Source organism: Arvicanthis niloticus, chromosome 11 (assembly GCF_011762505.2).
Source record: "Arvicanthis niloticus isolate mArvNil1 chromosome 11, mArvNil1.pat.X, whole genome shotgun sequence".
Lineage (NCBI taxonomy): Eukaryota > Metazoa > Chordata > Mammalia > Rodentia > Muridae > Arvicanthis > Arvicanthis niloticus.
In genome coordinates, this window is record NC_047668.1 from 23,601,389 (window position 1) to 23,745,567 (window position 144,179).

Sequence of the window (144,179 nt, forward strand, 5' to 3'; positions counted from 1 at the left end):
GGTCGGACTTCTTCTTAAAACAACAACAACAAGGAAGAGAACCCACCTGAGGGTGGGGAAGACCCAGAGCACCACATTCCATAGAACAGACCAACCCTTGTTACTTACAGACAAGGGAGGTTGTTGTTATCTCATTCTCCAAAGACCAATCAGTTTAAAAGTAACACTGTTCCACCAATCATATTGTGCCTACTCACTATTTTCCCTTTAAGCTGTATAAAAACTGCCCTTAACCTCAACTCAGGGTTCTTCTTGCCTACATGCGAGAGAACCCCAGTCCACCTGATTATTATTATTATTATTATTATTATTTATTAAACCTCATGTTATTGCAGCGAATCCCATCCATGTGAGTTTCTGGGGGAGCGTGTCCCCTGGTTTTGGATTTTAGAGTCCAACAGTTCACGCTCCTGCTTTATAAAACTGTAGACTGTCTTCTCACAGGTCTTATTTATTTATTTATTTATTTTTATATGTTGTTTACATTTCAGATGCCATCCCCTTTCCCCCTTTCCCCTTTTTCTCTCCCTAGAAAACCCCTATCCCATGCCCCCTTTTCCTTTTTGCTTTTATACATTTTTTTAAAATGTTAATCAAAGGCTTTATAAGTTTGGTAATGCTCAATCAAAAGTGTAACCCAATACCCAACCTAGATATATAAACTATCTTTGACTGGTGGAGACACATGAACATCTGCCTCCATGCCCCCCCCCTTTTTCTCTCTCTCATCACCTAGCTTCACCGTTCCTGTTAAAATAAAACTTTTCTCTCAAAATGCAATTAGAGCATAATTATTTCTAATTGTACCAATGAGGTACAAGATAGTCCTAATACCCAGTCCATTATTTTGTTGACTAACCAGAACCTCTGTCATCTCTCCTAACTAAAACACTTAGTTCTGAACCTGGCTTTTTTCTTGGCTTTAGAATGAATGTCAGCTGAAAACCATCCACTCAGATCTTTTCTCTCAAAGTAAATATCCAGGATTGGCTATGAGACTATAGGTCTTCAACCCCGTCAGAAATCCAGAATGACTGAGTTAACTGAAATTATGGGAAGCACTAAGCATAGCTTCTAAAACTTAGCCAATTTATAGAAACCTCTGAACACCTGGAAAGCCCCTATACTACCAAACGTTGGAGCATCCAATCTTCAGCCTTCTGGCCCAGAATCATCTGACAGACCTTAGTGATACAGAATTATTAAGGGCTGATTACTCTGTCTAGGCAGATATAATCAGTCGACTATTCTGCAAGCGTGTCCTTTTCTGGACAGTAATTTGTCTGTAGATGGAAAGAGGCAATTCTTGCCTAGTGGCTGTCACTGCACAACTCCAAGGATGCTCAATTTCTTCTTAGAATCCACGACAGGAAGCTGTCAGGAGCAGACAAAATGAACATTAATATAGAAATATTTGTAACGTCAATTCTATGGACTTCTGATGTTTTGAAAGCCAACTATCCATGTAAGGTAACCTAGACTTTGTCTGTTAACTCCTCTCAGCTATTTCTAAATAAAGTATGGAAAACACCCTAACAATAAACTCAAAGCCCTGAATTTGCTATAGGCCCTTAACTCATAGGCTAACCATCCCAAATCAGTTAAAAAAGTTCAAGAAGGACTGGGTCTAAGCCTTGTATTCCTAAATGTGTTATACAGGCACAATGCCCATGAGAGTATCAATATTCATCTCACTTTTATATCAATAAGAAGCTCATACCAATGAAAACCTTAAATTTGAAATCAAAGTAAATTTTGTAGCATTTAAGAAATTATAACTTCATCTTAATATTAATTATACAGATTTCTACCAATAGGTTATGACTGTGCAATAAGTCCTAGCTAATCCTCCCTGTTCCAAGAAAACCACTACTTTTCCCTAGAAAGACAGACCAATATTAACCACCTTAGTCCCCAAGCTCAGGGAATAGGGGTGCTGACTCTTCTTTAACTTCTTCAAGCTGATTATGGGCGTTGAGATATTAGTAGAGGGGTGGGGGGAAGAGTAAATTGATAAGCCTCTGACGCTGCTTCTCACAGGTCTTAATTCCACCCTCCCATCCTAGCTCCATACAACCCTTTCCATTTCAATTTTTTTTCCTAGTTTTGCCTCTTCATGTAGGACCATAAAAGGCAGCCTGATTTTTGTTTGAGAACAGGCTAGAAGCTGCCACAGAAGACAGGTGATCCTGAGGGGCCCCAGGTGGGACACAGATGACCCTAAGGGACAGCAAGCATTTCGCCACACTCCCAGGCTCCAGGTTCTGACACTAGGCTGCAACCCTCCATTGATTTGTGTCCTTTAGTCAAGTAGAGAAACACCCTTACTAGCTTCTCCAAGGGTAGAAGGCTTGACTACAGGCCACAGAACCTCAATAGAGATCTCCATATTAATGAGATATCTAAAGGCCAGAGGGGTGTAGCCAATTAAACATTCCTTCCCAGACCTTCCTCCTTGCAAAAGGTATTTAACCTCAAGCCTGCCCTGAGGAAACTGGGGTGTAGTTTTCATCTACTTTCCACCATGACAACAAACATCTTAAGACCATGGAGTGTTTTTCTTCTTTGGGATCTGCTGTGGGGAACAGTAGAGCAGATCTTTTTCTACAGAGCAGCTGTCTCATCTCCTGCAGAATACTTCTCTGCGTTCCCAGCCAAGGAAGCCAAGCAAGAGTCTCATCCCTGTGGGACCTATTTGGAGTTTCTTTCCCCCTCTCCCCTTTGGCTGAGGGCCAATCTAGTCCTTATGCCCCCACTTTGTTCTTGGACTTTCTGTGCCCCCCACCCCAGCATTACCTGGGGGCCCAAGAGCCTGAGAATCAGACAAGCAATCTCCTCCCCCAACCCCAGTAGGGTCCTGTGACTTCACATAGCCTGACACCTGCCTGGTGCCTGCATGAGAGCACATTCAACTTTCTGTGCCTCTGCCTCTTCAAGCAGTGGCCCTAGCCTCTTGTGGGGGTGGACATGGGACCTACACATCAACCCAACAATTCAACCCAACATCTTAATACCAATGTTAACACCTTTGTGATACCAATTTTACTTAACCACCTTCTGCTTTTCTTATAAAATAATTTTTTATTATGAAATATATCCTAGTTACACAATAAATTTGGATTATGCAGAAACCAGGTGTTGTGGCTTTCACCTGTTATCCCAGAAGTCTGAACACTGAGGCAGAAAGTCACAGTGGTGGCCAGGTCCTATTCAGCCACCACAGAGTGAACTCAAGGGGAATCTACAAAGTCGTTATTTCAAATGCAAACAAAAAGAAACAAAATTATGCAGGCATTTTCCACGTGAACCCTGCAGTGTGTATGTAAGGTCTACCTTAGTACTTATGAGCTAAACTTTTGCTAATTAGGTTTTGCTGATGCTACAGGTCAACCCAAGGCCATGTGCATGCCAGGCAAGTACTGTGTCTCCAGCCGTTCATGATTTCTGTCTAAAAGTGGAGTTTGGTTTTGAAGTTGCACTTAAGTATTTCAGTGTAAGCTATCCAGATCCAGAGTGGATCCTAAATCCAATGTCAGGCATCAAGTGGCACAAAGATAGGGTGACAAAATGCAACCCAAGGGCAGTTAGCTGCAAACCCAAACTAAGAAAGATGGCTACAAGCCAACAGAAGCTAGAGTAGGTCAGGCTTCAGGTCTGTCTTGCAGACCTGTGAGAGGACAGGAAAACAGACTCCCAAAGGCAGTAGACCTCTTCCCACTGGGACTGTTGCAATTTCTCTAGTGTTTGCAGCATGTGTCACTCAGCAGATGCATCAAAATTGAGAAACCAATGGACTGCACTGCTCTTAGCAAATTTTAGCCTTTTGAAAATCTCTAGCTTTTATAGCAATGTCCATTTTATGACCAAGGATCTGCTGTAGGATAATGTGTCACATTTAGTTAGATTGCTTTAGTTTTCTCTGAAATCTGACAGCTTCTCGATCTTTGCTTTCTTATGGGTTTGCTAGTTTTGAGGGTTCCTGGCTGGTTGTTCTGTAGAAGTCAGTTCAGGTTTGTTTGATATTGCTCCTATAATGGAGAACATCAGGGAGGGACACACTTCTAGCTAGTCAATTTATATAGGAGATCAGCATGGCTCTACCAAAGAAATGAAGATTGCTCAAACAATAGCTTCCTCTGATAAAAATGCCTTCTTCCTCCTTTTCAGCACTCCTGTTTGGAAGCTTCACTCAGACAGAGGATCACTTGTGTATGTGTCTTATGATATCTCTGTAAGGAAGGTTTATTGCTTTCCCCACTTATTTGCTTAATCAATCATTTATCTATCTCAATGTAGATTAGTGTCCTATGAATTTATAACATTTTCTGTTGCATTTTTTCATTTCAAACCAAATCCATTCCTCTTGTTCTGCTTTTTTTTCCCTTAACACCAAACTTCCCTAAACCCACAACCCAAGTCTCTTCCTCCCTATCTTTTTTCCATCTTTCATTTGTTGAATACTAATAGAGAATCAAACGGTCTCTTTGAAAGAGATGGTAATTTATGACAGACATTTTAATATCTCCAGAGAACACAGCCTAGCATTCCACCATGTGCTTATTAGATGTGCCAGGTCTAACAACATAGAGGCCCTTTGGGAATGCCCAGAAGGGGACACTGCTTGTTTTCTACACAGTCACTCTTTTCTCTAACAGTCCACGACTGATTGTGATGTGCTAATTTCTTTCTTCTGTGCAATGTCTAGGGAAGATTACATTATTTTTCTGTTTTCATCTTCTACCAATGATTCTGAATCCACCCACCTCCATGTATGCATGTGTGGGTGGGTCTCTCTCTCTCTCTCTCTCTCTCTCTCTCTCTGTGTGTGTGTGTGTGTGTGTGTGTGTGTGCGCGCGCGCGTGCGCACATGTGTGTAGATGCTTGGCTAGACATGGAGTTTATACTACTGCTGCTGCTCCTGGGAATAGTCCAGAGATGCTTCAAATGCTGTCCAGGTTATACAGTTTTCCTCCAAACACTGATGTTATTAATTAATGACACAGCATCATTTATTGTAACTCCTTCTGCTAAGTCCAGTCAGGTAGAGCCTGGAGAATCTTTAGGAGAGCCTACAGATACCAAATAGCTTGCTGTTATTTTCTCTCAGCATCTCTGTTTTGTTATTTAGTAGCATCTAGAATTAGCATTGCACAATAGAATTCTACCCCCATCTTATTTACGTGTTTGCAGTATCTCTCCTCTTTAGTTGAAGACACAAACATGCAAAACCCTGCAAAAAGTCTTGATCTATTTTGCCATGGTTGAGCACTGTTGTGTGTCATGATGCTGAACCACATGCCAGAGAGACAGCTTTAATTAGTTTGTTGGACGTTTCTTGTTTTTGAATATGGATGAGTTCTTCATTATTTCTCTTTCTTCATGACCACAAAAATATATAAACATAGGTACCTTTCACACCATGAAGGCATCGCTTGTCTATGGAAGCATAGAGACTTCCCATACCAGATGCCTTTTAGGTTGTATTTTTATTACCTAAATATATTGATTCTTTCTAGAGGCTGAGATGTGAGTAAATTGGAGTTGTGTTTTGTTTTTGTGTTTATGACAAACCATGCAGCTACCGGTTCTCAATGCACATTCACTTAAAGAATAAAGGCGTTCAAATTTGCATATATCTTATTTTCTTCTTACCAGCTCAATGTTAGTTCTAGTGTGGAAATTCCTGACTCATATAAAATAACCATCTAGGTGATTCTAGTTTCAAGTGATCTCCATTGTTAACCCACAAGAAAATGAAGGTATGAGGTATAGAGAAGATAAAGACCTTTGAGTTTCAGAGGCCTACTTGGCAGCCATTTATTGAGACATTTGTAGTAACAAATGGCACAGTTTAGTTGTGACAGCCATGTACCCAAGGAAAGGCATGGCATACACACTTCTGAGCCGACTCTTTCTCCTGCTCTCCTGCTCTTTCCTTGATGTGCCATGTGCTTCAAATCTGTTCCCTCTTCCTGGCCAGAAGTTACCTAGTCCAAACCACCCCTTCACATCTCAGCTCTTGCAAACATTCTTCCTATTTTCTTTTTCTTCCTTTCTTCCTCACCACACTCAGCTGTTGTGATGCTGTGGTCAACTGCACAGGATCTACAAACATGTAGGAAACAAGACTCCAGGCAAATATGAGAGATTATTTAGCCTCTGTTCATGCCTGTAGGGGATTATTTTAGACTTGCCCGTTGTGGGTGGCAACCTTTCAGGTATAAATTCTGGACTGTATAAAAGAAAAATTAGGCTGAGTGAATACTCTCTGCTTCCTGACAGCAGATACAATGTAATCAGCCAGCTTCCTGCTTCTGACTTGCCCACCATTATGAACAATACCCTAGGACCCTGAGCCAAAATAAACCATTCCTTATGTTGCTTCAATCAGGGTATTTTATCACAGCAAGTAGAAAAGAAACTGACACACCACTGGAATTTCTGTGCTGCACTGTTGGAAAATTTGGCAAGTGTATATATCTTAGGGTACCAGCTAGCAATCTTCTGTAAACCTTCAGTTGATTCTATTTCAGAGGATTACTGTTTCTATTTTGAGACAATTAAATCGAGATTCACAGAGTTCATGCTTTCTCCTGAAAAAGAGAAAGTTTCTACTGATTCCTCATAAGAGATTTGAATATGGAATCCTGTTTCTCCCCCATCTTTGTGTGTGTGTGTGTGTGTGTGTGTGTGTGTGTGTGTGTCTTTAAATCGGAGGACAACCTTGGGTATTGTTGTCCTTTAGGTCCTTGCCCCCCTTACTCTTGGAGAAGGAATCTGTTATTGGTATGGAACTCATCACGTAAACTGTGCTGATCATTTAGTGAGTTGCAAGGAACGTCTTATCTTCATCCTAGGATGACAGGAATGTATGACCATGCAATTATGTTCTTAATGTGGGTTAAGCTTTATATGCCTACAAGGCAAAAGATTTACCAACTGAACTGTCTATGCAAGTTCACTTTCTAATTTTGACTTATGTATTAATATATAAAATTGAATGTATTAATGGGATAATACATGAAATTTGATGTACTACATTGTTTTGTATTCTAATGGATTTAAACATTACCATGTCACCCAACTTTTACCATTTTTTTATTATACAACACTCAGGCTTTCTTCTGGCTTTCAGAGATGGAAAGGTTATTTTTATTGTTACAGTCATGATGCAGGAGCACATGAAAACTTTTTGCTTCCATGTATCTGACATGGTAGCCATTAACCATCATTTCTTAATGCCTTCTTTATATAACATTCTCTGGCTCCTCACAATTATTATTCTTCTGTCAGCTACTATGACTTCAGCTTTTACAAATAAAGCCTATGGGTGAGATCATTCTGTACTTGGATATTTTTCGTATCAATTTTATTCTGGTCTTCAGTTCCATCTGTGTTGTCACAAATGGCCATACTTGGTTATTTGTGGCTGTATTTTATTGCACTCTATACATGTACCATAGTTTCCCTGTCATTCTTTTATGCATCTGTACCCTTTCTTCTTTGAACTAAGTTGACAGATACTTGGGTTTTTTTGGATCCTGGTTTCACAGAAAATCCAATTTGCTTTTCCATGCAGACAAAACATACCTTCATGATATCATTTGGGCTTTGAGAAAGTTATATCTCCAATTACATGAGACCATCTGAGACTCCTATAGTGGTAACTAAAATTATATCAGGAGATCTCAGTTATCAGAGCCGGTGCTTTGTCAGCTGCAAGTTACTTCTGGTTTTCTGTCTGCATAAGAGATGATAGTGCTAAAAAATTATTTGGGTCAGATGTCGCCTTTACAAGCTGTGACACTGAGACTATGAATATTCATAAGATATTCTTGTTGCAGAAGAGGAAACATAAGATACCTTGTCATATTTTTTATTGCATTTGAAACAGAAGAAAGTAAATTATAAAATAAAAATGTTCTTTTTAAACAGAATTTTAAACAGAAGTGTCTCTACATTTATATATATTTTTGTTAAGATCATTTTAAAAATTTCAATATAAGCTGGCTCTGGGAGGGAATATATACATATATTCATCTATGTATATATACATATATGTATATATATGATACACACACATATATAAATATATATATACATACATATGTGTATGTATATATATAAATTTGCACCTCCTGGTCACCAGTAAACTTAGAAATTTTATATAGAGAGTCAAAACATGCCAATTCTACCTTCTGTAATTCAGTGTAGTTTACAATACAGACAGGCAGGCTTCATCTCTTAGAACAACGGATAGGATAAAATCCAGGGTCCTAAGCCACATGGTAAAAAGATGAATGACGGAAAGATGTTTGATTCCTAAGCAGCTTAACTAACCTATGGCATTTTCCGTCTGCTCTTTCTAACAGCCTAGCCAAATCAATACTACAGCTGGTAGAAAATCTTGGGGTTTGAGTTTCATATGTTTTCTAGCCTTATGGTCTCCGTGGCTTGGCATAACCTAGGTAATTTGGAAGTGATCCTACCTGAGTTTTACTCTGTTTTCTTCTCTCATTTGCTAATTTTAAGGAGGGACTTTAAAGCAGGGAGAGAGAGAGAGAGAGAGAGAGAGAGAGAGAGAGAGAGAGAGAGAGAGAGAGAGAATATGCTGGGCTTCTGAGCCAAACTCTGTCCTGATGCCTCTCCTGCTCTCCTGTGCCTACCCCTGTGGCAGGCATCCTTTCCCAGCAGCCAAGACAGCCATGTTTTCCCCTCACAGCTCATGTTCTTTTCAGTCTGACTGGAAAACGAAGCCTGGTCGTTTGTTCTGTAAAACACAATTTGGAGTTGACACACATGTCATGTTAAAATCTTATCAGCTTTTAAAAATGTCATTTCTGGTGAAATGCCACAGGAACCAATGTCCCAACGTATCATTTAAAAATGCTGCTACACTCATGGATTCCACAAAAGAAGCCCAAAGAGCATTTTAAACATATGAAGTTTTAATATTATCACTTAAACTGTTATTTATTAATTGTGTGTGTTTATTTATTAATTAGTTGTGTGCATGAGGGGTCTCTTTCTCTGTCTTTACCATACTGACTTCAATATTCCCAAATGCCATCAATTAAACAACAGCAAATAAAACAAAATAAACTAAGTAAATGCTGCCCACAAGGTGATATAGCTTAGTGGAAAGCCCTATCAGTCCTAGATTCAAATTTATCTGGGATTATTACTATATGGATCTTTTTCTTTTATCTAATGTTTGTGACTTGGAGTCCTTATGCAAAGAGTGAAGATATTGATATGCCCTAACAGGGCTGCTGTGAGACTAATGATATGTGCCTGACACAAATTGAGACTTATTGAATGGATGCAATTGTTAAAATTATTTTATATATTTTTTTTGAGAGTTAAGACAAAAAATGTTCAAGGGGCCAGTAAAATGGCTCAGCAGGTAAACATGCCTGACACCAATGCTGGCAACGTTGAGTTCAATTCGTGGGACTCAGAGGGTAGAAAGAGAGAACTTATTCCCAAAAGTTGGGAATAAGTTCTGACCTCTACCTTTGCAATGTGGTGTGTATAAGTTTATGTATTCATTTGCATTCACATGTACACATACAAAATAAATAACAAAAATGTATTAAAATTTAAAAATATTTATTGTTATTATCATGTGTGTATACACAATACATGTGTGTGAACATACCTGCCATGGTGCGTGTATGGAGATCAGAGAATAATTTTTTTGAATGAGTTTTCTCTTTCTCCTTTCATGTGGGCTTCAGGGAGTGAACTCAGGTTGCCAGGTTTGCTTGACAAACATCTTCTTCATGTAAGGCATCTCAAGAGCCCTTGCAGATTTAATTATGATTGAATATTAAATTATTGATAATTCAATTAATTTAGTTCATTGTATAGAACAGTGAGTTGTAGCACCTTTATATATTTTTCCTTATTATATGTGTATGTGTGTATGTGGGTGTTTAAGTGCATGTGTGTGTGTGTGTGTGTGTGTGTGTGTGTGTGTGTGTGTGCATGCATTTGTGTGGGTGTGAATGACTGTGGAAGCTGGAGGAAAGCATTAGACTCTCTGGAGATGGGCTTATAGGTTGCTGTGAGTCACCTGACATGGGTGCTAGGAACTGATCGTGGCTCCCTTGGAAGAGCAGCAAGTTTCTGGACTACTTAGCCACCTATCCTGCCCAGGTAGAATGTCTTGAAAAGATAGATGGTTCAGTGGGCATGAATAGACATGGTGATTGTTCGGCATTGGTGTGCTCTGGAGGCATATGCTCCCGCAGATTGATAGCACTAACTCACAACTTGGGCTCTCTACACTATATAGAGTTTGGGATTTTTATAGGAAAGGTACCATTTGACCTTAGTAAGTACAATTGAAGTGACACATGTCACTAATCATTTGTTCTCATAAGGAACTGAAAGAACAACTGCAGACTTTTATTTGAGAAGAGTAAAAGTAGGTAATGTATTTAACAACAAATCCAGCAATCTCCCTTACACATTTGTTGACTTAGTTTCTCAGCAAATCCACAATAACTTAATTTCTGTCCATCATCTTCTGTCTTTACAATCCGACCTTAGACTTCTCAGGGCGGTTCTGTAGGTCCAGTCATTTGGATATCATTGTAGATTCAAAGGTTAAACATTTTAGAAAAAGTTAAGTAAGTGATCTCACTTACTTTGTGTCACTACTTTGTGTGGGCTAATGCTTTTAGGTAGTGTCTCTCCTTCTCTTTTTTGTCTCTAACATATATTTCTTTCCAACTTTATTACCATCAGCATAGGCCAATAACACCTTATCTGATTCCTGCAGTTGCTCCTAATGTCACGTTATATATGTTATACCTCTCCTGTGCATTCTCTGCACAGAAGCCAGTGTGATCGTCAAAAGATCAACCAGATTCTGCTATTCATCTGCTCTAAGCCTTCCAATGGTTTTCTGTTTAACTAGAGTGATTAACTAGAGTGTGGCAAAGTATTATGATAAAAACATCTCTTACATGCAAAGAGGATGAGACTTTTGCTGGAACTCACAATCAGAGTTAATACACCTTAAAGTCACTTAAGACTTAAGACTGCTACCATATTGTTTGTTTAACCTAACTTTAAGAGAACAATGTAACAACCAATCTTACTTGCTTTGGAATTTTCATATAGTCAACTTTTACAACCTAAGCTAATGCATAGCTGTAATCTTAAGTTATGTACTCTTTCATGCCCTTGACCCAGGAAATGCGTGTGTATCATTTGCTGAAAGCAGCAAATGTATTGGTCAAAAGAAATATTATAAAATGAATATCCACCATAATTGTGGACTACATTTATGGATAGTGTTGAGCACAACATTTGTTTATTGGTTCAAAACCAATGATGTTTGTAATATTGTTTGTTGTCTGGTCATTTGGGGTCAGTTGGAGTCAGCGACTTAATCCATTTTTTTTTTTAGCTTTTTTTTAATTCAATATTTTATTTATTTACATTTCAGGTGCCATCCCTCTTCCCCATACCCCAATTAATCCCCTATCCCATCCCTCCTCCTCATTTTCTTGCCTTTATACTGTTTAAATTACACGCAAGTATTAAGGTCAGTTCTAGGTTGAGAAACTAGCAATACAATAGATGCAAATAGCCATTTTAAAACTCTTAAAGAGTAAAGTATACTTCATTCCTTCTTCATGCGATGGCTTCTGTGCAGTTCAATAAAGATGGAACAAAGCCCTTTGTGAGGAGACACACAGACAGACAGAGACAGGGATAAATTCACAAGACAGCTTTCAGGCAGGCACAGATTCAGACTCCTAAGACAGACAGAGGACATTCAGAAGGCACAAGGAGCCTGTAGCAGAGAACTCAATTATGGACTCACTGTTCCAAAGAAAAGTCCTTTTTTCTTTTCTTAAAGAGAAAATGCATTATTGGTGACTTGGAGTTAATCCTGTATGTGTTTAATCTACACACTAGGAGCACATACGACTGCTCACCATGCCTGCCATCTCCTGGCTCCTTTCTGATGCTCATACACAGGATGGGTTGCTTCAATCTAGCCACTCATCTCCTTTATGTTAGTATTGTCCCAGTCAAAGTGTCTGTGTAGTTGCCATTTGTCTCACTTAGCTGTCTGTGGGAATCATGCCATCAGCTCTCTAGAAAAGTAAAAATATAGTATTCCTTACATATCCTAGTCTCATGCCTGCTTCTTATTGTGACTTAGGTCCTCCAAATTAAGGTGTTAAAAATTAGTGGTCAGAGTGTCAGCACACTAAGATGAGCCTTTCAGGTGTGGTTAAGTCATTAGAGTGAAGCCTTCAGGAAGAGGATTGGGGTTCTTGTTATATGATTTGAAATAATAAGTAATTTTTTTTTGTTCTTGTGCCATAAGAGGACACAGTTGAAGAAGTGTCATTTTCAAAGCAGAGATAGACATCACCAGTGATTTGGTCACGGATGTTAGCATCCTCTGTTACATTACCCAGTCCTGGGTATTTCATTATAATTGTTCTCCACAGAATAAGAATAGAATTCTTTGAGTGTCATGTCGACAGATACATCAATGGCACCTCACAAGAAAACAATTAATTAATTAGTTTTAGTTAAGCGAATGCCACTGATGCTAGCCCTTTATTATGTAACAGCAAAAACATATTTTTGTGTAAAAGGCACTGGGCAAGCTCATGACAAACAGTAAACAGTTGCTAATATTTTCATATTGAAAGTGGAAATTAATCAGTTTTCTAAAGCATTCTCATGTTTTGGTTTTCTAAAAGTCATGAGTGATCTTACGTATCATGGTCATACATTTTGATTTCTAGACAATCTGTAAAAACTAATTTTTTAAAGCCAAAACTACTGGTTACTAAAATCAGAACATTAAGCATAATAATAAGATCATGATCATTTTAAGAATAAAATGATTCCCACTCTTAGGGATCATGATATTAAAAGTTGAGCCCCAGATGTCTTTGAGTGTATACTCCTGGTAACTTTAAAGAGAGTAGTCCCAGGAACTCACTTTAATATTGTCTTTGTCTTTTTATGTGGCCATAAAAAATAGCTTAGACTTGGTAATGTATGCATGATGAAAATTCACCACTCCCAATTCTGGACACTGGGAAGTCCAAGATCAAGTTATCGGCATGTTTCCTGTCAAGTCACAACTTTGTTTCTCATAGAGGGATTTTTCTTATTGTGCCCTCATAAGCGAAAAAGGGAGCCACCTTATAGGTTGATAATCCCATTCATGACTGTCACACTTCATGAATTAGCTAATCTCCAGTGGCCTCATTTCTTAATTAATGTCACACTAGGTATAAGTTTTCTGCATATTTACATTTTGAAAGACATTCTTATGTAACTGTAAGAGTTATGCACTTATCTGGGTGCATAGGAGACTTACCAGGTATGATATGATTCTATCAATAGGAAATATATCTCAGTAAGTCTTGAGACAATAGAACATTGTGTGATTTGCGTTCTTCTAAGATATTAATGTGGATTATGAAGTAGTGATGTGTTATATATATATATTACATGTAAAAATAAATGAATGTATCTTTTGATTTAGTCAGTGTGTTGGCAAGTAGGAATCATCTGTGAGCCTGCTAGGTTCTCCAGAAGAGAGAGCCTTAAGCCTTAAACTAAGTGGAATGTGACATTTCTCAGAAGCATCTTAGATTATTACCTTAGCCGCATAGTTAGTTAGTTTTACTGGCAGCATTGTAGATGAGAACTTTGTTTCAAAGAGGGAAAAGCTCATGATGTTTTATAGGGTTAAAAGCAAAACAATTCTGTACCTAGACATTTTCGAACCAGTCCTGAATTTAGGATAATGTTTGTGGGACTAGGTGATGTGCACAGACATGTCTGTTAGTTGTTGAACACTTCAGCTGCTGAATTTTATCCAAAGTCAAGTCAAAGCAGTGTGCATTCTGGGAGGGACGCCAGAAACAAATTGTAGTAATTCAGCCTTGTTGTTATAAAGGCATGAATCAAAAGCTCTGTGTCTTGCTGAGACAGCAATCGTCTTAACCTTGTTATACTCCCGAGATGGTAATATGAGGTCTTATCAATGTGGCTGATATGGCTCTCAAAGGAAAGCTGAGGGTCAAAAATGGTTGGCATTCATCACAAAGAATATTGCTTTGTGGGATGTCCAGGCATAGAATTGTGAACTCCTATTAAATTCCCAGTGAAGCAAAACATATGGCCCACTGCTTTTCAGATAAAGATAGGTGAAGGTGCTAAAAGTGAAATAAACTGGCCAAATAAACTAGAAATTGGCTCTCTTCATTTTCTGCTATGAACATCTGTGTTTACCATTACCAGTTAGGCATCTTCTGATTAAGTGAAGATAGTTCTATGCCCTGAAGATTAAAAACCTTTAGAGTGGCTGAATTTGAAGAGGTGGAATTTCTTGAAAGACGTTTTGCTTTAAAATAGATTCTAAGCTCCATTTATCTGAAAAAGCAAATCACAACAGACTCTAAGAATTAATAGCATTTAAATTAGTGTAAGAACAAAACTGCAGTGATCTGTTTTTTTCTGTGTTGTACTCGAGCGAGCTAGAAGCCTTGCAACTTCCTTGGAAAGATGTCAAGTCAAGATTGATACCAGAAGACAGAGCTTTCTGTTGGGATGATCATTAGCATTCAGTTCCAAACCCATGCCCTCCAGGAAGAAGGTGATATGCAGAGTGTTCATAAGCCCAGTCTTTGAAGCGACAAAGAGCTGGGCATGAATCATGGCTTTGTCATTCCAAAGCTGGGAGACCTTGAGGAAGTTACTTAACCTATTTGTACCTGGGTTTTTATTATCTACAGGACGCAGGTGATACCTATACTTGCCTCAAAAGATTTTTGTAGGGATAAAATGAGATAGCTTTCATAAAAACATTGTGCTTGGTATCTGGCATATCTAAATTTTAGAAATTGGAATTTTGAAGTCTCTTCAAATTGAGTCCCTTTTTACCTAGTTTCTGAGCAGTGGGGGAATTAGAGAAAGCAAGGACAGAGGGAAAATACCACCTTATTACTTACAGAGGCATTTAAAAATGGATTGGCCTGCTAAGTGGATCCCCAGATTGGGTAGACTCACCTTTTTGTGGCAGCACTGCCTAAGGTCTCACATAGAAAAAATTCTACAAGAACCTGGGATTCAAGAAACATGGCAGAACTGAGCAGAGTGTGAATGCACACACACACACACACACACACACACACACACACACCCCTCACTCCTTAACATAAGTATATGAGTGAATCAGCGGTCACAAGAGACAGGAAAGTGTTATAAATTACATTATGGGAAGAAAGGTTGAGAGGACATGCTCATCAAGAACGTCTCATTTTATTACACTTTATTCTATTACTTGAGATTACCTTCTACCTTTACTTTTTAAATTGCACTGCTTCTGTGTTCATATCCAGGTATCACTATGACAAATGACTGAAAAAAATCATACAACTGGAGATCAGAAATACTAAATTAGTTTTAGTGGGTAAAGGTCATGATATTGGCCAGGCTGGCCCCCTTCAGACACCTTTGATGAGAGAGAGAATCCTCTCTTCACTTTGCTCAGCTTCAAGAGAGCACCTTCTTGGGCTCTTCTCCCACCATTCCAGGAACCACCTGCTCAGACTCTTCCCCCATCCTTCCAGCATCTTACTCTTCACATCTCTTGCCTGTGACCGACCTTCTTGCTTCTTTCTTACAATGACTGCCGTAATTATACTAGCCTGAATAAATGCAGAACAATCCTCCATTTTAAGATTTCAAATTAATCACACCTGCAAAATCCCTTTTACCTGGTAAGATAATAGACATAGGCTGCAAGCATTAGAACCTGGCTGTATTGGGGCCATTAATCAGATCCCCACAGTGACATTTTGATTGCTCAACTCTCTCTACCTTGCAGTTGTTTTTCATGTCCTGTGTATGGCATTCTTTTTAATATGTCCTGAATCTAGGTGTAAATTCCTCTAGGATAGATGTCAAGTCTTTCATGTTTTCATATTTTTCCTACTTCGTTATCTCACTTTTGAGAAGCAAAACAACTTTTCATAACATTCAGCAAAATGTACTGATTTAAAGCTATTTAAATTGGAAGTCTTTGAACGGGTTGTGGCTCCAGATTGGCTGGGCTCCAGGACAACAATATCTTAGCTCTGAATTTGATTCTATAAACAGTGACTATGAACAAAATAATTAAAATGTACTTAAAGAGATGCATCAGAATCTTACATCTTGGGATCTTACTATTGGAGAAGAGACTGTTTGGGACAATGAACTAAATACCATGTATGGGAAAACTATGGGGTTATTCAATCTTACTTATTTTTTAAGAGCAAAGAAATAGAAATATTGTGATACTTAAGAAAGGATGTGAAAATTTACATTGCACAATATAACCGCTCTCCCCATTTATACTTTGAAGGAAGCAGGGTCATGGCACAGTGAGGTTTAATCCTGATTTGGCTGCATTGGTTGTTAATACATGTACTGTGATTTGAAGTGAACACAGAAAAGATAAGTTTGGCTTCCAGACACAGGTACATTTCATATGCATGATTGTTCTTCACTTATGAATTAAATTAGAAAATTATGGAAACCAGTATGTAATTTTAGTTATTAAATTTATGCTGATATGTATCTAAATGAACCATAGAATTAGCTTTTAAGCAGACAGATTTATTCTCTACCCATCATTCTAAAGTGTGGTGATGTTATGAAGATACTCGCATGTAATGCCTTGTTACATTAAGATAAAAGGATTGCTTTTGTCCTTAGCCCTTGTCTTAGTTAGGGTTTTACTGCTGTGAACCTACACAAAGCAGCTCTTAGAAGAACAGCATCTAACTGGGGATGGCTTACAGGTTCAGAGCTTCAGTTCATTATCATCAAGGTGGGGACACGGCAGCATCTAGGCAGGCATGGTGCAGGAGGAGCTGAGAGTTCTACATCTTCATCTGAAGGCTGCTAGCAGAATACTGACTTGCAGGCAACTAAGATGAGTGTCTTAAAGTCCATTCCCACAGCGATACACCTATTTCAACAAGGCCACAACTCCAAATAGTGCCAGTCATTGGGCCAGGCAGATTAAAACCATGACAGCCTTGAATATTTGAACTTGACCTGGGCCATTTTGATGTCTTCCTTTCCTCCCTTTAATTTTATTGTCTAGAAAACAGATTGTAAATTTTATGACAAAAGAGAGAACCCTAGAAGCCATCGTATCAATTTGGATGTTTAGAACTAACAACAGCAACCTAGAAATGCACACATATTAAGAGTGTTCTTAAAAATTCAGATCTTGTGATTCTGAAGAGACTTCTCCTCAGTTAGGTGTGATAATTGAGGAGTCCGTTAATAACAAGAGACATAGCTGAGAAATGAAGCCAAAGAGGATGAAAAGATTCTGGAAACAGCGTGATTTAAAGGAACCATGTTTTTGTTTTTTTTTTTTTTTAAATTTTAATTTTATTTTTATTTTTTGAGACAGGGTTTCCTTGTATAGCCCTGGCTGTCCTGGAACTCACTCTGTAGACTAGGCTGGCCTCAAACTCAGAAATCTGCCTGCCTCTGTCTCCCAAGTGCTGGGATTAAAGGCGTGCGCCACCACTGCCAGGCATGGAACCATGGTTTTCATTTAGTCATCTCCTTTCTGTATGTTTTCAGCTATTGCAGAAAGGAAAATAAAGGTGAACATGCCCCGGAGATGAAAACAAGCCTAAGTCAAGGACTAGCTTCACCAGAGTGGTGGCAGCGGAGTGCCCAAGAACCGAGGACAAAAGAAGCCAAGAAAGGATCTAGAGGAAGAGGCGGGAAGCACTCTGGAGCAAGTTGGGGGAAGAGATGTCATGTAGGGTTAGTGGGGTCCGTTTTTTGCTCTGCCACAGGGCTCTGCTACTTGGGGAGGCAGAGCCTCAGGAGTTTTGACTGCACTTACCCCATGCTGTTGTCCATGCTGTCCCTGGGCTGGTGTCTGGCTATGGGGAAGACGAGGGACACTGCTTTGGGAGTGGGGAGCACTGTCTGAGGCTGGAGATAGCTAGAGCTGGCTCAGAAGTCCCTGGGCCTGCAAAGAGGCTGGGGGCCAACTGGTTCTCAGGCTCTAGGGCATCCAGCTGCCTTTGGGAGCCATGGAAGAGCTGAGAGAGAAGTGGGGGCCCATGGGCTGGTACAAGGGGACAAAGAGGGGAATTCTGGCTGGTTCTGTAGAGAATGAGTCCTTGGCTTGTTGGCAGCGGGTTTGGCGTGGTAGTGGCTGGGAGCACAGAGAGGCCTTCTACAGAAGATTAGATGGCGGCTCTTTATTGTCATGGCAGAAAGTGGATGAGTAAAACCATACCCCCCTTTTTAGGGCCGGCCTGAAGTTGAATACCTTTTGCAGGGAAGAGTGTCTGGGAAGGAGAGTTTGTTGGCTAAGTTCTCCAGTCCTTTAGTTACCTCATTAAAATAGTCTTGAGGCTACTGACCACAGGTCATGTCCTTACCTGTGGAGGGGCTTGGGGCGTTGCCCTTACATGATTGATGGCCACAAATCTATGGAGGGCTGTGGGGAGCTGTAGCTCCAATAGGAGCCTGGTGCCCAGTAGCAGAGTGAAAACACCTTCCTTCCCTCCAGGGTCACTGGAGTTTCTAGCCTTTGCTCAACCAGGAACCAGGCTGCCTTTCATAGTCCTACACTAGCACTGCAGTATTATTAACCAGAAAAGAGGTATAGGAAATTAAAAACACTAAGGAGGACAGGAAAGGACATGTCATGCTCACAATATTCCCAAATGAACTATGTGTGAAGGTAATGACGATCCAGGCAAGGAAATTAACAAAAGAGCACACAATTCCTAAATACACACAATAGGAACTCATCTGTGGATAAATTACAAAATATAACGCAAAACTTAGATAAATAAAATACAGGGAAATTAAAATTGTTATTGCTTGTATTTATGTACAGAGAGCAAGATATATAGGAGGATTAAGAAATACATTATCTCTTGAGTTGAAAATACAAATTACTCTATAACCAAGGAAACTTTATAAAAGTATATCATGCAATTAATCACAAAGTAAATCTTGATTTTAAAAAATACCTTTTAAAAGGTTTAGTTTTAATTAAGTGTGTGTGTGTGTTTGTGTGTGTGTGTGTGTGTGTGTGTGTGTGTGTGTGCCGTAGCCCATGTGAGGAGAACATAGGACAGGTTGAGGAAGCCAGTTCTTTCCTTCTACCATTTGGGCCACTCAGGTCATCAGGCTTGGCAGCAGGTGCCTTTACCCCCTCCCGCTGCGGCCTGAGCCATTTGAGGACCTGACAAGATTTAAAAAGTTAAAAACTTTAATGCTATTGCTTTTGATTGTATTAAAACAAAATTAGATGAGTAAATGGTGATCTTCCCATCTTCTAGAAGTAACATTTTAGAAATTAAGAATGTAACCACACAATTAACCTATGTGTCAACACCGAGGCAGAACCCAAAATAACAAGCTATCAAGAAAACCATAGAAGGAATGACTATCAGAGCATGAAGTAGTGAAAACTCAAAGAGAGCATTTATAACCTTCAATTCCTTTGATGAGTAAAGGTATGAAAGAAATTGAGCAAATTCAAGACCTCAAAGACAATTAATTCCTTTTCAAAATAAACAGTTCTAGTTCTTTGTGCAATTATTTATTATTTTTATTGAAAATAGAATTTTTTCATATAATATATTCTGATTATTGTTCCCCTACTACCAGCTTCTCCCAGATCTCCCCTACTTTTTCATTCATCCAAATCCATATCTTTAATTTGCTATCTCTCATTAGAAAAAAAGTCATCTAAACACAAAAAGAAAAAAATATAAGAAGATAAAGCAAAACAAAGTTAAATAGGATGAAACAAATAAATGAAGACAAAGAAAAATTTACAAAAAACACACATAGAAAAGCTTCTAGAGTAAGAAGAGGGGGAAGGAGGGAGGGAAGAAGAGAGAGAGAGAGAGAGAAAGAGAGAGAGAGAGAAAGAGAGTTGCCTAAAGCATTATAAGACAAAACTCTCCAAAACTGCCACTGGTTTTGTTTTGTGTTAGCCGTTTACTTCTATACCCAGTAAAACTTTAGAGAAAAATAATTTTTCTCTGATTGGTTATAATTGGAGATAGCTTCCGTGTTAGGTATGGGGTATGGGGTATGTGTTGTACACGTCTAGTCTCAGTGCTAGGACCCCATCAGGCCCAGACTTTTGCAGGCCCTGCTCATGCTACTCCTGTCTCTGTGACTTCATATGTACCCCTTTCATGCTGTGTTGAGAAGGCTTTGTTTCCTTGCTGTTTTCTATTCCTTCTATCTCTTAGAGTCTTTCTGCCTCACCTTCTACAGGGTTCTCCGTGCTGTGAAGGGAGAGAACTGATGGAGGCATCCCATCACTTTCTATACATTGTCCAAGTGTGGGTTTCTGTATTTATTCCTATCTACTGAGTAAGTGCACAAGAAAGCTTCTTTAATGATAGCTGAGTAAGATACTGATCTACGAGTATAGGAGAATGTCATTGAAAATCATTTTGATGCTAGATTCCTTTAACCAAACAATAGTATTTGGTTTCCTTTGAGTCTCTGGTCTCAGGCTTTCTGGTCTCAGGTCCTTAGCCACTTAAGCAATGGTAGGAACAGGTTTAATCTAATAGAGTAGTCCTTAAATCTAATATAAATTTAATTGGTTATACCCACAGCTTTTTTTTTTTTTTTTTTTTTTTTTTTTTTTTTTTTTTTTTTTTTTTTTTTTGCCACTACTGTACCAATATATCATGTAGACAGGTCACTATTGTAGATGGAAGAGTTTGTAGCTGAGTTGGTGTTTCCCTTTCTTTTTTGGTAGCCAGCAGAATACCATGCACACAGGGCTAAAGCTCTAGGTCGGCATCAGCTCAGCGTCTCCATGTCCGGTGAGTTGTGCAGGTGTTGCCTTCAGCAATAGGGCCTCACAGATAGTTTTTGAAGAGCAATCAAGAGTCCGTTTTTTTTTTTTTTTTTAATTTTCATTTGGTCAAAAATTTGAATTAGATATGTCATATTTCTAGAACTTTCTAGTAAGCTTTATTTGGTGATGAGAGATGTCCAGTAGTAGCACCATCTTTCCTGCTATTTGGAAACTGTATTGAGAGATGCTCTTTGTATGTATATATTTAAAGAAGATTCTACTCTAGTTTTTCATGCACCTCATTAATTGGTCCCTAGTTTTAGCTGTACCCCCTGTATTCTCACTCATTCCCCTTCTCTCCCCTTTCCAATTTGATCCTCCTGTCCAGGCTTCCCATCTATCCATCTAATAGAACACAATCCAGATAACCACAGAGGTTAGAGTAAGGGACCTGGGTGCTAAAACTTTCTAAGAAATTGGGGAATGAGAATAAAGCAATTAGATACAGGCAAGTAAGAAAAGTGGCCAACTACATGCCTTGCAGAAGGCATTGTCAACACTCTAGCATTACTGGTAGGACTTTAAAATGGTGCAGTTGTCAGAAGGAGTTTGGTGACTTCTCAAAAACATCAAAGAGAATTGTAATATGATCCAGTAATTCTGTTTAGCTATGCATCCACAGTAACAAAAGTAGGGGCTCAAACAAATACTTATACACTCACATTCACAGAGCCATTGTTAAATTAGCCAAATAAAGACAACTCAGATGTTTATCAGCCCATGAGTAGGTAAAACAAATGTGGTATGTACATACAATGACATACTATTCAGCTTAAAATGAAATAGAATTTTGACATATTCTGTAAGTCTGTAAAATATTGTTAAGTGAAATAAGCCATATATGGATAGGAAAGTATACTATCACTAATATAATGTATTTATAAGTTGCTGGATGAAGTCCCTTTGATGGTGGTTAATATGGCATATTTTTAAGCCTCTAACAAATGAGGCTGTTAGAAGGAACATTTTGAGTTTAGAAAATAAATTATTGAAATGCAAAATGTTGTGCATTCCCAAACCAAACAAAATGTGAAGCTCAGCAGTGTTCAGTTTAGAAACTCAGCAGGGTAAAGAAACACATTATTTCTTCCATACTCCAGGAAGTAAAGAAAAGCCACAAGAAAGAAGAGGAAGTAAATAATAAAAATGTTAATCAGCCAACATTAATTTTATTAGCCAAATTCAGAGATAGAAGGTAGAATAAAAATTGCCAGAAGCTGGAAGAAGTGAAGAATGGGATATGGTTGTTTTGTATGAGAAATGTCACCCAAAGTCTTGGGTATTTGAATACTAGGTTCAGAATTAGTGATATTGTTTGTGAGAGGTCTAGGTGGTATGACCTTGTAGAAGGAAGTTTGGAGGTGGACTTCAAGAATGAAAACCCCTCCACTGTGACTTCCAGTTCATTCTATTTGATTGATGTTTATGGGAACGAATGTGAGATGTGTTTCTTTTTCTACCACCATGCTTTTGGCTTGCTGCCATGTTTCCCCATCATCATGCTTCATCCATCTGGAACAGTAAACCAAACACACTATTTTATTGTTACCTTGGTCATGGTATTTTATTACAGCAACTGAGAAGTCACTAATACAGAAGTACATACTGTTTAATGGCTACTGAATTTCTCTTAAAGATAATGGAAGATTCCTGCACATGTTTAGAGCTGACATTTGCTCAACATCCAAAATCAAGTTGTGAAGGTGGCAAGTTTTATGATATGCATATTTTATGACAATGAAAAGGCATCATGACCACATATTTTCATGAGCTTTAGTTAATAAAATAGGGATATTTCTTTTGTTATTTATTTAGTTTTATAATGGCAAGTATTTAAGCTTCCTAAGTTCATTTTTGAGGCCATATTGTAACAATGCAATAATTCATTGAGAAGTTTCAAAACTGAAAACTAAAGACGAATTTTACATGTGAATGTGGATATGTTACTAACAATGAATTTCTAATTGTATCTGGGACTATATCTAAAATTTTTTAAAACTTCCATGAAATCAACGATCGAAGAGATTAAATCATGTTTTCATTGATAAATATGACTACATATTTTGAAATCCTAACACTTGTCACAGAATGGAACAAATAAATGAATTTTATAGATGAATAGAAGACCTGAAGTTTAGAATGAGAATGAAGGAAATCCATTGAAACACCAATGCTGACAGACAATTGTTCTGATTGCTGTATGTTAGACCCACTCTTGAGCTCATGAGCACAACACTTAATATCTATGTCACACTCAATATCTATGTCAGCACAGAAATTTTACACTACTGCTTGGAGGACAACATTAATTTTTTAAATAAATATTTGTTTTATTTAATTTTTTGATTTATTTTATGAACATGAAAGTTTTTTTCTTGTCTATGCACTATGTACATGCCTGGTGCCCAAGAAACTATCATATTCCCTGGAACTGGAGTCATGGATCGTTATGAGACGACACGTGGGCACTGAGAATTGAACTCAGGTCTTCTGCAAGAACAGCTTTGGGGTCATCTCTCAGCTCCAATTTATTTTATTTGTAATTATGTGTATTTGTCTCTGTTAGCACATGTGTGGGTGTAGGTCTGTGCGCCTGAGTGCAGATGTCTTCAGAGGCCAGAAGAGGCATCAGATAACCTAAAGTTGTAGTTACAGGTAGTTGCAAGCTGCCACATTGCTGCTTGTAACCCGACTCAGGTCCTTAGAAGAGAAGTATGAAGTCTTAACCACTGCTCCTGCTTTTCTTGGAGCACAACTAGATTGTCACAGGTGTAGGCTAATCTACTTTCTGTATTTATCAGAAGAGTTTTACACTTATTCATTGGCTAAAAAATCTAAGGGCAAATCATATGTACACACCCGATTCTGAATTTACTCTTGGAAGATTTGAAATAATTTTAAGTTCTTTATGACAGCTGGTTAGGTGATGTCATTTTAATATAATCCTGGCATATTTACATAGCTGCATACGCCATTTTGCAGATTAGTGAACCTTTCTTTTGTATTTAGTATTTTGACTCCTCTGGAAAGAATATTGCATACCCTTTGGTCTCTTGCAGAAGATCCTAAAACCTCACTTGAAAAATGCATCCCTATTGAACTATTAATCACAATATGACTGTGTTAAGCTGCAAAATTCCTTCTCATTTTTGAGTACTGAGTCTATAAAAACGGCTTCTTTAAAAGGTATAATATTCTTAGGGTCAGAAAAAGTGTGCACAGTCTGTTTGCTGTAAGGAAAAGGACCAAACCATCAGAAGGATTCTAAAGATCTATCAGATTTCTAGTAAATTTGCAAAGGATTTTGTATTTGAAGGTCTTTCCATAATTTTGTCTTTATCTTTGAGTATTGCATTAGACCTACAGTACCTCAATGTAACACTGTGTCTAGCTTTCCAGTCTTCATGGACGGGTTCCCACTCACTGTTGTGCTTGGATGTGTTTTGCATATATATCTTCACACACACAGATATCTACATACAGAAGTATAGAACAAGAATTTGGTATTTTATTTGTTTGCTTGGTGGATCATCAATGGTCGCAGAAATGCCATACAATCTCACATTTCTCTCTTCTCATCGGCTGTGCTGGCACTTCACTTTTTAAAGCATTCACTTTGAATGGTTAAATTCTTCAGTGAAACTTTGGAGTCAGTCTATTCTTAGGCCTTTATGATGGAACATGAGAGAAAAGAGGACTAACCTTCTCTGAAAATTAGAACATTTTTTCCCAAGAGAGATGGGCCCTCCTAAGGAAATTTTCTGCCACCCTCTGTGTAGGTAATGCATTTTCTTCATCATATTACATATTTATTATAAGTGTAAAAGCAGGTCTTCGAGAAAAGCTGGGTTCAGTAATATGTCACATTGGAATAATCAGCATGAATTCACATCCTTAAAAGATTATCTTCTAGCTATGCCATTATTATAAATGTCCTACCAGCAGGGGCACTACTCTAATTTATTAGCAACACATTCGTGCACCCCTAGCGCACAAATTTTGATCCCTAATTGGTAGTTGTCTTTAGGTTTCAAACAGACAAAATGGGATGAATTGAAAGCAAGTTGTCATTGACCAGAAATTAAGGCTACTTCTTGAAACATTGGGGGTATAACTTTAATGGCAAATAATAACAACAGTAATAATACTAATAATTGGAGCAAGGTGTGAAAAGTCTTGAGTTCACAATAGCCGTCAAAACAAAAAAAAAAAAAATGAACAAAATGTACTGGTAATAGGACAAAGATTAGGTCTAATGCAATCATCCACACTCATTTATACAGGTAGGAGAACACTGAAATATAATATTTTATTCTTTTTATTTGACATATGTTTAGTACATATACATGGTTATATTTTTGTAAAGAAGCTGATATATGTAGATGAACCGAGACATACAGGATTTCTGCACCATGATGTAAACCTTTTTCTTTCAGAAAAACAAAAACAAAACCGAAAATACCAGCCCCCCCCCCAAAAAAAAAAACCCCACAAAAGAAACAAAAAAAAAATCCAACCAACAAACAAACAAACAAACAAACAAAAAACAGGATAGAAAGAATGCATTAAGTGTTACAGGAGCCAGACAATTAATGGTCATGTATATTGATCATAGCCCATCATAGTTGATTACAGTAATGCAAACAGCTGTACACAGGGACAATTATAAAATAAATTGTTCCCAATTTACAAATGGACCAAATACGCCACAGAGAAGTAAACACAAAGATCCAATCCTTCATCCCCTAGGAGATGAAACACCCACTCGTGATGAACATCTTTTGAATTTTGTACTAATTTGTGTTTAACATAAAAGGGTTATGTTACTATTTAGGTCAAGGTATCATATTTCAAGGTCATGGCATTCCTGTGGATCTAAGAATCCAGAAAGGTAAGTCTTAAAGTGTAAACTCTATTTAAATGGCAATGATGTATAGGGGTTATAATAACAAGAAACCCTGTTATAAAAATATAAGTGCTATTATAGAAACTAAAAGTTGATTCACATTGGACCCCACTATCAGATTTCACTCTCTAAATGTAAATGAAGCAGCTAGTCACTTAGATTTTGGGCTTTTTTTTTTTTTTTACAGTTAGCATACAAAATGAGTTTCATTATGCATTTTCATACAGCTGTATAATTATTTATTGTTCTTATTCAGCTGCCTCTCTCATTCACGACCCTCTCCCACATCCTCTCTTACTATTTGGTGATCTCCTTCCTTCTCTCACAGAGTCTCCCTTGCTTTCATGTCACATGTACTTCATTTCTTTTTCTTCCATTGTCCCCATTGCATTTTTCATGATCTATAGGCATGTGAATCCCTGTATGTGAATGCACACACACACACACACACACACACACACACACACACACACACAATGAGGATTTAAGTTTATAATCTGCATCTGAGAGAATATATGTGATATTTATGTTTAGCTTAGTTATATTGACATAATTATTTCCAATTGCATCCATTTTTTTTCCTGAAAATGTCATAATTTTTATTTTTCTTTTATCTGAATAAAATACCATTGTACATGTATATTACATTTTAAAGTTCATTCTGCTATCTGGTATTTTGAGATGACATTTTGGTTTTCAGATCTGGAAAAAGTATTTTTAAAAATTTGTAGTAAGGTTATAAACATTGGTTCTGGCAAAGTTTCATGCCGTTTTAGAAAAATGTCAGAACACTTCAAACCCAAAGATATAAAAATAAAAAAATGTTAATAATATGAGAGAAATATCACATTAATTATTATTTTTGATAGCTTGCACGTGGGCGGGCATGTGTCCTGTTGGGCAGAGTTGTAGTTCCCGTGTGTCTGCCACCCCAGTTGGCTAGAACTGCGGCTCAAGAAGGCAGAAGCGTGGAAATTTGACTGAGTTCCCTCCACGCAGCTGGGCTGGCCTGGGCTGGCCTGGGCTGGCCTGGGCTGGCCTGGGCTGGCCTGGGCTGGCCTGGGCTGGCCTGGGCTGGCCTGGGCTGGCCTGGGCTGGCCTGGGCTGAGAAGCTGCTCAGGGGTCTACTGAGGCTTGGAAAAATCTCAGTCTGAAGTTCCACGGTGGCAGGACTCCTGAATGGACCCAGAGGCCATTGGTTTACGTTCTTGGGATCCCAGATGCTGCTGGGGGCCACGGAAGAACAGAGACTCGAGAGGAACAAAGGAACAAGGGAAGAGAAGAAAGCCCCACAGAAAGGAAGGACACTCTTGGTTACTGCACTCACTTGGCTTGTAGGCTGCTCTGGCAGCTTGCTTGAATCGGTAGCCTCTATGGCTGGAACATAGAGAAGCCCTCCATGGGAGATTAGGCAGCAGCCTCCTCCATGGTTCTCCAAGGCAGGTCCCAAAGACACGAGGAAGTCAATGGTTTAAAAGGTTTATTGTCATGGCAGATGGTGAATAAATCTGGTTGTACCCCCCCATTTGTGGGCCTGACTTAAATAGGGAGGGAAGAGGGTATGGGAAGGAATACTTAATTGGCTATGCTCTCCTTCAGGTATCTCATTAATATGGAAATCTCTTGAGGCTGAGGCCTGTAGTCACACCCTCTACCTGTGGAGGAGCTGGTAGGGGCATTGCCCTATGTGACTGAAAGGCACAAATCAATGGAAGTCAGAAGCCTGGAGTCTGGGAGTGTGGTGAGATATATGCTATCCCTTAACAGGCATGGACATCTATTGGGTCTCTGACTGTCTCTAGCCAGTGCTCTACCAAAAACTAAGCCATACTTTCACGGTCTCACAAGTACTTTCAATTTACCTCATTTCATTGATGTGACCAACATTTCGGGACACTTTTCTGACCACTTTGTAGTTAAGATTTAGGAAGAAAGGCATGGAAGTTTAACTGAGCAATCCAATCATTAGCTGGCATCATGTACTCTTGGACCCCAAGGAAATTTGAAATTGAGTACTCTTATAAGGGTCCTTTAGAAGTTGTTTATTCTCCCAGTTATGAGTTCTTCTGCACTACTGACTATATATCTATTTTGAATATCTTCTGTCCCAGATCATTGATACTTATTGATATTATTAAATTTCTTTTATTTGGTCAACAACTGTTACTGTTATTCTTGGCTGGGACTTAATGTAGTTACACACTACATCTCCTGAATATGTTCTCAATTCTGAGATATGGATAGTACTTGTATATTGTTTGTTCCAAGTATGGATTTCTAAGATAACACCAGTGTCAGGCCATGGAAGGGTGTCCTGGTTCTTGGGTTGTGAGTTCGGCCCATGCCCCTAGAACCTAGGCTCCTGTCACGAGGTCTAATCTCCATTCCACCCTCACACATGTGGAGGGCTTGTGGAAAGGGTCTTAGAGAGATTTACATACTAATAAGGTACCTGAAGGCCAGAGGGTGGAGCTGATAAAACATTCCTCCCCATCCCCTCCCCCCTCTTCCCCTCCCTATTTAACTCAAGTCCACCCTGGTTTTTGTGGGGTGTGTATCCAGATCCATCCACCACCTGCCATGTCAATAAACCGGTTTTGGAAACCCAAGGACTTCCTAGTGTGTTGGGCCTACGACTTGAGGAACCTTGAGGAACCGTGGAGAGGCCTTTAGTTAATGAGCAGCCGGGCCCAACTTCCAGCTGGAGGAACCCAGATCGTTCCCAGCCGACTACCCACAGCATGGCAGGAGGAACCCTGGTTCCCCAGTCATATTTTTTCCTACACACCAGTTTTTGGCTCCAATATCAAGACAGTCAGCTACCCATTTCAGTCTGTCAATTTCTTATGTGTCAACCTGTTGTAGAAAATATTTATCTTGGAGGAAGCAGGTCTCCCAGAAACTCTAACCCGAGCAGTATCTTAAGTAAGGAGACAGCAATACTAGCCCCAAATAGGGAGTAACTGGGACCCACTGGGACCCAGGAAGTCACTCCTGGTGCAGAGCACTGGTTCATTCCTGTCTACACCTGAGCACTGAGCAGATCTTGGGCCCCAGCTCTAACCCCAGTAGTAACACCCACCCCACACAGTTCTGATACAACCAAGATAACAGGAAAGTCAGGCTCCAGTCAGAGACAGGGCAGGTAGCACTAAGGAGATCCAGATGACAAAAGGCAATCACAAGAACACAAGCATCAGCAATTACAAGAGAATTACAAGAGAACACAACCAAACAGATGAAGAAATTGAACAAAGAAGACCTATCTGCTCCTGACAGCTTCCTGTCTTGAATTTTAAGAAGAAATTGAGCATATTTGGAGTTATTCCAATTGTGGTGAGACAGCCACTAGGCAAGAATTGCCTCTTTCCATCTACAGACAAATTACTGTCCAGAAAAGGACACACTTGCGGAATAGTCAATTGATTATATCTGCCAAGACAGAGTAATCAGCCCTTAATAATTCTGTATCACTAGGTCTGTCAAGATGATCCTGGGCCAGAAGGCTGAAGATTGGATGTTCCAACATTTTGTAGTATAGGGACTGTCTAGGTGTTCAGCAGTCTCTATAAATTGGCTAAGTTTTAGAAGCTATGTTTTGCGCTTCCCATAATTTCAGTTAACTCAGTCATTATGGATTTCTGATGGGGTTGAAGACTTATAGTCTCATAGGCAATCCTGGCTATTTACTTTGAGAGAAAAGATTTGAGAGGATGGTTTTCAGTTGACATTCATTCTAAAGCCAAGAGAAAAGCCAGGTTCAGAACTAAGTGTTTTAGTTAGGAGAGATGACAGAGGTTCTGGTTAGTCAACAAAATGATGGACTGTGTATTAGGATTATCTTTTACCTTATTGACATAAATTGGTATAGTTATGCTCTAACTGTATTATGAGAGAAAAGTTTTATTTTAACAGGAAGGGTGCTATGTAGGAGGAGCTAAGGTGGGAGGAGTACAGAGAGGAAGAGGAGGAGTAAGGAGAGGAGGAGGTGAAGGAGAGGAGGAGCTAGGTGACGAGACAGAGGGGGGTAGGAAACATGGAGGTGGATGTTTGTATGTCTCCGCCAGTCAAAGAGAGTTGATATATCTAGGTTGGGTGTTGGGTTATACCAAACTTATAAAGCCTTTGATTAACATTTAAAAAATTGCATAAAAGGAAAAAAAAAAGAAAATATTTATCTCAATTATGGGCTTCCACTCCACCTTTGATTGTTCAGTTCCAAGGTAAAAGATACATGTGTCCTTTAATTTATAATAAACTTTTATCAGCACTAGAGCTGGGCAGATATCTATCCTCTCTGATATTATGTTTATTTTCCTGACAATAGCCCCATTGTATGGTTTTCCATGTTTTTTTCTGGGATGCTCTTAACTCCAATTATCCAGCCCTCATGGCTATTATTTTAAGCTTTTTAACCAATGGTGTGTCTTCTCCTCTCTCCAAATTTTCTCTTTCTTTTGTGGTTCTCCAGGATCAAGTCCGGGAATTCCAAACCCCTTCTATGTCTCTTCTTCCCAGCTATTTGCTTTGGCATCTTTATTTAACCAATAGTTTAAAATTAAACAGCAAGGTCACATTGTATGTACAGATTCTCTTATTCCAGGAAGAAAGTAGGCCTTGGGGGGCAATATTTATCATTACAATACATATCAAAAAATTAACCCTCAATATCAACCGCTGTTACTAGACTTGTGGTAGGGAGAAAGGTACTCATGCTTTATTTGATATACCCCTGCCCAAAGAGATCTTTCTTTTCAAATTTTCTTAAAATTTAATTCTTAGTCCATTTAACACTATGACTAAATTAGTTATTAAAAGACCAATAACCAATTATTAGAAACAACTTTTCAAGTTATGATGAGAACTATAGTAAAGATTTCAGTGCCTGGCAGCCTCAGGTAAGAAATGGATAGAATAGGTTTTTGTATGAAAGGAATACATTCCAAAACCCCCAATGAGTATTTGTAATTTTCTGTTTTTGTTGTATTAAAATTTATAGGTAAATGTCAATATGACAAAGATTTATAATCACTTAAGAGATAAGTGTCTGTACATACCTTTGAGGAAATGTCATGCGAGGATTTATTGAAGTGATAGACTTTAGTCTGAATGTAGCAGCACTATTTTAAGGCCTTGGACTAAATAAAAAGGAGAAAGCAAATGAAGTTCTGGCCTGATAATTTGAATGAGATGTTCCCTGTAGTCTCGGACATTTCAATATGTGGTTCCCTAATTGATGGGTCTATTTGGGAACTTTAGGAGGTATGACCTTTAGAGATAGTATGTCACTGCAGAATGGCTCTGGGAGTTTACAGGCGTGCCATCTCTAGTTTGCTTTCTTGTTTTTGTGATTACAATTCTGAAGGAAACCCTTTGCTTCCTGCTCCTACTCTCATGTCTTTACTCTGTCATCATGATCTCTATCTATGCTTCTGGACCTGTAAGCACAAATAAAATTTTTCTATAACTTTCTTGGTCATGATATTTTATTATAGTAATAGGAAAATAACTGAAACAACTAGTATTCTAGTATTTGTGGCTCCAGACTGCATATGTTATGCAATGTTACAGGCTGCCTCAAACTTCTACCAGAAAGTCTCCTCCTCATGGTGGACATTACCCTAAAATTTAACCAAAGTAAACACCTTTGTTATAGATAGAGTCTACTCATCCAAGCATATTGTGATTGATAATCCCACTCAGTTTAGGGTAAAGATAACTTTGTGCTGGTAGCCATGACAACTAACTGAGCAGAACAGTGCAGAGGTAGCTGCATCTGTTGTAATGATATCACCTATTACATAAACAATCCCTAGTAGAAGAAAGGAAATGGAAGGATCACAGTACCAATACTAGATATTCTGTCTATTACTTTCTTCTGTCCACATCTGGTGACACGTGATCTTCAGAAACACTAGTGTATAGAGGAAGTGGAGATTAACCTAAGGAGGGATTCTGTGATGATATAGTTGTTTTTTGAGTTCCTCATGTTTTTATAATTAACATCTCAGCTATGTTCTATAAGTAAACCTAATAAGCACAATGGTTCAGCAAGTTGGACTTCGATGGTCTAATATTTTAGTTTCTTGTTGGTGCTGTCTGAGGTAAATAGACTCCTGACTATGGACCATGTCTTCTAAGGGAAAATAAACAAAACTTTCTTTTGTGTTTTTGTCATGAATTTAACAACAACAACAACAACAACAGCAATAACAACTACCTAGTACACTATGCTTTTTCTTATACATACATATCTATAATAAGGCTTAATTTATAAATCAGATAGATCACCTATTAATTACATTAAATAATAAACATACCAGTTGCATCATAATGAGTAGAAATAAAACCTACTAAGGAAAAACTTCTAGTCAAGAGGATAGACTCTGGCATAGGAGGAGACCTAACATTCTAGTTGGTCCAGGTCAGTCACGGGGCCAAGAGACCAACCCTAGGAAGGTGGGCTTGTCTACTTTCTTTCCCCAAATTTCCACCCTATGAGACCCCAAGTATCACATGACGTTTAACTGTGTCTGCCTCCATTTCTGAAGACTGATTGAAAAACATACAACTTTTCCTTTTTCTTAGCTTTTTCTTTTTGGTAATTTTTCTAATATTTTAGGCTTTGATATACTCTGTTAAAGTTTTATTTCCTGCCATGTGACTGCCCTAAACACCAGCATTAATGGCGTGGCTATCCTTTCTTCTCTCCTTCTTCTCCCGTTCCATGAAGCAGCTGAGATTTACAGCTTGCCTGTCCTGTGGCTTTTGTTTTAATCTTTAATAGCATTGCCTTTTGGCTTCCATTTGATATTATTTGAATATTTTTTTATTAATGAGATGAAGAACTTCAAGACAGTACCCCAATTTACCCTGTCTCAGTAAAAAAAAAAAAAAAAAAAAAAAAAAAAAAAAAAAAAAAAAAAAAAAAAAATTCAAGAGCTGTGTACTTTTTGAATTTTCCATTTTAGATGTACTGCCTAGTTGATCATGAGTTACTCAAGCCTCAGAACGTGAATTCGGAGAAGGGAGGACCATGATGAAATGCCTGAATGAGACCTCTTCTTAATCGTCCATTAGGGTGGTCTTTTAAGTTATCACTGCTGAGTTATCAAGTCAGAAATATTTAAGAGCTTTTTATTGGTGGGAGGAACCATAGGCTTTGGTTGTTAATTAACAACACAGAAGTACTCTTGTCTTCTTACATCTATAATGGAAATCTCTGCTTGAAACCATAGCACCTGAATTATTAGAAAAGGGTCCCTGAGGTATCACATAGTGTTCTTTCATTTTCAATGTGTTCAAACACACCAAATGGACTGTTTGCCTTGAAATGACTTTAATTTTGTGTTTAATAACCCTTTACTTTGGAGTCATCCTTTTCTAGTAATTTAATTGTGCATGAGTATTTTTAGGGTCAAACTCAAATAAAATTCAGTAGGCCTGTGATGGATGGTATTATGTGTCAACATCTTTAATAAAGGCTAAAAGTTGGTATAAAGTGACACTTTTGGACATACAATTTTTCTTTCATGCCAAAACCATGGCACTTACAAAATGAAAAGTTATGGCCATACCCTCATCCTAGCTCCAGGAGATTGAATCAGAATGTGCTCCAGTATAACGCCATCCAGATTGTGGATGCCCATTAAAAGTATTCCTTTCTTTTTTGAGTGTTAGATTCATAAAGCAGAACTCAACCCCCAAGATTCTAATTGCTAAAGTATTCCTTCTTAGAACACTGCCTTACATTATTTTTTCCTGGGCAGTTATATTAACTTTTGAAAGGTATTTATCTTCTTTTCTGACGTTGCTCTCATATTTCATTCCTATTTTTTATCTTGGTTGATATTACATTTTTGCAGATGGAAATATTCATAAAGCCAGTGCTGATGTACACAGAAGATGTAACATCTTGAGAGACAAGGACTCTGGATTTATTACCCATGTTCCTGCTTGCCTTCAGTGTGATGTGGGATTGATCATATGTGAGCCCTACACATTTTTTTTTTCCTGCTGAAATCAATGCTTTGATTTATTTCTCATTTTCTTGACAATATATCACAGACAGTGGCAGCAAATCTTCAGGTCTAGGATAGAAAACCAAATCTGCTTGAGAGTCAGAGTCACTTAGGAGAATCTGGAAAGTCAAATACAAATATTTATGTCATTAAGTGATTCATTTAAAGATGGATGCTTCACTTATTTTCTTGTTATGGATTCCATTCTAGCCTATTACTTTGCTTCCTATACATGAGGAGAGTGGTTCTCTTTCTTCAGACTTTACTGTTCTGTTTATTCACACTTAAAGCCTCTGTTTGATTTTAGTCATTTTCTCAATGGAACAAGGAGAGTCATGTTTCACAGAACTGCAGGAGTGTACCGTGGAGAGGCCATACCATGTAACAAAGATGATCATGATTGCCAATCAGACACCTGATCCCCATTGTGTTTGTCTCCTCCACCCTTTGGGAGTTACACCTAACAGATGGTGGGTGTCACTAAGCAGGAAGCTCCTTGGCCCATAACCTCAAGCTACAATTTTTTCTTTGCGTCTTCTTTCAAAGATCCAGTTTCTATGGCTCTGGAGCTTTAAGTACTTCACATAGTCTCATTTCCTGGTTCCTGAAGCCCTGGGGAATCCAGAAAGCTCCAGTTTCTAATAGCTTACATGGTCCTTCTTCACTCCCCTCCTCATTGCTTTTGTACTCTTTTGCACTTCACAGTCAGTTCCTAGGTGGTTTAATTCTTGCCTAAAGCTTCATTTTTTAGAAGATACAGACTAAGATGATGGTCATTACTAGAGTTTGAATCATTATTTCATTCACCTTACAGTGTTTTTTGAATTTAGAGCCCATATATTAAGAAAAATAAAACTTTTGAATATCTCTGAATTGAAAAAAATAAAAATAAGAACAACCAAAGACTTAGGACTAAATTTAATGTATGTGTGATATATGCTAAATGTGCAGTTAGGTTTTATATAATATTTAAATTTAACATGTGTATATTGTACAGATGTAATATACATATTTTTCTAATCATGTGATGAGACTATTGAAATACACAAATTCCTGACTGTTGGTAGCAAGAATGAGAGACTAGTAGTGAGGAGACCAGGCTCTTCATTTCTGTGTCAAGGGTTCATTTCCAACTGTGAATTGATTTTATCCAATGATGTGTTGCTATTTTCTCAAATTGTAGGACCACAGCAATGATGACAGAGCTCTGCTTTCTTCTGCTGATTGAAGCTTCACATGTTGCTTCTTCTTTGTACTAGAAATAGGGTGATTGAAAATGCAACAATTTACTGAACAATTTTCTTCTCAAATACAACTTTATATTCTTTCTGACTTAGATCTGGAATTAAATTACAAATTATCTTGGGCTAGCACAATCTCTTCTTGATACTATCAATTTCTGTAAGTGACCTAACATCTTTATAACTATTAGGCAAATCACTTGAAGTCACAAATGGACCTCTAACTTCCAACCAACCAAAAGTTTAAGTATGCCATCAGAAAGAATCTGAGGTCTACAGTAAAGATTTTTTTTTCTATAGACAGCTTCTTTGTAGGCTGTCTACCTGGAATTTCTCTGAGCGTACTTAAAATTTATTTTGGCTTATGGCTTTCTTTGACCTGTTACTATAAAAATTTTATGAAATTGTTGCCACATTGAACATGGAATCTTGGATAACTTGAGCTCATGTTCCTAGCCTATGACTACTTATATTTGACTCCAGAATAAAATATTTCTTAAACTCTCTTTGAGGCAAGAGTTGTAGTTTTGTGTAATAACAAAATTGCCCAGTGGCTTTCACCTGACCAACTTTTATTTTAGTAAGTGGGGAGTAGAAATGAATTGATCTTTCACCTCAGAGAAGGTAATTTCTAGACATAAAATCACTGTCTTGAAGTGAAAGAGTAACTGCGCTGAAGTTTCTACATTGAAGCTGACAACAGGCTATGAACAGCCTGTGAGATCATACTTCTGAACTTTGTTATTTTTACTTCTCTTTAACTCTTAGAAATGTGATCTTAAATGAATTTTGTCTTCACTCCCACTAAAAATCAATGAAGATGTGCATTGCCCAGTCTAATGGTTCAGCTTGAGTGCTCTGTTGTGTAATAATTCCAGTAATAGTGTTCTGAGAGAAAACAGTGAGTTAGAGTGCTTTTCCATTTCATCTTGAGATTGGAACAAACTGACAGGAAGGTAGTAATAGAATTCAACAGCAGGATTGCATTGGTCCAACTTTTATGCTTTGCTAACAAGAGTCAGGCCCAGTATGGTCCCATGTGCACTGATGCACATGCACACACATACACACACACACACACACACACACACACACACACACACACACACACACACTATTCTCATGCATGTAGTTGTTCATAGATCTTATAGTAGAAAGATCTTATCGTATATGTAGAAAAGATGTTATAGGTAAAGTAGAAAGATGTTATAGATCTAATGGTAGAAAACTGAGTTGGAAGTTCTAAATTAATTGGCTCCCCAGGCTGTTCCTTTGTCTGTTTTTGGAGTGTTGGTGGCTATGTTCCTATTTATTTTCCAAAACTTGAAAACTCAGGTTAGTTTATGGAAAATGTTGTTTAGTTAAACCTTGTTATGTTAACTAAACATATAGATATTTTAAGAAATAAGTGCATTTTGTTTCCCACAGAAAGATAATTCAGTTCTTCAGGACAGAAATATGTGCTGTAATCTAATTTTTGCTATATCTAAAATGGCTGTGAATCTCATAGGAAATTTAACATTTAAATACACATTTCAAATAATTGGAACACATGGAATAGTAAATGAAATTGCTAAATATTTTAAATGTATGCATTGTCTATTTCAGAAAATAAATCTCAGGTCAAAATGAATTTGGAGTAGGAATTGTTCTAAAATTAGGAAGCCTGCTGTGATATGAGGGTAATATGTTTTAATAAAGCTCAAAGGATGTTGTGAGCATGCAGTAGCCCAGAAAGTGTGTCAGAGAGTGAGAAACGCCCTTCATTACTCCTTACCACTAGAGACAAGTTTAAAGAGAAATTTATCCTTTGGAAAATGAGGTGACTGTCTAAAACTACCCAATAAAAAAGTAAAATAAAGAAATCTTTTGCTCTGTGTTTCCCTTTCAGGGCAGAACAGCATGGATATTTTTAGGTAATGGGCTTAGAAGTCTAAGGTACTGGCTACTATAACTTCATTCAATCTCTCTGTTGTCTTTCTCTGGTAACCACTTAGGAAAATAGTTGTTCAAGTTATCTTGAAACCCACCACGTTCCATATGATCAAGAGGAAAAAGAGCATCAACCATATTTTGAGACATGCACACATATCTTATGAGTTACTTAGGGGTACTTATGAGTTACTATCTAAAATGCAGGTTGATAACTTAACAACTGATATTAAGGTAAAGTAAAGCCAGAAATGGCAAATAGATCATCTGTTTGTTATTAATAATAATCTCCCGATTTTTACAATGTAAGACTGGCTAACTCAGAGATGTTCTTTAAAGGCTTAAGTACAACAGGCTACCGTAGGGGTGTGTGCACTTATTAATTGCTTACAATTACTAAAATTATCATTGAATTGAATAAATGAATGTCCTAATTAAAGCTCCTCCACATTTAGCATCATTTTTATCAGTTAAACGGGACTTTCCAAAAATGCTTTATAAATCAATTTGATTCAAAATGATCAAGGAACGTTAATCGTTTTGGTTTGCTACTGATGTCTCTGAACTTAAATAATGAATGAAGTTGATAACATATTTGAAAAGGGGCTTTGATGTTCAATATCTATTTGTCAAATCTTTCCTTTTTATTTACATTCTGGTAGTAGATTCCCTTTTCACTCATTTTTGTACCGTCAGCTGATTAAATAGTGAAAATACTGAGCGTTATCAGTATGGTTTCACTGGAATTCTTGTTCTGATGTGGTTGGTGCCTACGTGAGTTCCCTCGTTGTATCTTCTACCTGTGAGTTTGTGTGCATAAGCTTCTGTACCTATCACAGAATTCAGGGGCATAGTATCCAAAATTTTCCATGGTGCTTGCCTTTGAAATATTTAAGTCTCTGAAAAGTAGATATTTTGTTGTTTACATTTTCAGTTTTTTTCCTTGTAAGACACCATAAATTTGGTAACAGTGAGCTGATAAGCATTTAAAATGAGTACAGCTATATAAATTGTCAGCTATGAGGACACATATTATGTGAACTTCATATATGAATATTTGTAAGCGTATTGGTAAATTTAGTGTCTAAAATTGTATAGTACAAGAATATAAAGTTAAATCAGTGAAAATTAATAAAGGGTCTTGGGAAGATCTGATGTATTTAATAACTTGACAAAACTCATGTTTTCAATTACTTGAAAAAAAAGAATATGCAGTAATTGTATTCTAGCAGTTGATTAATAAACCCATTGGGCAAAGATGGAGATATATCTTTTCCTTATGTTCTATGCCAAAAATGAGTGCTTAAATGTAAGAACAAAAGAAATTGAAAAAATCTAGTTTTATATATTTTATAAAGTCATTCTTGAGAAGAGCTTCACATTCAAGAAAGACATTATGAAGATAGTGGCTAGAGTTTAGAGTAAAAAGAAACCTTACAAAACATTGTGAAATTAAAATTATAAAAATGAGCAGAAAATTTAATAAAGTAGATGAAAAGGGAAGGTTGTTTATGAATTGATGAGTAATTCTTAATAATTCTTAAAAATAAACATTGTATTGGAAAAGGGTCAAATATTTAAAGAAGTTTCTATAAATAATAACTAACTAAATAAACAAATAAATAAAATGCTCAAAGACCAACGACCTTAGGTGAATGAGCCCAACTTTATTGCTGGCCAAAAAAAAAAAAAAAAGAAAAAAAAAGAAAATTAAAATAATAAGTACCATTTTCCCCACCAGATTTATATCTTAAATATATATGTTCATGGTTTTAATTTTCCTGGTGGGCAATTTGCTCTGACATTAAAACAAAGATTCATTTTAATGAATATAGATCTCTCTTGTGTATAGCTTGCATATCTAGTGTTAAATTTTTAAAGTTTTTTCTAGATTGTGATAAGCAAATACATTCATACAGAGATTAAATATTATGTTTTTAAAAAAGAGAGCTAGAGAGAGAGCTAGAGAGAGAGAGTTAGCTTGCATACATACATACTCATACACATGTTACAGTGTACGTCAAGGTCGGCGAATGAGACTCTGGAGTTGATTTTCTCTTTCTACCTTTACATGGGTTCTGCTGCTGGAGTCCAGATCAAAAGGCTTTTCCAGGAAGCACTTTTTACCCACTGAGACATTTCACTGGCACCCAAACATTCTTGATTAAAATCTTGAGAGTGCTTCAGGGACTAATTTCCTGATGTTAAGATGCTCATGCAGTCATGAAAACAGGTCTAAAACGACCTGGGAAGATCAAATGAAAGTGTCTTACTAAACTCTTTACACTTGTTTCATTTGTTCAAACTAGATTGAAGTGTGATGATTTTTTTGTTGTTGTTATTTTGCTTGTTTGCAGCGATTACTCTTTCTGATACATTCTAGATTACTCATCTCCATCTTGCTTCTAGCAAAAATGTCCTTGTGATTTAATGTCCAGTTCCTGGATCTGCTTGTCTAAGGTACATGTTCTCCACCAATGTGGAACTGACTGGCCATTTTTCTGATCTGTTTTTATTTACATGTGAGTCTCTTTATAGAGCACTGGCAGTATCAAATTCACCCTACCAACCAGGATAGTACCTGCCAGATGGCAAATGAATATTGGCTGAATGAGTCAATAAAATAAAAATATGTCAGCCTTACATTTAGGCATTTTGAAATTCATAGGAGGATCACTAGAATATAAGAAATGATGAGAAGCCAGCTTGCAAGTTGTTAGTATTTTCTTTTGGTACTTTCGGAAACATTATAGATCAGTTATATATGCAAAAGCATGAATAAGTAATTAAATAAATACACAAATAAATTTAATGTTCCCAAAGAAGAAGCCCATAGAGAAATCCCACAGACATATATGCTGCCGTTGATCATTGCTAAAGCAATGACAGAAAATATACATTAACCAGAGGAGCACGTCAAGAGGTGAAAGATGCAGAGAGCAGAACGGAAAGATAAACGGTAGCTGTGAATACACATTTTAGTTAGGCATAGACTGATGGCTACTTGGACGGAGTGTTTGAAAACTTGTCCGATAGTCTAAAGCAAAGACCCAGTGCCATGAAAGCTCATGGTTCAATAAGGCTCACCTTAAAGAAGGTTAGTCTAAAGGGTAAAAGAGTAAGAAAACAAAAAAATACTACCACTCCAACATTCACTCACACCTGGTAGCCTAACAGGCCATGTACACATTACTGCGTTAAACTAAGCACCAGAGACCAGTCCTGTTGATCAGAGAAAAAAAAAACGTGGCTTTCTCTTCTTACCCTTACTACAGTTTGTTGCACACTTTAGTATGCTTTGTTTGCACTGCCTCTGAATACTCTTTGGTATTGTTAGTTTCTATATTATTTGGATTCCTCTTAAGTCTTTTTTCCCCCCGCTTATTCTACTTCATTGATGTCTAATATTTCTGCTGGTTAATCTCCTACCATGCTCCTTGTGGCTCCTTTATGACTCTTTCTAAAATTGCCTTGTGATCAGCTCCCTTCCATTGTGCCTAGTATGGGTCTAAAGAATGGTCGACTGCTCTTTATTCTTCTACTGATGCATTGGACTTCCATAGCTTGAGAATTGAGAGAATCTAACAATTCTGAAAACCCTTCATCTATTTTTTTTTCTTTATTGGCCTTGTCTAGTCTGTTATGCTTGTCTGAAATGTCACGCTGGTTTAGTGTCAGGCACTTTTCACAGTCTTCTATCATTTCCATATTGTTTTCTTCTATTTTCTATTTTGTCTCTTTGGAATGGGCTTTCTATATTAGTCAGGATCTAGTCCAGATAATAATGCACAACAGATGATTCAATTGATAGACTTGGTAGCAAATGCATTAGAAAGGCAAGAGGGACAATGGGGCAAATACCAGGCACACTGGGAAGCTGGATGCTGTTACTTGTAGCTACAAATATTTAAGAAAATATGTTTTCATTCTGACCAGCTCAGGTTCGTGGTGGTTTGGATGAGAAATGTCCCCCACAGCCTCTGGGATTTGAACACTTGGTCCCCAGTTGGTGGTGCTGTTTAGGGAGTTTAACAGCCTATCACCTTGCTAGAGAATGTGTGTTACCAGGGAGGCTTTTAGAACTTAAACCTGCTCTTCTTCCATTTGCGTTATCTGCTTTGTGTTTGCACTTGAAGATATCAGCATTCAGCTTCCTGTGTCTGACAACATGCTGTCATGCTCACTACTTGGTGCTGTGATCCCACCATAATGGACTCTTGTTCCCCCGGGACCCTAAGCCCAAATAAACTAGTCCCGCTATAACTTGCTTGTAGTCATATTGTTTTATCTCGGAAACAGAAAAGTAACTAGTAGATCTAAAGCTGAAATTATTCTTTAAAGTTCACTTAACCACAAAGTTTATTTCTTATTCTCTTTTATTTAACATATGTTATATAAATCCATCAGTTACAGCTGGACTCTTAAATAACACATAAATCTCTCCCTTGCTTAGTGGCTTTGAGCAACTCAATGATTTTTTTTTTTTTTGTCTGTTATCTTTAGATGTGATAGTAGTTGAGTGACCACAGTGTTTACATATGGATTGGTTCTTGATTTTGCTTTTCTTTTTACTTGTGTGCATGTGCTGCTGGGGTGTGGATACATATGTGTGCACATGTATGTGAAGACTACAGGTTGAGGTCAAGGTTAGTGCCTTTCCTCAGCAACTTGCTACCTTTTTATTTCTTTCTTGTGAGACAGGCCCTCTCACTGAATTTACAGCTTAAAGATGGTTAGAGTACCTGGCCCATGAGCTCTGGGATCTGTCTGTCTCTATTTCCTTAGTTTTGGGGTTATAGCCATGCACTGCTATGTCTGGCTTGTTTTGCATGGGTGCTGGGGATTTGGATTCAGCTACTTGCGTTTGCACATCAGACACTTATCTGTATCAGACTGAACTGCCTTCCCAGCACCAAAGCCTCAGACTTCTAATCTCCTTGTAGCAGAAAGACTCCAGGCTTTTTGTCATGGTAGCAATAAAGCACAAGAGAACCAGTTTGGCTCTGCAAGAACCAGTAAGGCATTAACCTACAAGACATTTTCTAACCTATCATTGGTCATACTAAACCATTCAACTAAGTCTGATGGTTGTAATTATTTGAAGAGTAATTCAAATGACTGAGGCTGACTGAGTTCATTTAAGATATTTATTGGACTGTTGACCATGGCTAATTACAGTTTTGCCGTTTTTTTTCTTATAGTGTGTCTTGTACAGCTGCCAATAAAAGCAAAATACACAGAATTTACTAGAATCCCTCAGGAACTTAACTTTAAAGACCCTGATTTTGTTTAACATTGGTTTCTGTGCCAGATAAGTGACATATTGAGAATATTTTTAAAAAGATATTCAATCAGGTATTCTGTATATTTTCATTAGAAATCTAGTTGAGTCTATGAAGTATCACCTTCTAAATGATGAAGAAGTCAAGCTCCCTTGTTAGAGAGCTGAGTGCTCATTTCATTTACGTATCATTTAAATACCTAGATACATTTCATTTACGTAAATGATGGCACATTGCTACAGTAAGAAGTAGTCAGCTTGTGTTTAGTTTGCAGATAGGTAAATCTTACAGAACAGTGTGTGGTCTTATAAGCTCTCTATTAGTTACCATTGACATTACTCTGAAAGGTTACATGACTGAAGCAACTTAAAGGAGGATATGTTTTCTTCATAGTTTAGAGAGATTACAGTCTTTCATTACGGAGAAGGCATGGTGGAGTGACTCCACAAATTCCAATCTGTCATAGTGCAGAAGGCAGGGGAAGATGTCACAGAAGTGTCATAGTGGGAAAAACATAGCAGGTGGCATTAACAGAAGTAAGGAGCATATTAAAGAGGTGAGGCAGATAGTTTCCTGGAGGTGTGATAATGGGGACAGCATGGCAGATGGTTCCATGGGGATGAATTTTTACATTTTTTTTTCAAGCAACAGAAGCAACAGTAGCAGCAGCAGCAACAGCAGCAGCAGCCATGAACAGATTAAACTAGGTCATCACTTCTGGAGAACTACCTCACCTGAGAGGTTCCAGGGGTCTTCTAAAACAGCACCAGTAGCTGGGGAAACAAGTGTTCAGACATGAGTCTGTAGGAGATACTCAGCATTCAAACCATGATAAGCATCAATATTATTCTATGGTCATCATTATCATTTTTATTAAAGCTGTGAACAGAGAAAGTTTCGAGAGAACTCTTACTATTAAACTAGCAATGGGGACATCCAACAGAAAATTTTTATCAAATCTTCTGTCTTAACATGTCTTTTAATAGGACTCATGTCTTCTGGGATCCTGTCTCCCCAGACAGACTCACTGTAGCAGCCTTCCCAGATTTTACTGCTAACACCAGCTGCAAGAAATATTTGCTGGGGAAAAGGGGGAAAAGCACTCTTTCTGGTCTCTGTGTATCAGTTTCTTGAGTAAAAAGTTAATTGTTGTTTCTTGGGTCCCTTTGAGTGCCCAGTGACAGGGACCTAGTGACCTTGTCTCCTACAGAAATGGACCTCTTTGAAAGAGCAGCCCAGGAGCAGCACTGCCACCTGTATTCCACTTTTGGACCAAGGTGGGGTGCACTTTGATCCAGCTCTCTGCCTTTCTTAGCTTTCTAAAATTTATAATAAATGAGCAGTTCCAGTCACGGGTTACTTGTTTCGAAAGCAGAAAATGAGGAAAATGAATATTTAATGCACTGAAGCACTTTAGAGTTTAATGTTCATCTCCAGTTGCTTAAGCAGAGCCTGACACTCAACTTTATTATAGTCCTAGAATCACTGGGAACACGTTCTTGAGTCAGTCCCCTAGCTTTTACAAGTGGCCATTATTAGATATAACTGTAGAAAATGCATTGGAATATTTGCTGCTGACATATATTTATCACTAATGTTGAAGACTGTGGTACTGGTAAGTGATAAATTAAGTGATTAGCTGGGTAAAGTCTTTGGTTCAACCCCGAGTCTCATCTCCACCAAAATGAGAAAACCTTGAGAGTGTGTTTTTACATCACATAGTATTCTCAATATAAAACTATATGAATGTACTCTGTAGAAGGGAGTCAAAAGAGGTCCTCCAAGAACTGTTTTCTCTTTTCCTTTCTATTAACAACTTCAGAACTAAACACAACATAGGGGCCAATTACACCATTAGTGATGACTCTTCTGGGTTCCATGTTTGTATTATTGCTTTTCTGTCCTGACGTTTACATGTGTTGTAACTTACCTGGTTTTCAAACCAGCTTGTGTTCTCGTCATCTTGTTGTTGTTGTTGTTGTTGTTGTTGTTGTTGTTGTTGTTGTTGTTGTTCTTCTTCTTCTTCTTCTTCTTCTTCTTCTTCTTCTTCTTCTTCTTCTTCTTCTTCTTCTTCTTCTTGTTCTTCTTGTTCTTCTTCTTGTTCTTCTTCTTGTTCTTGTTCTTCTTGTTCTTGTTCTTCTTGTTCTTGTTCTTCTTGTTCTTGTTCTTCTTGTTCTTGTTCTTCTTCTTCTTGTTCTTCTTCTTGTTCTTCTTCTTCCTCCTCCTCCTCCTCTCCCTCCTCTTCCTCCTCCTCCTCCTCCTCCTCTTCCTCTTCCTCTTCTTCCTCTTCCTCCTCTTTTTCTTTATCTTCTTCCTCTTCCTTCTCCTCTTCTTCCTCTTCTTTTAAGTTACAGAAAAAAAGGATTTTGAGTGGTCTTAGGCCATTTTTAAAATTTTTCATATTTATATTAATAACTCACTAAATTATATTACATATTTGTTATCAATCACCATTTAATAATTATACTCATGCCAGGTTTTAGGGTGTTCTTTATAAACTTGAAAAATCTGTCAGAAGACTGGTCATACAAAACCTTAAGCATAACAATACTAGAAATTAAACAGCCACAAATACTCATAAAAGTAAAAACTATATATCATGAAATTAAACCAGCAAAGAAAATTTATTCAAGGCTACTGGGTTTTGTTCAAGGGCATTGTAAAATTCAGTTTAACTGAAAGGGATAGAAGGTTTTAGGAATATAAATAAGGATGTGGTAAGAATGGACACCAGTGACTATGCTTAGCAACTGTGTTTACTTAGAAGCAAAAACATCTTCATGGCAGTAGGTAGGCACCTATTCTTCTAAATAAACTAAAGGATGATATTTTTGCTGATGACTTCTTTTTCTTTCTTTTTTTAAAATGAATAATTTTATTGGTTTACATTTCAAATGTTATTATCCTTTTTCTTAGTCTCCCTTTCACAAGCCTCCCCCCCAACTCCCCTTCCCTCTGCCTCTAAGAGAGTGCTCCCCTACACACCCACCCATTCAGTCTCACCCCTCTAGCACCCCAGTTCTCTGTGGCATCAAGCCTCCACAGGATCAAGTGCCTACCCTCCCACTGATGCCAGATGAGGCAGTTCTCTGCTGTACATGTAGTGGGAGTCTTGGACCAGCCCATATATACTCTGGTTGGTAGTTTAATTCCTGGGAGCTCTAGGGGTCCAGTTAATTGATACTGTTGTTTTTCCTATGGGGTTGCAATCCCCTTCAGCTCCTTCAACCCTTCCCTTAATTCTTCCATTGGGGTCCCCAGGCTCAGTCCCATGGTTGACTGGGAGTGCCTGCATTTATCTTAGTCAGGTGCTGGCAGAGCCTCTCAGAGAACAGACATACTAGGCTCTTGTCTGAAAGCATATCTTGGCATCACCAATAGTGCTGGGGTCTGGTGTCCAAGGGTGAAATGGATCACATGGTAGGGTGGTGTCTGGATGGCCTTTTTGTCAGTCGTTGCTCCATTTTTGTCTCTGCATTTCTGTAAGAGAGGGACAATTCTGGGTTAAAAATTTTTAGATGAGTGGGTGGCCCCATCCCTCCACTGGGGGCCATGCCTGTCTACTGGAGGTGGTTTCTTCAGGTTTTATCTCCCTGCTGTTGGGTATTTTGGCTAATGTCCCCATTGGGTCCTTGAAGCATCTCACATCTGGTCTGAGACTTTCTAGTGGATCCCCAGTTCCCTACTACCCCCAGCCCCACTGCTACGTTCGATCTCTGGACCTCTGGACTTCTCTCCTGTTTCTTCTCATACCTGGTGCTGCTCCCCTTGTTTTCTCCCCCTCCAATCTCCCACACAGGTCCCTCCCTCCCTCCATCTGCCTCCCAAAGGAATAGTTTCCAGGCTACTCAGAAAGATGTTACTGGATTTTATTTTATTTTATTTTTTGAGACAGCATCTATGTAGATGCATATTCTGTAGTCCAAGACAGTTCAGAACGTCTGATGCTCCTGTCTTGGTCTCCCAAATTTTGAGATTACAGATTATATATATACCAGCATGCCCAGCCATTAATACTTGAAATAGCTTTTTAAAATTAAATTTTAAAGGGTCATGGAAACAATTGAATTTTCTAAAGTAAACACACACACACACACACACACACACACACACACACACACAAATGAGAGCCTAGGCACCTAGAATTTGGGATAAGCCTGTCTACAGAATAATCAAGCTGAAAAAAAAAATCATCTAATGCCTCCTGCCCACACTCAATTCCAATGGATAAAAGCTAGGAAAAATCAAGAGAATTCTATGTTTTTCCTCTCTTCAACAAAAGCAAAAGGTTCCACTGAGAGTCAAACTCTTTCTAGTTGGGGACACTTGCTTTTATCACATTTCAGGATCATTCAACATTGGCACCAGAATGAAATATATTTACATGAATTTTGTAAAGATTTAGGTATATTATGATGGGAAGAAGAAGTGCAGTAAATCTACTTAAGAAAAAAAGTCAATGTTTTACAATTCAACATGACTCTCTCCTTGTACATAGCAAACTGTCAAAAATAAATTTCCCACTCAAATTGAGAGGAAATGAAAGGAAGCTGGCAAAAGGCAGCAGCAGCAGGAGGAGGAGGAGGAGGGGAGAGGCTGATTTATATTTTGCTGAACAGAAACTTCAGGAGGCCACACAGGCTGGCCATGACTTCACAGATTTTGTGTGGATTTTACCTTGTAGGGTAGCTGGAGTGAAAACCTCCAGGCTTCAGAAATCTGAACCACACAAACCTCAATGTATGCCTTCACCAAACTACACAAACCTCAATGTATGCCTTCACCATTTGGTGACATTTCTCTAAGTAGAAATGACTGCTAAAGTTGTTTAAACAAAATTACAGATGTGAATACTTTGAAAGGAGAAAAAAAGTACCAAGATTCATTGATGTTAAATTTTCCTATTACAGAAATTGTAGAATCCAAGACCATAACTGCTTCAGGGAAAACAGCAAAAACAACAAAAATATTTGCATGTAATAAAGCTTTTTAGAGGGACTGTTACTGTTTAATACAGAGGTGTGCAGATTGAGTTAACATGTGGGGTGGGTAGAAGACAGTTTCCTCTTAAATAGATGGTTCCACCTAGTGAAACCAGATTTTGAATCTATTATTATTGTTGTTGTTATTATTATTAATTTCTTCAGACATCCCTAAGAAATATTAAATACCACAAAATGGAAAGACTATAAACTACAGATGGCAATATTAAGCTCATTAACTATGTGCAAATATCTGATTTTATATGACATATGCTTTTATATAAAATTGGATACTTGGACATAGTTAAGGAGAAGCCCATTTCATTGGCTTGGGATTTGAACAGATAACTCTTAAAAGATGTAAATATCACCATGATATATTTCTAAAAATTGTTCATCATCTTAGTTAGGGAAATTCAAATCAAAACAACTTTCAGGTTTCATCTTACCTTATCCAATAGGAATAGTGAAGATCAACCAAACAACCAATAACAAAAGACAAAGAGAAAACCCTCAGTATCTGTAGACAAGATTGTAAACTCTTGCAGCCATTCTGTCAATCACTGTAGAGAACCCCCCAAAAGCTAAAATTCACTCTACCACTTAACCCAGCTATAGCATAGTTTGGCATATGCCCAAAGGACTTGACATCCTACTCAACAAATACTTTCTCAGCCATGTTCACTGTTGTTATGTTGGAAAAAAACTAGGAAATGGAAGCAACCTAACTGTCCTTCAACTCATAAATGGGTAACTAAAATGTGGTACATGTGCACCATAGAATAGCTGTAAATAAAATGAAATCAGAAACTTTTAGGTAAATGGGTTATAAACATTATGTTGAATGAAGTAACCCAGAACCAGAAAGACAAACATAACTTATTATATCTCATTGGAGGCTCCTAACTCCAAGTTTTAACATGTGAACATATATACATATATATAGATATTGGAGTAACTGTAGAAACCAGAAAAAGTAAAATGGGATTACTATCAGGGTAGAGGCTAGGGAAGCAATATAGAGAGTACAGATGGTTGGATAGCAAAAATGAGAAAAATGGAATTGAGGATTCTTAAGGAGGCAAGGTAAATATAGAAGATGTGTGGGAAGAGAGTAAAATAATAGTAAGAATGTCTGAAAAGGTCATAAGGAGTCAAATTATTATCTATCTTCTTAAAGTTATATATCATACTGTCTGTGAACATATATACATATCTAATTTAAAGAAATTTCCCCATATAGTCTGAAATACTCTCTACAAAAGCCACACACTAACTAGTGAAAACCCTAATAACAGACATGAGAAGTCCTCTTTTGCATTTTGGTCGAGTTTTTCCAAAAGTCTACTAAAACATACATTATTGCTCTTGCCTCCCAGATGTAGAAAGTAAATCTTTACTGTTGAGAATACCATGTACTTTAGAACCAGGATCCAGAAGATTGAAAATGGTTCTTATTAGAAAGCATTCTCCATAAGGATTAGTTTTCATGGCACCAGAAGGCAGCATTTAAACTTACAAGGAAGGGTAGCAAACAATAATTCTACCTAGCAATGATGCCTATGCACCACATCCATGACCAGCATTGCACAATAGTCCTGAGGGTGAAATAGTGGCATGCATACCTTATGCCTTGGTGATAACCAACAGCCCCCTAATTGGACTTATGGTTTGCTCAAAAAGAGGAAAATGATGCCTCGTACCAGAAACCTAGCCAACTAACTGCTGCTAGAGAAGTTGTGGATCTTGGAGGAGAATTTATAACTGCCACTTTACTAAACCAGGATAACCCCTAACTATACTCTAAATATTTATTCTTATGCCCACAGATTGGTGTAGTTCTTATGTCTCATTTAGGAAACTCCTTTTGGCAACAGACAGAGACCATTGCAAAAAACCCACAACAGACCAAAATGCAAAGAACAATAGATTGTGTGCCAAGTCCCTAACACCTACAATACAACCCCTGCATGTAAGACTTAGGGATAATTGTGAAAGAGTGGTCATAAAATGTTTACGAGCCAGAGGATCAAGAAGATTGCTATGATACAAATATAATTCTAGAAATGTCAGAGAAGCTCTACCCATGAGTCTCATGAACATGACTACCTAAATAGATTCGAATAACGAAGACAACAACAGACATGCTAAAATGGATGTAGGATGGCTCAGGAACCCTCAATCCTCGACAAAGGACTACAGGTGACAAAGGAATGATGAGAGTTCGAGATATTACATTCCCCATGAAGTGCACCCCAGTCAGTCATCCAGTGCCAAAGGATCAGCCTTGATACATAATACAGGCAACATTATTCAAATGAACAGGTATATACACGTATGTGTGTGCATGTGTATATGTGTGTGTATTCACACATCAAATATAAATAGATATATATTTTAAATATCTAAAACATTTCAGAAGTCATTAATTTGAGAGAGAGGGCAAGTAGGGGAGTTACTGGGAGGAGTTAGAGGAAGAAAAGGAAGGAAGGAAATTATTTAATTATAATGTCAAAAATTATATAAGAAAGCCTGTTTTTAGGTTATCACTGTGGTTTGAAAAGAAAAAAATTTCTCTGTTCATTAAGTCATAAATGAAGGACTAGGATGAGTTTGTTTTCTAAGATCTATTCAACATTGATTCTAATACTATATTACTCTAATGTTTCTATAGTCTTGTTGTTTTCCTGATATTTTTAATGTTCATTTTAGATAGTTAATATGTTTAATTCACAGTACTTCCCTTTCCAAATAGAGTATTTGTCTCAGGCTTGCTGAGCAATTTCTTCTTATCTAGTGTTTAGGGTTCTTCTCAAAGTATCCTCAGATTGTTAAACTTCATAATTCAATACAGACCCATCCTTGTATGACAACTGTAGACAATACTGCAGCCAAAGGCCTTGACCAGAATGTCTGTGTCTCTCCCCAACCATTATCATTTGTTGGCTTTCTGTAAGTCAATATCAAAGCCTGCTGAGGTGTCTTTGTGGTTTGTACAAACATTTTACACTCACCCATCCTATGATTTAGTTCTCTAACAATAAATTCTGCAATGACCTTTTAAATTGTAGATCAGTGATAGCTATATGAGAATGTCAACATTCTATTGAAAAATAACCTAATGTGTAGGAATAGAATCTATAAACTTTATAAGCATAAGTAAAAGGCTAAAAATAAGTTGGTAAAGGCCTTTTGCTTCTCTATGTTTTTTTATGCCATTCATCTGCAATAAAACCTACAAAGGGAAGCAAGGGCTTTGTCTGTGAGTGTATCATCAACTCCTCACCTTGAGGAGCTTAGAACCACCTAAAAGGTTTTTATTCCTGTTGTTGTTTTTGGCTGATGGTTGAGTTCAAGAGAGCTGAAATAGTCATGTGATGTTGCATATTAACATAGGTACTGTTTCTTTCTTTGAAATAAGGAAGGGAATGTGAAGTCCTGATTAAAAGATGAAGATGCTGAGATTTATAATATATAGTTTCAAAGCTATGTTTCTCCTGGTTTTTCAGGGAATTTGAGAAGGCAATTAATGGTCTGTGTAAATGATCTACCTTGCTATAATGAAAGAGCAGAGAAAGTCTCTGATACAAGTACACACTTGAATCACATGGCCTATGTTGAAGGAGGCCTCATGGCAACCCCTGTCCTTGTCTGGTAGTTTTAAATTGCCTACAGTAAGACTTGTAGGGAAAAGCATTTGATGAGGCAGTGTGAAGTCCTGAAATGAGGGACTATTAGGCCAAAGAGAAATAAAAAAAATTAAGCAGGGCTCCCCTAAAGCTCTAAAACTTGGTCTCAACTTTTCTCCCTGAAAGTGTGTGGATTTGGCCCACTGAAGCTGAAATCCAACTGACTGCAGGGCAGAGCTTAGCAATGGTGCTATAAAACACCACAGGGCTGTGAAGCAGCTCCTGAGTTAATAGAGGACAGACACAGTGAAGCCAAGAACGAGAGACATCTGAGAAGATTGCATTCCCATTCCAAGCACAAAGCACAGCAGGTAAGGAAAGACTCACACAACACTGCTGTCAGTCACTTGCACCTCTCTTTCCATCAATAACTACATGTTTTTAAAGCATTGTTTATGTACCCACAGCATAAATGATATGACTTCTTAATAAGATTGTCGTGTGGTTGGAAAGGGAGGATTATATTAAATAATTTCATTGAGAATGATCAAATCCTAGGGATAAAGTATGAGATTATAATATAAAGATCCTGAGAAAGAAGTATTAGGATGTGTGTTTTATAAAAGTAAGTACGAGTCATTGAAGAATTTACAACAGTGCTTAGGAACTCTTGACATATGTATATATACACACATTTTTGTTCATGATTTCCTAGGGGAAAAAGACTGACAATTATGTTTCTCTTCTTTATTTATTGAATAATGAAAATTATATTACCTACTGTATACAACATGTTTTTAAATATGCATAGATGTGGCATAAGTAAATCCAGATAATTTGCATAAGCTTCAACTCAGAGACTTGTTGTGTTCCTCATGGTTAGAACACTTTAAAATCTGTCTGCATTTTTCGAGAATACAATGCATTGTTATTAACTTTCGGTACCAAACTGCATATTAGTGCTGGAGAATTCAATTCTTCCTATATATTTCTATTGAAATATCTTAAAGTGGTTTATATAATAAAATTAAGAATCAATGACTATTCTAAAGTCATCATTTTTTATGAAAAAATTTTAAAGAAATCATTGTGTAGAAAATTATATCAAATTGTTGAATAAAGAAGCATAGTTTCCCATTTTACTCCAAGCATTACCACGTGCTTCAGAAACTATCTATATAGGTATAGCTTAAACTGTAGAGTGCAATATATGTGTTCCCTTGGTACTAGTTTATCCTGTTTCTACATGTGCTTCTTTTATTTCAATTAATGGCTTCTTTTTTTTTTTTAATTTTAAAATTTCCTTTTCCTTTTTTCTTCTTTTTTATTGTATATTTTATTTATTTACATTTCAGATGTCATCCCCTTTCCCCATTTCCCCTCCCCACCAGAAACTCTCTATCCCATGTCCCATCTCCTTTTTGCTTTTATACCATTTTACTTACATGCAAGTATTAAGGTCAGTTCTAGGTTGAGGAACTATCAATATAATAGATGCAAATAGTCAAAGAACAAGCATGTCAATAAACAAAGTCCTATGATCACTCCCATGATCACTATTTCTAAGGGCTTATCAGGATGACCAAAATATCTGAGCCTACTTCCCTCTCCTAGCCCAAAGTCATTTTTATGTCTAAAGCTTACTTCTTTGTTCTAGCCTAGGATTTAGATTCCTGCCTGAAATTTTTTGTTCTATTCTAAGATCTAGATTCCTGGTTGAAATTACTTCTTAGTGGCTTCTTATATAAAGTAATTCATACTTGTTTAAATTTGAATAGCAGGTTAATGGGTTTATTTAAAAAAGCAATTGCATGCCTTGGTTTGACATATCTTATGCCTAAATTCTTTATGAAGATAGGTTGTCTCTTTCCCCACCATTAGGCTTCTGGTCATGTTGCTTGTCCCTGAATAGGAGACAGAGAAAGTTCATTTGTAGTGAATAATTGTGGGGCAGTGGGCTGTGAGAAGCAGCTGGGTACTTGGTCGAGCATGAGCTTCCGAACCCTGGAACCTTACTGGACGGCAGGAGTTCAGCTCTGCTCTCAGGCCTTGGTTCTTTTCATTTAGCTTCAGCCCTCCAACAACCCCTCCCACAGAGAGGTTTATGACCATCAGTCATGAGAAACAGTCCCTCAGGATCTCCCATATGCATATGAGGTATCTCCAAGCTCTCATAGTAAGCCAATAGGCATTATCTACTGCCAGACCCTAACCCACCCTGAAACTATATATAAAGGCTCTATTTAGGGGAAGTAAAGTGCTCAAGAATCATCCTGGTGTCTGAGAGTTTCTGTCACAAGAGCTGTAATGTAGAGTAAAAAATTATAAAGGCCATTTTAACTGAAAATAAGATTTCAGGCCTTCACATTCCAGGTGAAGGACACTTGCTGGATTACATTCCTCAAGCCTCTCCCACGGGAGAGGCCCAAGGCAGGAAGACACAGATAAAAGATGCTGCCACCTAGGTGGGGCTATAGCCGGAAGATAATCTGAAATAGTTGGTAAATGGCAGGATAGGACACAATAGCATGGTAAAAACCACATTTTTGAGAAGAATGAGTGTGCAGAGTGATTTTCACATGACTCTAGATCATTTGGGCTAGATTCTCTGAAATGTTCCACTGTTCTTGGTTACCCCTCCTTTGGTCTTCCCAGTGCTCTGTTCAAAATTTGTAAAACAACCATTCATGTGTAAGCACACGAAAATACCTTCCTTCTTCCACCCCATGCTATAAAAGACCCTTTAACCCACCACTGGGGCCAAAACCTTGCTCTTGGAGTTAAAGAGCTTGTAGTTTTGACCGCCGGCTATTTTCCCTAATAAAGCCTCTGCTGATTGCATCCAGGTATGGTTTCTTGTGATCTTTGGGTGGTCGTGATTTCCGGAGACTTGAGGAAGGTTCTCCCGAGTATGGGGGTCTTCATTAACACTTGGGGAGAGATCTGCTTTCCCGGAACCCACCTGGGACACCAAGCTGCCTCCTTGCCAGGTAGCCAGCTGGCTTCTTATCAGACCAGCCCGGGCCTGGATCAGCTCTGCGCCAGAGAGAGAGATGCAGCACCTGGGAGAGACCAATCAGTGACAGTGGCAGCGGCAGCAGTGGGGGCAGGAATCTCCCCTTCTGCTTGCACTCTGTGTCCTTTGGCCCGGACTTCCCTCATCAGGCCAGGCCAGAGACCTACAGACAGTGGTGACACAGTCCAGAGGCAGCACGGAGACAGTAGAGAACCCTCCCTGCTCTCACCCTGTCCCCAGCTGGGAGATCGTCCTGGGACACCCTCCAGAACAAGGAACCAACAAATAATGGTAACCATTAAGTAGAAATCAACCTTCCTATTGAAGTGAAATCAAAAGTATCTTGAAAAGGGAAATTAATTATCTTCGATAACTCATGGTATATATGAATGGACACTCGAAAACTGTCTTGCACGCACGCACACACACACACACACACACACACACACACAATTGTGGTTGTAATTGTAAAGGTTTTAGAAAGCTTTGTTCCTTCTTCTGTGTCTTTTACTATAATGGTAAAAATTTTAAGCTAATGCCCAAGTTATAAACTTCTCAAAATATTTCCTGAGGGGAAATTGTGACAATGAGAAAATTTAAGCTGTGCTTTGATATAATTGGTTTTACTTTAACTACGGAAGGTTTAACTAGCCCTGAGTGTCAGAAGAAAACATTTTCCTAAGAAGAGCAGTGATTAAAAGTCAACTAGAGATTGCCTGAAAACATGGGACAAAGCCTGCCAACACTTAGAATGGAAATGTGTGAGCTTTATAAAATTAACTTTGTACCTTGTCATAGCTATGCTTTTATTTGACAGATTTCAAGTTACAGACCTGTAGGTCATCTTGGACACATTACTTGCAAACTTTATTTTTGTGGTGTTTTAGCCTACCTTGTGTATACAATAGCTAGACCAAAGGAACTCCAGATTCCAAAACAGTGCAATCTGATTCTGAGAGAAAATCTAATTGCTTTGCAAAGGCTTTTTTCAGCTAACACCTGTGTGGCCACTCTAAAGAAAACTGGACACAAGATACAGAGGTGAGCTTGCTTTGGCATAGATGAATCAATAAACATGCCCAACTAAATCTGCAGAGTGTGAAAGCCCTGGGGAATGTACATGCTGCCTGTGTAATAGGGAGACAAAGATAACAAACTTGAGTACAAAAGCAATGCAATTTTTAAATTATATTGATCTCAGTAGTTTTACAAATGGAAAGGAATTAAACAATAGTTATATGTATATTAAATCACTTATATATCAATGCATTCTGTTTCAAACAGCAATAAATGAGAAATAGGTCTACAAATTTAATCCAGAGTATAGGTGTACCTTTTCTGCTAACCATTTTACATTATAAATAGCTGAAAACATCTATGTTATTTAGTTCAGTGAAAAAATTCAATTACGTCTCTCTTTGAAAACTCACTGAGTTACACAAGATCACACAAATTAATAGATGGTCTTAGATAACTTGCATGATTTTATATCTTCTATGACTAGTAAGAACCATTTAGTTGTCAGTACAGTGGCTGGGGATGCTGAGGGTTCCTCCAGGGGGAAGTTAGGCACAGCTGCTGTGGTCCACAGTTCCTCACTGCAAGTCCCCAATGATTTGAGAAAGTCCATGGGTTTTTACAGGCTTTAATGTCATGGCAGATGGTGGATAGATCTGGATGCACCCCCGCCCACCACCTGCTCCTGAAACCCAGGGCAGACCTGAGTTAAATAGGGAGGGAGAGAAGAGGGAGAGGCTGGGGAAGAATGCTTAATTGGCTCCACCCTGTGGCCCTCAGGCATCTCATTAGTATGTAAATCTCTTTGGGGCCTGAGGCCTGTTCCTCAAGTCTGATGGTCACAGACCTCTCTGTGGGAGGGGCTGTGGGGGGCTGAAGCTAAATGAAAAGAACCAGGGCCTGGGAGCAGAGCTGAACTCCTGCCTTCCAATAATGGTCTGGGGTTCCAGACTTATGCAAGCACCCAGCTGCTTCTCATAGAGGTCTATGAAAATTAACTCCCACTGATAGAAAATGTAGGGGTTTGAGTCACTAATATTTAATGCAGAACAACAGATTAATAACAAATTAAGTCTTGGAGGAAGTCAAATGAATGTAGTAGTAACCCAGAGGTAGTAACAGTGATAATGGGTGAAATTCCATGCACATATTTTTTGTCTACATAGTAGTAGCCTGTGATGCTTTGATATATGCTGTACCATGCTGGATGCCTAAAACCATAGGTTGTAATAAACCCTGTGTACAGAACGGTGAAATTGCAACAGGTGAACCAACTGCTAAGTAATTGAATGGATGAACAGCACACTCTTCATGGATAAGACATGGAAGATGATTGCATCACATTATTCAGAACAGTGTAAAATTTCAAACTCATCAATTATTTCTGGGGTTTTCCATTTAATATTTTTGAAACATATTTTTCTACAGACAAATGAATCCATAGAAAATAAAATCAAGAATAAAAGAGGACAACCAAATAAATTGCATTTTTTTTTTAAAAAATTGGATAATAGGATAAAAATTGTCTTATGTTGGATCAGGAAGATGTATTGTTATTTTCAAAAGTGATTTGGCAGAAACACATTGGACTGTGGAGATGAGGATATAGGGGAGTGGAAACTTTTTCACTTCCTGTGAGTGGTTCATTTTGAGCTTTGCTTCACATAATGAGAGTCACCATTTGAATACAAAACATTACCTTTTCTTCCTACCCTTGAATTTCATGTATTGTTAAGTTTGGTCTCTAGTTAGTGATATTTCTTTGGAATATTTTGGAAATGTTAGGTGATGCCTAGCTGGAGAAAGTAGTGAACTGGTGTGTTGTGTTATCTCTCTGTGTGTGTCTCTTTGTATGTCTCTCTGTCTCTGTCTGCCTCTGTCTGTCTGTCTCTCTCTGTCTCTGTCTCTCCTCTCCCCTTCTGTCTTCCCTCCCTCTCTCTCCCCCTCCCTCCGTTCTTCCCTTTCTCACCTGTCCACTATAAACTAGGTAGGCCCCTCCATCACAACTTCCAACACCGTCATGTTCTGCCTTCTCATGGGCCCATAAATCAAAAAACCAATGAGCATGGTCTGATAGTCTGAAATCTCTGAAACCCTGAACTAAATCAATCTTTCTTGTTGTAAATTGACTTTCTCAGGTATCTGATCACAGTGGTGAATAGCTGAGTCATATTGATAAATAGCATTACTCTGGGGTGGGAAAGTCATATCCTCGATTTATTCAATCTAGATATCTTAAAGTATTTTTTAAATATGTGTATTTCCACAGAGGAATAAATGTCTGTTTATGAATAATGCTTGAGCCCATGTGGAACTATCTGTGGGAGATGTTATGGAAAGTGAGTTGAGAAAACCATGGGGAACAAGCCAGCAGCACTCTTCCATAGCCTCTGCATCAGATCCTGCCTCCAAGTCCTTCCCTGATTTTCCTGGATGACAGAATAAAAGCTATAAAATGAAATAAACTCTTTTTTTTTTCCTCCACGTTGCTTTTGGTTATGGTGTTTTCTCACAGCAATAGACATCGTAGCTAAGAAAATTATTAATAAGTTTCCATATAGAACATACACAGAGTGCCACTTCACAGACTGTCATAGGAAAAGGCTCAGTGGCTTGCCCTTTATCTCCCTGTGTTGCTTTCACTGACTGAAATAACCTGCTTTTCCCTAAGGGGGTTTTATGGCTTGTTAGTTTAACTAGTTTTTATATTTTCCATAATCCACTAGAAAATCCCTCTTTCTAATTTGACCACAGCAAAACTTCTAGACAGTGGTTTTCAACCTTCCTAGAGCTGGATCTCTTAATATGGTTCCTCATGTAGTGATGACTCTCAACCATACAATTATTGTTGCTACGGTTATGAATTCTAATGTAAGTACTTTTGAAGATAGAATGTTGCCGAGTGGGTCATAACTCACAGCTCTAGAATGATATGTTATTGTGAATATATAGTTAGGATAGGGGACAATGGCCATATCTAAAACACTAACAATATATCTATTTAGTTTCACAAAATTTGCTTTCCCTGTGTTACCATTTTAACTTCTTATACATAAAAGAGATGGCTAAATTCTAAGTTGATGAGCAGATGGTCTCTTAAAGTCGATACTCTAAACAGGCCATCTTTCTGCCTGTTGCGACTAGGATAGATGCTCTCCTTCTTGACTAGCAATGAGCTTCTCATTTCAAAATCTTTTCTTTCTTCTCACTGAAAACAGTTGGAGTTTTTTTTTTTTTTTTTTTTTTTTTTTTTTTCCAGGTTTGGAGACACACACAAAATCTCACATAGCCACAGAAAGACAGATTCACACACACATACACATACAGATACACACATACACACACACATGTGGAGGGAGGGAGAGAGAGAGAGAAAGAGAGAGAGAGAGAGAGAGAGAGAGAGAGAGAGAGAGAGAGACAGAGAGAGAGAGAGAGAGAGAGAGAGACAGAGAGAGACAGAGAGAGAGAGAGAGAGAGCGCTCCTCTTATGAATCTTGAGAACTGCATGGATTAAATGTATTAGTGATTAGGTCTGAGTTACCAATAATACATTTATGTGATATTAAGGGAAGAAATAAATGCCCTTCCCCTTATAACAAAGAGCATACCCACATTTGAATTCTCTACTTCATGTTCCTGTGTCACTCTGCTATGTCTGTCTGTTGCATGAGTCTGAGCCTGTGCATGTCTAAAGGCTCTGTCCTGTACTTGTGTCTGTCGGTGTGTCTCTGAGTATCTGCCTGTTGGGTGACTGTGTATGACTCTGTGTCTGTCCTTTACAAAGGGCTTTGCTGTACCTTCTTTCAACAGCACAGAAGGCATCATGTGGGGGAAAGAATGAGATACTTTATTGAAATCTTAAACAGAATTTTAGAAGGGATTAAGTCACTGACTCCAACTGACCCCAACTGATGCAAATAACAAACAGTATTTGAGACATCATTATTTATCAAGCAATATCCATAAGTTGTGTTCAATATTTACGGTGGATATTTATTTTATATGATTGTTTTCAACATCTATTTTTGCTGCTTTCAGCAAATGGTTATTAGAACACCCTAAGTCAGGGGCATGGGGAAGTACATACATTAAGATTACAGCTATGCATTAGCTTAGGTTGTAAAGCTGATTATATGGGAAATCCAAGGTAATAAAGGTTAGCTGTTACATTGTTCTCTTAAAAGCAGGTTAAACAAATAGGCTGAGTACACAGAAGGATAGCAATCTTAATTCTTAAGTGAATTCAAAGTATATTATTAACTCTAGCTGTGGAGTCCAGCAAATGTTCCAGTCTCAGAGTGTAACAGGCATTACCACAGAGAGTCACTTCACAACTAATAAGAAATAAAATATTCTACTTCACATGACCCCCAATTTAAACTTGTTTCAGTTTGGTTTTTGCAGACATTTTCAGATTAAATATCTGTCATACACAACCAGGTTTTAATTGGAGTGTGGGAAAATAGTAGCCTGATTTAAAAGTTTTTAAGCCCAAAATTGAAGGAAAAAAATCATTTAAAGCACATTGCTTAACAAATAACATATAATTAAGCTTTACAGCTACAAGGCAGATGACTTTTTCCAATCTAGTATAAATAAGTCATTCAAAATATTCTTGTCTATTAAACTTACTTCCATATGTTATAAAAATGTGATGTCAGAAATGTGTGAGTTGGAAATGGTATTTTATGTGTGACAACATCTGTCAATATATAAAATATACATGTATCAATTTGTTTTTTATCAAAATTTTTATTAAAATTTTTTCTGCACTGAACTACTAATATCAAAGTGTATTTTATATGAGTAATGAATCAAAATATAAGTATCTTTATAATACTAAGTGAAGCTATAAAAATTTAGCCTCAAGTTCACTTCAAAAATAAATGGTAGGCCAGGGTTGGTGGCTTCTGTCTGCCATCCAAGCACTTAGGAGGCAGAGGAAGAATCACTTTAAGTCATGGCTAGCCTGGTCTACTTAGTAATTTAGACCAACCAGGACTGAATAGTAAATCATCATATCTTAAAAAAAAATAAGTAAAAAAAAAAACCTATACTATGGACTAATTCGAAAATAAATGTGTGATACCTTATCTTTCCATTACAACAATCAGAGGATATCATCTAGGAAAAGACAAACCGCATTAACTTTTACGGGAAGTGAATGACACCATTTTTCAGCAATGACATCTAACCCGATATTCGTAATTACACCACTTAGTGAGTTGCCTGGCAGATCAGGAGTCTGTCTAATTTGCTACATAGACCAAAAACCAGACATTGCTAACCACATAGACAGCCCAGAAACATCTGCAACATGGCTTCAACTGTGTGTTTTGCTTTTAAATAAAGATAGTCCTTTGTAGCAAAGACACATAGCTACTCATTTACCCAGCAATGTGATGCCTGTCTCTGATTCAACCAAGCCCTGGGTTTTATTTTCAATATATATATATATATATATATATATATATATATATATTTCTGCTATTATAATTATGTTTTGGAATATTGCAGGTTTGAAATGCTATAAATCAAGAGCAGCTAATTCATAACTGTCAGTAGAATCCCTTGCAAATATTTTTAATAACTTTGAAAACTCACAGGAAGTGTCTGATTATATGCACAGTTCTTTTTGATGCCTCTTCAAATATTATTGAAACTCAATAAAAATGACAAGAAGATCCAGGCAGAACTGCGATTCATTTGAAAGTATAAAGAACATTGTGCTGTGAGTTATTCATGTGGTGATGTGGAAAAAAGTCTCCTGTGATGACACATGGCTCATAGGCCCTTCCCTCCCTTAGCAAATGGAGCAGAAACCAGGGAAGCCCCCAGTGACAGAGATGGAAATAATTGTCAGGTGCCTGGGACAAAATAGCAACTGAAGCAAATGCCACTGTGGAGAACAGAGGAGAGCTGCCAGCCTAGGCCACTTGGCTGCAAGAACCAGTAAGATGGACTGAATTTAAACAAAAGCCTGTGCTCAATCCTGCATATTCAAATACATGAAGACAAATGGATGGCTGATGGTGTTGTATTCACTCATGTGGGTAAGAATGGAGAAGTACAACAGGACAGAGAAAATCTTTTTAGCAGGATCCTGTGTAATGAAGTTAATCATTAGCTGATAGGAAGTTTTGGTGACTGTAGCTCAGTCTTTAGGGAGGAGGGGGACTGATGAGTGACAGTGAAGAAAGGGAGCCGATCAAGGCCAAAGTGTCTTTCCCAGGGAACTTTTAATTAAGCTGAGGAGAAAACTCTAATGTCATAAATCAAAGAACTAAACACACACACACACACACACACACACACACACACACACACATAAACACACACATCTCAATACACCAATTGAAGAAGAAAGAGTGTGGGCTTGAATCCTGAAGAGTGTATCTACAAGATGGAGTTTGCAGGCAGCTCAGACAGGACTAGATATTTACCCATAGGCAGGTTAGGCATCTGAAGAGTGGCTTCCTCTGTATAATCTTCGGGGGAGTTTTCCTTGAGGAGTGCAGAGTGCTTGATATGGAGCAAAAAGAAAACAAACATTGCTAAGGAGAGGCTCTCCTTATGTTTTTGAAAAATCTCTGCAGCTTTTTTGGAAGAATGTCAAATGTTTACATTGTGTATGTGGTTGAGAACACTTAGGACCTATTCTCCATGCAAATTATATACAACAAAGCATTAACTATGTTCACCGGAATCACAGAAGATATGCAGAATTATTCATTTTAAAGCAAGCTTGTACCATGTAGCAATGTTTGTCCATATCCATATTTCTTCTATACTGGTTCCTGGTAGCCACTATTCTACTCAGTGCTTCTATTGACTTGCTTCCTTTGACTTGAAAAACAAAACAGAAACAAACAAACAAAACCCCAACTATGTAATTCAGATCAAAATATATTTGTCTTTCTGTATCTGGTTTTATTAGTTAGTATAATGTCCTCTAGTTTTATCTGTTGTCATCAGTGGCAAAAAGTTATGCCTTAAGGCTAAATAACACACACACACACACACACACACACACACACACACACACACTTTTCCTTGTCCACTCATACACTGGTGAACAAGTAAATTGTTTTGATATCTTGGCTGCAGTAAATAAGCCTGTGGACATGAGAATGCAAATGTCTCTGTGAGGTGCTAATTTTCGTCCTGATATAAAAGCAGAACTAGGGTTTGTGGATCATTAGGCAGTCTATAAATGTCTAATATTACTTATACTTGATGAAATTGATAAGGAATTCTAAAAAAATGAGTAGGTAAAGAAAATTTAGTAGTGTACACACACAATGGAAATATTATTCAGCATTAAAAAAGAAAATTTTGCATTTTTTGCCATGAAGGATGCCAAAGGTAGAAACTTCTGGCTATGAGAGGATTATGTTTTGGTGACCCAGAGTGCAGTGTAATGTTTGTCGCTAATAATGCATGGCACATTGGGAACTTCTGAAGTAGTCTTTACTATATGTACTTCTTATTCACAAGCACTCTACAGTTTTAAGTAAACTCATAGGCGTGTCATCACAGACGTCTCACACATTTACATTAAGGAAGTTATATCTCAGGGTGGCCAAGGAGTATGCCTACCAATAAACAGGTACAGATGTCAAATCTGAATTCCACCCAGGTCTGCCGGCCTACACACTTGCACCTCTAAATATACTCCTCAGGATCTGAACAAATGTTTTCTGCTTCAATTCATGTTTTTAAATTTAATGTGTGAGTGAGAAAAAAAAAAAGTTCCCTGAACTATTATGTGAGGGTGTTCTTCACAGTATAATTAAAAGCTCTTTGGGAAAGAGACCCTGCCTTGTTTGTATGAAGCAGAATTTTGTTGCTATGCTATAAAGTCTTCCTAGATAATTGTTGCTTAAGCAAAAAAAAAAAAAAAAAAAAAACTTTTCTATTTGTTAATTTTTTCCTAAGTATTAGTCAAAGTGGAATTTTATAGTCTAAGTTATTTAAGAAATACCTTTTTTTTTTTTTTGTCCTATGCATTTTGGAGCAAGTAGAAGAAAGTCTGACCATCCAGCTGACTGTTCCTTTATGTCTTTCATGTTGTCATTGGGCTTAGAAGGTATGTCATGTCTGTGAGAAACATTCCCTATATTCATTACAAAATAAGAGTCTGAGGTGTCTGTTACCCACTATCTGTATGTCATTACATAAAATTAAATCCTCACAAGAAAATAGAATCCACTTTGCTTCATTGGGAAACAACCTATTTAGAATTTGTGAAGTGCACTATATATAAATAACTCGGAGAAGCTAATCACAAAGGACTTTTCAAATACTTAAGAAAATTACCCTTTTCCAATATGACTCCAGTGATTCCATATCTGTGCTGAAATGTGGTTAGGGATGTAACATTCCCCTGACTGGCGTCAAAGTCAAAGTTCCATTTTGCAAGGGATATAAATCTCTGAATTTGAAATAGCTTTTGAAAATGTTTGGAGCTTTAATTTCATACTTGCCTAATTTTAATGTGGGTCAAGGAAATGGAATAGGAAATGCAAATGAGAGTCGGAATAATGGAACAGTAACTACAGAAGAGCACAAAAGTAACATTAATGAAGTGCTTTGCACCTATACATGTAGACAAGAAATACACGTTTGCAAGTAGACCTGCATTACTTTGCAGTTAGGCGATAGGTTGTTAACTAACCTCACCACTCTTATTTATTGTTGATTCAGCTTATTTTCCACGCAATGGTTTCATTTTCTCTATTAGAATTAGCTTCTTTAGCTCCCCAATATCCGGTTTATTTTTTAGCGTTCCTAGACGTTTGCCTCCCAAGAACTGCTTGCAAGGCTTTTGCATGCATTTGTCCCTCATCTCTTTCTCGTCTTTAAATTACAGTCTCCTTCTTCTAACTCATCCAAGTCTCCCAAAGACATTGAAGCTAATTTATAGTGATACTTTCACTGCGCCTGATTATTAAGTAGTGATAGATAACGGCGGGCGATGAGTGTTCTCTACAACGGAGTGAGGCCATTGCAGTCACAACCCCCGTATTTGCTGTTGATCCTCAGTTTAATAACGCTGATTGACTTATAAAAAGTGCTTGGTAAGAAAAGTGATTTCCAGGTAAATTAATGGCTCAATTATCTCACTGTGATTTGCTTACACAAATCTTCTCATGGATTTCAAGGTGATCCCGCTTTTCAGTAACAGATGGTTGATCAGAAATTACATATGCTCATGTCTACAAGATGGTCCCAACAACCTTTAGGACTCAGTTGCTCTCGGCTTGTGATACATTAGGATAACAACAAGTATGCAGTTCTATAAAGAGGAAATGCAGGAAATGGTGTTTGTTGATTCCATAACAATGGGTCTCTGTCCCCTCCTTGAGTTGAGGTGTTACTGCTCACTGGTCTTCTCCACAGTGGAACTGTAGGAAGAGCTTCATTTCTGCTTCATAGGCACTATGGCTGCTTAGTAAGATTAACTCTGGTGAAGGGCCTACCACATGTGCCTGTGACAACAAAAAAGGTTGCCTTGGCAATTCTTCCTCTCAAAGCCCTTCACTAATACTTATTTAAGACAATGGTTTGGAAGTATTTACAAAACCAGTTACAGAAGAGCTATAAGTGCAGCTGGTGTCTTAAGTCTGTAATCATATCTATATGGGTGGCTGAGGCAGGAGGATAATAGATCAAGATGGACTTAGGCTACTGTAAAGTGTATTCAAGGCCACTTGGGTAACCTAGGGAGCCCCTGTAAGGAGAAGCTTAGCAGTACAACTCAGTGATATAGATGGGGACCCGGAGTAGATGAGGCACTAGGCTCAAACTTCAGGACTAGAAAAACAAACCCTAAAAATAGAAAATCAAGAATTAATCATTAAAAAAAAAAAAAAAAAAAAAAAAAAACAAAAAAAAAACCAGCAAAAGAGGAACAGTGCTTATGACTCTAATCACGATGACTACACTGGCTGTGTGCATACCAGGCTCCTGACAATGGAGACTAAATGTAGCAGAGAGGTATTTTAAAATCTAACTTGGTGCCCAAAGCAACTGCACATTTGTCAGTATGCAGTCTTAAAGTCTATACCTCACTAGAGTGAATTTTTCCATAAAGTCAATCAATTAAGGTGACAGGTTCTTCTGGGTTGGGCTAAGATCCTTAAACTATTGTTCATCCTCAAAGTTCCTCAAAGTTCCTAGGTACTAACATTGAAGTAGCCAAACCAGGCCCAAACTTCTCTATTTTGGGAGAAAATTCCTTCCTTCAAAGTAGTTGGTGTTCTAGGCAAACGCCTCCTGTCTACTAATTTCTGAGATAACGTCTGTTATAGGCAATCGTCTTCTGGTTCCTTTTAGACAGACACAGAAGCATTCTGTGTTGTGGCTTTTTGTCATTGTGACACCTCTGTGGTTTCCTCATTCTCCCCTCTCCCTCCTGAGTCACTGACTACTTCCAGGCAATCTTGGTGCTTGATATTTTATGAAGAATTTTCTTTGTGAAACATTTGCTGGTAAGATAGAGAAACTATGTAGAACCTTCATTTGTTGACGCATGTAACTGTCCAATTTGTAATTTTCCCTAATATAAAATATTCATCATTTCTCCTTTAGACAAAACTAGTAACTCAAATTATCTGAAAAGATTAGTTAAAAAAATAAGAGGAATGTGCTGAGTTTGGTTGACACTTTATGGAAGAAAAGATAAAATTTTCCTAGTAATATGGTGCTTGAAGATTAATTTCAAAGTAGTTTACTTTGCTTCATAGGTTGAGAAATAGTTATGATATAATGTAACAGTGGTATTTATTCACAGTTTTCTTCTTACTTCCTGCTCTCCTTGACAGAGATACATACACATCCCCAAACAATCATTAATTTCTATCAGTCTAAATGCTAACTTATTTTTGTGGCTTATAAGATTGGTTCATGCTTATAAAAGAGCAAAACTGACTAGTGTTAGAAATTATGTGTGACACATATGACAGCTTTGGGCAAGTCACTAATTTCCTCACCTAGAATTGAAAATGTGAGTGTTGTCCTGTGTGAGATGACTGATCGTGCTCTTCCTAGCATGGTATAACATTCATGACTAGTTCTGAACGATTCAGCTTTTGTGTTGATGCAGATTTCAGTGTTTCCAAATGGCACTACTTGGGCAGAAAGAAGGCATACCTTCCCTTGATGAATTGAAAAGTAGATGGATTTGCCTTGAAGCTAAGAAACAAGTTCATAAGAGCCTGAGGGTTTTCCTTAATTTGTAACTTCCTTTTAGTATGTCCTAAAAGCCTTGCCAAAGTCCAAGCTCTGTAAAAGTCACTAGTACCACTTGGAGGGTGTTAAAAAAGCACCTTTTTCCCCCTAGCATCATTCTTTTATCCTGTGGTCCAGGCCTCCTGCGATGCTCTGAGTTCTAAGTTGATTCCACCAGCTATCTCATATCAGATGTTATCATAGTTTAACCAGCAGTCTCAAGAGCCAACATACTCAGACCTCTATGAAGTATTTTGGGGAAATGACACAAGAGACACAGTTTCTGATACTAAGGGACTTGCAGTGTTGTGGAAATGATTTACAAGATCACTGTTAAAAACATCTAACAAGCCCTGAGAAAGATAAATGCAGGGTTTTTAGCAGAGGAACGTGGTGACTAGTATAGATTCAATAAAGGACAATGTCGGGTAAGGGAGTAGATGGCATTGGAAATGAATCTCAATATTTAAGTATATTTCACAGAGAATGGAATGTGGCCACACTGGAAAGGAGTATTTCTAAAGATATAGAGATGAGACAGTTTAGGCCATTGGGAAATCCATAGATAGGCAAATACACAAAAGGAAGGAAGGGTGGAGCTAGGTGATGAGAGAGAGAGAAGGGGGGGGCATGGAGGCAGATGTTCACGTGTCTCCACCAATCAAAGATAGTTTATATATCTAGGTTGGGTCTTGGGTTACACTTCTGATTGAGCATTACCAAACTTATAAAGCCTTTGATTAACATTTAAAAAATGTATAAAAGCAAAAAAGAAAAGGGGGCATGGGATAGGGGTTTTCTAGGGAGGGGAAATGGGGAAATGGGATGGCATCTGAAATGTAAATAAAATATTTTTAAAAAAAGAATTTATCATTTATAAAATGACAAAAAAAAAGAATTAAAGGTGGCCAGAGATGATATCATAGAAGGAGAGGAACAAGATGGGCATGGGTTTTGTAGCCATTTCAGTGGGTTCAGCTTTTATCATAAGAGTTATGAAGAGGACCTGTTTGTTAAATTACATGTGGAAGGTTAAAATAATTGTGTTAGTTTTATGACAAACTATCACTCTAGCAATAGTGTGACAGATGATAGCTATTGGGAGGAGTTTACTGAAGTCAAGCAACTGTTGAGACATACTACCTTAGTACTGAATCTGAATGGTATCTGGAGGAATCTGAAGGGTAAAAATTATGCATATAATAGATTTTATGTGTTTCTCAAATAAATGAATTAATTCACTTTTAGAAATGTGTGGTCCTATGGGGAAGAAATTGTTTAGATTTATTCTGGAAGAAATGGGTAGAGTAGGAGTCTTGTGCTTCAACAATGTTTAGTTTAAAATTTTAATAAAGAATTTTACTAATCAACAGTTCCATCAGGGTCATAGAATAGATGCTATAGATGAAGGCTGTTTAGATACTTATGTGTATCTGTGTTGGTTTGCTTATGTATGTGAGTGATTATTTTACGTCTTCTTTTTTTTAACTTTTTATCGATTCTTTGTGAGTTTTACATTATGCCTTCCAGTCCCACTCATCTTGCTGTCCCCTCATATCTGCTCTTCACGCTTTCAACTCCAAATAAAACACACAACAACATAACAACAACAACAAAGCATAGAAAACATCTCATTGTGGAAGCCATAGTGTGTCACAGTGTGTCCTGCAGTATATCTCTGGCCGTACATCTTCACTTGCAATTGAGTCATTGGTCTGATTAGAGATCTCTGGCTTCTGTAACACCATCAATATTGGATCCTCATTGGGACTCCTTCTGGTTATGTTGTTGTAGCCCTGCCTCATGGAGCTTCTGCAACTTTGGATCAACATGACTTTCATATGTCCCAACCTTTCGTAGGTTTGGGGGTGGGCTAATTCAGAGCCCTGGATTTGGACTTGGGTAGCAGCTGAACTTCTCATCCTGCTGGCCCTCTGCTCTGGGTGGGTCAACCAATGCCGCCATCAGTAGGAGGTACGGTCAGCGCTCCTGCTCTCCTGTCCTCAGGCTGGCTCACCTATACCCACACCTTTAGAGGCAGCTCTACTGTGTTGCCTTGCTGGGATCACTGCCTGCTCTCTCAAGTGCTACAGCCTTAATGGGGCTAGGCCAGCTCTCCTGTCAAGGGCTGGCTCACCCATGCCTTCACCATCTGGTCCAGCTCCACTGTATTGTTCAGATGAGGTGCAGGGCCTGATTTACAGAGTGCTACATCCAATGCGCTTTTCTGCTCTCGTGATCCCAGGGTCAGTTCTCCCAGCTACTGTAGGTAAAGGGAAAGGGTATCACCCCTATCTATACTCACACCACCTCATGCCAGAAGCCAGTCAAGTGTCAGGACCCACTTCCCCACACCCTCACCCTCAGAGCCAGTTCACTTGTGTTCTTTCACCAGGGCCAGCTCTGTGGGGTGTCCAGGCAAAGTGTAGGGCCTGCTCTCCCACATCTCTAGCCAGCAAAAGACAGGGTCAGCTCACTAGCTCTCATGATTGCCACAGGTGCTAAGGGGTGAGGGGGTAGAACATCATGCCCTCACCCATGCCAATCAGGACAGACAAGTGGCCAGGCCAGCTCTTCCAAGTTCTTGCCCTTGGGTCTGGCTCACCTTCACCCCAACCACCAGGGTTAGCTTTGTAGTGCTGCCCATGAAGGAACAGGACATGCTATGATGAGTGCTGTAGCTGGAGAGGGGTAGGGCTAGCTCTCCTGAAATTATGACCCCGTGGGCAGCTTTCCAACTGGTGGAGAGGAGCTGGGAGGGGCATCACCTCTGCACCTGTGTCCCCCCACAGCAGACAAGTGGCAAGGTCAGCTCTCCCACATTCAGGGCTGGCTCACACACACCCTCACAGCCAGGACCAGTTCCACCGCTCACTCTCACAAGTGCTGTCTCTGGTGAGAGATGGGGCTAGCCCTCCAGTGAGGAGTGGGACCAGTTTTGCACAGCCGCTGAATATTCACGTGGTCTCTAGCAGCTGCCCTGACCAGAGATATCCCCGTGTTCTCTAGTGGTAATATGAGCCAGGGACATCATTGACATCAGACCCTTCCACTGTGTAGCCACGGACTCAGATATGGCCCTCAATGGCAACTTGACCTTGGACCTTACCATGGCAATTCTGGCCACTCATAACAGGCTACCCCTCTCCACCCTCAAGTCTCCAACTCTAGCTCATCATAATGCTCAAGCTGTTCCAATTTTCTTTCTCTCTCATCTGACCACCTCAAACTTGCACATTGTGGTGGCTCCTCCTACAGGCTGGCCATGTGGCTGATGGGCTCATGGGTCATATTGTCTTTGTGTGATGCATACTGTGTTGGCAAGCAGGTATCTTCAGCCTGCCTGTGCCATGAACTGGAAGGCAGCTCTTTGGGTGCCATGGCAGTTAGAAGATCTCTCTTTCTCTATCTTTCTCCTCTTGTGTTGTGCTGCCTGAATTTGATTTGATTTTTATGAGTCCTAGGCATAAGTCAGCTTCATCCACCAAGCCAGGCAACAAGCTAGGATGAACAAAGGACTGCGATTTGCTCTGCCTCTGACTAATAGAAGAAAACCACTACTGACAAGATGTCTCTTTGTCCATTGCCAGAGGGTGATTATTTTACATTTTAATTAAGCTTATCTATCTATCTATCTATCTATCTATCTATCTATCTATCTATCTATCTATCATAGTGTGTATGTGTGGGTGCATGCATATGTAAAAGTCTGAGGACAACTTTCAGAAATTGGTTCTCTTCTTCTACTATGTGACTTCTAGGGACTGAACTCATGCTGTCAACTTTGGAGTCAACTGCTTTTACTCATTGGCTGAGTATCTCACCAGCCTTGTGAGCATATTTGTAATTGTGTATGTGATTCTAACAGATGGGGACAAGGGAAGGAAGAGGAAATTTAGTCAGCTAGAATGAGATATCTAAATGTTGTATTAATTATCAAAGTTCAAAGAATAAGAAGTATTACATTAAAAGAAGGTGAGTCACAATAAGATAAGACATCTATAGATACTGTTGTTTGCAACTGAGGGGCCAAGCCATACATTAGCAATATGATCACAATGAGTTTGTTGTTGCTGTTGCATATATATATGGATATAGATATAGATATAATTTCACCACAAACATAAAAGATTCTATAAGATATTGTCTCAAAATAATTTCAGGTGAAAGATGTATGGGTAAACCTGTATAAATAGGCAGGGCTCTCTTGTTTATAGAGTGTGTATGAGAAACGAGTTCATTAGCATCATGCTATAATGGCTTCTTGCTAAAATCACAGTTCATAATTTTCATGAAGAAAAATTTATTTATTTTTTTAGTCTAACCCCCAAAGGATTTGGAATTTGTTTAGACTTGCAGAGGAACTGCTGATAAAGTAGACTTTAAAGGCTTTAAAGCTCAGAAAATAGATGGCAGAAGACTGAGAGATCGCACTGTGATTTATAATGGGAGACAAAAGGTAGAGTAGAAATTAAAATTCTTCTAAGTTGTAGTGTATGATTTAAATAGAGTGCAATTTCCATGAACCAGAGTGGAAAAATCAATATAACAAGGGTTGGAAACGTAAGGAAATGCTTACCCAGCATGTATGCCCTCCATTACCGTGACCCTCTCCTTTCTGAGGTTGAAAAAGTGATGGAAGCCATAAAGGAACAGTGATTTCTCCCAGGAAAATGTTATGAGGATTAAGAGCTGCCTAATAGTTCAAACTAATAGACTGCTGTACATAAGCATCCAATATCCCCAGACTTTGTAAATGAAAGGAAAATTTAACATCAGCCTAAGGGACTTTTTCAGTTAAATTTTAAATTTTGGAACATGTAGAATTCAATATGCATGGGTTGAATGAAAGCACAAGCCATTTGGAATGTAAGGAAGAAAACAAATGCAATGTTTCCATGTTAGGGACTCTTCCAGTTTACACTTCATCAAAGCCATAGTGCATTTGGCTACAGTTCCACATGTATTTATTTCTACACATTGTGTTAGTGGAGAATTTTTTCTACACCACTTTCAAGTATAAGGTTCAATGTACAGGTTTAAAGAGATTAAAATCAAACTTGTGACATTTTCTTTGCTAAGGCAAGTATTTCCTTCTTTTGAATTACTAGCACTTATGTAACTATAGAATAATATCTTGAAACTTCTCATTATTGCATAAATAATCTTGCTAATAGAAGAGTTACCTTTAATTCTTCTTAAATTACACAAGGACTATTCTGAGAACACTTGGAAAGATTGTTTCCTGGAGTGCCTGACAGTTTTCTTCAGAACTACTGCTTTGTAGAGAAAGTAGTAATTGTTAGACCTTTCTGCATAAAGCATACAATTTCTCAAATGTACCCTGCATAGCTATATTTTAAGAAAGACTTCAATTTGGTTGCATAATTTCAGCATAATTTTGCTGTACCCATGGTGTTGATAGCATTGAAAAATAACTTGGTAAGCTGTTTGTTCTCCCACTGCTAAGATTTCATCACCAACTGCTAGTTTGCTAGAGATTATAGCTGCTAAAATGCTCTCCTGATTAATGTGCTAATTAATTAATGCAGCTGCTAAATTGTGATCTTGATTAAAATACACCACACAGAGAATACTGGAAAGCCTCCTCGAATTAGTCAATCATTCCAGGTGCATCCCCATCCTAGGAAATGCTCCGAAGCAGAATAAGCAGACCTTTTGCTGCTCATTGGAACAAGTGGAAGTTGTTAGTCAAATTCCAATTTTTTTGTTTTCATTCTAAAATGGGCATTATGGTTAGAACTCCAAGATAAAACAGACCCAAGACAGTCTTGGGTTTTATGTTTTTCACTAGCAGATTGGTTTTCGCCAGCAGTTGAATCCACGTTAGAACATCCTAGTGCCCATTATGTACACTGAGTTCAGCCTCAGCTTAGGTGGCTTTATGAATGTATGGAACAACAAAAATTCCCTCCAAATGACTTCAATTGTGTTTTTACTTTGCTAAAGTCCTGATTCTCAAAATAAGCTTTTATCTAATAGACAGTGAGTAGTCATTGATTACATACAAGGCACTATAGACAAAATGAAATATTTCATATTATCTTTAAATCTTCATCTTATTATTTTTTGAACAAACATAAGACTTGCCATTACTACTTAACAAATGAATAAGCACCAGATCAGTGGGACAGATACTAAGAACCTCAGAGATATGGGATGTGAATAAGAACATTTATCTCCGTTTCCATTGGAAATGAAGTACAGTTGGAATTATGTAGAAACTTAGAATGAACAGATAGATAGATGGCAAATACCTGAAAGGGGACATTGGAAGTTTTGTCATGTAAATAAAGTTGAGACCAAATTGACAAGACTTTAGAAGGAATCTGACAGTGGGAGCCAATGTTAATAACTTAACATGGAACTTCTCACAAGAAACAGGTCAAGGAATTGCTAATCCTTTTGAGAGAGAGAACAGCTCAAAAGCATCGGTATGTTTAAAGTAACACTCTGGGTTGGCTGAGACAACACATACAGGAAAGAAAAACTTACATAAGCAAGCTTTTCTAGCAGTCCATGGATGCTACTTGGGATATAAAACTAGCCAATCCAATGTTTCAAGGTAGATCCAGAAGATGTGTCAGTCAGTTTCTAAATGTGACAAAACATCTGAGAAAAACAACCTTACGGAGGAAAACTTTACCATACTCATGATTTTAATCCATGATTGGCTCTGTTGTTACTGCCATGTAGCAAGGCAGAGCATCATGATGTGCAAGCAAAGATACTTATTTTATGGTGTCCCAGAAGAGAGGCTGACCAATGGACAAGACTGGGAATAATGAGCCATGTTCTCCACAGGCCTTATCCCAGTGGTATATTTCCTCAAACTAGGTCCTGTCTGCTAACATTTGGACCACTCCCCAGTGATGTCAACACTTCATGAATCTATCAACATATCTGTATACTTATTAGACCAGAACCCTTGTTACAATTTAAAATTACAATGTTTTCCATGGGCTCACATTTGAATGCTCTATTTTGAGGGCTGTAGAACATTTAGGAGGTAGCATTTATTAGGCTAGCTAGAGGAGTAGGTCACTAGAGGCAAACCTTTGAAATAAATATATATATATATATATATATATATATATATATATATATATATATATTTCTTCTGATCTGTTTTCTGTTTTCTTCATCGCCTGTAAATCTCCAAGCCATGGAATGAGGCATTTCTACCACCATACCTTTCCTCCAGGATGGACTAAAATCCACACAAACCCAAGAGTCAAAATAATCCTTTTCTGCTAGCTGTGCACGATTCAACAATCCAGCTTTCATGATCTCAAACACTTTCAGAAGCTTTAACTATATGAGCCTTATGAAGGACACAATGTTGCCAAACTGTAATAGAAGAGATCACCAGAATTGACAAAAAGTCACTTGGTAAGATTGGAATACAGATGATACAGATGCTTAGTCTTTCACTTGGAGTCAACAAATAATCTTAGTTATTGTGTAATCTTGGGGATTTATGCATAGATTCCATAGAAAACTCTCAGAGAAGAATCGTTCCTTGAGTCACCCCATGAATCTTTAGGCAGTGAGAACTTCAGTTTCAGTCTCAGTGTGAGTTAAGTTGGGTCTCCAAAAAGATATATTTAGATCCTACCCACTGGTCCTATGAGTGTGGCTTTTTTAGAAATGGGATTTTTGCAAAGGCCATGAAGTTTAGATCAATTCATTAGGAAGTAGTGAGACACAGAGAAAAGTGCTGATGGGGTATGGTATAACAATTTTCTTCAATTGGAACATTCTCTCTTGGAGGTTTTATAGTGAAAATACATGTTTAAGGTAAAAAGAGTATTAGGTTTAAGACTGTGAAGATGAGAACACTGAAGGCAGTAAGTAAGAGGACCTGCAGGTGGGTATGCCATTGCAATACTTGCCAGAATAAAACGATGTACCTCTGATTGAATAAAGACAGTATCAACAGACTGTGGTTGACTCCAAGGAAGGACCCTCACTTATACTAAGCACAGTTGTCCTTTCACATATTTGTGTATCAAACAGAAATAAATAAACAGAAATGAACTGTGGGCAAGAGCATATTCCAAAAGTCCTTCTTATATTATGGGAGAGAGATCACTCTGTAGACAGTAAGCTAAATATGAAGTGACCAAGAAAAACTGTGGCTCCATCTAGTAACTGTGATAAGAATTAATTTCCTGTAGGCTTGAAGACTAGGGACCATGGCAATGTACAAGATGGTTACTTACCAGTAAGAAGAAAGAGATCATGATTTAATTAATGGGTATCCAACCCAGCCAAGGTCAGTGTCTGGCATGACAAGCCAAGGTCAAAACAAAAGTAAACAGGGGTGACCACAACACAGGACCATTTCCCTGAGTGAGCAGCATATGCTTATCAGCCTGATTGGGAGAGAGAGGCATAGGGCAAGTGAGCCCTCTTTGGCTTGACTCACTATATGCCCAAAGAATTAACCTATCTCAAAAGAAATGACCTCAATTCCTTTTCAGTTTTCTGTCCTAAGGCCCAGGAAAAGCCCCAGGACCAGCAGCTTGGTGATGTTCCCTGTTTTGGACTCCTCCCACTCTGGGGAGTCTTCACTTTCCTCATTCTTTTGTCTGTATCTTTTCTCCTCACTATTAACTTGAGATCCATTGACTTGGGGCAGCTTTGGTGACTACTGACCTTCCAGTACATTATCCCCCAGAGTTAAGCAACCCTGAGCCAAGAGAGGCTCTGTTGATCTCAAAGATCTATATCAGAGGGAGGAGGGAAGTAAGGAAACACATCTTTCTCAGCAATCCCCTGACACTTATAATCACAAGGCCCCTCAACAAGGTTATATAAACAACTTTTGGGGAAGAGAAGCTTCCACTGAGTTGCTGGCAAGTTATGCAGGGAGCTACAGGGATGTAGCCTTCATGAGTCATTGCCCATGCTGGAGTGGGCATTTCAGGGCTGCAGCTGCTTTTGAGTCATCCGTTCTCGTTATAAATAACCTTCATCTATACACTTGTAACTAACCACAATAAATGCTGGTTCACCAAGTTAGACTTGAATAGAATCATTTCTCCCATCTGTTGTTGGTACCCTATCTGAGGTAAAGCTACATCTGCTTCTCTCCCTAGGAAAAGTCACACAGCATAGAGGTAGAGATTGGAGTCACACATGCATATGATTAAGGATGTTAAAGATTTCCAGCAAATTCTAGAAGTTGAGAGAGCCAAGGAAGAATTTTCTCTTACAGGTTTGAGAGAGAGAGAGAGAGAGAGAGAGAGAGAGAGAGAGAGAGAGAGAGAGAGAGAGAGAGAATGATCCTGTAAATACTTGATCTTAGACTTCTCGACTCTAGAACTGTGAAACAATGTGAAAAAAATGAAAAAAAAATACAAATTTATTTTAAGTCATGAAATTTTAAGTCATGATTTAGTGTTTCAATTGCTCTGGGAAACTAACACACCTAAACACTGGAATTAATAAATTAATTATGTGCTTTTCGATGAGATTTATTATGTGGCAAAGGCTAAATAATGCAATCTATTTGCATGTATTACTTTAATCTTTTAAGTTATACTATGTGATAAGTATTTGTACTATCTTTTCATAGACATGAACATATGCATACATATGTGTGTATCTATACAAATATTTATACTTTTATATAGAGAGGTTGAGAGACTGGCTGAAGTTATAGTCTGCTTCTTAATACTTCCGAGTTTGTATGTACACTGCAGTAAGTTCTAAAATGTAAAATGAAGTCACTGTCTGCTATAACTCTTAGTCTAGATGACACAAATTCTGACTCAGCAGAACATGCATCAGTCAGCCAGCTTCTGTCTTGTTGCCTTGCATCCTATTATTTTAATATACCAGACTTGGGTCTGGCATTTGATTAGATAACATTGTATGAATTGATGTTATGCTTTTTGTATTGGTAAAACTTATTTCTACTTTTAGGATGTCTGGAAAAGTCTTAAAGTATGGTAAAATACTCACTATAAGAGTACCTATGTATGACCAAAGAGCCTTTTCTTTGATCTTGGTGCATATTCAAACTGGGGATGACTTCTATGAATACAGAAAACTAATGTCTCTTAATAACATTAGAAAGTATCATTGCTGTTCTTTTGGATCATGTAAAACCCTCTGTTGGATTTCAATTCTGTCTTTATGGCTTCTTTCTAACTGAAGAGTTAGTTCTTCATTCTGCCTGTTTTCCACCTGTTCCTGGTCTGGCTGCCAGGATTTGAACACAGGTCTGTGTCATGTGGTCTATGTCTGTGTTTTGATATGATATGATATGATTTGATTTGATTTTTATTTGATAAGCAGGATTTTCAAGGCTGAAGTGATTCAGAAGAGACCTACTTGGATTAGAAAGAAACCGTTACTGGACATTGCTGCCTGCAAATTTGATCTTGGCTTTGCCTGAGTTTATGGCTGAGGTGTGGGTCAGAAAACTCTTAAATGTGATTTGTCAGGAGCCCTATAAATATCTGTAGGGTCCTCACTAATTCAATCAGTTCTCTCTGCTAAAAGAATTTAAAAGAATTTAAAAGAATTTAAGCACCATTTCCCAAGAGTACCCATAACCATTCACAGATCAATATAACAAGTTACTTCACAATTCAAAAGTAGTTTCAAAAGTCAGTAGCGAATATATTTTTTATTTAAACTACAGTGTTCTTCATTGTGTATCATATCATACAAGTTGGGCTTTGTTTATTGCCTATTCTCGATGACATGATTGGTTTATTTTAATGAGAAGTTGTCTTTTAAGCTTTATAAAGTCTATTCATTATCATCAGAACTTCATGACATGGCAAGGTCAGAGCTCCATTTGAGGCTGCAAAGAACTGCAACCAAGATACCATCGGCTATGTGATAAAATAAATTTGACTTTGTAGCTTTCCAACTTTAATTAATTGTTAGGGAAGGGTGGCTGCTTTCTTGGAAAGGGCAGGACAAAGCTGCTTCCTTAGGAAGTTAGTTTAAATTAACTTTAGTAAATGCACGTAAATTAAATGAGTACATTTTAGAAAATTAAGCATACTGTTGGCTATGTGTTTAATCATTTCATAATTTTGAGTTTGTGTAAATCTTTCTTCTGTTTCACAGTACTTTTCTCAATAAGCCTTCCAGAAATTGTGTGCAATAAATAGATCAAGGAAATATTTTTTATTAGCATGTGGAGAGAAAATAATAAGTCTTAGAAATCTTTTGAATGATTTTTCTAGGGAAATAACCTGGAGGTTCAATGACTGGATTTGCATAATGGCTTTTAGGGAAAGGTCAAATTCAAAACTAAGATGGCTCTTCTTGGCATAGAGAGAAAAGTTGGCTTTTGGAGATCATTTTCTTCTATCATACATCTTCTCTTGACCTATGGACCAGTGGGAAGTGGTGCTTAGGGTAATGACACAGCAGAAGGGAACACAACCCTTGTTAGCATGTGTATTAGTGAAGATAGGCCAGACTATATTGTAATGTTCACTATCTCAAATCTTATGCCCAGAACAACTGATAAATATTTGTGTCTAGTAGAATCTGGATCAGTATTCTTTTCAGCATCCTTTTTCATCTTCTTCATCCTTGCTGGAGGGAGAACCTGTATCTAAATTTTTGGTGGTTGTTTAGGGAGATGTGTATATGTATCTCTTACAAAACTAACTAAATATGACTGAATTAATTTCTGTCTACTTTATCTGAGAAAAGCAACCATATAACTGAATTGTTATTAGAGAATAGAAGATAAATTTGCAGATTTAAGCAGTAAAAGCTAATTGTTATGAATTCTAAAATCTACCACGACCTTAAAAATTGAAAGCTAATTTTTAAATTATGTTTCAATAAAAAAAATCTGAATTCTGACTTTTCACCCAAAAGATTGACTATTCTAAGATCATGCTTTATAAACAGACTGTCTAATTCTGAAGAATCTGGGCTTTCATATCCTATGATCCCATGGAACAGAAGGGATCCTACTGAGTTGGGCTTGCATTCACTTTCTACCAGAGAACAATTGCCAGCTAGTAAGCTGAACAGAAGTAGTTGCTGAGAATATGATAGGCAAGAATCTGAACAGCCAACAGTTACTGAAGTCCTAATGGACTGAGGCACCCAAATTAGGCATGTGAGAGAATGGAAGCAGTTAAATCTTGAAAGCATAAAATGATGAAGAGGAAGAAACTATGAAATCTTTAGAGTTTATATTGGTTCATTTCAGTGGGGCATTTTCTAAGCCTTTAATTGCAGAAAGAGACTTAAGACCAGTAAGAGACACTGAAAAGCTATCCAGATATGAGTTCCTAATACAAGCAATAGAATCAAAAATAAAATGCAATGAACTCTTTACAATAGCAATGATTAATAACTATTAATTTATATTTTTAAGTTAATGAAAGACCCTTTCTTACATTTATGACATTGTAGTGGGGGGAGAAAAGAATATTTTTACAAAAGTAGAGAAACTCAATAAATTGTCTACATTAAAATATTTTGCCCAATTTCACAAAACTAGACAAACAAATTCTAGTTAAACATAGAAGAAAACCAGTAAGGTCCCTAGCAGAAAAGCTGCAAGAATACTTCCTAATTTTAACAGCATGCAAGAAACATACCCCAAAGTAAGGGTGATAATTTAGACTATATTAAGGTTAAGAATAAAAATACAAGGCCCAGAATCAGAGCATATATTTCCAGTATATTTTTTTTTCATTCATAGCATCTAGAATATACAAAGATTTCCTGAGAACCAGTGAGGAAACAAATGACACCATGTAGAAACACTAAGAAAACATGTGAATAAACATTTCATAAAGAAAACATCAGAGTAGTCATAAACTTTCAAAGCATGCTTCTGTCATGTTAGTAAAATATAAAAATTAAGAACTAAACAAGACAGCAGCATACACCTACCAGCCTTGCTGAAATTCTGAAGGAAACTCAGAGGTGCTGACGGAGTGTAAACTGGTGTAACTCACTTGGAAGACTGCTTGGCAGTGTCTCTGTGAGGTCATAAAAATAAAACTGTAGATATATTTGCCAAAAGATATATTCAAGAATGTTAGCAACATCATGTATTATGATTCCCAGGTTTAAACAACTCAAACTCCTATCAAGAATAGAGTGGGTTTCAAATGTGGCCTATTGATACCGTCCACCAAGGAGAAAGAGTGAGCTCTGCTGAGTTCAATACCATGAACACATGGCATAAACCCAAGCTGATGAAACAAAGTCCAGACACACACACACACATACACACACACACACACACACACACACACACACACAACTCCTCCCATTGATTCTACATACCTAAGGTGCTAAAATAGGAGAATTGATTAGTGGGGATGGAAACCAGAAAAGGCTGTTGATCTCTTTGAGGGAAGAACGTGTACTGATTAGGTAATACAATGGAGGACATTGTCAGGGGTGCTTTTATTTCCTTGGATTAAAACAAAACCAACTTGAGATTATTTTAGTTCTGTGTATATGTGTTTGTCTATACATGTGTGTTCAGGAACTCTCAGAGCCTGGAACAGGGAATCAGATGTCCTGGAGCTGGAGTCACAGGTGATTGTGAGATCCCCATGTGAATGCTGGGAACTGGACTTGATTACCTTATTTCTTGAACTGTGATTTGGTCACTGAGGTGTGAAAATTATTGTGTAGAATATTTGTGTACATTTTACTCAGATGAAGTCTTCAAATCAATGTTTTGATTTAAAAAAAAATTAAAAAGCATTTTAAAAGCAATTTGAGACCAATAAGCATATAAGCTTATTATTATCAGCGATTCTGAGTCCTTTCTTCATCTCTATTATTTCTTTTCCTGCCCTAAACAGAGGTTTCTAATTTCTATTTCCAAAAGGTTGGCCTATTCAGAAAATGTATTACTTTCCCCCCTTTGGATTAATGTGGCTTTGGATTAGGAAGCATTTAGATTCCTGCTTCTGGATGTGTACTGAAAGAGAAAAAAATTAAGACATCAAAGTGAAAAAGATAGCGAACTTCATTTTAGTTCGCAACTTTTAAAACAGTGACTGTATGTCAAAATTTTGAAGCAAGAATTTTTTTTTAAAGTCATATAGAAGACAGCTTTGAGTTAAGTTTAGGCAGAACAAGCTGATTGTATGGGGAGATGGGCACAGAGCACCAGAGTGTTCTGAGGACTTCAGCATGGACAGCACAGACCTGTAAAGACAATCTTCTTCTTTTTTTCTTCTAGGTTTATTGTGCTAGCCAGAGTGGTTCTGTGGAAGAGATGTTTCATTCCTATATGAGATCAAATTACAACGTAGTGGGCCACTGCTGCTCAGGTCACTTGGCAACGGCTCTCCAGGAAGACAGGGCCAGAAGGCACATGCACAGGAGCCACTGAGCCAGGGATGAGTGAGCCCTAAGAGGAGATAGAATGGAAGATATTCCCTTCATCACACAATCCCAGATATGGCTGCCATTTCTGCCTTTGTTATATCTTCAGCCTCAGTCTTCTAAGTGTTTGGGGAAAAAAAGTTTGTCTTGGGTTGTATGTCTCTTTCAATATAAAAGAAATGGGAAAATCAGGTTTTCAGTTTGGGAACATGGCTAAGGTGGTCAGGAGCTCAGGATTTTCTGTCTGATTCACTGTCACATTGTGTAAGATTGGTTTAAGCGATGGTTACCCTACGTTAACCTTATTTACTATAGACTGGTGCAGAAGGCACAATGGCTGATCACTCTGCTCTGCTGAACCAAAGAGGGAATGAGCTGTATTTTCATTCTGCAGAGTCTTTCCCCAAAAGGAATATGAGGGATATTTTACTTAGTTTATGCATTTCAATGTGCTATGACATATCATGACTGTATGACAAAGACTATATACATATGGACTCATGCACCCAGGACTATGAATATATACATACATATTGACATTTGTTATCAGAGGGAAGCTGTGTATATATCAAATCTATGTAAGGTTTATAACATGAAGGATATTTTAAAGTATAAAGACAGAAAATCTATGAAAATTGAATAGCAAGCTGGAACAGGAGGCTCCCAGAAGCCCAATGTTATTGCATTAATTTATGGAACTCCACTTATTCGTATATCTGTTAACTTGTTTGATCCAATAAGCAATTTGAGTTACACCTCAATGGGCAGAATCTTTCAAATATATTGAATACTCTCAGAGGAGATTGTCCTAGTATTGCATGAATTTGCTTTATTTACTTATTGATTTTTATTCGATTTTTTCCCATCAGAAATAAACATAAAACGCCTCCTGTGTTGACTATTTATACAGAAACCAAATTGTTTGAGATCATGAAGTGCCTTCCCTCTCAAACTTTTTTTCTCCCCTAATTCCTCACTGACACAGCAGACCGCTGCATTTGGCTCTTGCATTTGGTAAAGCTACCGAGTCTCAGCAGCACTCACATGCAGTATTACGGAAAATCACTCAGGGTGTGCATGCCCATTTCCTCTGAGCCTGAGAGGACAGTGCGGCCTGTCGCCATGCAGAAGGACAGCAGCACCCCTGGCTGACAGCAGCGGTTTGGCTCCGCTTAAAATTAACTGTTTTCTCTTCTTTATCCTCTGATCCGACTGGCCAACTTGATCATGAAGAACTTTTACGTTCAAGAAGTTAGGAAGCTTTATTAGAACAAAAGTCCTCTGTGTTTTACCCTGATGTGGATGGAAAACAACAACAACAACAACAACAACAAAACACCTCACTACATAACAGGCACACATATGCACGAAGGCACATGGGGCTCAAAATGTCTGCTTATGAAAACACATGTAAACCGGCATTGGGTTCATGATTCTCGGTGTTTGTGGAATTCCTTGGGTCTCTGCTTGAGGGCATAGCACGTATATGAAAGCAGTGCAAATGGCAGCTGGAGCTTATTTCATGTGTTAAAACCCGTAATCATGCTGCAAAAGAAAGGAAGCAGCAGCTGTAGCCTCAGTCATTTAAGCTCTCCCAGAGCTTCTCTCAGCTTGATACTCTCCTCTCCCTCCCTGCCAGAGCGGAGACACAACTTCACAAGCAAGTTTAATACGTTCTTCTTCTGTGCCCTTGCAGGAAAGTCTCGGCAATTGTTGAGACATGCTACTTATGTCCATCTTGCTACATCATTAGACGAAATGACTCTTGTTTAACAAGTATTTCCCAATCTCGGAGGTAAAATGTGTATCTTCTTGTTGACAGAAACATTTGAGACACCTATGAATCTTACTTTATGAATTTCCTGTTTATGTTTTTGTGCTCATTTAAAAATGGGGCTGAATATGGTCTCTACAGGTTTTCTCTCCCCTTTGTTAGGTAGTTCAGCTAATGTCATCCCTGTTGGGTCCTGGGGGTCTCTTGCTTTTCTGGCATCTGGGACTTTCTGGTGGCTATCCCCAGCTCCCCATTCCCCATTGCTACACGCCTCTGTTCAATTTCCTACATATGCAGCTGGAGCCATGGGTCCCTTCATGTGTATTCTTTGGTTGGTGGTTTAAGTCCCCAGGAATTCTTGGGGGTTGGGGGGGAGGGCGGTGTTTGGTTGGTTGATATTGTTCTTCCTATGTGGTTGCAAACCCTTTCAGTTCCTTCAGTCCTTCCCCTAACTCCTCCATTGGGGACCTGGTACTTATTCAGATTTTTGGCTGTGTACACCTGCATACGTATTAGTCAGGCTCTGGCAGAGCCTCTCAGGTGACAGCTGTATCAGCCTCCTGTAAGCAAGCAATTCTTGGCATCAGCAATAGTGTCTGGGTTTGGTGGCCGCATATGGGATGGATCCCCAGGTGAGGCAGTCTCTGGATGGCCTTTCCTGCAGTTTCTGCTCCACTCTTTGTCCCTGTATTTCCTTTAGACAGGAACAATTCTGGGTTAAAATTTTTTGCCTTATCTGGCATCATTGGGAAGGGAGGCCCTTAGTTCTGTGAAGGCTTGATGCCTCAGTGTAGGGGAATGCTAGGTTGGTAACACTGCAGAGGGTGGGTGGTTGGAAGAGCACCTTCATAGAAGCAGGGAGAAGGGGTGGGATAGGAGGTTTGTGGAGGGGAAACTGGAAAGGAGGGTAACATTTGAAATATAAATAAATAAAATAACCAATAAAAAAAGAAAAAAATGAGGCTGAATGTCATTTTAGACCTAACTATACCTTTTTTTTTTTCATGTCACTAGCATTCCCGATTGTCCCTCTTTATTTTCATGTCTTCCCTCCTACCCTTCTTTCTTTTTCCTAAGGTGAGAACATTTCATTGGATAGCCTTTTTCAAAATAAAATTTGATGAGTATGTTTACAGTTTGAAAAGATTTTCTGTTGACTATGCTTTACAATTTTGAGTACAGTGTTTGTGTCTTTGTGTGACTGTGAGTGTCGTATGTGCGTATGTTTGTGTGTTAGTGTAAGTGTATATGTGCAGAGGCCTAAGAAGGACGGTGATTGTCTCACTCTATCACTATCCTGCTTATTTCTTTGAGACAGGGTCATTCACTAAACTTGGAGCTAGGCTGTTGGCCAGCGAGCCCCAGAGTTCCATTTACTTCCTGCATGGGAGGCCATTTCGCACATGCACAAGCACTTTTATTCACAGGACCATCTCTCCAGCCCCAGTGTTTAACCTTCTCTAGTCACAAAGTATTTTCTCAAGCTGTATAAAGAGGGAAGACAAAAAATAACGAACTAGTGTTTTTCTGGGTTTCCTATATAAGTTTCAATGTGTTTGCCATTTTTAATGCTTTAATTTATGCAGAATCAATCTAGTATACAGATTCATGAGCATCTTCATTAGTGGATAAACCAAAAGGTGGTGTTTACATTCCACAGTATAAAATAGAACACATAAAGACGAAGTACAGACCATAGATTTCTTCTTGGGTACAATACCTACTATGGTCTCCTGTGGTCCAAATTTACTTATGAGTGAAAACAATGGCAAAAATTCAGACTTAATCTTCTTGAGTTTGTTTTCTCAAATGCAAAATGTGTTTTTTTGTCAAGGATTGTTCTTCTTTCTATATTTTTAATCTGAGAGAATTGTAGGATCCTGTGTGGTTGCCAGAAACAGTGATTCTGGATATTCTTTACCCTGTCTCCTCCAATAGCAACATATCTAACCCTGGTGCCATATCACAGTTAGGAAGTTGACATCAGTCCAAATATTAGACTCTCAGAGCTCTTTGGGTTGTGATTATTCAGCACAATAAATGATATGTCCTGTGAGGAAGAACACTTTATTGAACACTCAGGCATTCATAAGAAAATACTCTGGGGTCAGTTAGTGATAGAGTTTGGGCTTGGATTCCTCAAATCACTGAACTCCTCCTGTGACACCTGTGTTCCAAGTCATTGTTCTGTGAAAACCACATGGGCCATGCTTCTCATACTTCTCTGTATATTCAAATACCAGTGCGGCTGCGAGAAAGAGGCTGTTACATGGCAGATCTCACCACAAGTGTAGGTGGGGCCTGGAATTCTGCATTCTAAAGCATTTCTGGATGGCATTGATATTGCTGACACATAATAACTAGAGCACAAGTTTCAGATACATGTTAACAAGTCTTGTTTCTTGTGCCTTTACCCCATGGTTCTGGGGGCTTTAGTGGAACTTAGGAATCTAGTTTTTTGCTAATTCCCTTGGCAACTTTGGGAATTAATTACATTTACTAAATATTGGGTATCTTTCATACTGACTACTTTCTTTTAAACACACAGACATCAAATATTTAAATTATGACATTAAAGGAAATGAATATTTACAAAATATTTGATGTCATCTCTTTTGTGGTCTTAAATAATTTTTTTCATGAGACTTTCTGTTACATATTTTTTTAAATCAGTGTTTTATTTTGCTTGGCTTCTTTTTCTTTTTGGTTTCTTTGGAAGGTCAAAAAGCCAGAAGAAAGTCAGGCACTTACTGAAAGTTTAGCTCAACTCCCAGAGCTTTACAGAATTAAAATGATGTCAGTGCCATACCACTGCGAAGATTTCATCAATGTTTTGAAAAGTCTTCCTCTATAACTCTTTCTCTGATCTAAATAAATAACACACTATATTTGCAGCAGGAATTTCTTATCATCTCTGAATTTACTCTTCCAGGGTCCAGATAAAAAGTAGTGCTTAATCCCCTGAAGAGGCAGACAGTTATGTGAGCTGGCCATATTGATAAAAGAGAATTATGGCCAAAGAGAAATTGCAGGGATCAACTGTAAAAGTTGAAGCAATATGAATTGTCAAATAACATGGGAATTTGAAAATATCATTATAAGCAATTTGTTCAAACCCCCCGATGTTTTTAAATTAGCCATGATACTTGACTTACTTTGTAATAGTTTAGAAATCCTAAAAATTTCAGCTTTCAAATCAAACTTTTCCCATTTGGCAGGAACATAAAAGACCTTCAAAATAATTTATAACCATTTGCAGTGTCAGGTATGCCTTTAAGAAACCTGTAAGTGGAGAACAGGTTTATTATTTACCATTACATGTACAAGGGTACTGAGCTATTAAGATATTCAAAGCTCTGATTCTACCAACACTGGCAGTTTTTATTCTCACCTGAAAATTTCTCAACATCATTGTACCTGCTCTTATTGTTATCACTCTTTTTCCAGCTGTTTCCTTAAGCTGTGTTGAATAGTTTGGGTGAGCTTAGCAATCTTGCTTTTTAAGATTTATGATCAAAGTTTCTATTTAAAGGGGGCTACTAATCTATTTTGTTAATTAGTTCTACCCTCTGCTCACTTTATTCAGTCAATTCATATTCCAGGACTCCAATTTCTGATGAGTTTATTTCAGTCATTGTTAAAAATCAAGTTCAGGAGAAGACCCAGCCAGTCTAACTAATGTATGCATTGTCTTTTATGAGCTGCAGCTGGTGAATCACCTATCTTGTTTTGTTGTTGTTGTTGTTGTTGTTTTTTTTTTTTTGGTTTGTTTGAAAACACATAGCAAAATAATATCCTATTCCTTTGCGGATATTATTTAGATATAGATACATGTTTCAATGTCTCCATAGCCCTGCACTTTCTATATAACCCGGCAAGGCTACGGTCCTCACTTAGAGCCAAAGAGTCTTGTGCTGCAGACAGGCAGAGCAGAGCTAGAAAGGCTTCTGTCCCAAGCAGCATCTTTTCACAACTTACAGTGAAGCATGATCACCACCCTCTTCTTGAACTGAGCACGGGTTTCTCTGTTACACTTAATTGTGTCTCAAAGCGTAAGGCTCAATAAGTATTGATGATAATATCACACTAAGTTTCTGCCTTTATAAATGAGAACTTTGGTGTACCTGAATGTAACTAAAAGAGAGCTTTGGGGTGTAGTCATGGATTCTGTGTCCCCACAAGCTCTACTGATAGTTTTCTTGTTTGCTAAAACCTGAGACTCAGCATTTGGGGAAGAGCTTTGTTTTGTACCTTTTATGGAGTTAATCTTTTGCTCATGGAAACTGAGGCCAAGATTGCTATTCCAGCATGAAGTGAGTAATTTCTCAGTATGTTTTCAATCTCTTCCTTACTAAAATAGATTTTATTCTAGCAAAACTACTTAAATAATAGAAGCATCCAGATTAGCAAGACGGCCGGATATCCCTCATACCTTCTTACCTAACCAGTTAACCCAGACAGTTGGTTGGTCTGCCTTAAAGAAAATTTCAGTGTTCAAGTTAAACACCTGGGGCTCCCCGTAGATTTATTCCCACCCCACCCCCAGACTCTCAGGCAGTGGCTAATGGTGACAGAATACCTGTGTTTATTGTAGAGGCTGAAGCAATTTTTCTTGACCAGGCAATTTGCTCTAACTATCCACATCTTGACAACCTTTTTATTTCTTGTGCTAAATCTGGCATTACCCTTAAATTGCATCAACACTTCGGGGCCTATAAAGCCCAGTTCTACACTAACCCAGAGTTAATAGTAAACACGCAATGTTAGGGTTGCTCAGAAACCTCCACTGCATTCTTGCACCCAACTACTCTGTTCCACTAGCCTTCAAGACCCTGTTAGCATTACCTAGGGAAGTCTAGCAGATGAAACTTGGAACATGAAACGGGCGACCTAGCATGCTCTAAAGATTATTTATTTTACATATATATATATATATATATATATATATATATATATACACACATAAATTTTTATGCACTACTGTGCAGGTATACATGGAGGCCAGAATGAGACATCAGATGTTTTGGAACTGAAATTACAGGCCCTTGTGAGGGACCTGATGAGGATGCTGGGAATAGAACCTGGGTCCTCTGCAAGAGCACTATAGATTCTTAAGCCATCTCTGCAGAACCTCACCCAACACTTTAATATCTTTGTTATGAAAAATCAGTATCAAAGTCAGTTTTTTTGTTTAGGTTTATTCAAAGAGCAAACGTAAGTCTTTTTTTTTTCATAAAGCAAATTCTTAAAATATCAGATTCCTTGTTTGTGGAATACAATAAGCCAATAAATGCCTCCTTTTTTGCAGTCTTCCAAGATCCTTTACACATAGCTCTTGTCAACCCATTACTATTACCGCACATAAAACAATGAGCGGGTATCACACAGAGGCCATCTGTAGAAAACTTATAACTTCACAGAACTGAATATATGCTACAGCCTTGGTACAAAGAAAGGAGAAAGAAAATGAAAGCAACATGAAAGGGAAGCTTTTAAATGTTGTGAATTTTTTCTGTACATAACAGTGCATTGTGTTAGATTACTTCTAGCATGCCTACAATTCCGAGGTTTTAAGTCTCAATGAAACTTGTGGGGTGGGTCATAGGAGAGACAAAGGAATGAAGAAAACAGAAGAGAAGAAGGGGGCAGGAGAAGAAGAAAAAGAATTGGATGGGGAGATCAAAAAGGGAGAGGGAAGAGAGGGAAAAGTGGAGAAGGAGGGGAGAAGGACATGTAGTTGAGAGAAAACCTTACACACCAATGGTCTAGGAGGTGATCCTGTTGTGAATTAAATAAACAAGCAAATAACAAAATAAATCATAAAAAAAATCATAACTAGTTGTCTCACAGTCAAACTTGATTTAATATCCAATTGCCACTTGGTTGGTTTCATGAATTTTTCATGTATCCCTTTGGGTGTTACCTGTGGCTGATGGAGCTGCCTGGCATCACCGATAACGGCAGAGTCATGCTTGGCTTGTAGAAATCAGAGTGTGAGGATTGCAAGAGATAGCTCTGACAGACCAAGAGGTTATTCCACTTCATTAAAAAAGCCTCTGAGATATAAATCACTCTCGTATCTATGAATGGTGAGAAACTCATCTTTGTCACGTTCTCTGCTAATAACTATGAAAATAAACTTTGAGCCTGCAGTCACACCAGTTTACACATAACAATACCTGGACTTTGTCTCTGCTAAAATAAAAATCATTGGGCAATGCTTTATTTTACAGAATCTGCCCTCTAAATACCCTGCAAGATGACAAATTAATATGGATATGTAACAGGATTTCACGAGAAATCAATATGCACATATTTGCTGCCTGACTTTGAGTTTTAAAAAAGAAAAGCTGTCACACTGGAAAGGCTAAAGCTCAGATTTATTTGTGTGAATTGAGGAATGGCTGGGAAGAATTTTTTTTTGACGTTCAGGGAGCCAGATAGATCACTGGAGGGCGCTCTAACTTCATGACAAACATGAAATTAAACCCTTCCTTTGTTCTCAGGTATCACCTACAATTGATGGACTCCCCCCTTCATAAAAAATCAATAATAAATATAAAATGTGTCTAGAGAAGAAAAATGTCTTTTTTTTTTTTTTAATGCTGCATGTGCTTACAAACAAGGACAGCACTACAATTTGGAACTGGCAATATTTAAACAAGTCAAAAATGTGGGATAATACACAGGAACAGCCTCGGTACCTTTTGTAAGAAAAAAAATGCTTTTGAAAATATATTTAATAACCTCTCCCCACTCCCAACCTTCATTGATAACAATGTCTGCTCTGTTCTTTGTACCTTTGTGTCCAATCAGGCTGCCTGGATTATTTGGATCTCACGGATACAATTGGACTTACATGTTCTTGGGTGTGTAAGGTGGGATGCAGTCTCTATGGAGATGTGAGTAGCATTTTTGGTTCTATTTTTGCACTACCATTCCTGATTCTGCGTTTTATCAGCTTTGCAAGGGCCACTTAATTTTCTCTGTAGAGTGGAGTCTCCAGAGTCCTAGACTGAGCGCTAAATAGTGGAACTTTAAGTCCCAGCTGACTTCTGAACTATGCATGAACCTTTGGACTTTCTTATCTTAAGTTCCTACAGATGTAAAAATTATAAGAGGGTTGAAGTACATGACCTCCAAGTCCACTCTAATTTGTATGCTACAGCTATTGAGTTATGTTTTTTGTTTTTGTTTGTTTAAGTGTTTCATTTACAGATCATAGAAAATTCTTATAAATATTTCACACTCCATTCTGTCACCTACAAATACAATAGCTAAGTTTAAAGTATCATATTCATGGTCACGATGGCCAAAGACTTAAACTAAGCATATTGCCCTGTGAAGCACAAGATACTCTGGGGCTTGTGTAGTCCAGAGTTGCAGGCGTGACTGTTGGACTCAATTTGCTAGAACTAGTTTTGACTCTAAAAGTTTTTTTCCCCTCCGCTTCCAAAAAGCTAATCTGTATAATAAAACATAATAAAAAAATCATGACACTTATGTCATCTTTCTTTTTTTCCTTTTTAGGTGAGAAATGGTTTCAACAAGGAAGCTGTGATTGTGTCTGGGCCAAATCCTTGGAAGGATAATTAGTTAAATAGTTTTGGAGAGGAGAGGTGTGGAAGTCAGATGATAACAGTGTTTATAGCAATTAAGATTTCTCTATGTGAGAAGGAATCGTTTCTTCTGAACACTTTCAAGGCATTGGAAAGCCATCTGGAGATACCAACAGTGGCTCAAGGTTGGACTAGAAATATCCTACAGGAACTGCCAGTGCGTGGGGAGTGCTGTCAAAAGGCTAGAGTCCTTTAGTTACCTCTCCCACCCACAGCCTGAGGATAGCTAAAATACAATCTGCATGAGTTTGGCTGCATAAGTTCTTTGTGTTTTTTCCTCCAAGGTTTTATTTCTGTATGATTCTAAATAAAGATATTATTCTGGTGGCAGCAAGTTACTCTGGAAAATAACGTTCCCCAGTTTAGCCTCCTATGGACAACCTTGTCGTTTCAAAACGATTTTGAAGCTATTTGTCCCTCCAACAATGGACATTTTTCTGTACCGATTGACTTTCTGACACTTCTCCTTGGCATTTTTTTTTTTTTTTACTTGAGTTTAGAACTCCACAAAATGTGTGAATATTTTAGAGGGCATCTTTTGTCATCAACAGCAAGTCAATTCCCCACTGTTAATTTGTTTTTTTTTTTCTTTTTCTTTTCTGCTTTTCTTTCCTTTTTAAACGCACAGAATGACTTCCTGCTGCATAGAGGAGACACCCTCACCCATGGTGGAGAGCTCTGCCCATCTGCCCACTACCTCTGGTTCCTCAGTTTTCTATCCTCTAGACAGAGGCTGTTTGTTCTTCTTTTGTTTTCCTTCTTTTTACATTAGTACTTTGGGAATTTAATACTATGTATTTGGACCATATTCAGGCCTTTCCATACTCTTTCCAGATCCAACCAGTTTCACTACCCATCTAACTGTGTGTCCTTTCCATTTTATTTTTAACTTATATACACAGCTGTTGTTCCTCATATACTTTTGGATGTGTAGCTTCCTACTGGGGCATGATCACCAGGGCTGCACTCTTAAAGAAAACTGACTCGCCTCCCAGAAGCTACCAAGTTGCCAATAGCTTCTTAGCTATTGTGTTACTTGTGCCAACCTTTCCTTTCCATGGTGGGATTTTGTCTGGCTTGAGCTTGTACCAGTCTTGTGCATGCTGTCTCTGCTGCTGTGAATTCATATGTGCAACTGCTCTGCTGTGTCCAGAAAACACCATTTCCTTGTAGTCAACTAGTGCCTCTGGCTCTCACCTATCTTTCTATCTCATGTTCCATACAGATCTGAAAGCTTTTGGTGGAGAAATTGTGATACAGTTGTCCTGTTTAGAGCTGAGAATTCTAGTCTCATATTCTATGTACCTTGGTCTATGCTGGTCTCTGTGTCAGTCTCTATCTACTGCACAAAGAAACATCTCTGATGAGGATTGAGAGATGCTTTCACCTATAAGCATAATAATAAGCCATTAGGGATTGATTTAATAGTATGTCCATTTATCAAAATAATAGTAGTAGGCCTCCAACCAGTCTAGCCAAATTTTTGGCCCTGATTGGGTGCTAGAAATGAGTTTTAACTTATGCAGTGACCTATAAATCTAATAGAACATTTTTTGGTTACTAACACTAAAGACATTTCAAAAAGGTCATATGGAATTCTACTATATAAGCTTCCTAAATTATATACATACATGTCCATAAAATAATTTAAAATGGAATTAATTACCCTGTAATGGGTCAACAAAATCCCTAGTAGACATCAGAAGCCAACAAATTAAAAAGCCCAGTGATGATTTTAGACCTTCACATTCTCTAATGCAATAGTTCATTTTTTCCTTTGGGTTAAAATCTACTTAATCTGACAAGCTAAATTTTATTTTGTTTATGAAATAACTGTGTACATAGGTGTTCTAATGTGCACAGCTGCTGTTTTTTTTCAAGTTGCTGCTGCTGAATATAAGAGTCAAGACACAATTAGTATGTGAATGGTAGAATTTATATCTTGGAGAGATTTGCTTTAGACAGCGGTTATATAATGTGATCTTGCTAGAACAAAGTTATTTAATTTTCAAAAATAAAGGCAATACTGTTTTTTTGTTGTTGTTTTGTTCTTTAGATGCTGAACTCGTCCTTGAGAATAACTGTCATGTTGGCTGACCAAGGACAAATTGTAGAACTGGAATACCAGGGATCTGAAGCCAGACTTTAGTTCTATACTCCAATCACAATGAAAAGATTTAGTTCTATACTCCAATCACAATGAAAAGAGACTGAACTTAATAATCTTGAGACAATCCTAAAATGCAACACTTTCATACTGAAATCAGATTTATTTCTTTAACAGCTCCCTTGGGTAAGACTCTAGTAGTTTACGGTCTCAGAATCTGTTCCTTTTTACAATGTTACAACAAAGGGGAAACATTGCAGAAACCAATCTGTAAAAGCACCTAATATTTCAGACTTGCAGGGTAATCACTGCCCAACAACATAGAATACCGGCCACAATGAAATAGCTCTAGCCATTACCTTTACTATTTTAGCTTTTAGAAATCATTAATTGTTAAATTTCTAGGTGGCTACTTTAAAAAATGAAGTTAAAATATATTTTATTCATGCAAATGATGCTATCATACAAGTGTTCTGAAAGTAGAGGGAATTATTTTCGTCGTTTTCGTAAGATCCTCCCTTAGGCAGGATGCAGAGTTATTTCAGATGGATAAATCTTACTCCACTGCACAAAGAAGCAAAGGACATTGCTACTTGGGGATTTCGTTAAACTTTTAATTTTGAAATCGTTTTCAACAGTAGTTTTGCATGATTTTATTTGGTGAATTCCTGTATATCTTCCTGGATATTTCTGATAAATTTATCATCCTTCAGAAATTCACTACAGTGATTTAAAAAAAAAACAAGAAATTAATATTGGCATAATGCTATTAGGTAAAGCACAGATGGAACTTGAATTTGAACAGTTTTTCCATTAACGTCATATTTTTTTTTCTGTCACAAACTCCAATTGAAAATCCCATATTGCATTCAGATGTCATGTCTGCTTCATCTCCACTAATCTGTGGAAGTTCCTCAGTCTTCCCTTGTCTTTCACAATCACAGTCATATTCTAGACAAGATTTATTCCTTGGAGCTGAATAATAATGGAGACCAATCAATTCTCTAACAATACTGAAGAAAATAATATACAGTTATCACTTAATATCTGTTAAAGACATATTCCTGGACCCTTGGCAATACTCTATAGATGTTCTATTTCTTTGTACAAAATGGGTGGTGTTTATAAAATACACACCTACATCATTCCATATGTTTTCAATAATTTCCAGATTGTTTACAACACATTATATTATAAATTCTATGCACATAGTTGTTGTATTGTGTCTTTTAGGAAAGTTTAAGCAGGTTGATACAGATGTGTTCCATCCCATGCAATATTGTCAATTCATAACTGGTTTAATCTCCAGATGTTAAACTACAGATTGAGTCAATTTCATTTTCTTTGAAATATTTCAACTCATTGAAGCATACCTTGCTCATTTCTAAACAGTGAATTAAATGTCACAATATTTATATATATTCAAATATTTTTTTGGAAAATGTACAAATTAGTTTGTAATGATCTTCTTTGAGCATTTAAATATATGTTAAGTGATTTCCTGAATGGCTTCTGGATTTATGTTTAGATAAATATTTTTACAGGAAATACAGTCAGTATGATGTGATACCTTCTCAAGGCAAAACGAAACGTCTTACTGTGTTATATAGTCCTTTTCACCATTCGCTCTTTTAAATTGTTGAAGTTTCAGAATCATGTGTTCAATTCAGGATCTAAATTATTTTTCAACTTAAGTTCTTTAAAGACACTTCATAATCTTGGTTATAACTATAATTAGATATTATACAATGTATAGCTTATCATATAACTATGTATAATTTGTGTGAGGTATATACATGTTTATATGCACAAAAATACATACACACAGAGATGAAATATACAATTCTGTTTCTAAATTACAGCACTGGTGGAATGACAGTGGCCTTCCCTAACCTTTAGAATGAATGGTACTACAGCAGCACACAGCATTAGACAAAGGACAAAGACCATCAGTCTCTTATTGTTCTATGTTCATAAGGGCTGGTTTCTCTTATATATTGTGCTAATAAATGCTGGTTGCTTTTCTTCCTGGTTCAAGGACCTATCACTGGCCAGGCAAGAGGCTTGGAATTTGTTAACACACACACACACACACACACACACACACACTGGTCTGGGATCTGGCCCAGCTACCTGTCTCATCAACTCCACAAGTACTTATGTATACTTACATACATATACCTATACACATAAGCATATATATACATATAGAAAGACAGACATATATATACATATATACATTTTGTGGATAGGGCAGTGCCCCCAAGTCATACTTTATTCTTTCTCTTTGGCGTTTTTCATACCTTCTTAGACAAAAAAGTTCTTTAAAAATCACCTCATAGATAAAATGTGACACAAATGGATGTTCCAGAAGGATGTCAATAGCAAGTTCAAAGCAGTGTTTCATTCTATATGTTCATTATAAGTTCAAAGCAACAATTTCACATGGCCTTACTTTCTCATGGTGCACACCTGTGGCTTCATCCTTAGACCTGGCATAAAATGAATGATTTTCCCTGATCACAAATTTGTCCCAAGCCTATTTCTCTTTTTGGTGTAATTGTGGAAGCTCATTGTATTCCTTATCATGCAGCTTTTATTTAACTTTTCTATAAGGGGTTGGCATGTTCTATTCTTGATTCTAACCTTATTACATTTTTTTTTTTTGTCAAAACAACTAAAACCACCTCCTAATACATTCTTCTTAAAATTATTTGAATCAAATCAGGAATTCTATAAAGTCATTATTCATCTCAAAAGCATTAATTCATAAATAATCATCTTCATGTTGATCTGCAAGGTATTTGCCCAATCGGGTGAGATGATGCCTAGGAATGATTAGGGTATGTAATAGTGACAGGAAAAGGCATGTCAGTAGCAAGAAGCAATCCTGGGATGAAGTCCCTAAGGACCCTGCATTTTTAAAGTTCACCCATTGCAGACCATGCAAAATGGTGGGCCAATCCAGAAAACTCACTTGCATACCTTTAGCCTTTCTGGGTTCTAGCAGTGGAATGCTTTAAGTATACGCGGACTATATTCTTCATATGAGTTATTTTTGCAACATAGTCTCTTATGTCATCATTTGAGATGGGAAAGAAAGTTGCGGTTTGTTTTTTTTTTTAAATAAAAGGAATATTCAGACTTTGCACCTGAATTTCCACTCCAATACTTAGATTACATCCTCTCTCTGCCCCAGAGGCAGCTCTCATGGTTCTTTCTCAGTCCCAAACTGTCCTCCCTTTCACTGAAGTTCAGAGCCTCTCAGCTTTTGGTCCTGTTGCTTTATGAGGTATATTGGGAGATAGCTGAGATGGGGACAAGAAGGTGTTTTCCTACCAACTTAGGCTGATTGTGATGGTCCTATTCCACTAGGCAATATAGAATCTCATGCCATCACGACCACTATTGAGATAACCAGAAGAATAGATAGACTAAACACAGTTTCGAGGTCAAGGACGGATAACAAAGCCAGAGGCTACAAAAATAAGATCTTGAGGGAGAATAATCATATCTTGTCAGACAAGGCTAACTTTCTAGGATACATTTAACCTTCATGAATGCTCCTTATTTATTTATTTATTTATTTATTTATTTACAAGGAACAAGTTGAGCTATAGATCAGACAAACTGCTTGCTTAAGTCATAAGACGGGTAACAGTGGGCTAATGCTGACCTTTTTTCTTTGTTAAAATGATTCAGAAAATAACTGAAACAAAGCTGCCTATTTTTAACTTTTATCCGTAATGTTACTTAATGTTCAGAACACTCAGCTAGTACAAAAATTAGTTATGCCTGAAATAACAAATGTATACATTCAATTTCTTCTACTTTTAAAAATAATCTGCCCATAAAACAAATTTATGTTTGTTTTGTAGCCTGTTTGTCCTTTAGACCATGAGCTGTGGTAACCAGGACAGAGGAGGCATTTGATTGAATTCGTGATTATGTCTTCTGGCCTGGGAAGTGATGTTGTTCTTCAACTGCATAGTAACTGGACTTACTTAGTGGTATAAGGGTCCCAAGTTGGGCATAGTAGAGTAGACATGCACAGAAGATCTTTCCTTTTTAATGCTTCAGTTTTTGATGAATGTTAAAAACAAAACAACAACAACAAATACAACAAACAGACTCTGCCCTATGCTGGAGAGATTGCTCCATTGTTAAGAGTGCCTGCTGCTAGGACCCCAGTTTAGTTGCCAGCACTCATAAAGTAGCTGACAACCATCTATAAACTCCAGTTCTGGGGACAGTGGAAACCTTACAGCCTCTTCAGACCTCCACAGGCACTAGGCACATACACACACACACACACACACACACACACACACACACACACACACACACAGAAACATACTCTGATATTGTTTAGCTTTTATTCATATTCAAATTTAAATTGTTTTGTCTTAAGACAAAACAATTCTTCAACTGTTGAAGAATTAAGAAAGCCCCCCTGCCCGCAACAAAACACTAGCTATCAGCAGAGGAAGTAAAAATAGAATTCTTCCTCACCCTCCAGCACCATCAGTAGCTAATGGAGTTTTATGAAGGGATTCATCTGCTCATCTCAGTATTGAATTTTTAGAATTGCTTCCTCCGTGCTGTTGCAAGGCTTTGGAAAGTTCTGTTTGTAGAGCTGGTGATTGGGTAACATATTTTGAGTGAAGTTGTAAAGAGTCCATGAATAAAAGAGAAGAAAAAAAATGACAAAAGATATAGATTGAATCTCAGGGTGTTAAAATGCGGTTTCAGCTTTTGCTCTGATAGTGAGTGAGCTTCAGCCATGGGCTTTTCTCATGCTCCCCCTGTATCTGAACAAAGTGCAGGGAAGACTGAGTTACTTGGAGGAAAAATCTCCACTGCGGTTCTTTCTTCATTTTCTTTATCTTTCTTCTGGTTTCTTTTTACATTTCTTTTCCTATTTAAGCAATGAGGCCATTTTTATTTTTTTCAAACGTGGAGATCCTGAAGTAAATACCAGGTTGCATTTTTTTTCTTCATGTGGTGATTTGAATCAGTACTTCAAATTAGAAAAGGAAAAAAAAGGGGGGGGGGGTACTGAGTCTTCTTGTCCTCTGGCAGCTTTGTTTGCATTAAAGGGACAGTTTATTTAAGGGATAATGTTCTTTATTGAGAATCTCAGACATAGCTGCCAGGGCCCTCTTACAGGGAAGCTGTGCTCAATCTGAAATTTAAGTATTTCATTCTATTACCATAGATCCCAACACTGGTAGTAAATCCACCCATCTCTGGAATTAGCACTGGTCCAGTTCATGAAAATTCAATTGTCTTGTCACCTACAGCCTGTGATCGCCTCATCACTTACAGTCTGAATTTTGTGTGTGCATGTGGCTAAAATCAGGAAACTACACACTTTGGGAGTTGGCTTAAAAGAATACTTGACTGTTCACTTTGAAGGGTCTTTTCTCTGTTTCTGTCTGTGTCACTGTCTCTCTGTGTCCCTGTTTCTCTCTCTCTCTCTCTCTCTCTCTCTCTCTCTCTCTCTCTTTCTCTCTCTCTTTCTCTCTATTTCTCTGATTATATATATATATAAAATATATGTATATATACATATATGAATATATGTATATATACATATATATAGTATATATAAAATATATATCTCATATATGCATACAAGCATATATTTGAATGGGTGTGGGTATAAATGTTTGTGCAAGATGCAGGAGTATATGTATGCATGTGGAGGATCAAGGTTGATGTTGAGTGTCTTCTTCAATCATATATATATATATATATATATATATATATATACATCAGAACTTACTAAGCCAGCTAGTCTAGCTAGTTTGCTGTAGAGATTGCCTGGAGATGATTAATGTTAACCGTTGATAAAATATAGAACTATCATGGATATGAACTACAGTGTTAGTTATTTTTCTATTATGGTGGGTGATAGGACACCAGGATCAAGGCAACCTATAGAAAGAAGGATTTAAATCAGCTTATGATTGTAGAGGGTTATAGTCATGGAGGCAGAATGAATGCATGGCAGATAGAGGAATGACTAAGAAACTACACTTGACCCACAAAAGGAAGCAGAATCATACTCTGAATGGCACAAATCTTTTTCAACTTCAAGCTACCTTCCAGTAACACACCTGCTTTAACAAGGTCCCACTCCCTAATCCTTCCTTCCTAAACAGTCTCCCTCATCCAAGGGGCAAGTATTCAAACACATGAACCAAATGGAGGCCGTTCCACCTTAGCATCTGAGTATGCCTGTGAGGATTTTTTTAGTCGAGAAAATTGAAGTAGGAAGACTTATCCTTAGTATGGCTGGCACCATTTCATAAACTAGACCCCAGACTTGAATGAAAAGGACAGAGAGAGCCAAGCAGCAAGTACATACCTGCCCCTTGTTCTCTACTTCTTTATGGAAGAGAAATGTGCTTAACTTTCTTAAGGTCTGTATTTGTTTCTTGTTCTCGACTTCTTTACTAAAAATGCGATGTGATTAGTTGCCTAAAGCTCTTTCTACTGTGGGTTCCTCTGAAATGAGCGATGAGCTGAAGCAAACCCTTTCTCTCTTGAGTTACATTTGTCAGAGCATTTAATCACAATAGAAAAGAAATTAAGACACTTTGTCTCACCTCTTACCTGCTAGGGCCACAGGTGGGCCTCCAGGCCCACCTGGCTTTTGGGATGCTCAGGATCTAAATGCTATTTCTTATATTTGTCCTGCAAGTGGTTTGTCTATTGAGCTATCTCCCAGTAATTCATATACTATATATAATTCAGTTTAATTAATAAAATAATTATCTTAATTTTTTAATTTCTAAAAAAAATGTTTGATTTATGTATTTGTGTGTGTGTGCCCACTTGAGTGAGTATCTGGCTATCTGACTGTGTGTCTGACTGTGTGTTTGCCTGCCACAAGTGTGTTGTTGTCAAGTCTCCTGGAGCTGAAGTATAAGTGATTATGACCTCAGGTTCTCTGGAAGAGCAGATAATATTCTTAACTGCTGAGAGTTCTCTACAGTACCCAATAATTTTGTCTTTTGCTTCATACCTGTTATGTCTCTAGACATGAATGTAAGTCACTGACATTTTCCATTTTCTACTAACCTTTTAAAAAGCTGCCATTTTCCTAAACTGCAAGGCAATTTTGGTTCACCATTGCCATTGTATTAAATTTTCACTGGTGATAGCAGTGTCAGAAGAAATAATGGGCATATGCTGGTCATTAATAACTAGTTTATTATCCAAAAAATGTCTCTCTTTACTAAGGATAATTATAGAAAATTTTATTTACAAGTATATACCAAAAATGCCTGTTTTGTTTTAGACTGAGTATCTCTTATCACAAATGCTAAAGACCAGAAACACCTCTGTAGTTTAGGAGTTTTTCAGCTTTAAAGATATTCGCACAGAGTATACTAGTAGGCCAGCTCCAATATGCAGATCTGAAATCCAACACTTTACAAAATCTGAAACATTCTAAGCAGTTGTTGTCATTCACAATGTTTTAAAGTTTGCAGCATTTCAGAGTTTGGAGTTTTAAATTAGGACTGTTTGACCTTTATCAGGTAAGATTATAGGCATAATTAGAAGGATGACAATATCAAGACTCTGCAAAAATATGATTTTCTGGTATAGCAAAATACACCATTGCTATTGTTTGTGATGAATAGATACACTGCCCGAGGGGACAATGTGGCTTTCCCATTCCCCAATCTGTTCCTGGTGTATAGATGTAAGTTTTAGCAAGTGATTTTGAAAATAACGTCTTATTCCACTTTTAATTTCTAGTTAAATAATTTGAAACCAGTGTTCTTTATATCCAGTTGCTTATAGCTTGAAGATTTAATTAATGGCCATCAACGGTTTATGAATGAATTAAATGCCTACATGCATGCACTTCTCCTCACCCTCACATAATAACACCACAAAAGTAACATGTCATTTGGGAGAAAGTTTTTTCTTTTTTTCTATTTTAACAAAGGGCTAAGTGGCATCTTATTTTTAGAAAGCTTGAATGTGATGTGCTATCATCTTTATAAACCCCTTCTTATCTGGTTTTTAACAGAATGGACTGATAGATTCAATGATCAGCCTGAAGAGGCCTCAGGAGAACAAAGGCACTCAGACAGATAGGGCATCAGTAATCAGGATGCTCAGCTTCCTGCTGTGAGGGCCATGGCCTTTCTGATCATATGGAGCATTTCAATGCTGTAAGCAAATTCCATCTTGGTCTGCCTGGGATGAGCCTTGCCTACACATTCATAACATTGAGATCCCAATGCAAAATGTATCTCACCTCTTCTGGTATTAGAGAACTGTACAGCTGTGGACACTGTTTACATTAACTTTGGAAGGAATTTGTTATTAACACTGCTTTCTTCACATCTTTTTATAAGTTTATTATTAATACTATGTGCATGTATATGTGTATGTGTGCGATGTGTGCATGTTAGTGGGGATGTGCTACATACAGTACATGTGTGGGGAACATAAGAGTAATTTTGAGAGTGAGTTGGTTTGCTCTTTTCCCTGTGGATTCTGGGCACTGAAACTGAAACCATTGGGATTTGTGGCAACAGACTTACCTGCTGAGCCATCTCACTGCCAGCCCTACCTTCTGCTTTTTAATTACTTTTATCACCGAATAATTTTGAAATCTGTGGATAATGCTTAATTGAGTTATAAAGGGCTGGAATTATGAAGTAATAAACACAAATGAGTCTATTTTATATTTTAATGATCTTTAAATTATTCCCAGAGATTGAAAAAAAATGAAGATGTCGGGTGAAGGTCACAGCTCAGAGAAGGGTGAGTTATTCATTCATCTTAGAATGTATTTTCCCCTTGCAGAGGTGGAAGGGACCATAGGGGACTCAACAGACATGACATTGTGTTTAGTTAGGCCATTAGTTGTCATTGCAAAGGCTTAGAAGAGCTATCACCCCTCTAAGCATCATCCTGCCAAAGAAGGCTGCAGACATTGAAGAAAGAGTAGAAGTGTTTCCTAAAGATTGACATTGTTTCTCATTTTTGAGGACCAGACAGATAACCACAGAAAAGAAAGAAATGTTCAAAAAAACCCTGAACAACATTAGTTGTCCCATTCCCTTGAGTCCTAGGAATCAAGTACTAAAGAAACCTAGAAAGGAAATAAAAAAGATGCTGGTGGTGGGAAATTATTCAGAGCATGCTCTTGTATAAAGTAATTCTTCTTTTGGGATTGAAAATATTTGTTAAGAAACAGGAGGATAAAAAGACACATTGTATGATGTAGCTTTGTAGAAATAAAAATCTAAATTTTGGAGAATAATATGAAGGTAGATTTAATGAATAGGAAGACATTAGTGATGACAATAACAATAATAATGATAATGATAATAATAATAATAATAAATAACCAATATTTATTGGCTAGTTAATATCTCAAAGTATTGTATTAAGTGAATTATATGAATTAGCTTATGGGATCTTTTTTTTTCAGATGATAACACACCAGAAGGCTTTATATTTATATTTGATGGTAGATGTGATATAAATCTTAAAACATTTGGAGATTATCTGGATGGGTTGATATGAGATGCAGAAATAAAGAAAAGTAGATTAGAGATAACTTGGAAATCCAAGTGGTGATGAATGGAATTTTTTTTTTTCAAGAAAAGAGTGAATTTATCCATGATCACGTGTTTATAAATATGTGATAATTTACTCAGGAAGAGTTGGTTTGAGTATTTGTTACATTCTGTGGCACAAATTCTTTGAGAACTGCTAAATCCAAGTTACAAAACAACTGATTCCAAAAATCCCTTAAAATTTAACAACTGATCCGTAGAAACTGCTCTGACACAACACTGACCTAATTCCACAGACAAAGAGGATGAAGAATGACTAGTTTGTGTGGAGTAGAGGAGACTATTTCATAAGTAGTATACAGCTTGGGTTAACATGGTCCTAGATATCAGAAATATATGGGTATGACAGAAGTTCCACCTATGCCTAAGCTGAACACAGGCTCCATGGAGACTCTAATGGAACAGCTCCAGCAGGCAAATGTTTCTATTACTTGACTTGCTTTAAGGAGAATGTGTTCTGCTCTGGTAAGGAGAGGGAATGTGAAGATGATATGAAGTTCAATCAATAAATAGTATGTCAGGGAATCCTTGTAACAAATTCACTCTGGCCTGTTAGGACAGGGAGGCTTGACACTTACAGTGCTCCCTTGGAGAACTCAAATTCATCAAAGTGCCTGCTCTGTGATCTTTCTAGGGGAAAATGAACAATAATTTACACAATATGAAGCAATGATGAGAAACTAAAGGCAGGATTTTCTACAAGTCCAGTTCAGTGAATTGGTGATTAGGGTTACTTTCAGGACCTTGGGTGACTAATGGACAACTGCATCACTGAAAAGCCCAACCCAACATACATGGTGACTCTATGAGGCTGGTTCCATGAAGGTCAGGTCAGTGGAGGCTGGATCTTAGAATCTCCATGTACAGCTTGCAGGCAACTTGACTGGTCAGAGTTTCTGCTCTCCAGAGTTTCTTACTTTTGTAAGTATCAATGTGAATCTCATAGCTTTTGTAACTGTAAGAGTTTACTTAGCCTCCTAAGTGTTATGAGCCATCTTCTTGCCTACAGAAGGGAAGACTTTTGTTTTAATTTGGAGGAAACAGTGACACAACAAGGACCTATAAAATATATCATGAAAAATTGTTATCAATTGTCCAGGTATAAGGTATCTTAGCTACATTTTATTGCTGTGAAAAAGTACTACAACTAAGAAAATTCAAAGAAAGAAAAGAGTTTATTTTGGGCTTACAGCCTCAGAGGGTTAGAATCCATGATGTTGGAGCTGAGAAAGCAGATAGCAAGTGACTGGAGCAGCTGCAGAGAGCTCAAGTTTCTTATTACAAACAAAGCAGAGACCTTTCTGAAAGCCTGCAGGTGACATGCTTTCTCTAGTAATGTTACACCTCCTACCCTTCCTAAACAGATACCAACTAGGGACCAAGTATTCAAATAACTGACATAAGTGGTCCATATCATTCAAACAACAACAACAAAGGGTAAGATATAGACTAGTATAAGTTATGTTATATATAATCTTTCTATCTGTATTATTTTAAATAAATAAGTCACTGTCTGGATACTTGCAAAAATGCTTTGGAAGCTAGAGAAAGTCAACAAGTATGAATTCTTTTTATTTTTTTTTTTGTAAATATGAAGTGAAATCCGTTTGCTTGTTATGTAAATTTACAGTTTAAAGTTTCTGAAGCCTTTGAAGTTGAGGTCAGGAAAATGAAGGACATTTAGATTGTAGGGAATGATCATGTCATGTCTCAGATAACAACCAACAAATATGTTATATAAGGTAGATGATGTAAAAGACCGAAACTGTAATGAGAAGACTAGAAATAAAGAGAAACAATGAAGATTAGCAACCATGCTTTTGGACTGAAAGAGAAGATGAGTAACGCAGGCCAGAAAGAGTTAGAAGGGGATGAAGTCTTTTTCTAATGAGGCCTTTATAGATATCACAGACAAAGAATTTTTTATAGTGATTATGTAATTCCTCTGCATACTTATTCTTTCTTTTAAGACAACTCTCTGTAAGAATAAGACCCAAACATGAGTACTTGTAATTACAAATATCTGATATTTGACAAGGAGGCAAAAATATACCAAGGAGAACAGAGAGTATCTTCAACAAATTATGCTGCAAGAACTATCTACATGCAGCAGAAGAAAACTAGACTCATATCTGTCACTCCAAATAGATAAAAGACCTAAACTTGAATCCTAAGACACTAAAACTATAAAGTTTTTATAGGTAAGAAAATAATTGAGTGACGATAAAACAAACAGAATGAGAAAGACTCTGTGTCAATCTGATGGAGGAGGAATACAACCCATAATAAACAAAGAACGTGAAAACCAGAGTCAAGGAAACAAATGATCCAAACAAACAATGAGTTAGGAATTAAGACAAAGTTCTCAGTAGAAGAATAAAATTGCCTTAGAAATACTTGAAGAAATATTCATTATTTTTAGCAATTTAGAAAATATAAATGCAGACAACTTTGAGATAACACAGCATCCCACACAGGACAGTAACAAATGTTATCAATGTTGTAGAGGAAGAGGGACTATCACTCACTGTTAATGGAAATGCAAGTTGGTGTTGGCACTCCAGAAATCAGTATGGAGAATGCTCAAAACTACTACAAATAAATCTGGCTGCTTAGGAATCAAGACTGATGACTTGAGGCAGATCTGGTCCGAAGGTTCTTTCCCTCTGTCTAGCTTCTATGCTTTCAGAAAATGCAGTGCAAGCTATCATGGAGGGAAGTAATAAAACAGTCTGACATAACTGCAATACCTATGAACCATGAAAACAACTAATGACCAGTATGGCAAGATTTTTGTAAAGTCGAAATAATTAATATGTTGGTGGGAATTACATGTTAATTAAAACAACTTTGAGATTTCATCTCACCCATGAGAATGACAACAAATTATGGTGATTCTTTGGAACTAAATGCCCACTCAACTTCAATTAAATCATACTTGGTATTGAAACATTCTTGGGGACAGTGAGGTCCTGACATTAGATAAGAATCTACTACCACCACTTTGCCATGTGAGCATAATTACTTACTATATTCTAATACTTGTAGTTATATCCATAGCTATCATCCTTCATCAAAGAAGCCTCTCTTTTCAGCAGATGGAGATCATCACAGAAAACCACAACTCAACACACTGCAGATTAATGGATTGTGGAGGAGCCAAGCCCCAACTGATGCTTCTAAAAACATGACTCCTGCATCTGTGGCTCAGGGAACATCAGGAGAAAAAGCAACACAAAGATTGTAATAACTAGAATACCAGAGAGTCTATGGTGAAACCTTCTTTCATAGAAATGTCTGCATAAACAAGACCAGCACAATGGCAATACCTATAGATGGAATAAGGTGGAAGAGGGAAATTTTCATGGGGTTCTACCAATATACTAGAAATTATTGGTGACTAACAATTGCAGGGAAAAGGAGAATTAGCCTCTCTCAGGGATAAGCCCCTCACCATTGGTTGTCTAGGGCAGCGTGGTCAGCCTTATTTATACACAAATAGCAAATATGGACTCAGAAAGCTGTACTTACATATTTGAGAGTACATACATTTATACTTACATACATATACATATATGTATAATAGTAATAGTCAAAGAAAGCTATCAACTTGAGAAGGAAGACACGGGAGGGGCTGAGAGAGATTACCTCAGAGGGGCTGGAGAGAGGACAGGGAGGCTGAAAGTGATGTAACTCTAGTTCAACTAAAACATATTTTAAAACTAAACCTTCTCAGACTACTATGCCCTTAGTTTTCTCTAATTCTTCAGGTTTATAAAATGTGTCTTTAGTTTCTATCACAGTTCTCTAAAAGGATCTCCTGGAGACTATAAGGCACACCCACTAATCCATCAGTATGTTTTTGTGGTTTTCCTCTCTCTCATGGACTTAGGCCAATAGAGGGCACTGAGAGTAGAGACATGGAACAGGTGGTTCTGAAGGGCCCAACCTAACATTACAAACTCCATTTTGTATTCAGACTCCGTCTTATATTGAGCTTGTCCTCAGGTTGAACTCAATTACTGGAAAAACCCACAAATTGGTTCAGGAAGTAAGACAATCCCTAGCTACAGCCACAACTTTCCTAATAACAGCCACTCCACCCTTAGGGACAGCCAATCGGCTTTTAGGAGGAAAAAGCCTAATGTTTAGATGTCTCAAAATAGATTAGTCAAGTTAACCAGAATTGCACATAAGAAGCTGACATCATTGCTACCCAATTAAAATGTCCAAGCTGTAATTTCTTAAATGTTGACCAATCATATAATTGCCAAGTTGGGAAGTCCTACACCGTGCTAAAAACATGATAAAAAGACAAGATTTTACCAGCTCAGGGCCTTCCACACACATCCACTACCTTGGACAGGTTGGAGGGTCTGAGCTCAAGCTTGAATAAAGACTCTTTGCTTTTGTATGCAAGTTGGGCTCCCAGTGGTTTCTGGTAGAGAAACCAGGAGGCAGGTCAACTTTTCTTAAGGTGACTGAAGGTTTATAAAGTTTTGGGGGACTGAGGGTAGGGACATTCAGGACAGAGGGAGAAGAGATCATTGCCTGGGAGCTTAGGGTACCTGGAATGCCTCATTAACATGGAAAGCATTTTAGGAATCTCAGGTGCTGCCTGAACAGTTTTTTTTTTTTTTTTTCAGGAGAATGGAAATTGGTTTTATAAACTATTTGAGACTACATGACATTCCTCAGGTAGAGGCAAGTATAGGGGTTTAGATTTCCCTTCTCTCAAAGTCAGAGAAGGAGAAATCCTGAGAAACAAGGGAATGCCCCAAGCTTGGAGGCTATCTGGTCATAGTGGACTTTGGCTTTAATTTGCAGACTTTCCCCACATGTTTTAGTCTGCATTTTCTTAGTTTCTAGAGATAGAGTTTCCATTATCAACAATAACAACTTTACAAGATTCTTTGGTCTCTGGCTTCTGTGGGTCAGTTTGACTGTTGCCTCCTGCCTCCTGCCTCCTGCCTCCTGCCTCCTGCCTCCTGCCTCCTGCCTCCTGCCTCCTGCCTCCTGCCTCCTGCCTCCTGCCTCCTGCCTCCTGCCTCCTGCCTCCTGCCTCCTGCCTCCTGCCTCCTGCCTCCTGCCTCCTGCCTCCTGCCTCCTGCCTCCTGCCTCCTGCCTCCTGCCTCCTGCCTCCTGCCCCCTGCCTAACAAGATCTCTTAGATGTTCTCAAGTGTCATGTATTTCTTTGCCCTCTTTCTTCATTCACATGTAAATAAGCGTGCACTTAGTTAGATGAATAATTAGTGACTAGCTGCAGCTCCAGCGAGTGCTGGTAGGCAGCCACAGCTCTGACTCCTCTGTGGTCATGTCGGAGAGACATGGGGAAACCACTGTGCTCAATGAAACTTTCAAAGACATTTCTATGACCTTTCATTATGTGTAAAATTCTCATTATTCATTCTTTATTACTTTTGGCTTAGGAATTTATGATCCTTGTTGAAATGCAAAAAATGTTCTCCAGGAAGCTTCACACATAGAGTCAGCTACACTTTAAGTCAAAATAGAAAAAAAAAAAGTCAAATTATCTAAAAGAACACAGGCCAGGAGGCATAAAATGCAGAACAGATACATTGTAATGAAGTAGGGGACAGAGGTGAGAGAACACTGGGTTATGCGAAGCAATTGCTGGAAGAACTTAGCCATTCATTTGCCTCTGTGACATCCAAAGCAAAATCTCCAAGGTCTGGCTGTGTGCCTAAGTTAGAAAGCCAGAAAATAATACTGTAAACAAATTCCCATGACTGAATAAGCTGAACATTTTGAGAATATGAGTTCTCAGTGTATACCCTCCCAATACTGCTGTGTAAATGACTGTGAGTCACTGGAGATCGCTTCCCCAGAGGAGATTAGTCTAATTAAGAGTGATGATAAAGGCAATCTCCATCAGAGTTTTTACTCTGGGAAAGCCTCTGGGACCTGTTCCTGGGCCTGCAGATTCTCTTTCACCTCCACCACAGTGACTTGAAGTGAACACTCTTTGATACTGTGCATTTCTACACTGAACTACACACTGTGTTGTCATGATGAAGCTTTGTTCTCTGCACAGAGGGAGTTCTTGCCCATGTTAACTGACTGTAATTCAGCATTCAGCACCCTCATATTTCTCACAGAATATTACTATTTTCACATGAGCTACAGTTGAAGTTTGGAGAAGACAGTTTTTTTTTTTTTTTTTTTTTAAACTCTATGACTTTAAAATAAAATAGAGAACAGTGATGACAGAAACCCCGTATCATGATACTGTTGAAAGCTCCAGCTCTGTAGCACTGTCTTTTTTTAAAACTTTCTTACTGCTTAAACTTTCCTTAAAGCTTAGATTTACCATTAGGTGTTGCCAAGTTAGTGAGTTTTTATTAGGTGAACTTCTTATTGTGATATTCCTGTGGAGCTTTTAAACCTACATATTATAGCATTTGCCCTCTTGACCGTGTGTGTATGATATTAATGTGTGTATGATATTAATGTGTGTATGATATTAATCAGAAACTAGTCAGTGTTGTTGAAGTGACAACTTATACTCAGTTTTCTATATTAAAGAAAGATAGTGTATTCAGAGACTATCAGTATGTAGAGTGTTCCTGAGCAACCATAAGGTCATTAATTCTGTAAAGCTGATTTTTCTTAAGTATAGCAAAGGAGTCTTTGGCCAGGATACAAGTAACAGTGCACTTGCATGTGGTACTGTTTGTTTTTATATAGTTTTTAGATTACCACTGCTTTCATTTGCATTCCACTCCAATCATAACATACTCATCTTACTATATACTCATGTACCCACAATCCCTTGCTTCAGACATGGCAGCCTTCTGTCTTCACGTTTCCTCCTTTCCTTTGTACATCTCTCTCCTTTAGCAATGAAGGCAATCGTGCTTAGAAGGAGAGTGGTGATTGCAGGGAGCCTCCCACCAACCCAGCAATAGTCAGGGTTTTGGCTTCGGCTAGTAAAAGATTCTCCCACATACTATCAAGCTACCAAGACAGGTTTTCAGGCTGAAATCTTTCTTGCTTCTTTCGATGTTAGATTTCTAGATCATTAAAGGCCCTAGAGGTAAGTAATTTGTAGATAAAAGGGAATGTAACTTTTTATAAAAAATTTTCATGTAAGACAAATATACTCAAAAGATAGGTTGGTTGAATCTGTGTTGTATTGGTATAGCCAACAGCTTCCCATTGCTGTAAAACAGTATCTGAGAAAAGGTTTGCTTGGCTTATGGCTTTGATGATTCCATGATTGGTGAGCTGTGTGGCTTTGGACTAGTAGAAAGGCAGCCCTCCATGATACAAGCAAATAAGAGAGCCAAACTGTTCACTTCATGGTCACAAAGCAGAAGAAAAAGGAAAGACCTGGGTTTCACAATCCCCTTCAATGTCTCCAATGACCTAAGGATCACGGAGGGCCACTGCCTTACCTCTTAAATGTTCTAACTCTTCTCATTACCTAAGAAACTAAATTGTTAACTTAGAGACACTGGAGGAATTTTCAAGATTGAAACAAAACAAAACAGTTTTAGGTAACTTAGCCACTTAATAGTGAAAACAAATGACAATGAAAAATAATTCTGTGTAAGCAGACACACAAAGCAGAAGCTTTCAGCTCTTCTAAAACCCTCACACTGGAACTGGAGAGCTGGCTCAGCAGTTAAGAGAATTGGCTGCTTTTCAAGAGACCTAAAGTTAGTTGTATTCCAACTGTCTATATCAGGAAGCTCGAAACTACCTGTAACTCTAGGTCCAGATGATTTGACACTCTCTCCTGACCTTCTAGGTACAAACACTTACATGTGCATATGTATGTATGTACACACAATTAAAAATAGAATAAATTATTAACAACAACAACATCATCTTAATGTGGATCTGGGGCTGCACATTAAAATTACTCAGTGAGCCCTAAAACTGTTTATGTCTGGCCCCATTTCAACTCAGCTAAATCACAATCTCCAGAAAGGAGGCTGGATCTTGGGAACCATTAGTTTGAAAAGCTCTCTGTTGGTTCCAATATGCAATGAGATTTGAGAATCATCATCCATAATTGTTTTCATAATTAAGCGTTCTTTTTTTTTTTTTTAAGAACCAGCTTGACATTCCAATTTTTTTTAAGGATGGCACTCAGAGTTGATCATTCTGTTCACTCTTTCCCCCCAGGAGGTTGCCTTGCTCTGGTCAAGTAGTATGTCTTTAAGTAATCGGTTGTTGCTTACACCAGCTTGTGGTTGAGCCTCCTCTCTTGAATAATATACATGTTCTAATCGAGAATACTATGTTTTGTTTTAGATCAGCTCTGTCTTTCCTTTAATATTTTCTATTCCAGACCACATGAGAAGCTTGACAAAAGCAGTAAGGTTTGCATATTGAGCTGCTTTCTTCTTGCTGGTTGTTCTGTTCCCTGACAATTTTCTCCTGCTCCTGACACCTTTCATGAGTCTGGTTTTGCATCTTCCCAGTATCTCCTTTCTCTTTCAGGCACATCCTAATGTCTACCCTCTGGGATAATACTCTCTAGGACACACTGTTTACTTTCCTTCTTTTCTTCTTTTTAAATGTCTTGTTACAGTTTCATATTTGAAGATCATTATCTTGCTGGCTTTCATTTCTGTTTGAAATTTCTCTGCTTTTGTGTGCACACACACACTTGGACATTGAGTTGAGTTAGGGTCTCATGTATTTTGGGTTGTCTCTAAATTCCATATATATCAAAGAATGACCTTGAAAGTCTGATCTTCCTGCCTCTAACAAGTGCTGGCAGTACAGGTGTGTGCCACCTCTCTGTCTTATACTGTGTCTTCTGTTGGGATCAAACCTAGGGCTGTATTCATGGTACCTAACTTATGCCTCCACCCCCTTCTGTCTTATTTTTCAGAAGTATATGTTGCTGTAAGTCCTTGTTAATTCATACATTTTTAAAGGACTTAAATTTATAGTGGCAATTTTATTGTTTTGTTTCAAACTCAAAGGAGGAGAATTTGAGGACAGACATGCCACACCTCAAGAACATTTTTTTTTTCCTTTTAACTTTCCTTGACTCTCTGCAAAGGCACTCTGCTGGAAGAACTACCTTTTTTGACTACCAGGAGACATTTTCCTGCATCAGAGACACCAGAATCATCTCAGTGATTGTGCAGTAGTGACATTTTACTGTGAATTAGTGACACAATGTTATTTTTTAGACTATTTCTCTGCCTGTGTCACAACAAGAGAACATTGTTGTGCATGGTCCATAGACAAAAACTTCCATATGTGAGGCAGTGAAAGGTTTAGCACATTGGGCTTTGCATTAGAGATGTAGGAATTGACTTTTTCTCAGAAGGATTCCAGACTTTTGCCTCCACTCCTATCCCTATTAGGTTCAGATAATAGTTAAATGCACACACACACCAATTTGTAGTAAAAAAAATCAACATGGATTTATAAGATTTTGTTTTATTGTCTATGTTATATAATTCATTTCTGAATGTGAAAATCACATTTAATACCATCTAGCAAAATGGGACTATAATAGTCTATGTTTATGAATCAGGGGTTAGTCTTTTATATTTGCTTTGTTTCTTTTAGGAATGCTTTATTATCACACATAAAATAGCTAAGAGGTAAAATACTTTCTTTTTGTTTAGGTGTAACTTGGGAAACATATTTTGCTCCTGACCATAAATTGAAAAACAGTGGTAGCCATGATCAAGTCAGTCTAAAATGGATGCCTTTGTTAAGCACCTGCCACATGTGCAACATTCTGAAGGAAAATGGGAATATACTATATTACATATAATTGGTATTATTAAGGAGAATAAAATACATTGTGGCAAATGTGGGCAGGACTATAAAGAGAAACAACATGTGTTACAATAGTGAATCTGATATATTTTTGCAATATCTGACATCAGTAAAAATTTCTTCAAATTTGAGTAATAGAGGAAGCTTTCAAAATGCCCAAACTTGTCATCAGGGATAAAAGGAGTAAAAGCAGAATAAATATGATGTAAAAGTTTAGACACCGCGGTGACTTGATAACTGCATATGAGCAATACCTTTATGATTTCTCTCAGCAAAAGACCTGAAATTTTTTATTTCTGACAAAAGACCTAATTTATCTGCAGAGACCAAGATATTTTTATAGCAGTGCACTCAGACAGGAATACATCTCAAAGGTTTTTGTACAGTGAGTATCATGCTGCATAATAAAATCAGCTATAGTTTTACAAATAACAGGGAATGTAAGTCCACAGAGAAAAGTCTAGATGTGGCCATCTGTGAGATGAACAGCATGCCTTGAATGAAAGCAAAGTTTTATATGAGAAATTGAGCTAATAAAATACCAAGACACATGCTTTATCTTCCAAAATTGTATCTTATAAAATTCATATGTCTTATAAAATATTACATGAATTTGAAATAAATTTAGACAGTCAATAATAGAAAATGGATGGGAGCCATTCTTTTCCTCTTTCTTCTAAAGCACCGAGCTGCATCCCAGACCTGGCTATTTCTTCATTTGAATGGAGTCTAATATCTCATTATCAGAACACAAGAGGGTCACTGTACCTTTTTTTTTTTTTTTTTTTTTTTTTTTTTTGTCGTCTTTCAGAGTTTATTACAATTTTTATTTTTGACTACGTAATTAGAAAAACTAATCTCTAATTATTTAAATGAATGTAAGTTTACATTGAATCTCAGTGTTACAAAGTAGAATATTTGAAATTTTTTTCTGATCTGTTAAACTCCCCTCTAATGTATAAACTACATATAGTGTTATCTGTATGTTGCCAGAATCATATTTTTACTTACCACTTATATAGCAGTTTCTTCTCAGATCTAAACATTCTCTTTAGAGAATGGACGGAAATCTCTTAAAATATTATATTTTAAGGAAAGAGAAGTAACAGGATGTTCAAAGGGATGGGGAAACACTCCACCCTGCAGGGAAACTTGTTAACTAACTCAGGAAGTAAACAACTCAAATAGCTTCAGAAAGTCCCTGAAACTGACCAGATTCATTAGGCTCCCTCTTCCTCAAGCGTGATTAAACAACAGCAGATAATAACAGAGAGCTGAAAAGTCATTCTAAGACAAATCTACTGCTTGACTAACTTCAACCACCTGGAAAGGCAGGCTCTTCAGTATGCTCCAGGTTTCTAGCGCTTGTGAACTTTTACCCACGCTTTCTGGTCGATTTTGGTGGTGCAGCTGACTTTGAGATGTTTCTGCTTCTTTATATAACCCCTCACCCGTATTTCTGTAAGAAACGCCAATAAAATTCACTGCTTCACCAAATGGTGCTTTTGCAATATCTGTACTTTTTCTCTTTGATTCACTCACTTGCTGAGGAAAGTAAATATCTGTTCATGAAGAAATTCAGGAAGCCTGCTTCTGTGCTTTCTTGAGTTCTGTGCTTTCTTGAGGCGCTTGCAAAGCTCCTCTCCTGACCCTGGCCTTGGCCCAGCCTGGCACCGAAATATTGCTATCCCTGTTTTCATGGTGGCACTCCCTAACGGTACACACACACACACACACACACACACACACACACACACACACACGGCCCCCAGAGCAATAGATGCTGGCTTGGAAATAGACAAACGTCAGTATCTCTCAGCCCCATGTCGCTGAGGCTGGCACCCTCTCTGATAGATGGCTAGCTTCCCAGTACAGATGGCTCCTGTCCTTGGGAGAAGCAAAGACCAAACATCCTTGAAGATATGTCTCCTACTTTTGGGACATGAGAGGAGGGCAATTGAGCGTTCCCAGTCAGCTGTGGCCAGTTTGTAAAAACATACTAGTTCCTGATAGCACCATTAAGTTACTTCCCAGGTCAGAAGAGTTCCCCCTCCCAGTTGCGGAATTCTGCCCCGCTACCTGAACAAATAATATCGTGTTTGAAGGATGACTTCCCTTGTCACCTACCCCTATCACATAACCCTGAGATCCGAGAATCCCTGCTTATGCTTGTATGTGTATAAAAACTCTAAACCCCAGACAGGAGCTGCACTCCCAGCCCTAGCAGTGGGAAGTTTTGGGATCCCAGCCTGACTTGAATAAAAGGCTCTTTTGTTACTTTGCATCCGGTTGACTAGTCTTAGAGTTCTGGGAATCCTCAGACCTGGACGTAACATTTTCACTTCTCAAAGAATACTGTCACATAACACCATTGAAACAGTGGTGGTAAAATATTATCCCACGTTACAGGTGAAAATAAACTGTTGTGCAGAACTATGCCATGTTATACTTGGTTGACGCATGAGTTGAACACACAACATTTTTGTTTTCCTTTCAGTGTCTAGGTTTATTTCGTCTTTTCAAAAGGAATGTATTGTAATCATAAGATGCCTTTTCTTCATCGCCCTTGCTCTTGAAGACAGCCTCTGTATTTCTTTCCTAGGTGAGGGCTTTCTCAAACAGTTGGCACAGTATGTTTAATGTGTTCTGTGTTTTGGAAAGTTATTTTTGACTTCCAATTCTCCATTTCTGAATGATCCTCTTTTCATTTTATTGATCTCTTTTATCTCCTTTCTTCTTTGTGAAGAAAATGTACTTGGGCAATAGCACCTTGCTATTTTGATTGCCTAAACGTTTACTTTGCCTTCAAGTTTGTTGGAAGTATGTATGAAAATGTGGGCTTAAATGACGTTAGCTTAAGACAACGAAAGCATCAGTCAGTCATGTCTCTGCTGTCGTCAGATGAACCAGCATGCACATGATTCCTGGGCCTTGAAGGTAACTTTACCTCTGTCCTTGGAAATATTTTTTTCAATGAAGTTCAGTGATGCCAAACTTCCTAAGGATTATATTGAGCTAGATTTTTTTTTTAAAAAAGGTTTTACTGTTCAATGCACAGGGAATTTTTCAATCTAAAGATCCATGACATTTCTTTTTTTCTGCGTTTGAACATTTTCCTTCTCATTGCTCTATTTCCTTTATTTTAATTTTCCATTCATTCACTATTTCTGGATGGGTGGATATTAAATGACGTCAGCTCTCACAGCCTGGGCCAGAAAGTCTCTTAAATTTTCAGTCATTTCTAAAACTTCGACCTGTTTCAATGTGATTAATTTTTCATAATGTTTACCATTTGCACAAACTCTTAAATTTTTAACTACTGATTTTGATATCAATTATATACTTGTACAATTTTAATTAATTAATTAAACTTACATCCTGTCTTCAGTTTCCATTCCTCCCAGTTTTCCTAACCCCCCCCCCCCATCCACTTCTTTTCCCTTTCTCTTAAAAAGAAAAAAAGAGAGGCCTACCGTGGATGTTAACCAGCCTTGGCATATCAAGTTGCAGTGAGACGATGCACATCTTCTCCTGTTGAGACTAGACAAAGAAGGCATAAGAAAGAAAGGGTTCCAAAGGCAGGCAACAGTGTTAGAGACAGCCCATGATTCTGCTGTTAGGAGTCTCACACGAAGACCAAGCTGCACAGCATTTACAAGTGTGCAGTTGGTCTAGGTCCATCATCCCTTGCATGCTTTTGAGTTAGTGGTTCAGTCTCTGTGAGCCTCTGTGGACCCAGGTTAGTTTAGTCTGTAGGTTTTCTTGTGGTGTCCTTGACCCCTCCGGCTGCTAAAATCCTTCCTTCCACTCTTCCACGGGAATAATCACGCTCCACCTAATGTGTGACTGTGGGTCTCTGCAGCTGTTTGCATCAATTGCTGGGTAAAGCCTCCCTTATGATAATTGGGCCAGGCACCAATCTATGAATATAGCAGAATACCATTAGGAATCATTTCATTAATTTTTATTGATTTTTTTTTTTTTTACCCCATTTGTATTAGGGTCTATTCTAGCTCTCTACGTCTCTACGCTATCCAAATTCTGGGTCCTGACCCTGCAGGCAGTGTCACGGGTGGGCTCTATCTCATGGCATAGGCTGGAACAGTCATTAGTTGGCTACTCTCACAAATTCTGTACCACCTTTACCTCAGCACATCTTGTAGATATAACAAATTATAGGTTAAAGTTTTTGAGACTGGATCAGTGTCCTAGTTCCTCCACTGGAAGTCTTACATAGTTACAAGAGATCACTGGTTCAGGTTCTGTGTCTCCCATTACTAGGAATCTTACCTAGGGTCATTCTCATAGATTCCTGTGACTTCATTCCACTAGGTTTCTAGGTTATCCCAGAGATGTTCTTTACCTCTGATTCCAGTTATCTGTCCAAGTACTCTCTTCCTCCCCTGACCCAATCTCCATTTTGGGTCTGTATCCTTTACTTTATGGCTAATACCCACTTATAAGTGAGTACATATGAAGTTGTCTTTCTGGGTCTGGGTTACCTCACTCAGCATGCTCTTTTCAAGTTGCATCCATTTGCCTGAAATTTCAGGATGTCATTATTTTTAACAGTTGAGTAATGTTCTACTGTATAAATGTACCACATTTTCTTTATTCATTCTTCAGTTGAGGAACATCTAGATTGTCCCCAGTTTCTGGCTATTATGAATAAAGCTACTATGAACACAGTTGAGCAAGTGGCCTTGTGGTATCAGGGAACATCCTTTGCATACATTCCTAGGAGTGGTAGAGTTGGGTCTTGAAGTAGATTTTGAAAGTTATTGTATAATTTGCACTCCTAACAGCAATGAAGGAATATTTCTCTTGCTCCATATCCTTGCCAACATGAGCTGTCACTTGAGTTTTTTATCTTAGCCATTCTGACAGGTGTATGATATAATCTCAGAGACATTTTAATTTGAATTTCTAAATAGCTAAAAATGTTGAACTTTTTTTTTTGCTTCTCAGCCATTAGAGATTTGTCTATTAAGAATTCTGTTTAGATCTATGTCCCATTTTTAACTGGTTTGTTGATGTCTAGATTCTTGAGTTCTTTATCTTTTTGGATATCAGCCGTCTACCATATGTTTGGCTGCTGAAGATGTCTTCCCATTCTGTTGAATGCCATTTGTCCTTTTTACAGTGTCCTTTGTCTTTCAGAAGCTTTTTAGTTTCTTGAGGCTCATTCATTAATTGTTGATATTACTACCTGAGCTGTTGTAGTTCTCTTTAGGAAGTTATCTCCAGTGCCAATATGTTCAAGAATATTTACTACTTTCTCTTTTATCAGATTTTGTAGTGTACGTGGTTTTCTGTTGAGGTCTTTATCCATTTGGACTTGAGATATCGGATCCATTTGCATTCTTCTATGCAGTCATCCAGTCAGACAAGTGTTTGTTGAAGATGCCTTTTTTTTTTTTTTTTTTTTTTTTTTTTTGATTGTATAGTTTTGGCTTCTTTGTTAAAAGCAAGTGTTCATATGTGTATGGATTTACTTCTGGGTCTTTGATTATATCCCATTGATTAATTTGTCTGCTTTTATGCCTTTAGCATGCCTTTTAAAATTACCATTGTTTGGTGTACAGCTTAAAATCAGGAATGGTGATACATCGGTAAGTTCTTTTATTGTCAGGATTGTTTAAGCTATCCTAGACATTTTTGTTTTTTCATGTGAAGTTGAGTATTTTTTCTTTTCAAGGTCTATAGAGAATTGTGTTGAAATTTTGATGCAAATTACAGTGATCTATAGATTAATTATGTTAAGATGGCCACTTTTACTATGTTAATCCTACTGATCCATGAGCATGAGTGATTTTTCTATCTTCTGATATCTTCTTTAATTTCATTCTTCAAAGACTTGAAGTTCTTGTCATATAGGCCTGTCACTTTCTTGGTTAGAATTATACCAAGATGTTTTGTATTATTTGTGGTTATTGTGAAGTATCTTGTTTCCCTAATTTCTTTCTTAGCTCATTTATTGTTTTGTTTTGTTTTTGTTTTTGTTTTAGTTAATTTTGTATTCAGCCTCTTTGCTGAAGTTGTTTATCAAGTGTAAGAGTTCCCTGGTAAAATTTTGTGGGTCGTTTATATATCATTTCATTTGTGAATAGAGATACTTTAACTTCTTCCATTTCAATTTGTTTCTCATTGGTCTTCTTTTGTTGTCTTATTGCTTTAGCTAAAACTTCAAGTACTATATTAAATAGATATGGAGAGAGTAGACAGCCTTGAATTGTCCCAGATTTTAATAGAATTGCTTTGATTTTCTCTCCATTTAATTAAATGTTGGCTATTGGCTTTGCTATATATTGCCTTTCTTGTGTTTAGGTATGTTCCAGGAATCCCTGATCTTTCCAAGGCTTTTTAACCCTAAAGGGCTGCTGGATTTTGTCAGAGGCTTTGTCAGCATCTATGAGATAATTATTTCATTTTTTCTTTCAGTGTTCATACAGTAGATTACATTGATAGATTTTTATATGTTGAACCAGTTCTGCATCTCCTGGATGAAGATTACTTCATTATAGTGGTCATTTATGTGGTCTTGGATTTGGTTTGCAAATATTTTATTGATTATTTTTGCATAAATATTCATGAGAGAAATTGGTCTAATATTTCCTTTCTTTGTTAATTCTTTGTGAAGTTTAGGCACTAAGGTGTCTGTGGCCTCATAAAATGAATTTGACAATATTTCTGTCATTTCTATTTTGAGGAATTATTTGAGGAGTTTTTTTTTTTTTTTTTTTTTTTTTTTTTAGTTTGATAGAATTTTGTGCCCTGGGATTTTTGTTGTTGTTGGAAGACTTTTAACCACTGCTTCTATTTCCTTAGGGATCATATTTATCTAGATTGTTTGTCTGATCTTATTTCACTTGGTAAGTGAAATCCTTCAAGAAAATTGTCCATTTTTAATTTTTAAAAAAATTATGTGAAGTACAGGTTTTGAAGTAGAACCTAATGATTATTTGGCTTTCTTCTGTGTTTATTGTCATGTCTCCCTGTTCGTTTCTGAATTTGTTAATTTGTTGCTTTTAATATTCTTTCTTTGTTCTATATATTTAGTGTTCTATCATGTGGTGGGGGTATTTTGATTTTTGGTCCAACCTATTTTTGTGTCCTCTAAGTTTCTTTTGCATTAATAGATACCTTTTTCTTCAGATTATGGAATTTTTCTTTTATAATTTTGTTGAAACCATTTTCTCAGCCTTTGAGCTGGAAATCTTCTCTTTCTTCTATTCCTATTATTCTTAGCTTTTTTTTTTTTTTCCATAGGGCCCTATTTCCTGGATGTTTTCTGACAGGAAATTTTAAATTTAATATTTTTTGGCTGAAATATCAATTTCTTCTATCATATCTTCTATGCCAGACATTTTCTCTTCCTTCCCTTACATTCTGTTGGTGATGATTACGCCACCATGATGTTTTGTAGTTCCTCTTTGCTTTCCTAGATTTTCTGTCTCCAGAATTCCCTTAGTTTGTGTTTCCTTTTTTTCCCCTCCATTTTCATTTTCAGGTCTTGAACAGTTTTATTTATTTCCTTTATTCTTTTTACTGTATTTTTCTATATTTCTTTAACTGATTCATCCATTTCCTCTTTAATCTATCTTTATAAGATTGCATTTCAGGTCATTTTCTTGTGCTTTAGCTGTGTAGAAATATCCAGGCCTTGCTATAGTATGATAGTTGGACTCTGGTGGTGGCACATTTCCCAGGAGTTGTTGATTGTGTTCTCATGGTGGTCTTTACTCATCTGTGTTTTGGGGTTATTACAGGTTTAGGTGATGATTTCTGAGTTTATCTTTGTTGGATGGGTATTTTTTGGATGTTTTTCTCCTTGGTTTCTGTTTCCCATCTGGTCTTCTGGCCTAAGTGGCCTGGTTTTCTGGTGACCAGTGAGTCTTCAGGTACCGTAGTAGGTATTTCTTCTTCTTCTTCTTCTGTTGTTGTTGTTTTTGGCCTGCATGACCTCTAAGGTTTCAAGTGCCAATATTGTCTCTGGGGTCCCTAGAATCAGTGCGGCCTCGAAGAACTGGAGTTCTTCCGCCAACATTGTAGATCAGAATATGGAGCCCAGTGGATGGGCTCCAGTTTCAAAATTACTTTAAACAGTTTTCTTTGTCTTTAGTATTGTTTTATTATTATTATTAACAAAACATAAGTCAGATGTAGTTCTACTTTTTAGGATAAGGAAATAGTCTCACTCACCATTATTTTAGAAAATCTGTAATTATAAAATATAATTTTGTCTCTTTAGAATAGACAGAAATATTTTCAAACTAACTATGCTTCACTGACAGCTTTAAGCCTTAGAGATGTCTTTATGAAGAAGAACGTGGGAGCTTGAAATACTACCATACTGGAAGCTCAATTTCACACCTCCCATTTTCTCTGGGAATTCAGGAGCTTGACTTATACTGGGTCCTTGCATCAAGTTAGAAAACTGCCTCGTGTTGTAGAGATATGAGAAATTTATTTTCTCATTTGATCAAGCTAATTAGCAAATCTAGATGGCTGCCCTTGGTATCAGGTCAGTCCAGAATGAGCTGAGTCTATGCATGGGACGTCCTGTTCTCTTTTGTAAAGACTTGTGGCTGATTATTTGGGGCGGTGTCTGCTTGTCTATAATGGGCTACACAGAAGAGTCTCATTCCTTCTAGTCTTCAGATTACCTGGGCTATGTGTGAATCACAGGATGTATTAGTGCGTATCTTATAATTACGTTTTCTTCTGCTTCCTCTCACCTTGTGGACGAGGTTTCTGGTTGAATTGTTTCTATTTGTCTTTTTCCAAAATCACCTCTGCCCTTTTTTTTTGTTTGCTTGTTTTAAGCTCAGGAAGCTTAGCTTTTTCTTTTCTTTTCCTCTCCTTTTGTGTTTAACTTTTTTTCATTGTTTTCCTTAACTGCCCTTCCCTGTTACCTTGCTTAGTCTTATGTTTTTAATGTTATACTGAGCAGTGAAATCACTTACTGTAGATTTCTCCCACTGTCAGATAAATTAGTGTTTTCCTAAGTAGAAGTGACCGTGGACAGTCCAAAGGTAAGGATATGTAAGTTTAGGGTACTATGGGCTAACTTAACCCATACTGAAGGCTGAATAATGGATTTTTGTATTCAGTTGTAGCACTCATAATGCATTCTTGGATTCTCCCTGATCCTGTCATTATTGCGTTTCTGATGTGCTTTTCTAGTTTGATTGAGGAGAAACATACTTGCCAGGAAGTCTCCATCTGACTCTGGCTCTGCATACTGAGCAGCTGACTGGTCTTCAGAAGTTACACACACATACACACACACACACACACACACACACACACACACACCACACAGATCTGCCTTTAACAAGTTTAGAACTTCTTTGAGACTCTTCTGGGAGGAGTCTGCTTCTACTTATCTGTGGTCAGAGTCAAGGGTGTTCAGATCCTGGAGAAAACAGCTAGCAAAAGCCTGGGCTTTTATCTTCAGGTTGACTAGCTTGCTCTCATATCCTTTCTGCTTCTTACTTTATTTTCCCTGCCTTTCTCCTGATACTCAGAGGAAGGTGAAGAAAACTTTTTGTATGCGAAATGATCTTTTCTCTGTCTCACATTCTTGTGAATTTCACAAAGCCACTTCTGATTAGGTGGAAAAGATGTGTGAAGTTTTTTTTTTTTTTTTCTTTCAGATACATTCAGGCTAGAAAAACCAAAAATACATCCAGTAAGGTATTGCTGTCTGAGATTCACTAGAACATATCTTCTTGGTGGCATTTTTCACACTCCAAATGCATGTCAGGTCACATTAAGTCAGACATTGAAGTTAATTATTGCAGAGAAATAAGAATGTTATACCACATTCAGTGACTTCATGCTGAGATCAGAGTTCTAGAGTAACTTCTGATGGCTTGTGTGTAAGAACTTCACAAGTTCATTTTTTGAGAGGATTAAGAAGGGCTCTGTGTCCTCTGCTTACAGCAGCCTCTTAAGTGTTTGAAAAGTTTCTTGGGTATTTTTAGGACTTATGCTTGGCGATTGAATGCATTCTTATCTGAAAGTCTCATACTGAAAAGGCTTAATTTGCCTTTGTTTTCCTAGAAGAGAGATGATTTGCTCACAACTACTGACTAGCTCTTATTTCATCCACAAATGTTCAGATAATTACATTCTCAAGGACCTTTCGTGAATACTTGAAAAAAAAATAAAACACACTTGCTTGTTTATTGATTGATGGAGTTAGTGAGTGAGTGATTTGCATAAAAGCAAAATGCCACCTAGTGACAGAGAAACACCACATGCAATCTCATATTGATATTGACCCAGAGTAAGGGTCTCATAATACTTGTCTTTAAGCAGCATATTTTTGACAGATTATAAATAAAATAAGCAGAAACAAAACAAAAACAGAAAACCACTTCTAACAACAACAAAATGTGTTGTGCTTTCAGAAAATGATAAATTTAAATCTAAATCTTCTAAATACAGGTTTAAGATTTTCTGCCCGCCAGCCCTGGGCTGTGCAACGTCCTCTCTTTTCAATTGAGGGCAACCACTGAATTAGCCTCCTTTTATGTTCTGTGGGTTTAAAGCTCTTTTTATTTCAAAAGGCCTTTGGCATGGTACACTGGTTTTATGTTTGATTTTTATTACAGATTTTAATTGCTTCTGCAGTTGTGTGTATTTTGGGTACTCTAACTATACTGTTCCTTGTAAAATACCTGGAGTATTTCCTAAGAGGCATAATATTTTATGAGTCATGTTTTTGTATAATTAAATAATATATAATGTTTATTATACTGGCTTAAATGTATTAAATTATTTTTAAAAGAATACAAGGAATTTGAGAATGCAGTGATTTGAGAAAAAAATAAATTTCTTCTTCAGATATTCTCTTCTACATATATGATTAAATTTAAAATAATAAAATCATGTTTTACAAACTACATTTATTATTTTTCTTGCCTTTTGGGGACATCTTTATATTTTGGTTTTAAAATGGTTTAGATCTATCCTTTATGGCAAGTCAAATATTACAGCCCGCTTTTGTGTATCGCAGCATATAAATGGACACTCACAATTCCTTGTTGAATGATAAAATTCACCAAAGGATTTTTAAGTGTAGTTTTCAAAGTTTAAAGTCAAAGGTACTCATTTATTTATGATGGAGTTTTAGCAACTTAGTTTGTAACTGCTATAAATCATGCTAAATTTTATTGTTGATGCACACTTCATTTCTATATGAATATGGCCCGAAAGAGTGGGGATTTTGATGGAATTGTGTTTAAACACTACCATGCTAAAGCTGACACATTTGTCTGGATTAACTGCATTTTATGTATTATGGATTACGGTTAATATTCCTTACAGGATGGATGAATAAGTTGATAGCCCTCTCAATTATTTCTCCCTCTTCTGTGTTTTACTGGGGTAAAAACTCAACTACACTATTTTTGTGTGCAGCTCTCCTCAACACTCAGTGCTGCACATCTCCTCAGTGATGTGAAGTTCCCATTCGCCCTGCTGTGCAGATGAGCAGCCTCTCAGTTCTTTGGGATGTGGTGCTCAGGGACAGTGAGAGAGAAAGAAGAATACAGCTTCCGGGACTTTGAAGCTTAAGGAAAAGTGTTTACAATAGGCATTCCCATACCTTCCTACAATATGGTAAACTAGTCATTTCTACCTTGTGCACTGAATAGTTTATGTTAAGAAGTATCCTTGTTTGCAATGTGAAAATAAATTATTCTACCTAAGGTGATGTATATGATTTCAGTCAATATCACCAGGAATATTGTTTAAAATTGCATAGGTCATTTACATAAATGAATTCTATTTCCATAAGTCAGGATACACAGAATGAAGAATACATACACTTCAATAAAAATCTATGTGGAGCAGGCAATCCATATCCCCAGAGCTTGGGGTGTTACAATTAAGAATTAAGTTTTCTATATCACCATTAGGAACAAATTGTAAATGCTTTCCAAATTTGCAGAGGACATTTATGCAACATTACTCAGTGTATTCACTTAACACTAAAACTAAAGTGTGACGAGGTACATTTGCATATTTTTCATTAGCTAAAACTCATACATTTCTCTTATGCTGTCTTACCAGAGTGTACAGTTTGCTCACCTTCCTATTCCCGGAAATGTTGATAATGGACTTTGGGAAATCGTTCTACCGTCTACTCAACTTGTACGATTATCTGGATTGTTACTACACTTGTAAGTTTAAACAAGATTGCTAAATTTTAAATTCAGACAATCCCCAAAGAAATAATGTTCACAAAGCTCATAAACCTTCTAGAACATTCAATTCCTCATTTCACATCATTCTCCACTAAGTCCTTTTACCTTGACATCTAGTAGATTGGCCATTCTTTTACTCCTCAAGCTTTTACTTTAATTATTGTGTATTAATTATACAAAGTTGTTTCAATATGATACTTTCGTGTTCTATCACCCACACTTACCTATTACCCTCTTCATCCTCGTTTCTTCACCCATTGTTTCTCTCTTCCACTCTGATCCCTGTTTTCTTTTAGAATTCATATATGAGAGGAAATATATATTTGTTTTCTGAGTCTGGTTAATTTTACTTAATATAATGATATGTAGTTCCACAGTTCTTTCTGTAAATAATTTAATTGTATTCTTTATGACCAAGTAGTATTTCCTGGTGTCTACATGTCATACTTTCTTTGTCTGCTCATCTAGTAATGGACACCTCGTTTGATTCTGTGACTTGGCTATTGTGATGGGTATCTTTGCTATATGCTACCTTTGATCCCTTTGAATATACATCTAGATGTGCTATGGTTTGATGATAGTAGTTCTGTTTAAAATATTTTTGGCTCACTTTTTTATCTTTCTGTGTATAGACACATGTATATGTGTGTGACTTAAGGCATGCAGCATTACATCATCCTGTTTGAAACAGGGTCTCTGCTGCATGTGCTAATGTCTCTTGTGGGAAACAATGATAGGCACCCATATCTTTAAACAAAACCAATTTATCTATCAAATCAACTTGGTTCATGTTGGAAATTTTTAATTGATATTTAAAGCTTATTGGGTTGTTTAACTCAACCCTATAGCATAAACCTTATCCATGTACTTTGTCATCACATACCTATTTGAAAAAAGAAAAAATAGGAAAAAGTTGAACTCTGATCTGAAAGTTGTCTATCAGACACTAGAAAAATTCAAGAAATTGTTGAAACTTGGTTCAGTTGATCAAAACTCTGGACAAAAGCTGGTGGTCACTGATGACTTTCCTTAGTACAGAGCCAAGTTGACAATGGGATGAAATGCCTGTGTCAAGACCTTTTCATCAGAAACACTGTCAGATTTTCTAGTTGAGAGCTGGGGCAACGTGGTGCATAGCAACCTGGGTGCAAGGTCCTTGGGCCCACACCACTTGACACCTCCTTTACTGTGGTTTACATGGGTTATCTGATGTGCCAAGCAGAAACTAGCAGTGAGTCAGGGCCTCCTCAATTCACACCTCACATAGTCATCTGTACTTTAACAATTTTAATGATGACAATATCTTATAAATTGAAGCAACTCAGCTGAGTTCTGAAAAAAAAAAAAGATTATAGGAAATGAGAAAGGCACACAACTCAATTTTTATTTATTGGGTACTTTATGACTTGCTTCAATCTACGATTCTAAACTAGTTCATTTCTCTTTACTGATGTTCATAAGCTAAGACACTAAAGTCTGTTCAAGACACTCTTCCTCAAGTTCTGGGAATTAGTTTCCAGGTTGGATCTAGTTAAAGCTTGCTGCAGAATAGATAGGGGCTGATGGGTAAAGAGTCTGAGACATGGGGTCAAACTTTACTGTCATCACTTACTTTCTCTATAAATTTGTTAAAAAGGAAAAAGAATTCTTGCTTCTAGAAACAATATAAAGTCAAACATAATTACAATAAAATACTGTGTCTTTTTTCTTTCTACCTTCTTTATCTCACATGTTAGAAAAGAATTTCTTCTATAGTATTTTAGCATAGCTCTTTCTAATATATAAAATGAGGATTCTCTTTTAAGGTTTTTCTTATTTGTTTGTTTATGAAAATATGTGTATAAAGATTTTGTGTATATATATGTATGTATGTATATATGTATGTATATATATATGTGTGTGTGTGTGTGTGTGTGTGTGTGTGTGTGTGTGTGTACTGTGAGCTATAGAAAATGTGCAGAGGTCAGAGGACATCTTTTGGAGTTCTTCCCTCTTTTTCCCTTTAGAGCGATTCTGAGGATTCAGGTTCCCAAGCTTGCACTTCAAAAGTATTTTCTGCTGATACATCTCACCAGGCAAGTTATTTACTTTTTGAAAGAATTTGAAGATTTAACAAGAATAAAAACATAATAAGTTTAGTAGAACAATTGCCAATAGCAAATTCCTCAGAAACAGAGACAAAATATGTCATTGTTAATAATTCAGATCTGTGAAAATTTATGCTGTTACATACAAATATTCAATTGACATATGGTTTTAAAGAATGTATATTGTTTAGAGTGAGGTGACTCCATGGCAAAAATGCAAACATGATTAACTTTTATGAGCCCTCTGTAAACTTTATTAGGATTTGCTAATTGGCCATTGTCAAAATTATGATAGTTATCAATTAATCATCAATAAACGTTTTTATCTTTCTATATTCATTTAGACCTCATACCATCTGGTTCTGAGCTCTGACATTATAAAATGCCTGAAAAGGTTTATTAAACTTAGTTATAAATTGTAAAACTTTTGCTATAGGAAGAAGTGGATTCCAGTTTAAATAGCCTAATAAAGGGGTAAATGCTTGGCATTATATTTTTTTTACTTTTATTGGTTAAATATGTAAATGGAATTTATTATGTAGTTAAATGGAAGATAAAACAAAATGATTGATGATTATAGGTACATTTCTGAGAACATTGTTCTTCAGAAGTGACCAGTTTCAAATGAAAAAAAAAAAAGAGAAATTTCTGAAATGTCTCTTTCAAAATGTCAAAATTACAAATTGTGCTTACATTGGTGGACTAATTAAAGCAAAATCAGGAGGTCTGCTTTTTCTGTGTTACCTCTTGTCTTCTTCCTGGCTATAAAATATATAAGATAGGAAACAAAGCTTATCACAGTCCATGCATCCTTAAAACAAAGCCAAGGGTGCTTTGACCAAATAACTAAAACTTCAGGACTTAGAACTCTTAGCTAAAACTCCATAATAAAGTCACAGAGTGAAAAACTATGAGGCTGGAGAGATGGCCTTGTATTTAAGAGCACTGGCTGCTACTGTAGACAAGCACTCCCATGGAGCTCACAACTGTCTAGAACTCCAGTTCCAGGGAGTCTAGGACCCTCAACTGTCCTGTGAAAACACAAGACATGCAGGCAAAATATTCAACTACATAAAGTAAAAATATGTAAATCTTTAAAAAAGAGTTGACAAATATCAGGTCAAGATAAAAATAGCAATGATTTATTTTTAATGTGGAAGAGAGAAAAATAGTAAATGAGTAAGTTTGTAAGAGGAGAAGCTGAGTTTTGAGAAATCAATCTCAAGAAACAAGTGGAATATTCACCCATGTGCTCATTTGTTGACTCTAAAAAGTTCTTTGATGTGGAAGATAGTATTACGAAGTATAACTTTATGATTTTCTTTTTTTTCTGTTTATATTGGATATTTTATTCATTTACAACACAGATGTCATCCCCTTTCCCCATTTCCTCTCCCTAGAAGCCACTATTTTATTCCCCCTCCTCGTATTTGCTTTTATTCCACTTTAATTACAAGCATGTGTTAAGGTCAGTTCTAGGTTGAGGGTCTAGCAATACAATAGATGCAAATACTCAAGGAACAAGCAAGACAATAAATACAAATAGTCAAAGAACATGCAAGGCATTAAACCCAATTACATGAAAACTTCCATGGTCACTGTTTCTAAGGGCTTCTAAGGATGATCAAAATATCTGAGCCTACTTCCCTGTCCTAGCCCAAAGTCATTTTCATGTCTGAAGCCTACTTCCTTGTTCTAGTCTAAAATTTAGATTTTTGTCTGAAATTACTTCTTTGTTCTAGCCTAATGTCAGAGTCCTGACTGAAGCCTACTTCCTTGTCCTTGGCCAATGTCATATTCCTGCCAAGCAGCCTATTTCCTTGCCCTTGGTCAATGTCAGATTCCTGCCAAGCAGGCTCAAAGGCTCTCTGGCTCTCCCCCCCACCCCCCCTTTTTTTATTTCATTAACAAGACTAAGCCTGTCTTAGGTCATTCTGACAAGAATGCCATTCTTACCCATCATTGAATATGCATTATCAAAAGCAATGCATTTGTGTCTTAGGTTGGTAAAGCTCTGTGCAGAGTCTTTCCTGTCCTTGGCTTGCCAGCCTGTTAATTTAATAATTCTGTCTGAAGGTGGGGGGTCCATTTTCAGGTTAAGCCACGTAGTTTGGCTGCCAACTTGTTGATGTTGTTAAAGACAAGCTTTAAAATGATGGGCAGGAATAAAATTATTCTCAGGACAAAAAGGGCCAGCATGATCAAGCTATATATGCCATTCTTGAAGCTTGACGAAAATAGAAATACTGAACTCAGGACATGGGTAATTTTATCTGTAGTATCTACCACATCAATTCTCAGCAGAACAGTATGTTGAAATTCATAAGCTCACTGTGTAACATTACAACATTCAGAGAGGTGTTTTATGCCAAATACACTGTAAGTGTCTTTAAACTTCTTCCTAATTATAATGACTACCACTGTAAATTTCATAACTAACATGAATCCAATGCTATTTGGCATGACACTCGAGATGGCTCCTTACGCTTAAATTTTGAACCTCCTTCCAATAATTTAAATAGGATAAAGAGCATTAATCTGTTCTTCCAAATGCCTATCTAAATCTTCTTGTATATTAAACACATTAATAACATTTTTTTGCTAAATGATTAACAAAAAAAGCTGTCTTAACTTCTTATGTCAGCCTCCCAGATGCATTCACCATCTGCAAACACTAAAGTGCATGCTGACAGGAGCCTGATATACCTGTCTCCTGGAGGCACTGCCAGAGCCTGACATATACAGAGGCAGATGCTTACAGCTAACCATCAAACTGATCACAGGATCCCTAACTGAGGAGTTAGAGACAAGACTGAAGGAGTTGAAGGGGCTTGCAGCCCCATGGAGAGAGCAACAACACCAACCAAGCAGAACTCCCAGGGTCTAAACAGCTAGCCCGAGAACACACATGGAGAACACTAGCTGTATATATAGAGGAGCATAGACTTGTCAGGCATCATTTGGAGAAGAGGGCTGATGCCCCAGAAAGGGGGAATTTGAAGGCCAGGAGGTGGGAGTGAGTGGAAGGTGGAGGCACACCCTCAGAGAAATAGGAGAAGGGAGGATGTGTTAAGGCGTTTCTGGGAGGGGTGGGGGAGGATGGGGAAAGTGCTTAACATCTAAAATGTAGAAAAGTAAAGTAACCAATAATAAAACAAAACAAAAACTAACAAACAAACAAACAGATAATGGAACTGGCTATCGCAGTGGAACATTTGAGACTTTTTAGCAGCAGTTTAACATTACCTATATTACAAGGATTTCTTATAATTTTCAAGGACAAGAGACTGTGGAACGGGCCCATGGAACTTTAAAACAGTATCTTTATAAAATAAAAAAGGAGGAGATATATCCCCATACACCATAAATTTATTTAAATCATTTTCTTTTTATTTAATTTTTTTTTTTTAAAGTTTGGATGCCAAGGAACTTTCTGCTGAGTGTCTATTGTACTGTACAACTAGGCATACTTATGCATAGGTGAATGGGGAGGATCCACTTACTGGCATAAGGCATGATCTGGATGAGGTATTAAATATGGAGAAGAGGGCATGTTTGTGTTTTTTTTTTTTTTTTTTTTTTTTCTGCAGCCAGAGCAATGGGTGAGTCATGCTGATGCCAGGACAAAGAATGATGCTGACCAGTGAGCTTGCCGAGTGCCCTGACAATGGTGAATGTGAAGCTGAACTGGACTTTACGATTTTCTTGAAAATTTGCAAAGAGGGTTGTTTCTAATACTACACACTTCAAAGGCTGAGATTGTAAAGTAATCATTTTTTTCAACTATGCAAGCCATTTAACTATGGATATGCACACATATGCACACACGAGTCAAAAGGGAAATGAAATTTTTATAGACTCAAATGACATGAGAAATAACATTTCCTAATTAAATATAACAGGAAAAATATAAACCCACAAAAAATATACATATAGGTTCCTTTAATGTATCTAATCAGTGAATTGTAGACTGTTATTGCACATGTTTGTGACTGCATTTGTTTGCATGTATGTGTGTATATTGGTGGTGGTATGTTGTAGGATACAGTACAAACAGATTAACCCGGAACTGAATGCCTTATGTAGATTTAAAAGTTTCAGTTCTGTGATCAAAGTGCCTCTGGCTTTGTTTTAAGGATGTACAGACTGTGTTAAGCTTTGTTTCCTACCTCATGTATTTTATATCCAGAAAGAAAGCAAGAGGTAAAAACATTTCACATATATGTATTATGAAAATATGTAATATATACACATATAATATATATATATATATATAATATAGTTATATATATTTACATATTATAGGGAAAACATAACCTCAAATCAGGTCAGGGAAACTGTAAGGAAGAATGTCAATTGTATGTATGTAAAAAACTACTTGTGAGCAATAAGGGACAACAGGAGTACTAATTTGTCTGGTCTGGAGTCATAGTTATCATAGGGCATGATGATACATAATGTTCATCCCAGATACTCTTGTTTTCCCAAAGGAAAGCATCCTGAAGAAATTGTTTTGCAGCATTTGGAGGGTTGTTTTACAATCATGTCCTGTCAGAATCCCAAAGAATCTGCTCAAGATATATTTGTAATACAGAAACAATCACACAAGGCCACCAAAACTAACCAACCAACCAAATAAAAATAAATAAGTAACATAAAAATCAAAGTAAGCAAACAAACCAACCCAGCAGGTAAAACTTAAAGAGATGAAAAATGTAATTCTTGACATAAAAACCTCAATAGACCATGGAGAAGTTAAATGTAAGATAGACTCAGCTGAAGAAACAGTTAATGAATTGGAGTACAGATCCATGGAGGTCATAAGGAATGTCTAAGTTTGAAACTAGCAAATACAAACCCAAAGCTCCAGGTGTGAACAATGCAGAGATTCCCAGCATAGTTGTTCCATAGGAAGAAAGAGAGAAATTATAATGAAGGAATAAAGACTTCAGCGTCTTTAAGGAAAAAAAATTATAATGAACAATAAAAAAACAAGCTCAGATGTGTGCCATACATAAAATCAGCAGGAGAAAGTACATTGGCAAATACATTTTACTGTAATTAGAATCATGTGGGCAGTTCTGCAAAACTAGGTTAATGTGGGGAAAAATGAAAGAGAATCAAGAAAACCCAATTGTAATTACATGATAAATGATGTATGAGAGAAGTAATTGAAATCACCTTAAATTCCTGTATTTGCTTTCAAGATGAATGAAACATCTTAATGATTAAAAGATAACCAGAAATAGTATTGATTGGGGAGTATGTTTAAAGCACAATATGATTTATATTATATAGCCATCTAAGTTAATGAATATCACCATTGTTTCTTCGATATTTAATCTTGATTAAGAAAGAGCTAGTTGTAGATATGTTTGATAGCCCATGGAAACTTTTGTTTGCTTGCTTGTTGTTTTTGTTTTTGAGACAGTTGCTCTGTGTAGCCCTGGCTGTGCTAGAACTCACTTTGTAGACCAGGCTGGTCTCAAACTCACAGAGATCCACTCTGCCTCTGCTTCCTGAGTGCAATTCGTATGAACTTCTAAAGTCAAACTAAATACATTTTGATTAATTATGCAGTTTCTATATTTTAATACACACAATGCCAAGTGATACATATTCACTAAGTTCATGATAATAATGACCTTTGGGGAGGAGAGTGAAGAGTAAAGCATGAGAAATCAGGTTACTGTTGTCTTTCTTTTGTCTCCATATGAGATATATATTTGATCAAGTCTTCATAGAAATACCGACAATGCCATATTATGTCAAGACTCTTTTTCTGCCTTTCAACAATTTATTTGTATTTTATTTATATTTATTTGCTTGTGTCATTGTGTTGGTATGTGCATATGTTAAGTAAAAGTGCTCAGTAATCACAAGAATAACAAAAGAGAAGTTATGAGTAGCTGTGAGCCACCTGACTTGGGTACTAGGAACAAAACTTGGTTCCCCTGAAAAATTAGCCAGAGTTCTTAACTGCTGAGCAATCTCTCTGGCTCCTAACATTGCCTTTTTTGAATGTAGAAGACACCTAAGTATGTGAAAGTTGAAGCTGAGTCCAGAAACTTAATTTAGGCTTATCTTTGTCTTCTCCAAAAATAGTTATTGCTTGCCTTCTGATTGCATTCACAGTCTTGGCCTTGGAGGACTTACTGATGAGCTCTTGTGTTGTCCTTACTTGTTTATTTTGTTTGTTTAGGAGAAAAAAACAATTGTAGAAAGCTTATCTAGTCTGAAAACCTTGTTTCTGGAGGCAGTCTTTCACAGCAGTGTCAGCACAATGACAAAAGGCAGAAAACTTGCAAAAGTTGGTGCTTGGAAGTTTAAACAGTGCAATTAAAAGTGGCTTCAATAAGATTTGATATTATGGTGATATCTCAGTCATGCTAAGATTCTCAGACGTACACTCGCAAATGAAAAGATGCCCCATGATGTGCAACTTGGGCTCCTGAAATATTTCAGGATATATATTTTCATAGTGCTTCTGAAATGCGTTGGAATTTATAATATCTGTTCTTCATGGGAAAATAGAGAAACTTCCTAAAAATCAAATGTAATTTTGCTTTCCTTAGAATCCTAGACAAACTATATATGTAGAACTTATTAATACCATAAATTTTGTTTTGATCATATGAGCTGTTGAGACATTTTCACATGTACTTTATGAGTTGAAACACAACTTATTACAGCAGATAATAAGGATATAACATTTTCCCATATTTCTTTGGAAATGTATGTTTGGCAAAGGTAATAAGGCCCTTTCATCTTGGTAAGCTTTGCATTTGGTTAAGTGTCCATCAGGAGGAACACTGGCTCATATCCTCTTATTGCTGATGGTTTTTGATGGACTTTTGTTTAATTAGGATTTTTGGAAAAACAATATTTCTAGTATGAATTTTCACGAAAACAACATAAAGTTGTTCATCACCCAAAAAAGCTCTGGATAGCTATGCTTTGTTACTTGCTTTTCATTTAAAGGTGGTAATTTTCTGTTATGGTTGTCGTCTGGTGAAAACAGAAGTTTACTTCATGAGGACTACATTTATTTGTGGATATAAGGACAAATATTTAAGGTGTAGCTAAGGATTATGTTGGCTTAGTAAAGTGATTGTTATATGTCTTCTCCATGATCCATGACTTCACCACCCCTGATTGTTGGCTAGGTATGATCTCCCTCTTGTTGGGGAGTTTAATTGTATTTAGAGAGCTGTTGGTTACCACTGACATATGTGTGCCAATACTGCACTTTTAGGGTTATTGTTCCATGGTGATCCTTGTTATGGTACTTTCTGGTAGTCCTTAGGCATGAGGTTTTCAGATCAGTTTCTGTTCAGGTTTCTACACCCAAATCAAATGTGGATACACAATTGAGTGGATCATTAAGGAAGATGTGAAGTAACATTGTAAGAGAGGAACAGGCATTTGCTGTGTGATTGTGTATCCTAGTAATGTCAGAAGTTATAACCATGAAGTGTTACCAAAACGGTTGCCTAAACATGACCAGTAACAGTAGATATGCTAGTGTAGAAGTAGGGAAAGGCCAGGAAGAATCAACTCTCTACGAAGAACTATGGGTAACTTCAACAAAAGAAAGAAAAAAATTAAGCCAATTACAACTGAAACTCAAAGGTGGTTACAATTGTTGTCGATGCTCATCTTCCATAATCTACTAAAGCAATAAAATACAGCTGGTACCAATGAACAAAACAGAAAGCAAAGTGTTAGAAGTGGCAAATGGAGGTAAATAGACTTAACAAAGCAGACACAGTTCTGGATCACAGACATCATAGCCAACGCAAACAAGTATAAAAGCAGACACTAAGGTCTTCAAACTTCAAGTATAACGCAATAGATGTGAATTTGGTGGCCCGGAGCTTTTGCAAGGACTTCCTCTCCAGTCACAAAGGCTTCTTTGCAGATGGTTGGTGTGATGACAACTTTTCTTTGTTTTCCCACCTAGATGTCATGTCCTTTAAGAGACAGTTCCCTGCCACACTTCCTCCAACAGTAATGTCAGCCTGGGCTGGGAGATTCCTTACACTTGTTCTAAGTCTAGTATCAAGACATGACATTGGTGGCATTTCCACTGTGGAGATGTTCTTCTGGTTTTTATCTTGAATGATTTGAATACTCCACGTTTATAAAGTTATTCTAGATCATCAATCATTTAAACAAAATTTGTCAAAAAATTCCCATGAGCCAATGAAATTCCATGATCTGTCTTCTTATATGTCACATATATCAAGGTGGTGCAGATTGATTGCTAAGTAATAATTGATCATAATTAATAATTGATAACTAATAAGACAATTTACTAAAAAGCAGCTGATTGTGTACTTGCTTCCTTGGGTTCTGAGATGGGTGATCCTGAACAAGTGGATATAGAAATTGGTGATATCTTTGTCATAAAATGATACCTACTCTTACTGTACAACCTCAAAAATGTCCACTCCATGAAATAAAATTGATGCTGTTCACCAGATGGAGAGCCACATTCAGAGCTCTGTGTGCTGCTTCAGCTTTGCTTTCTCACCATATACCTGCTGTGTGTTTGTAAGGAAGCTCAGCTCAGGCAGGCTTTTTCATGACCTAAACCAAGACTGCCCCTGGGTGCCTACTTTGTGATAGGCCCTGGGGTAGGTTTCAGGGAAGCAAAGAGATGAATAAGCTTCAATGTCTGTCATTGAGGATGTCCCAGCCTAGTAGGGAAGACAAACATGCAGCTAATGATAATTGCAATGTGTTAAGTGACAAAAAAAAAAAAAAAAAAAAAAAAGAAAGAAATAAGAGGAACAAAAAAAGAAGAAGGTGCTGTGGGAGATGTGACAGCAATTAATTTTGCCCAGAGGTGGTGAGGAACAGATAGAAGTGGAAACGAAGTACAAAGCTCTGTAAATGTAGTGTAATGAGGACAATATTTTTAGATCTTCTATTATAGATGGAACATTTATCCACCACCTTTACTCCATCTGACAAGTGAGTGGGGAAAAGATACAGTGATTTGGGAAGAAAAAAAAAGAAAAAAAGAAGAATTCTAGTTCCTTCTCTATTCCAGTAGAGGGATAAGACAGAAGGCAGGCAGTTAGACAACATTTAATTTGCCTCCAATTCAGAACTGATCTAGAGAGTTGGGATCACTATATCTTTGAGCTCAGCATAGGATTTCCTGAGAACACCAGGTTCACGACCTACTTACAAGGTTTAGCTCCCAACCATCTGTCACTGGAAAGCCTAGCATTTGGCTTGGTGCCATTCCCAACATCATGCCATCACGCCAGTGCAACAGAATTTTTAGTGGCAAGAGATAGCAAGATAGACACTTAGTATCTGTGGGAGATATCAAGGTTCCTTATATTCTTTCCATAGAATACAGGAGCTCTGCATGCTTCAAGTGCCAACTACCAGGGAATAGGTGCCTGAGTATCATCCTGTAGGAGGAGAGCTGTTTAGTGTCAGAACCCAGGACACAGACTTCTTGGCTGCACAAAGGTGGGGGTTGGCGAGGGAAAGGTGCAAGCTGGTGTGTGAGATAAAGGGGATACCTTCTCCCTTGAGTAGTACCTGCTTTAGTTAATGAGCTTACCATATAAGTACAGAGCAGTTGAACAAACAGTACAGGCTATATTAAGATTCTTGAAATGTCTTCAATGAAAAAAAAATGAGAGCTCTGAAAAAACCTTGCTTGAGGACCTGGCAGATTTGTGCTGTAGGAGCTAGGATGAACAATAAAGGCAAAGTGGCTGGTGGGATTATAATTAGTTTTTATTGGAAATAAAAGAACACAAGAGAAGACTGATAGAAACAAAATATATTCTGTTTGAGGAATGCTTACAGTACCTGGAAGGTATTTAATTAGAAGCAGTCAGGATGCAATAGGTGAAGAGCCACTAATTAATGACCAAATTAATTATTTACATGACTATTTTGCTCTTAACTGCTCTATAATAGTGTTTTCTATACACATGCATGTACACTTACAAGCACAGAGATTTTATATTTATTCACATACTTAGACTGTAGTGTTTTTATTTCACGCTATAGAACTGAAGAGGACATTTGGAGTCATTTTGTGTTTTTTTTTTTTTTTTCCTGAAAAACTTTTATCTGTTCTCACTTTTCTTAAAAATATTCCTTATTCTATTTTTACTTTCATGTCATGAATGGTTTTATTTATTTGCATCCATGGATTGTTTGTGTTTTCATAGATTTCCGTAAGGGATTTATAAATTTCCTCTTTAAGGACCTGTAACATATCCCTAAAATTCAACTTTAAGGTCTTTTGCTTGTGCTTCAGCTATGTTGACATATTCATGGCCTGCTGTGGTATTATTGCTGAGCTCTATGTAGAAGCATAATCAAAGAAACAAGGCCCTCTAAGTCAACATGGTAAAACATTTATGAATCCAGACACTGAAGCTGAGAAAGGGGTTCCAGTAGCTCCCCTGGTATCATTGAGCTCACTGTACAGTGGCAGGCTCATCTCTTTCTGTATTGACAGGCTTAACAGTTCTGCTTTATGGAGGACCTCTCTCTCCTTTACCTACTGGATTCTGATGCAAGGAGCTCAAAGACCTCAGGGTCTCAAACAAATGTATTGTTCAATGAAACACTCACTATGTCTTGTAACATGTATGTTCTAAGGGACTAGCATAGCACACCTAACTCTGCAGAACCTGAATTTACTTACAGCTGTGCACTTGTTACATTTTAGGTCCCCATACCCCAACTTGACACAGCTAGTGTCATTTGGGGAGAGTGAACTTCAAACAAAATGTCTCCCACAGATTTGCCTGTAGTACAGTTTTCTTTCTTTTTTTTTTTGTACACATCAAAAATTTACTTGTTTAATTTATAGTGTATCATAACAAGGTATTATAGAAAATCAATATGAACCAATGAACTAAAATTTTAGACATGTATTGCTTAGCTTTCCATCTTGACATACTTGAGAGTCACCTGAAAAGATGTAACCTCAGATGAGGAACTGCCTTCATCAGATTGGTGTGTGTTTTTATAATTAATTAATTAATTAACTTTGCTTTTATAGCATTTTAATTACATGCAAGTATTAAGGTCAGTTCTAGGTTGAGGAATTAGCAATACAATTAACTAATGATTGAAGCAGGAAGGAGGGTCCAGACCACTATGATTGCTGTCACCATGGGACAGGTGATTAGAGGTTATACCAGACTGAGAGAACTGTGGAGATCAAGCTAAAAAGCAGCTTCATGATGAAATAAGTTATAAGGTGAAATAATCCCTTTCACTCCCAAGTTTTATAGGTTATGGTGGTTATCACCATATCAGCAAGAGAATAACCTAACAAATACAAGGAGGTATAAGAAGGAAACATTCTCATGTGATAACCACTTGTTTTAAAGAATAGTGTTTTTTGTTTTGTTTTGTTTTGTTTGTCTTCTGTCCCCTATTAGAAATAAAGTGCTGCAATCATTTCTTGATCAATGAATGTAGCTCTATCAGGATAATGGAAGTCTATCTTCAAAGAGCATTACTTTCCGAGAAATCCCTCCAACTAGGTTCTTTCTGAGGTTTGCTGCTTTGGTGGCATGATGTATAATATAAGTGGAGGATACCAGAGATTTGAGGCTACCCTTTGCTCCCTTGGTTTAATGCAATATCTCATGATAGTATAAATCTTCAGATATTGGTTCTGTGTGATATGTAATAATGGGAATTATATACTATCTAATTGCCTATTGTGAGAACAGACACTGTGATTGTATATTGATACAATGTATCACTTTGAAAGAATGAGACAGAGTTACACACATTGTTGAAAAAGGGTTGCTAAGATTTTAATGAAAGCATGTTTCAGAACAATGGTAATACACATTAGCTGTGTGTGTGTGTGTACAAAAATTCTAGTGTTGAAGGATAAACCATTATTATTGATTTCTGACTGGGAAAGCAACAGGTTTGGGTGTTATGCAGATGAGAAGAGCATGCAGCAGTGAACTATTGACATCAGACCCCATAGGTTGTTGAATCATGTATATAAATTCAAGTATTTCTTGTGTGAAAAAAATGGACTTTATAAGTGGAAAATGTACATTGTAGAAGAGAATCTTAATTAACGGATTAATGGCCTACAGGGACATGGGGTTTCCAGCACTTACTTAATGACCTCTCTCCAAAGACCCATTTTTAGCACTAATTAGCTCTGTCTGCTTCTTACTGTTGAATCCCATGCTTCTTACTTCTTTATGACTTTGGATTTATTTTTTTTTTGTGTGTATATATCTCCATACATACATTCTTACAATCATTTTGAGCCAAAGAAGCTTACTTCTTTTCATGTAATTTATCTACCTGCTTCATACAGAAACCCCCAAACTCTTTTGAGGTCTTAAAAACAAAAACCCAATATGTGGTAGACACTAAATATTCATTAAGTGAAAAATTATGTTTGGAAATTCTACATAGAACATTACCTTTCATCCTTTCCATCACTGTACACTTTTATTCTTTAAAATCCATTTATTACATGTTATGTCACCGAACACCATACTCACCCAGAGTCTTCTAGCTTTCAGGGGAAGAAAATGAAGCTAAAAATCACCTCACCAACTAAGCATCACATCTTCCTAAACTGAGGCTTATAGACCCTCATCAAACAATTCTGACACCACAGCACACAGGCATATCACACGTCCCACAAATCAGTCTGTGTGAAATAAGGACAGATAAGAATGAATTAATACAATAGTTTAATTCTCTGGAAAAAAAAAAGTAGTACTAGGACATTGATAGAATTTTAACAAAAGCCGAGACTCAATGAATGGAATTATTAAATTTAGGAGGCAAAAGTACTTGCCCAATTTAGAAACAGAGAAATTGTCTGGAGTGATAGAGCCTTTTGAAGTGGCAAAGGCAAAACGGTAGTTCACAGTAGGAGATACACATTGATGTGCAGAAATTGTGCAACACTCTTCCGTTTTATGTACAGGTTAGAAGTCCCTACCTGAGGTGCTTGTCTGTCCTATTGTTTTTAATTCAACCGTGCCTGTGTCTACTCAGTAGACCCAGTGCTTTGAGTAGATCATGTTTGTGGCTTCTTTGCTTCTGTACAGTGACTCTCTCTGAGCCTCTTTCTGATATTTTTAGCCATATGTGTTCAGCCTTTACCAAGGAGTTGAACTTTAATAATGCACTTGATCTTGGCCAAAGGATGAGAAGCTAAAGTGTTGAAGTCTTTCTTTTTTTTTAAACTGAACTACGGAGAGTCTCTGGCTCTGCTCCATAGAGGGGTAGAAGTGGACAAAAGTCTGACAAATCTTGGCTGAGTGTCACCACTTCTGGATCTATCTGTATTGCTTATTTTTCTGCTCAGAATGACTTAAAAAATAAAGCTGGTTCCACGTTGGAGATCAGGACAATGGGTTAGTGAAAACATTTTTAAACATTTATATTTTGATATTCAGTTTATTTTCATCAACCTCCTGCCTGAAATTGGAGACATAATTGACAGTTTTAAAAATACCACTCTCAACTTATGAATCGCAAAGTTTAGATGTTTCATTATAAAATAATTTAGTGTTTTAAGAGGATTCCTTTTTCCCAATGTAAGCACATTTTGATAGTTTTATTAGTTAGTGTAGTTTGTTTCTTAATCTATAAAAGAACACTAATGATAGAGCTTATGATAGCTAATAATTAAAACAATTTGTATGCGGCTTTGTACTAAAAGGAAGAAATACAACTCCTCTCTACAGATACACTATGAGTTTGGGATGTACGTGTGGAGTACTTATGTAGAACTCCTACTTAAATGACAGCTGACACTCTAGCCTGTGAGACAGATAAAAATTACTAAATATATCCATCATAGAAAATGGCTGGATCTCTGAGGTAACCCAATCATAAAAGAGCACACATGGTATTCACTCACTGATAATTGGATATTAGCCCAGAAGCTCGCAATACCCAAGATTCAATTCACAGACCACATCAAGCTCATGAACAAGGAAGACCAAGTGTGGGTGCTTCAGTCCTTCTTAGAAGGAGCAACAAAATACTCAAGGAAGCAAATATGGAGACAGAGTGTGGGACAGAAACGGAAGGAGGTGCCATCTGGAGACAATTCCATCTGGGTATCCATTCCATGCGTAGTCACCAAAGGTAGACGCTGATGTGCATGCTGACAAGAGCATGATATAGCTGTCTCCTTAGAGGTCTGCCAGAGTATGACATATTCAGAGGCAGATGCTCACACCTAATAATTGAACTGATCAAGGGGTTTCCAATGGAGGAGTTAGAGAGAAGACTGAAAGGGTTTGTGACCCCATGAGGAGAGCAACAATACCAATCAACCAGAGCTCCCCAGGGTCTAAACCACCAGCCTGGGAGCACATAGGGAGGGACCCATGACTCCAGCTATGTATGGAGGGGAGGATGGCCTTGTTGGGCATAGGTGGGAGAGGAGATACTTGGTCCCATGAAGGCTGGACTCGGAGTATGGGGAATTCAAGAGTGGGGAGGTGGGAGTGGGTGGGTGAGTAGGGGCACATCCTCATAGAAGCAGGAGGAGGGGGAATGGGATAGGTAGTTCCTGGGTGGGGAGTGGGGGAATGGGGAAAGGGGATAACATCTGAAATGTAAAAAAAAAATCTAATAAAAAAGATAAAAAAAGAGAAAAAAAAGGAAAAAAGAAAAGAAAATGGCTGGATCTCTATAGAATGTTAATTCATTTCTGTAAGTAAGCTTTATTCTATATCATTTGTTTGATACATTTGCAGTGTTAGATTTTAAAATCAGTGGGTCAGTATTTACATATTTTGTTCATTTGATTCACCTTGCTTAACTGCTGAAAAAAAAGTTAGTGAGCAATATATAAGATACTGCATTTTAAAATAATTTTAGGACCATTGAACCAAAAACCCAAGTGTCTTAAAACATGATTAAAAAATTCATTCAACATTTGTCTCAGGACTTATATTTCTGAAAATACTTACTATAATCACATAAGATCCTCAGTCATTTGAGCCCTAGTTCTCTGACCCGGGAGGACAACATGATGGGAATTCTCTCAGCTTCTATTAATGTTCACCATATGGCAGAGTATCACCTAATGGTGTGCAGGTACCATGGAGTTCTGAAAGTTACATTTCTAAGGTAAAAACCATTCTATGGCAAATACTAAATAAATAAATACTGGAACCGGAGTTTACAGAATCAGGATTTTTCACTGAACAGGCAATGGTCTAGCCTGCTCTGCTTGTTGCCTTCCTTGTAAAATGGTTCCACCAATGAAAATATACTTCAATATTTTGAGAGGAGAAATGAAGCCAAAGAAGGGTAGGAATTCCAAAGAATACCACAATTGAAGAGAAAAGTGACTACCCAAGTGCTGACTCTACTGCATAATGAATATTCACATCTGAGACTGTTGGTACTAAAATCATAGGACCTCATGAAGAATAATGAAATGGGTGTGGGGTATGATGAGGTAGGTGCATATATGCCTGACTGGTGTCTCTCAGGATATGATCCTGGGAATTATAAAGAAGGAGATAGAATAAATAGACTGAGAATTATTAAGAATGTTAAGTTTAACTGGAATTTTATGTTTTGTTCTCCTTAGAAAATGTTTCTTGGTTTCAGTGAAATTTCTTGTGATCAGAAGATAAAAAGCATGATTCAGAATTGTTACATTTTCTGAGACGTACTCTGTGGGTATTTATATCACCTAGGATACTCTTTTAGTACACTTTAGCATTTGAGCTCTAAAAATCTAGACTAAATGATGGCGATCCATGATTCGTCTACATTTGTAAATTTTCATGTAACCCCTTTGTTTCATATTTTCTGATCTGTTTAGACACAGCTCCAGTCATTTCCATATGTGACCCTGTGCTCTAGTCTAGTCTACCAGGCATTGAACATTTCTCTGGCCAAGTTCTTATGGAACTCTCTTTCCCTAATACCATATTTCTATCAAACTTAACAAGACAGTTGAAATGCTACCTTTCTTTAAAGGAACATAATCTAAACTGACCTTCTTTTTATCTCCTCAAATATTCCAGTTTCAATATTTTATTGGCATGAACAACTCAAAAAATTTAAAGATAAGGATTCAGAAAAAAAGAAAGAGAGAAAGAAAGAAAATTTAACTTAGAATGGCAGAAAGTAAACATTGTAAAAAAAATACTTGTATTAACCACATCTGTGTATAATAAAATTTTTGTAGTAAATTCTCAGCTAATATTGAGAGAATAATAAAATTAAACACAATTTTGTTGTTACCTGGTAAGTGAATAGCAAAAAGTATCTTACAACACTGTATATTAGCCATACCATATGTACCCTTTTCTGAAAACTTCCTTTCCACTAAGAGAAAAATTATCTCTATTTTAATATAATATTCCTATTTTTTGTGGTGTACTGCATAAACAACATAAAATGCATAAAATGTACTTCTAAGCATTGTGTTTCTTTTCTGTGTTTGCATTATTATATATATGAAATATTGTCTTTTTACTTCTGTGATTTGTTTATTCACTCAGTATACTATATCCACTTTATTTGGAGTAGTTTTGTTTTCTATGAAATTGTCAGACTATAATACCCATGGTGAACAATGCCTTGCTTGGGTCACTGTGAGAGAGGCTCCAAGAAAAACAGCGGAGAGCCTTTTACCTCAGGAGCATTTTGTTCCCTGAGTTGATCTTGGACTTGATTTCAAGTCTCCTGTGACAAACATTTACATTCAATTGATGATTCATGTTTATTCTTGTTGGAGGTCAGACCATAGTTATGAAACGCAATCAGGTCAGTGTACTCTTTATCTGGTTATAGCCTTCTGCCTTGCTTTCATGATTTCCCAGATATAATCTACAGTATGTGCCTGGCAATTGTGTTTAAATTGGTCTGTTCTGAGAAAGTTCTGGGAAATGGCTGTTCTGTTCATACTTTGTATGTACTTATTGATGTTTATCTACATGTTTTTTTTTCTGATATTTTTCTAAACTCAACCAACCTTCCTTAGATCATTGTTTTCTTTGTTACATTCATGTATAAAAGTACCCTGAAACTAAAGTAAGGTTGTCTATAGCAGTAGATTGTACTTCACCCCATTCTTCCAGGTCCTTAGATTCCAGGTTTAGCAGACAAGATCTGCATAGGCTGGGTTAAAAGTTGACATTATACAGCATTGTATTATATTCTATTAGTTGTATTTCCAGTATTCCCATTCTCCTTTTGATGGATATTTGGTCTGGTTTCATTTTGTAGCTATTACAGAGAATGTGTCAGTGAGCACTCATTTTCATGTCTCAGGTGCAGATGTTCCTCTGTGGCTGAGGACTATAAGGTTAGAGGCTACAAACATTTCCATCTCTACTAGGTGAGGGCAAGTGATTTCCCACAGGAACTGCACCCAGTGGAGTTCATATATGAAGCTCATAAAGTCTGAATTGTTCATCTTTTAACTTCTTCAATGGATGACTGTGAAACTGAATTAAATCTTATTCCTCCAATAGTTTGTAGTATAAAGCACTTCTTTGCCCATTTCTTTTTTTTTTTTTTCATGTATTTATTAAAGTATTTAACCCATTTTGGTACCTAGGCACTAAACATTTCAACCCCACCTTTCTCCTTTGCTCCTTTCTGTGCTCCCTTCCTCTCTTACTTGCTCCCTCCCTTCCTCCCTCTGAGAGTGTGAAAATTCAGACTTTCCTATGGTTAAGCCCTATAATTGATTATCCAATTACAATTGATGATCCCTAAACACACACATGCACACATTCACTCATATATAATATATGATATACGATATGTGATCTGTGATCCATGATCCATGATGCATCATACAATATATGATAAATAACATACAATGTACAATATAAAATATACAATGCAATATGTAATATGTAATATGCAATATACAATATAAATGTATGATATATATGACACATGATATATGACATATGATACATTACATATTATATGTGATATACTATATATCACATATATTATATATAATAAATACACTAAATAGTTGAGCAGTTTGTATTTATATATTTATTTACACACACAAATATATATATATATTATATATATGAAACAATAATAAAAAGGAGGCTATGAATGTGACATCTAGCAATACTAGGTGCAGGGTAGAAATAGTTAAGGGTGAAGAGGGAGGAAGAATGATATAAATTCTATACATGAATATAAAATTTAAAAATAATAAAATTTTTGACTATATTCAGATTCTGTCAAATTGGAGAGTTACGCATAGTTGAGAGAAGTAACTTAGAGAGGATGAGCATTGTTCGCTTTACAGTTGGAGTGGGCACAGCCTACCACTGCAAGAAAGGAGCAGTAGGAAGGATGAGGCACCTGGTCCTATAACATCCACATTTAGGAAACAGAGGTGATAAAAACAGAATTCATTTCACTTC

At 37.4% G+C, this 144,179-nt stretch overlaps 1 non-coding gene across 1 annotated transcript; it reads right to left on the bottom strand.

Annotated features, from left to right (window-relative positions):
• Nucleotides 1-69,635: 69,635 nt before the first annotated feature.
• Nucleotides 69,636-69,779, bottom strand: LOC117717389 (small nucleolar RNA SNORA48). Its single transcript, XR_004607886.1, has one exon. It is a non-coding gene; the product is annotated as a small nucleolar RNA SNORA48 (small nucleolar RNA).
• Between the last annotated feature and the right edge of the window lie 74,400 nt (nt 69,780-144,179).